General features: G+C 42.9%; 4 protein-coding genes and 1 long non-coding RNA gene across 6 annotated transcripts; 3 read left to right on the forward strand and 2 right to left on the reverse strand.

Moving 5' to 3' along the window:
- Positions 1-6,710: 6,710 nt before the first annotated feature.
- On the reverse strand, positions 6,711-17,279 carry LOC308311710 (kinesin-like protein KIF2C; the record flags this gene model as incomplete). The annotated part of the gene is made up of 18 exons (XM_080758496.1): positions 6,711-6,793; positions 7,659-7,791; positions 8,055-8,123; positions 8,207-8,303; positions 9,112-9,179; positions 9,853-9,963; positions 10,902-11,115; positions 11,548-11,690; positions 12,561-12,652; positions 13,226-13,289; positions 13,431-13,521; positions 13,918-14,080; positions 14,191-14,245; positions 14,588-14,707; positions 15,274-15,371; positions 15,526-15,630; positions 16,816-16,864; positions 17,262-17,279. The coding sequence occupies 18 exons, from the start codon at positions 17,277-17,279 to the stop codon at positions 6,711-6,713; spliced, it is 1,773 nt and encodes a 590-aa protein (XP_080614622.1).
- A 177-nt stretch (positions 17,280-17,456) lies between these two features.
- On the reverse strand, positions 17,457-18,544 carry LOC308311522. Its single transcript, XR_013963662.1, has 3 exons — positions 18,509-18,544; positions 17,674-17,768; positions 17,457-17,546 (listed from the first exon to the last, which is right to left on the reverse strand). It is a non-coding gene; the product is annotated as an uncharacterized lncRNA (long non-coding RNA).
- Positions 18,545-24,994: 6,450 nt separating this feature from the next.
- On the forward strand, positions 24,995-53,217 carry LOC308311711 (structural maintenance of chromosomes protein 3-like; the record flags this gene model as incomplete). Its single annotated transcript, XM_080758497.1, has 29 exons — positions 24,995-25,009; positions 28,943-29,018; positions 29,131-29,169; positions 29,351-29,418; positions 29,792-29,863; positions 30,914-30,993; positions 31,103-31,181; positions 31,705-31,822; positions 32,055-32,230; positions 34,087-34,167; positions 34,867-35,031; positions 35,694-35,815; positions 36,565-36,778; positions 37,159-37,262; positions 37,759-37,858; positions 38,524-38,684; positions 39,713-39,854; positions 41,038-41,188; positions 41,869-42,020; positions 42,577-42,729; positions 43,772-43,930; positions 44,141-44,248; positions 46,292-46,400; positions 48,250-48,497; positions 49,075-49,287; positions 50,270-50,449; positions 51,604-51,781; positions 52,695-52,801; positions 53,146-53,217. 29 exons carry the CDS (start codon positions 24,995-24,997, stop codon positions 53,215-53,217), a joined length of 3,642 nt encoding a protein of 1,213 aa, XP_080614623.1.
- A 1,832-nt stretch (positions 53,218-55,049) lies between these two features.
- Positions 55,050-75,138, forward strand: LOC308311515 (aspartyl aminopeptidase-like). 2 transcript variants are annotated; one of them, XM_080758230.1, is made up of 16 exons: positions 55,050-55,165; positions 55,802-55,903; positions 57,404-57,492; positions 59,759-59,872; positions 60,443-60,568; positions 60,961-61,085; positions 62,057-62,141; positions 63,146-63,196; positions 64,045-64,152; positions 64,573-64,650; positions 64,777-64,857; positions 65,801-65,961; positions 66,565-66,604; positions 67,449-67,550; positions 71,676-71,843; positions 73,791-75,138. In XM_080758230.1, the coding sequence occupies exons 2-16, from the start codon at positions 55,810-55,812 to the stop codon at positions 73,839-73,841; spliced, it is 1,473 nt and encodes a 490-aa protein (XP_080614356.1). In that variant the 5' UTR covers positions 55,050-55,165; positions 55,802-55,809; the 3' UTR covers positions 73,842-75,138. The 2 variants fall into 2 exon arrangements, with proteins under 2 accessions (XP_080614356.1, XP_080614357.1); XM_080758231.1 differs by lacking the exon at positions 63,146-63,196 and having other exon boundaries at positions 73,791-75,136.
- A 1,659-nt stretch (positions 75,139-76,797) lies between these two features.
- LOC308311713 (receptor-type tyrosine-protein phosphatase-like N) lies at positions 76,798-118,946 on the forward strand. Its single transcript, XM_080758499.1, has 25 exons — positions 76,798-76,886; positions 89,272-89,322; positions 96,222-96,332; positions 98,916-99,024; positions 99,448-99,613; positions 102,736-102,945; positions 104,233-104,464; positions 106,148-106,426; positions 106,726-106,760; positions 107,854-108,098; positions 108,953-109,039; positions 109,145-109,224; positions 109,516-109,580; positions 109,924-110,136; positions 110,819-110,954; positions 111,318-111,505; positions 112,447-112,594; positions 113,073-113,146; positions 113,347-113,424; positions 113,930-114,049; positions 114,331-114,497; positions 115,771-115,824; positions 116,402-116,466; positions 117,080-117,153; positions 118,217-118,946. Exons 1-25 carry the CDS (start codon positions 76,805-76,807, stop codon positions 118,286-118,288), a joined length of 3,141 nt encoding a protein of 1,046 aa, XP_080614625.1. The 5' UTR covers positions 76,798-76,804; the 3' UTR covers positions 118,289-118,946.
- The last annotated feature ends 6,992 nt before the right edge of the window (positions 118,947-125,938 follow it).

Raw genomic sequence — 125,938 nt, forward strand, 5'->3', positions numbered from 1 at the left:
TTTGTTCTTCTCATGATGTTTGAGCTCCAGGTGTTTCTCAGTCTGATGAATGCACCTACACAGTGCAATGAAGAAGTGAGCAAATTAAGTTAGGCCAGGTGCTACGCCGTGCAGATTTCTGCAATGGGTGTCATCACTTACCTGATGTTTTCTGAAGCTGATTTGAAAACTGTTAAGTGGCATTTCTTCCTCAGCCTATAGTGGGAATACGGCATGCAAGGCAAGGCAATTTTATTTATATACGGTAGCACCTTTCATACTCAAGGTAATTCAAAGTGCTTTACAGAATAAAAACAAATACAGAGTGCAACAGTGCACTTTAAAATGAATACAGATTATAATAGATACAATACATTACAACAGATATTCCCACCTTTAATAGAAACACAGTTAATTGGGATATGCAATGTTAAATAAATACGTTTTTTAAATTTGACTTAAAAACGGCTATGGTTGGGGATTTTCTAATGTAACCTGGAATGCTATTCCAGGTTTGTGGTGCATAATGGTGGAATGCTGCTTCACCATGTTTTGTTCCAGCTATCGGGTGAACTATCAGTAGGCCAGCCTCAGATGACCTATGGGTTCTGGAGGGCTCATATGGCTTCAGCAAGAACTATCATTCACGAATGCGATCATTTTTTGGCTGAACGTGAACTGAACGTACTGTATTTCTGTTTGATGAACGTCATTGTGAACGTTCATTTCTGTCGTGTGTCTTTCTCACGTTCAACTTCGTTCAAGAGTTAGTGAGCCTTCCAGGCGAAACCTCCACTAAAACAAACCCTAACCACTCCTTAATATCTAGCGGAAACCCACCAATAAGTCCTTATCCAACACAAATTAACTAATCTTTCTCAGCCGTACAATTTCACTGGAGCGCATAGGCCTATGCACGTAGACAGCAGACACATACATGTCCCGACCCAAACACTGAGGAGGTAAAGTGAAGTTGTTGTGATTAAACATAATGTGCCACGAAAAATAGCTGTCCATAGATGTCCAAGTGTCCATACATGACCGCCTCGTTTGGCCAACAAAATATATCTCCCTCCCTCCACAGAAGCGCAGTGATGCCTGATTTATTCTTCGTCGTACACATGTTCCAAGCTGAAAATTTACAATCTTTCAGCTGATCTACAAGCGTTGCGGACGCAAACGCAACGCGTTGTGAGCTTGTCGATCAGCTATTTTCAGCACGTGGAAATATGCAGGCTGTGAGAACTGAGACCCTTCACAATAAAAGCATGCAGCTTTCACAGACAGAAAAATGCCCTTAACAGGGTTGTTAAGGGGGCCAGCAAAATTGTGGGGGGCAGAATTCTGCTGCCTGAGTTTTATATATGATGAGCAGGTGCTAAAAAAAGCATCATGTATTAATTAGAGCAGACAGCTCTCACCCCCTATACCGGGAATATGAATTCCTGCCATCCGGCCAATGGTTAAAGACCCCTGTTACTAAAACCAACAGGTACAAATTCTCATTCATACCTACCTCCATCCGAGCCATCAACAAGGGAAGCAGGAGGAGGTAGATGTAGTTACACTCGGTGCACTTTAGCCCTGGTTGCACTTTATAGTTAATGTAACATCTGTATCTTGTGATAATGTATACGTATGTCTGTTGTTATGTATGTTGTACTGTTTGTAATGTCTTTGAGAGCTTTTATTATCTGCTGTAAAATATATATAATAAGGAATTAATTTGGATAATGGTAATGGAGATATTGTAAAAGTTGAAACTGTATTAATCCCCCAAGGTTTTTTTTATTCAATAAAGTCTGAGGTTCTATATGGCTATGGGCTGTGGTAATTTAAAAAAAAGAACGATAAAGAACAAAATTAGTTTTTGGAACCATGAACTTTAGTTCAAAATGTTTAATGATGAACTAAGAACTGAACTAGTTCCTTTTTACATTTCTGAACTGTGAACTGAACTAGTTCAATAAATAAAGTAAATTAACTTTCCCAACACGGAATGCACACTGTGCATTAATATTCTATCTATCTCTCTCTCTATTACAGGCTGAAGAAGTGCTGCTTTGTCGAATCAAACATCATCAGGTATAATCTGAGTTCCCAGACGTTTTCGACACTAGATGGGCACACCAGGTATGTTCTTCTAGTCCTTTCACAATGATAATAATGTAATTTAGAATGATAGCATTATTTAAACATGCTAGGTTCTGTTTAAGCCTATACCTGCATGGAATTTGTCTCTCTGTCTATGTCTATAAAATAATAACGTATGTTATGTTACAGGTATATAGGCTAGGGTACACTAGTAATATGTTACCTTGATTATTGTAAGTCACTCTGCATAAAAGCGCATGCTAAATAGTAAATACCTTAATTGTAATGGTAATTTGTACATTTTTGTTATCATCAGATTCAGCACTCCACCACCAGCCTCTAAGTTCGAGGAGGAGGATGTAATTGGACAGCAGGTTGAGGAAGCAGGTATGCTGGCTGTCACAATTATTAATTACGTAATCGCAATTATTTGAGATAGTCATAATTACTTTGCATAATCAGAACCATTTGCATTCTATAAGTTATTCTGTTGTAAAATGTTCAATGCTCAGTGCGCTATTTCCAAAGGCGCCCTATGTTGGCCTGTTTTGGTCACAGTACATTATTTTATTTATTTGTGCATTTGAGTTATTTTATTTGTCATATCTTCCCTGTGCAAATCTTCAACGTCAAAAACATAATTAAATCGTTAATCACAATTATTTTCATGACAATAATCTTCAACTTCAATTTCATGTGACAGCCCTAGATGCAGGGAGCGTCTTCACCTCAGAGCAAACTTCTAAGAAGAAGAAATTCTGCTTCAAAGTGAGGAAGAGCAGGCATGATGCTGGAAGGACAGCGAGCGTTGCAGAAGACAATTTACAGTAAGTACACTATCTGACATGCTTACTGTGTGTTCTCTTGTTTATTTTATCTTGCACTATGAAAGCACCGTTAAGGGTTTATACTATAGTGTTTTAATTGTATATTGTGTTAATTATTGATGGTGTGATATCGTTTACTCTGCGTTTTTTTACAGTACTTTTCTTACCCTTTAACTTTTAACTGCTGTGCTGCCCTGGTGACTGAATTTCCCTGGTAAGATCAATGAAGGTCTCATTTTAATCTTAATGTGTTCAGGTCCAGGCTCCTCTCACAAGAAATGAAGATCGAAAACATGGAGGAAGAGAGGAAGAACATGGTGATTTTGGTCGACATGATGAGGACTAAGATTGCAGCCATGGAGATCAAGGAAATTAGAAATTTCCAGCTCCTGGAAATGGCAAGGAGGTTGGTTGAAATGGAGATGACAGCTGTTCTGGAGAGGCCAAACTACTGCAGAAGGGACGGTTAGAGAAATGGGCGGAGGAGAGACACTTTGTCACAAACGTGATTCAATTTACAATTTACAATTTACAATTTACAATTTAGGCATTTAGCAGACGCTCTTAATCCAGAGCGACTTACATTAAGCAAGAACAAAAAAGCATGGGTATACATCACATAAAAACATTTATCATGAAACATGCGTAAGCTAAGAAAGTAACAGTGGAATATCTATAATGAAACTATACATATAAGCTATACATCTATACTACTATGCTATACATATGTACCATATGATTCCATTTTGTATATAAGAACAAAGCATATTAATATTATTTTGGTCAACGTTTGCCTGTTATCTCTCCTAATGGTACCAACATCAATACAGCATGGAATTGTGGACAAAATCTTATCCAACGACAACAAAATATTCTTTATACGTTTGGGTCTGAGAGGCTAAATGTCATCAAATGGTCCGTGGCTCAAATGGGTCTGAGCGGCTAAATGTCATCAAATGGTGGTCCGTGGCTCAAATGCTGAAAAAATAATGGACCTTTATGTGAAAAGGGTTGAAATCCTGCACTGGACTGGAGCAGTGGTTCCCAAAGTGGGGTCCGGGGACCCCCAGGGGTCCTTGAGGGAGTTCCAGGGGTACCCCCAGCTAGATGATAGTTTGGAACCAAATGGACCCATATGGGTCTGTAACTCAGAGAGTGTACAAATGGAACCAAATAAACCCTAACATTTGGTTCCATGCACTCGCAGAGTTAAATTAACAGTGTTTTTTACAATATTTAAATTGGGGGGTTCCAGAGATAGAAATGCCATTCAATGGGGGTCTCTTATGGGGGTGGACCCGTGGCATATGTTTTCAAATGGGGGTCCGCGGGCTAAATTAGTGACAATTTGGGGGTCCTTGGACATGAAAAAGTTTGGGAACCACTGACTGCACTACTTATTGCTTCACAATCACATGTTTTGTTTCACGTGTGAATCAATAGCACCCCCATCTGGCGGAGTCAGGTATTAGAGTTCCCTGGCAAGATCAATGAAGGTCTCATTTTAATCTTAATGTGTTCAGGTCCAGGGTCCTCTCACAAGAAATGAAGATCAAAAACATGGAGGAAGAGAGGAAGAACATGGTGATTTTGGTCGACATGATGAGGACTAAGATTGCAGCCATGGAAGGACAAGGGAATTAGAGATGGAGATGGCAGCTGTTCTGGAGAGGCCAAAAGACTGCAAAAGAGACGGTTCGAGAAATGGGCGGAGGAGAGACTCGAAGAAAAGGACACTTTGTCACAAACGTGATTCCATTTTGTTATTTTTGTATATAAGAACAAAGCATATTATATTATTTTGGTGCCAAGTGGCTTGTTTGAATGTTGAATGCGTTAGCAATCTGTTTTATCTGGTGGGAAGCTGTGTAGTGGTGCTCAGTTCAGGGAATTACTGTATGTGCTTTATGGATGTTGGATGCACTAATAAGCTGTACATGTAGAGATGTTAACGTTTTGGTACTGTGTGACACAAGCAATTTGTGATCCATGGAAATGTAAGACTTTCTTTTCAAAAATGTAGGTTGGTATATTTTGCTGCTTTTCTCATTTAGGCAAAATTAATATTTATATATATGGATCACAATCACATTCTCACTATTGTGACTATTTTTTGTTTGTTTTATTTTTTCTGTCATAGAACTTGCCACTTTCTTTGGAGAATAGGTTTCTTGTCGACGCTGGGTAGTAATTGGGTAATATTACAACTACAGTTGTAATATACAAAGAAAACTATATGAACATTGAAATATTGTTGTCATATTATGACAATAAAGGAAAAAATAAAACTGTCTTATTGTGTTTCACAACTTCATATTCTCCAAATAATGAATGTGTGCCTTTATAGATGGCAGATCATTTCCGCATTCTGTTTCCGTGCGGGTAACAGGAAATACAATATTGAAATAATAGAATATGCCTTTATGGTCATTAGCTTTTAACCCATTTTAGACTGAGGCCGATTCTAAAAACGGCCTCAGTCTGACTATGTTTCAGAACTACGTTTTCTGAAAACTTCAAATATTTATATAGCAGCATCAAAAAGTGGTTCCCGCCCAGAATGGGTTAAATGATGCAGAGTTGATAACCAAATGGACCCTGGTAGGTAGATCTTAAAGTGTAAAGTAAAAATTAAACCAAATGGACCCGTATATGGGTACTCTCAGGTACATTATTGTTAAACATCTGCATTAATTAATTTACAAGCAGTCTAATTAGAGAATCTAGAAGAATTGTCACTTTGATCAACTTTTGCCTGTTATCTCCTAATGGTACCAACATCAATACAGCATGGAATTGTGGACAAATCTTATCCGACAACAAAATATTCTTTATACGTTTGGGTCTGAGAGGCTAAATGTCATCAAATGGTCCGTGGCTCAAATGGGTCTGAGAAGCTAAATGTCCTCAATGGTGGTCCGTGGCTCAAATGCTAAATAAATAATGGACCTTATGTGAAAAGGGTTGAAATCCTGCACTGGACTGGAGTAGTGGTTCCCAAAGTGGGGTCCGGGGACCCCCAGGGCCAGGGGTCCTTGAGGGAGTTCTAGGGGGTCCCCCAGCTATATGATAGTTTGGTTGGTACCAACTTAAAAACACGGGGGTGTAACGAGGCTTAATAAATTAACGTAGTGAACTACATACATATCATCATTTTATCAGGTCATTACCGGTATATAAAAACAACATTTTGGTTTTACAATACAATCCGAGTTCATGTATCAGTACAAGTACTATAACTAGCCTACTACTACTACATGGCATATCATTTCATATGGTCATACAATTGAACCCCCCCCCCCCCCCTGCTGAGGGGGCATGAGGCAGCTTAATAAACAGAATTAGTTTGGTGTGACCATACCCTACCAAGTTCACAATCAAATCGGCAGTGAGGGACAAAGTAGTCAACCCCAGTCCAATATTTACACAAGTACACTTTTCCTACACATCAGTTGCCATGTCAAGTGGTCAAATGTGTGCAGTTTCATAGCATATCAAGCAAGACTCATTAGAATTAATACAACACTTTAACCAATCTGTAAAATGACAGCCTCATCCTTAGATTAGGGGAAATGAGCCCATAGGCAACTAGGAGCTACTGTACCAGCATCTTGGCAAAATATCTTTAGGAATCATTTCACAGACATGGGAAGACTCCAAAGTTAAAGACAAAATTACCCAAGTAGTATGACAAATTACTTTATTACAAAACACATTTAAAACCTCAACAGAACAAAACACATTTAAAACCTCAACAGAACAAAACACATTTAAAACCTCAACAGAACAACTCCAGTTCTCCAGGGCTGCTCAGCGGCGGCGGGAGCCTGATGGTTTAGGCAGACGTGACACTCGCTCCTCCTCCACAGCAGCCTGCAGAGCCTCCACAGCAGCTACATGGTGACAGAGGAAAACACAATTATAAATCATAATCGTACCTTGATCAACTTTACTACAGCATCAAAAGTAGCAGATCTGCAAGCTCGAAACGCAGCACAGACGTGTTGCGTGCCGATCTACTACTTTGCCATGTTTTTACAATTTAATCTTGAAACTGTTGACACATTAGGGGTGCGTTCGGAAATAACGCACCGGAGTGCACTCGCCTATTAGTTTGCATTGCACAGTGCGCCATTTCTGAACGTGCCCCAGGTTTCCACCCGACAGACACATGTCAGTTTGCTAAAAAATAAAGACTAAACACAAAAAGGTCAAGGCTGAAGGCACAGAAAAATTCAAAGACGAGAAACGATAGCATTCAGTTGATCTTCATGTTGATATGGTGTGATAAAGTTGCTACACCTTCAGTCATGTTGTTGGGCAGAAACTAGACTAGTTTAAGACCTAAACTAAAGCCACCGAGTGTTGCGTTACACAAGGCCTTACTAAATGGCCAAACATGTTACCTTCAGGACAAGGTATAAAAAATAAAATAAACTGTTCCAAGGAGCCAATATAGGTCACAAGCTCTACTTTTTATAAGACCAACTGACAAAAACAAGCTTATTGAAATGACACGATCACAATGCTATACATACTTTGCTACTTTTGCATGTTCTATGACCAGGCATCAATTCCCCCTCCACCCCAATAAAACAGAAGTTGAAATATGGATACAAGGTTTCCAGACAGCAACGATATGCCCTCACTAGCCTATTCATTAAAATGGCAGTCACCATGGCTTGCTTATGCAATGCTTTTGGTCACAGTCAAGAAGTATCATGACACTCAATCTAAAGAGTAATAAATAACTCCAACCTTGCAGACTGCTGGAATATTCCCGCACACGTCTCGAGTAGTCCAGCAGATCAGGGAGGGCAACCGCCACGTCATATGAGATGTGCTTCATTGGTTCAAGAACCTCACTGGCTCTCTGAGACACTTGGAATCTCTGGAAAACAATCAAATCAAGATGCAATTTTATGAACCATATGCATCCCTCTCCTGGACATTGATAACACTGGCAAAAATTGCGTTACGAGAATTGGTAATGGAAAAGAGGGGGCAAAGTATACCCAGGTCACCTAACATAAGTATATAGAATTTAAGTGGCCAAATTCCAATAACGCAGCTATGACTTGAAGCGTCAAACACCAAGCCAGAAACTGTCTCAAAAAGTAACAAGGACATGTTATTAGTCAAGGGAAATTCTACCTCTATCTCGCCCTGGACCTTGTCCTCTAGCTCAGTCACCAGGGCGTAGGGGTCAGATTGGATCGAGTCCTGCAGAGGAAAATAATCAATGTCAGAGACTAGTATGACTTAATATTTCAGTCAGGATATTTGGGAGCCGTGTCCAATCTGACCTCCTCCTCCTCTTCCTCTTCCTCCGATGAGCTGCTGTCTAAGGGTTTTGCTGCCTTGGCGGGTCGCGGGGCCTTGGGACCGTTCAACTCCTTCACCCTAGTAGAAATGACAAGAAAACCCAATCAAGAGGTGAATTGTATCTGTATGCATGGCCATTCTGTGTATATGCATGGTAAGGGTCAGGTGTAACAATACATGGTTGATGACAATTTAAAATCCACAGTAACAAAGAAATTAAATCCGTGTGAAACGTGTGGATAGTGCAGTTTTCTTTTAACCCATTTAGCTCCCGGATTCAAAGGTACCAGGCACCAGGTCTAAATGGGTTAAGGGAAACATTATGGATATACATAAGTAAACAGTGGTTCTCTGGCATACATGGACATTGTATTTGAAGTAACTAACATATGGACCAACCCACACCTTGACATGAACAAATACACATTTATCGATAGACAAGTGTAGCGATATTGAAAAGTAACCTTTTCTTAAAATGTTTAAATACAATGCACACGTACTTAGTATTTTGATCAATAATTGATTTATTTGCATTGCAAAATGATTTGATACAAAGTTAAACGATATTTACAATCACATTTGTTGATTGAGAGAATTCTTCAGTGTAAATACCATTTTCTAATTTTACAGAGTCGATTCTATACACTGTACAGAGTAGATTCTATACACAGTAAATACTAAGTGGTAAGTGGAAGAAATGATCTGGAGAATAGTTAACATTATAGAGTTTGCGGTGTACCAATTTCCAGTCGCACTCCGAGTGGACAGAAACTCAAGGTCCAGGGACCCTCAGGGTTTCTAGAAAGGTTCCAAACAGGTCCAGAACCAACTCTGTTAAGTGTACAAATGGGGACCACAGGTGTAGTTTCATGACATAAATGTCTACCTGTCCGCATAGCGCAGCGTATTCATGGTGTAGTCACATGAAGCCATGCCTGGAGCGCACAGTGCGATCTGGCGAGAAGGAGGAAAGGTGCATGTACGTTAATATTCATGGTTAACCAACTGAGCACCAGTCATTTGCATGGTTTTAAAGCATTTTTCATCCGTCAGGTCTTTTTACTCTTCTTCAATCTGTTGGCAGCAAAAATACTCAAATACCAGTGTATATGTAATTTTGTAGGTTGTGGGCACTTCCAAGTAGAGAAGTCCTAGGCCAACAGAATTGCTAGCCTATGGTGCTTTATAGAGCCTATACAAAACTTCTAGTCAGGAGACCGGAGTAATTTCTAGCATACATTTTATTGCCGATACTAATCGACAGTCATTTGCAAAAACAAAGTGGCCCAGATTCCTTTTTGTCTGCGTATAATACAAATAAGTCTGTTTTTGCAAATGGATTTCCAATTTCTATAAACAACAAAGTAGGAACTAACAAAGTGACCGATTAATTTTTTTCCGAGTAAACTGCAGTATGAGAAATGGTGCATCAGTCATGACTTTTGCACAATTATTTATTTAACACTTGTCACATGTTGTAGTCGTGCATGTTATTACTGAAGGAAGGTTGCCTTTTGATTGATATGCACCTAAATATTTAAAACGCATTGCTTTTATTAAATGTATTTATTCCGAAACACGCTGGATGCCAGTAGGCATTTTAATGGTTCCATGTTTGTATACATACCATGCAGGTCCTGGACTTCTCACCGATGAAGGAGTCTCTGAGTACCTTGGTCAAGGTGCTCATTCTGAACGGCACATGGTCCCTGTTCCTCCCCAAGGAGCGAATGCATTCCTGTGGGAGTGAGAGAAACACTTTATTCATTAAAAGCCCAGACTACAAATTACTGGAGAAACATTTTGAAGTGCATTTTAGAATTCAGTCCATTTTGCAGCTCATGGATTTGTGTAATATCCAATCACTGCCTCTAGATGTCACTAAAGGACCTCTGAGATGTCAGCTTAGATGTCAATAAAGGACCTGAGATATGTCAGCTTAGATGTCACTAAAGGACCTCTGACATAGGTCAGCTTTAACTCAGCATCTAAAACAGTAAGGTGGCAAGAAAGAACTTCTGGGAACTCAGAGTGCATTTGGGAACTCAGAGTGCATTTGGGAACTCAGAGTGCATTTTTGATGCCATACCTTCGTACCGAAGTAAAATAGGGTTGGCTAGTTAGATTATAAATAACATTCATGTTAACTAAAGCAGATTAATAGAGTAGAAGTAAAATATTCATATCATTTCCAGCATTCAAACTCTGTAACAAAGCAGTAGATCTACACACTTGCAATGTGGTTTAGATGCTTGTGTGATGTTGTAGTCGAGCGTTTAAATAAAATGTTAAAATATAGAGATAAGGTTTCTGCCCTTTCCTTCCCCACTGCGACTTCAGAGACAGTGTGCAGCCAGTCTTAATACCATAGACATAAAAGGTAGACGCCCCTTTCCGGCTCTGGAGCGCATGTGCTCAAGGGAGGGCAAAACTTTCCCAAGATTCCTTGCGAAGCATGAGCATGCGTCACAGAGCGCATGTTCGGGTCTGATAAGGCCAGGAAAAAATGCGCTGTGATTGGATAGAATGTGTGGTAGTGTGACGCAACGTGCCTTCCACACTACCGTGTACCTCCTGCCCCAGTGTAAATTCTTCCGCCCCTCCTTCAAAACACATCGCTCCAACGAACTGCAGCGGCCAATGAGGCATAATTATTTTTATATCTATGGTTAATACCTTCAGGGCCAGCAGGCTGCGGTTGATCTCATTGGTTTCCACCATTGTGGCACGGTCGTTGCTGCTGACGTCCGAGCCCCGCTCGTTCCCAGCCAGGTCGATCAGAGAGAACTTTCCGTGCAAGGTCCTGGCGCGGTCGTTGCATCGCAGGACAATCTGGAGGATGGCGTGGGAGCGGGACGAGTTGGCATTCGCAGACGTCTGGCCAGACGTCCTATAGGAGTGACAGAAGAGAACAGTCAGTAGAACAGAGTGTGTCGGCTTAGCTTTTAACCATTATTTTTGTAACTTTAGTGGTTGAGAAATGGCTATTTTGGAGAAGAAAAAATAATAAAATGTGCTAATATTCTGGGGGGAAAAGAATAATCACAGTGAATATTGTTAACTCAAATATTTGCTTCTGGGGTGACTGGAACAACATATTTTCAGATGGGGGTCTGCAGATAATTCTGTTGGTCCTTGACATGAAAAGGTTTGAGCATCAGTGCACCACCTATCCGGTCAGGATTTGAAAGACATTTTGTAGAATCTGGTCTCAGGTCTTCATGGGTTAAAAATGGAAGTAGATTGGCTTGTAGATCTGCCATTTTTGAAAACGAAGACTTCACAAACATTGGTGACATTGTTCAGCATTAATATACTGTACCTGCAAGCACTGCCAACTTCTATGATCGTGATGACGTCCTCCGCTGCAGAGACACCCACTTCCTGCAGGCCGACCACCTGAACCTGCTGCCGATCATCCTCCAGAACACGCAGTTGGGTCTTGTCGTTCAATAAATCATAGACCTGAAATGACAAAACACTTGTCATGTTGGTTCATTTGGTCCACACAGCCCACCAATGGCTTTGTTGAATGCTTTATTCCGATTGGTCAATCGGTGAATTCAGCGGTCTGTTATTTCTGATAACATACTCTAATACAGACCGATGCCTAATCAAACCCTCGGAGCACCAGCTGCGCCCTGCTGATTTACTGCCGTTTCCAACATGACAGCCATGTAAATGCACACAATGTCATTTGCAGCTAAACATTGCTCTCAAAAATGTCTGAAAATATTCGAGCGAGAAATAGACGAAGCAGTAGCGAAAATAGATTGCATTTGATCAACTCACTTCCTCGTTTTCCGACAGGGCTCCAGCCCTGCAGCTGGGCAGGGAGTTCCAGCCAGATATTAACGCTTAGCCACTTCAATCTGCTATGTCATTATAGACACTATTCAAGTGTTTTTAATACAACTTTTCTAAAAACAGATAACTGTACAAGCCAAGGGGTATCGACTATTTTCCCCCCTCCACACAAGTCCATAATGATGTAGGACTTCAGGACCATTCCAGCCATGTTCCATCCCTCTTTATAATTAGGGGTGCACGATTATGAAAGATATGATCCAATCTTGATTTGCAGGGTCATATCTGCCGATATTATACAGAGGAACACAATGGAAACAAACCTAGGCCCTAGGGGGCTTGGCCCAAAGACTATCCGTTTTCACAACTGAATGAATTTTTACTTAGATTTTACATCAAATTTGGTTAGGCTTTTGTTCTAGACTAGAGATACTAGAAACCAGATACGAAGATTCGGTTGAAAATGTAAGTTATCGCTACACATTTGGGTACAACAGCACATGTTTATTAGATTCATAGTTTTCATACCTTGCCATTGTAGATCTCAAAGAAGGAGACGTATGGACAGAGAGCCAAGTGGGCATACCTCCGGCTGGTAATTAGGCTGAACACATCGTGGGCTGTGTAAGGGACAAAAAAAAATTGCAAGTTGACCCATTTCTGCCCCATATAGCAGATCTATAAGCTCACAGCGCAATGTGAACGGTCAGCGATCTTCAGCTAAGATAATCAGATTTTCAGTGAAGCTAGGGAACCCCGTAATATACAGGATTAAGTGGTTTAACTAGCCTAGTGGGGGGTCACATGAATGAAAGCAATAATAAAATCTAATTACTGAAAGATGTTGCTAGGTCCAAGTCCTAGTGTGATTGGTTTGTGAATTAGCAAAGTTTCATAAACAATTAGCATAATTATGTTTTGTTAGCCTGCCATAGCCAACCAGTTTAAGAAATCGGAGATTGAGGCTTTAACCTTTGCTTACATATCTGAGCTCAATAGGATTTTCTGGAACATTAACGTTGCATTTATTGCAAGTTTTAATCCAAAATAATTAATACCAGCAATGAGCCATCTACAAGCATACAATGTGTGGTGCCGCAATGCATTTTATGCTTGCCTGAGACCTTTAATCCATGAGGTAGCCATTTTTAAGACATAGTTTTTGGTATGGAAATTGTATGAGTATGGCTTACCTGCCAAGGCATAGATCCCTTTAGTGCTGTTCTGGCGCTTCCCAGAGAAGTCACCTCCCATGGTCTGGAAATAAGTAAAGTGCCATACCATAAGCACATGGTACATTTTAACTACTGCATTAGTAGTAGGCTCAAAGATTCAACCCATAGTGCATAAAATGTGGATCATGTGCTCTCCGGCACTATGAACAGACTGCACACTTACATGGGTCTTTCCACTGCCCGTTTGTCCATACGCAAAGCAAGTTGCCATGGCACCATCAAAGATCGACTGGACCAGGGGTTTGGCTGTGAACCTATGGGGGGGGGGGATAATTAATCCTGTCCTTTTAACCACTTCTGCTGAATGTTGGCCCAGAACAGGGATGCCATGTTTCCAGTGGTTAATTGCAATCTAAAAACCAATGACGTGTAGGGAAATGGGTCCTACAAAGTCACAATACCAGAGCATAGAGATGGGAACTGCTAAGATCTAAAGGCCTTGTCTGGTGTTCTAAACAGTGGCATTTCAAACTGAGAGGTAATTCAGACCAATGAAAGTTATCTGCAACATTCTGCTCAAAAACATATGCCGTCATATGGAGCATGAGTTGGTCTTTTGTTTAAAAATAAATAATTTGGACCCGTCCGTGGCTGTATAGCACGTTGGGGTTTGAGAAGCACTGGAGTAAAGAAATAGGCCACATGATTACCTGTAGACCATGTCATTGGTGGCGTTCTCATCGAAGGAGTAATCAAAGTGAAACTCCTGATTCTCCAGGTACTTTGTGAGGTCCACCTTGGTCTTGGGTTCGTGGACCAGCACAGTTCCATTGCCGGGCACAAACACTACATCAATCTCCCTTCGAGCCAGTTCTGGGAACATGACAGATCAGGGAAAATAAATAAAGCAGTCTACTAAATGTAATTCCATGTAAAACTGATTACACGTTTCTTCTTTAAACATTGTTGAATGGACCGCTTACCTTTATTGTTAAACGGCCGCTTGCGGATGCACACGCATAACTTTTGATCTTCTACCTGTACAAAGAAATAAAGATCAGAATTGAGAAACTGAGATCAGCGATAAGCCATCAAATATGTGCCAAGCTGACATACTAGGTCGTACTGTAGGTAGGGCTACAAAATAATCCATTACAATTCAGGTTATGTTTTTCTCTTCTTTTAGACCCAGTCACGCAGTCGCACACCTGAGTTCCATGTGAGCAGCAAACCGGATCATATCATCACAATATTCAATACAGTTAATGCACGCTTCCCAATATCTTGCAGCCCTAATAAGTACAGCTCCCATTAGTGATTCTGGGTGAATGCTACAATCACCCATATACACGTTACAAAATAATAAAGTTAACATCTTACTTCGCATGCACCATTTACTTCATCCATAGGTTTGGGAGGGTTCATGTCCAGGGTCTCTCTGAACTCCTCGATCATTTCATAAAACCTCTGGTGGGGCCGGGACTGGAAGACCTCTCCAAACTGCAGGAAACAAATGGGAATTAAACCAAAGGACAAATGGAGTCTACCAGCACGCCTCAGCCTAAATCTGCCAGTCCAGTGAGTGACAATAGCAGGGACAACAGTTGCAGAAGGCATAGACACTGGACCAGCTACTTTCACCTGCAACTACTGTGGTTAAATAAAAATATACAAAACAGTTGACTGCAACCATGTCTACATAATATACAAACTAACTTCCATAATTGTTTGCCTTTGCATACGCCTGTAAGGCCATTATGGCTAGGGCAAGTGCATGAACATAGTTGACGTAATTATTTATTTTGCTACTGAATGGCTGGACAATGGAAATTAAGAGTTTACAATACATAGTACGCAGTCGCACAGTACACACATAATTTATTTATGATGCATCTATCTTCTCTATTATTAAGGTTATTGTAGTGGTCAATTTGAATTGGGGTGGGGAGGGGGTCATGAGACATGCCGAAGCATTTCCGGGGGTCCCCGGGACAAAATGTTGAGAACCCCTGCCTTAGACGAATAACTGGATTCCCTTGACACAATTACTAGGCAATTTGTCTCACCTTCCCCCTCTTCATTTGAGCATCAGGGGGCTTCGCAACACCAGACATCCTTTTATTGGGCTTGATTTTATCCTTTGGAGCCATGGATGGTCTTGGGCCTGTATACAGAATATGCAACATTACGGTCAGTAAAAGAAAACAAAAAACAAGTCTAGTCCTTTGCTAAGAAACATTTTCTTGTAACACATGGTTCATTGTCAGTTGTAGTTCAGCTAGTTGACAGAGAATATGATTCCACCACCCAATCCTGACCTTTGACCATGTTGTTTACAATGTCCTGGGCCTCGTCGTTCTCCTTTGCCTCCTCGCGGGGACGATTATAGCCACCGGCATCCTTCCTCACCTTTTTGGTGGCCACTAAGGAGAGAGAGATAAGAGTCAGTTATAAATATACAGATGCATGCAAGTTAGTCTTATGTAGCCAGATCAGGGGCTGAAGTGAATACCAACCAGTTCCAGTTGAGGGGAGGGCAGAGTTTAGAGGAGTTGGATCTACGAATGTGGGTTGAAGTGGAGCCACAAACATGCACGTTTGCCTTGTCGAAGCCCTGGGAACTAAAGAAGTGAAATGTAAGTCAAACAGCAACCCGAGTTGTGATAGTAATGATTGAACTTTACTTTTACACAATGTGGAAAAGGAGATTATTTCAAAGTAAACTAAAGCATGCACTTGGGGAGAGAAACAAAGACTTGGGGTTTCTGAGCCACACAGCAAAAGCAGTTTGCAAAAGACAACTGCAAAGGTGCTGGAACAGCAGTCTACAGTAAGTGTCATCAGAATTTCAGAGCAACATCACAGATTTAACAGTCTGGTTAAATCGGCAGGGCTGCCCTTAAAGACTGACATGCACCCCCACCGAAAAGTGAAAGGCTATGCTCAGCAGGTATTAAAATCATCTACAAGACTGAAACGAAAAGCATATTAAATCCCATTTGGTGATTATTACTTTATCAATTGAATGCAGCATTTCATGGGGTTGCCTATAAGGGAACATGCATAAAGTCATTGCATAGTCAGATGTGATTAACTGTTTTCACATTAAATTTAAAACATCTAAACAAAATGTATTAAAATTAGCTTATGGCCAACTCTGGCTAATTTACATTTGCAAAATGACATGTTGATTAATGTGCATTGTCCTTGTTAAATAATTTAAAAATCTACACATGTCCCATGTGATGGTACAATACACTCCTTTCCTAATAGGCTTGCATAAAACCATTAAATTACGATTTCATTTCACCCCCTTAACCTGTAACGATTAAACTGTTCAGATATGATCATCAGCTACACAATGACTTTACAGGCAATATAATCCCAAAACACCCGTTCATGACCTTATGGAGAATAAGTGATTGTGATTATCAGCTTTACAAAGAGAAACATGTATAGCATGCCAACCTGTCTGTTCAGCCACAACGGCTGCTGGAACAGTGGCTTTCGTTTTAAAAAAGAAAGAAATTGTTGGGAGAAAACAGTCAATATATACAAATGCCAAAATGGATGTGAATCAGAAGTGTAGTGAAAACCAATTTACATACCAGTTGGAGGAGCAGGAATTCTGGACGAGCGCAGGCGGCTAAGGTATTTCTGCAAATGGAAAGAAAAGAGACAGGTGTACAGTTATCATGACAGACATGACACTGAGCTCATGCAACAAGCCATATCACTCATGGACAACTTCATCCATATAGTGGTCCTCATTAATGCTCATGATAAGTTTCTACTCTGCGTTTCATAGGAGCGATTTACCAGACCACCATTAGGCAGTTTTTTCCCCCAGCAAACAATTTCAATGTTTTAGATTAAGTACAATGGATTCCATTACAGCATGCCAACTTTCCAGTAATAGAAAGCATGGAGTTCCTATTAGATTAGATTAATCATCGATTATGTCACTGGTAAGCAGGTTTTTTACGTGTCTAGTCCTCCGAGACACAAAATGATTATGAACATTAGCAAGGCCCAATTATAATGAAGCTCACACCCATGCATGCAGTTTCATCTCCGGTTACAGACTCACTATGTGGATATTCCAAAAGGGGGAGAACAAAACAAAAAGTACATCAGTACAAACAAGGCTAGGGGAAATCTCCACTCTCCAGTGCAGGCCACCAATCGGTTTCACTTTAAGGGAAAAGCCAAATAAGCTTGATTGCATGGAAACCTTGTTCACACTTGCCTTGTCCATGCATGGAGCCTCTTTCACAACCAAAGAGGTGAGGTGAAGCAGCAGCTCCTTGTTGTGGGCGTTCAGGTCTTCAAAATCCACCTGTACACCACAGATGAACATGGGTAGAGGTTAGGCAGGGTTTCTGTGAAACATTTGTCAACCAAGGGTGAATACTTGTTGACCTGGCCGACTTAACAAATCCATAAACACCAGCTTTGACACTTGCCTCCTTCCTTTTGATTGCATTCCTCTCTGTCCACTCAACCATAACCGCACCTTTGGCTTCGTCCACGGACTTCACCACTGAAGAATGAACTCGGCCTAGTTGCATATAGATTCATGAAATGGGTATGAACATACATTTCATACATTTTTGTTTTAAAGAAAATGTATCAGAGAACTGGATCGCTCACTACAACATAGGGTTATCATGGCAATGATATTACAGTAGACCCAAAATCAGGGATATGTTCTTTAATGTCATGTCATATTCAATCATTGTTGGCCATGTCTTCAGTCCTTTTGTCCCTGGCTTATGCAAGTCTGTCATATACCCAAAGCCCTTTCAATAAACTCATACAAATCATGCCCCTATTAAAAATACACAGCTCAACCAGGGCATACTTGGACCATTACTAAAAAAAAATCTGAATTATGCTCTTACAATTTATATGCACACAGAAATAGTCATACAGCAAGTAAGCTCTGGCTAAGATACAAGTGCATTTTTAATAGGGGCAGTGGTTTGCATGTATATTAATTGAACTTGCTCTGGTCCATAGCCTACAGTTGAAGTTCTCCTACGCGACCCCAATTGAATTGTTGATTGAGATAATCAGCTTCAGGTGTGAGACGTACTTGGGAAAGGGCTGAATACAAATAGCCGCTACAGAGGAAGGCATCGCTGAAACATTTGCTGAGTGAACAGTTGAAGTCAAGTTGAAAATAGGATAAATACTTATCCCATTTTAAAAAACTTTCCCACAATTACACAAAAAGACTAGTTGGCATTAATTCCAATGATTATGGGAATATAGAGCAAAGAAATGACATGGACTGACCATCGCTCCTGCTTATGTTCACAGTCTGGCCGAGCAGACTCCCAATAATATGTGCCTCCATTTCTTCGAGGTAAGTGGTTATGCCTGCGCCGAAAACACTGTAAAGTAACAAACAGTCGTTAGCCGAACATGACTTTTTGCGAAATTTCAATTAACAACACTTTAGCCATTTAGCAGGGCCTTTATCCCGATCGACTTATCGGAATAAGCATGAACTCCTGCCAAAGTTCTCCACGTCGCAGTGGAGTGCCGAGAGAACAAAATCTAGTGGTGCCTCGAATAAACTATACACCGCAGGCAAAATATTGCATTTGTCTAAACAACTGGCCATCTAAATAACATTAACATTTGGTCAAGAAATAACAACAGCATTGGATTACCGTACTTACCACTAAAAAGAAGACTAATCGAGCGAACGCAGAGTATGTTATTTTGCAACAAAAACACTGATTGAGAACGGCTGATGATTGGCTGCGTTCTTCTTCTTTGGCATTTTATCAGAATTTGGAACACGTGATTGGCATAGAGTATTAGTGATTGGTCGAATGACAGGAAGTTGTCATGATCAGACTGATGACGATAAGCCCTATTCACGATGACGTTCCACAACTTCCGGTTCACGTCCGGGTTTGGCTTTGAAGGGGAGCGGCATATTTCGCCCATAGGGATACATGCAATTTTACAGACTTTAAGAGGACAATATCGTTTCATTCCAAAAGGTAAAGTTAACATTAATACTGTTTTCAGTTTTACCATCTTTTTGTCTTGATAATGGTATCCGTCTTTTATACTTTACCATTTTTGAATTGCCTTAAATGTCTTGTTTGGATGTGCGTGTAACTTGTAAGTATCAATGCTAATGCTACTGCGGCTGCTGTTTGCCTTTGTTTATCTGATTTCTTTTTTTAAATAAACGGCAGGGAGTCCGTTTTGTTTTATAACTAGATCCTTTAACGGTTGAATTTAATTGTAACCCCACATGATGCAAACTAATCATTGGTGTTTATTTAGCCCTCAGGACTTTTTGTGTTATCATTTTATGTGACTGCACCTCGATCGTGCTGTTTACATTTCTGCTTAATACAGTATTAAATAAATCTATCATCCATTCAGTCAGTGTGTATCCAACTCTGTATGTACATACTATAACCAAAATTAGCCTTACATTTTTAACAGAGGTTAGGGCACATAATCTGTTTCATATAGATAGACAAGTAGGCTATGATGTTTTTCATTTTAGGTCTGCAAGCTTACGTATACTTTATTAGCGATTTATTATTTTTTAGTGAAAATACAATTGTATTTATTTTGTATATCAATTATTTGATAGACATCAATCCTCAGTGGATATCCATCATTATACTAAGTTACTGACTTGATCAAAGCTCTTAATTTAAACCATTTCCATGTATATCATTATTAATTTCAGGGTATGGAATTCACAAAATCCCTTGCCCACCTGCCGCAAATGCGGTTCAATGATGTTGAAAGGCTTGCTGCTCAGTTTTCAGACACACCATCTTCCAAACGGGAAAAGGGGTACAAGTTCTTCATTGAACAGTATCTGTTTGATTATGAAGGTAAAGTGCTTTTGTCTTTGTTAGTAAAACAGGACCCCACTTTGAGAAGTACATAATTTCATTCTGTATCATGAAATATAATAATTAATTAATATGCATTGTTAATCTTGCACACTTCGCATAGTCCAATTAATCTAGAGAGAACGGGTGTTCCATTGGTCAGTCTTCCATTCAAACTGTCTTAGAAAAATAATAGATTATGTCATAAAATTATCAATAATGTGATAAAATCACATTGGGGCAAAAAAATGTGAATTATGCTTGCAATACACTTATACTGAAATGATTTGTATTTGTTTGTGCTACAGTGTGTTAAAAGGTTACATCGTCCAGCACCTCCCTGACAGTACGGTCATGGTGGAATCTATAGTCCTCAAAGTGTCATCTTCAGCTGAAGACACCAACACAAAGGTTCTCCTGGAGTTATCAGGTAATTCTAAGCACATTTGGCTGAAATAGTTTTTTCTGATATCTGGCGTGATCATTTAAAGTTGGTTTTTCCACACTGTTAAATCACTCTGGATTTTACTTTGTAATACTGAATTTTTAACCACTTGGTGTCAAATTTGTAATTACCTTTTTTTCTTTTCTTTTGGTATTCAGACAGCCAGCAATGAGTAATTACATTTTTTTTAAATACTGAAAAAATATTGCTTATAGCAGCTTTAAACCCTATATATTTTGTGGACTGCGGTCCCCCAGGGGTCTGTACTTGGTGCTCTCCTTTTTGTCCCTGTACACCAAATGTCTTCGCTGACAATAGCTGATCTGAAAGTTCACATCAGCTAATCTGAGCTTGTAGATCACCTATTTTAGCCAAATATTTGCCTACATGCCTAAAATAAGGATTAATGATGCTTGTGGGGGTCATGTGGTTAAAAACCTAAGGGCTGAAAGCAGAGAGACTTTATTTTAATTATTTTCTAGTAAGTGACATTGGTGGGCTCTGTGTGCTTGTGCCATCTTCCCAGAGTGCTGAATAAGCAGTAATGCATATTACAGTATGCATGGTACAGTATCTGACACCAAAACGTGTTGCAATGTTTCCTCGTGATTTCAGGTTAAGAGTACTAATCACTACTTACACTTACAGTATCTATAACCACAGTGTTATATATAATACCAAAGTGTTATTGTTTACAATTTTGTGGCAACAAAATTGGAAGCACACCGTTGTCTATAGAATGTAATTGTAGCTGATATTTTCCATTCACTGAAACAAAGGACACTAATTCGAAACACTAAAGTAGAATAGCTGTTACGGTTTCACCATTCGATAGGGTGTGTGTTCTGACTTTTTAATCACATAGTGTATTTTTACATTTGTTATAACCTCAAGATATTAACGCATGAATCATCATACTGATGATTTGTTCTAAACCGGAAAAAAGTTTAAAAGGCGAATCAAATAAATTATCCTACAGTGCTTATTATTAACTTCCTGTTCTGCTGTACTTTGTCAGGATGAAGACCTGGGGAGCTTCCTTTCTACTCTCCTGAAAAAAGGGATTCCTTCTGGATTGTGCTGAAATATCACAAACCAAAGATCGATGATCAAACTGCATCGTCAGTGATGAAGGTCATCCAGTGTAGGCACATTAAATGAGCCAAGATGGACTGTATAGTAGATCTACAAGCTTGTGTTCTGAACTTGTACATCAGTGATTGTCACTAAGAGATTTGGTGTTTGGAGGGGGGAAAAAAGCAGACGAAGACGAGTACAGCACCAACTCGGGTCAAGTTTCTTAAGTGGAGAGTCTTCAAGGGCCTAAATGTTCCCTGACATTGTGTACATTTTATTCACTGTTGTTAATTGATAGATGTACCTGCCAAGGGCCTAGAAATAAAACATGTAAATTATTTTTTTGCTTTGGATATTGTACAAATGCCAAATTCACTAAACCTATATTAAAAAAAGACAGTTTAGAAATACTTCAATTTTTGTGTGTGTTATCTTTATACATGCTAGATGATACGTATGAGTATATTACATTTGATTATACAGGAACAGACATCAAAGCTATCAAATAGGACAAAACAATTACAGCTGAAATCAATAATATATCAGTATTCTGATATTAACCTGTGGGCCACATGAAGTGTAGGTGGGGGCGTCGTGTGTGGCCGCCAGTTGCCCATGTATGCTGTAGACTATACTGTATACTTATTGATGAATTAACAAATTGTGGTAACAATTTAATTCCACTGGCATGGTGTATACTGTAGTGTAGGCCTACATTCTTTCCCCTCTGTACCTGTTGAAGTTCTCTTAATAGATGTATGCACTAGAAAGCAATTGATGTTTGTATTTTATGGCTAGTTTTGTTTTGATCTGCTACTTTTAATGCTTTTAGAATACGGATAGGAGATTTCTGACCCAGGCAACAATACTGTCACTGAATATGCTAAGGCCCTGCCCAGACTGGCATCCCAAATCTGATTTGTGGGCTATCCAGATTAGAGTCGCATTGTTTTTATGCAGTCTGAACAGCAAAAACAGATTTTAATCACATTCCTCAGCCACTCCATTTCAATCCACTAAGTAGTAATTAACCAATCATTAAGCCATATTTCAAATATAGTGGAAATAAGATCTACAGTACAAGCTCACAATGTGTTGCGATGCATTTGTGAGCTTGTAGATCAGAAATATTTTAAGTCAAAATTGTAAAACAGCAATGTATTGATAATAAACTAAAAATGTACTTTGTAATTTGTGCTGTTAAATTCTTACTGTTTAAACATTTGCTCCAGTACTCAAGTAGGCCTACACATTTGTTTGACAAACAACTTTCACTTGTAGTAGTCAAATTTAACCAGGAGTAATATTTTGACTGTACTGCCGTTGAGAACTTTGTCCAACGCTGGTTATACTGCCAAGAAACATTGTGAAATAATCTACCAAACACAAATGTCATTTTTTTTTAGATTAATACACACTATTTATTTGACTAGAAACAGAATTGTACTAGAAACATGTGATTGACTCAAAGTAAGAAAAATAATACACACTTTATTTACACTATACAATAATAATAAAATGAATATAGGCTATTATAAAGACACTATTTACAATGATAATTGATCGAGTGGGAATTTTGGGAAAACAGCACTTCCAGATGCTCCATGTCCAGCTCCAACCCAGGTCTGCTGACTGCACAGCTCTCACCTCCTAGTTCTGGAAGGAAGGGAAAACATGTCAGCTAAAAACAAAGGACTCCACAATTGTACTTTGAAGTGCAATACTTATCGACCTACTGTAATCTTTCTATTAATTTACCAATCTGTGTGTGTGTGTGTGTGTGTGTGTGTGTGTGTGTGTGAATGAGTGCGTGCGTGCGCGCACAGGCTCTAAGCTAGGGGTCTTCTAGGCAATGATACAGAAAGTAGGCAAAAGCCATACAATGGAAGAATGAGACATGGTACATGTCCTTTAATGCCAGGAACACAGGAAGACGATGGCTGCTCTAACAGAATGACACAATGTAACTTAAGTACTATTACTTGCCCTGCTCTGGAACGCTCTGGGGGCGTTGTTCCTCTGGAGTGCTCTGGGGGCGTCCATGGGCGCTTCAATCAGGATGGCAAAATGTGGTTTCCTCATGGGCTCTGGAACCTTATGTGGGAGAAAATTGAATAGTTTGTAACTTGAACTTGGAACAAATTTTCAGAAACTGAACTGCTAGAAAATCCTTGTTCTGTTCTACAGGTGCATTTTTTTATGTCTTTGCTTACAGTTTTGTTGAAAGTGAAGTATGGCCAGCAAGGTGCTAAACAAGGTCTCCGGACTGACTAAGTTTCTAGCTCGAACAGCAAGATACATGGATAGGGAGACAAAATTAGTGGTGGCCAACTCCCTTATCCAGTGCCACTTTAAAGTGGCACTGGACCACAGTAAAGTGGGCAAAGGCTCATTCATTTATATAGGAGCCACACAGTGGAATAGCCTGTGTTAAATCCAGTGTTAAACTGACCTCCAATTTGAGGACATAAAACTAAGACAAAAAAAATGGCTACTGGAAAAGGTTCCCCTATAAGGGGTCATCTTAGAGACTTAGAGGGATGGATAGGGATGTATTTGTGATGTATTTTAAAGTATTGTTCAGTGTGAGAGGACCCCAGTGGAAATAAGTCTTTGGACTTTACTGTGTAATCCTTGAATCGCTGATTATAATGTTGTATTATGATTGCTTTTCTAAATAAATCAAATCAAATCAAATCAAAGGCCAAATGTTTAACAAAAATGATCATGAACGAGAGGCTGTGTCAGCGTAACTAAAACTAACATTGTTCAGCCCCCTAGGCTATGCATCACAAGAAAGGTGTCAGGACAAAATCACTTAAACAAATGACTAAAATGATTGATATATATGGAAACAGATTATATTAAAAGCTTTGGACAAGAGTCAAATGTATGGTGGAGGTATAGTGATCATTATACATTCATATAAAAAGGTAAAGCTTAACATAAACCAGGCTAAATATACAAGAGGAAAATCGCTAGCATTATTAGCATTCGTTAGCTTCCATCCTTAAATATTGTAGCCGTAGATCAGAAGAGGTCCATAGAAACTCAATGGAGAATTTATTATGATCCCCTACAAAGTCTAAACCGGAAGAGTAACTGACGTCACGTGAATAGGGTCATACAATTGAACCCCCCCCCCCCTGTTAACTTAATGGTATAATCCAATTCCATTCTCCCCTCCCTTCCACGCCATCATTAATTTGGCATCATTTCCACGCTGTGAACTATAAGTCTGAAGTGTTTTGTTTGGTCCAATATATTTTAACGCAATTTAAGTTTATACCCGTATTCTGGACTAAATTCCCATCTTTTCCCAACCGCGAGAGCAGATAGTTTACCGTCGGCACAAGGAAATAAGTCCCCAATTTAAGCAGCATTATGTTCATCAAACAGGTAAGCTGACGGCACATGTTTAGTTTAGTTATATTGGACTGCAATTGTATTCGAGTGTAATACTTCGATAAATAATCACCGCTCCTGCACAGAAAGTAGCTCATACATACTCTAGCCTAGCCCTACAAGCAGAACCCAATGCTACTGAAGTTTCTGACATTTTGGAGACCCAGAAGCGGGTCAGCCCGGTCCGTTTCGGATTGGGCTGACCCAGGGGGTTCCGAGAGGGGCTTACTCTAGCCGCAATTTGCAACTCTAGAGTTGCAAATTACGGCTACTCATACTCATGCATGTCTTCATTGGATTTAAAAAAAAATGAAACAAACACTTTTCGTATAGCTCCCAACGTTGGTTGATTGGAACTTTTGTATTTGGATGAATGGGCTATCTTATGGGTCTGTAACTTAGCGTGTACAAATGGAACCAAATGGACCCTCCCTAACTGGTCCTTTTGGTTCCATTTGTACACTCAAAGTTAAATTAACATTGATTTTACAATACAAATGGAGTCCCAGAGATAGAAATGACAGTGATCTCCAAACCAAACTGTGCATCCTTAAAACCCAATGTAACAAGCTAAGAAACGGTGTAATTGCCATGACCAAATCAGCCAAAAGTAACTTTATCAATGATAAAGCCGAGGAAATCAAAAACAATCCTCGGGAGCTCTGGAAGCTACTAAACAACCAACTAGGCTGTGGTCAGAAACTTAAAACCAGGTTTACTAACATAAACATCAAATCAAATAACACCCTCATCACTGACAAGGTTGATGTAGCCAATCACTTGAACATCTTCTTTACAAACATTGCAACAATGCTGGTTAACAAACTGCCCTCCCACTCTGGGCGTTTTGGTGTAGAGCACATCAAAGGCTTCTACAAAAACCTAGGTGTTTGTAAAGATGATTTTAAAATGACAATGGTAACAACTGAGGAGGTACTTAAGAAACTGAGTGCCCTCCAACCCCACAAGGCCACTGGCCATGACAATATTCCCTCCAAATTTCTCAGAGACTCAGCCATTTCCATAGCTCCAGTCATCACCCACATAGTTAACCTCTCCATCAAACAAGGACAGGTCCCCAGAGATTTTAAACTGGCCAAAGTAACCCCCCTGTACAAAAAAGGGAGTAAATTAGAACCCGGCAACTACCGCCCTATTTCTATTCTAAGCTCCATCTCGAAAGTGATGGAAAAAATAGTCTATGAACAGGTTGAAAAGTATCTTGCCACTAATAAATTGTTGTACGAGTTCCAATCTGGTTTCAGAACATCCCACTCCACTGACACATGCCTTCTCTATTTGAGCGACCACATCAAACACGAGGTGGATGCTGGAAAATACTGCGGCATGGTCATGCTGGACCTCCAAAAGGCTTTTGACACCGTGAACCACTCCATACTGGTTAACAAGCTTAAAGCTATTGGTTTTGATAGCACATCAGTGAGCTGGATGCAATCCTACCTGGAGGGGAGAGAACAGATGGTGGAAGTGAACGGAACACTGTCCCCCCCCCTCCCAGTGAGCTGTGGCGTCCCACAAGGAAGCATACTAGGGCCTTTACTGTTCCTAATATATGTAAACGACATGACTTCAGCTTGTGACTGCAACTTGTTCCTGTTCGCAGACGACTCAGCACTGCTGGTCTCGGACAGGAACAAACTGCAGGTTGAAAAGACCCTCAGCTCTGAACTCGGTAGAATCTGCACCTGGCTCGCTGATAACAAACTATCCTTACACCTGGGAAAAACTGAATCCATTCTCTTCGGATCAAATAGTAATCTCAAAAAGGCAGATGGCTTCTTGGTTAGAGTTGGTGATGATATTATCACACGGAAGGATCAAATTACCTACCTAGGTTCCATCCTGGAGGCCAATCTTTCCGGTGATAAGATGGCCACCAACGTAATCAAAAAAGTCAATCAAAGAACAAGATTCCTCTACAGGATCTCCTCACTGGTCGACAAAAACACCTTGAAGACCTTAACAGGAGCCCTTGTACAAGGTTTCTTTGACTATGCATCCACCTCCTGGTACCACAGCACCTCAAAGGCCCTTAAAACAAGGCTCCAGACCTCCCAAAACAAACTGGTCAGGCTCCTACTTGGCCTCACCCCCCGAACCCACCTCACCCCTGCCCACTTTGACAGGCTGGGATGGCTTAGGGTCGACGACAGAGTACAGCATCTTGCAATGGGTCTGGTCCACAAGATTAGATACACCACCAAGATACCCATGTACCTGTCTAAATACTTCCTTAATGTAAACGAAGTCCACACCCACAACACCAGAGGGAGTGCAACAAACCATGTACAACCCAGATTCGGCACTAACAAGGGACTAAATTCTTTTCGCTCCTATGCGACCAAAATGTGGAACGCCCTACCAACAGTCATTAAGACATGTGAATCCCTTGGCTCCTTCAAAACTGCTCTCAAAGGGCACCTACGGATGGCTGCAATTCGAAACTGGCCTCTGTAAAAGCTGAATTTTTATCTGGATTGTACTATGTTTTTGTATGGACGTGGTGTTGGGTGCCTGCACATATGCACACATGGCATCAACGCATGGTGTTGTGTGCAGGCGCCCTACACTCTGTCTTTGTACTATGGATTGTACTATGTTTTTGTATGGACGTGGTGTTGGGTGCCTGCACATATGCACACATGGCATCAACGCATGGTGTTGTGTGCAGGCGCCCTACACTCTGTCTTTCGTTTTCTTTTCTTTTATCCCCCTGTTCCCCTCACTGTATATATATTTTTTTCCCTTTTCGCTTCCTATATGATGAATTCCTGTTCTGTTCTTTAACTACATAGAAGTGTCTATTTGTTTGTCTCTAAATGTTTTGATGAATTGAACAATGTGGACCCTGTTGTAAACAAGTGTAAGGCTTAATTGGGTCGTCCACTCACAGTTAACAGTCTTTGTATTGAGTTTGTGCTTGAAATGTACTGTAATTCTGCAAACTGTTAATAAAGATTTCAATCAATCAATCAATTAAAACATGGGGGTCTGTAGGCTACTATGCATAAACTGGGGGGGTCCTTGAAATTAAACAGGTTGAGAACCACTGCTAGAGCTGTAAAAATCTTCTCTTATGGGGGTCCCTGACCCTGGCATACCTTTTCAAATGGGGGTCTGCGGGGAAATTAGTGTTAATGTGGCGGTCCTAGCTTCCGAGAGGGGCTATGGTGGTCCTTGACATGAAAAGGTTTGGGAACAACTGATTTAGCAGACTCTCTTCCTGAGCCACTTACAATAAGCATCAGTCTAAAAACAATGTCAAACATAATCATCTGTACATTGAAACTGTAGGATACCATTTCCAGGTAAACTATATAGCATTTGGTTCCTAACTATATTCATTTAGCTATAGGGACCCCCTGGAACTCCGTCAAGGACCCCTAGGGGTGCCCGGACCCCACTTTGAGAACCAATGAACTGCAGGATACCAGAGGTGAACAATTATGTATCATTTGGGAATGACCCCAGAGTAGGAGGGAATTACTTTTTGGACTGTTATGCACAGGGACGTGCAGAGAGTGGTACAGAGGCAGGGATGAAATATAATAATTAATAATTAATAATAATAATTATCGTAAAGGGGCACGTTTGGACAAAAATAGCAGATCTACAAGCTCTATACGCGACGCGTTGAGCTTCTATTTTTGGGGCGCAACCCAGCACTCGTGAGCTAGTGGAGAACTGCAGATGTGGTGTACGACATGGATTTAGAAAAATGCTTAAAAAAAAAAAAAAGTGTGTTCAAGTTCAGGAGCATTCGGAGAAAAAGCATTTGCATTTCTTCCACCATAGTAAATGCTGCATTCGTGGTCTGGAGAGCAGGAGAGGACAGTTGTTTTACAGACTGTGTGGTGTGTCCTGGTCACCAGGATTCATTCATTCATTGTTCTGTTTATTCTCCAGGTCATCATCCAGGGGTTCCGAAGTTACAGGGACCAAACTGTTGTCGACCCGTTTAGCCCAAAGCATAATGTCATTGGTGAGTACTGTTTATTTATATGAATTATAGTAATCCATTTTCATTTCGGACACTTTCACACATCCCTACCAGATACAGTAATGTTTGTTATGCTTTTCCTGTCGATTTACAGTTGGACGAAATGGCTCAGGAAAAAGTAACTTTTTCTATGGTAGGTACTCCCAACATACCGGTAACACTTTTTGTTTTGTGGAGTTTTGTTGATTGAACAGCACAGCAAAAACATTACCAACTTGACGAAAGACTTGACTTAAAAGACGGCAAGGTACATTTTTGACCTGAAGCATTGATTGACTAGGCTGACCTCTCTGGTTCTTGTTTCTCCTCTTTAGCTATTCAGTTTGTGCTCAGTGACGAGTTCAGTCACCTTCGTCCGGAGCAGCGACTGGCCTTGCTCCATGTAAGTAATAGACAAAATGTCAAACTCCCACAGAATCTTTTTGATGGTTAAACAACTTTTATGCTGTCATGTGCATTATTTGCACAAGATGCATTTGATTAAGGGCTTTTCAAACGTGAAGCGAGGAACGCAGACCTCCAGGTCTGCTCATGAGGGGCGCAAAGACGCAAGCGTAAAAAAAAAGCTAAACAGAATCCAGGTCTGGTCGCGGGCGTGTGCATGTAACGAGCACACGCGCAACACTGCGACTGCTCCCCAGTGCCCCATGCAAAAACGCACCTCTATATCTCTTCATGTTTGAAATGTCCTTTTAGACAGAAAGTTTCTGTTAGCATCGTTCATAAAAACAATTAATAATGTGTTTGTTTTCTAGGAGGGAACTGGGCCTCGTGTCATTTCGGCTTTTGTGGAGATTATGTTTGACAATTGTGACAACAGGCTGCCGGTAAGACCTTTTCATTTTATTCACTTAAATCGTCTGACATGACCTCATAATAATGCCCATTTTAATACTCATGCATGCATCTTGCATTTTTAACATCCATGTCTGAAGTGCAAGAGTTACTCATGGATGGAATAACTTGATGTACTTACTTATCTATCCTACTCTGGCACTGCAGAAAAATAAGTGTCTGTCCATTGAACTCCATTCGACATGATGATATTTTATAGATTTTATAGATTTTTGTGCTTCCTACATGTGTTTGCACCGACAGTAATCTTTGACAGTGCTAGTACTACGTGCTTTCATCACAAAAGCTTGTTCTCTTTTTTTTTTTTCTTTTTTTTTTTTGTAACCCATTTTTCACCCCTGTGTCAATTATCTAATGTGATCCTGGGCTCTACACACCCTCCGCCAACTTGGGGAGAGCAATGGACTTTAACTCCTCATGCTTCCTTCATGCATGAGTGTCCAAGTTGCTCCTTTACACCTGACAGGGGGGAGTTTCCCTGGTTGGACGTAGCACGTGGAAGGAAGGAAAAAAGGAACACGTTATTCCAACCAGTTCCTTTCCCCTCCATCAGGCGCCCCGGCTGGCCAGAGGAGGCAGTTTAGAGACCAGGATTACTGCTTGTTTTTTGTGAGGGTACCTACCCTAGGGGACACGGGCAGAACATGCAAACTCCACACAGAAAGAAATATTTGTACATTTAAAAACTGTGTACATTGGTGACTTTAATCTACCATTTTGGGCTGATCTTGAGGCCTACAAAAACGGGGATTTTCATTTCCCCCCCCTTATCAACTAGTACCAACGAGGTCAACTAGTAGATTTACTAGTTGCTTAAAGCCCTAGTTCTAGTTCCATTATTTGCGGTCAGATTGCATGCACTCTTCATTATGTCTGAACGCAGCATGGTAGTTACATTTTGTGACAGAAAAGGCTGATTTCACCTGGATTATTGTGTAACGCGACAATCACCATTATTTAAGTCTGACATAATAGCCTGCTGTGTTTCCCATTGACACGTGGTTAAAAATGCCTCCCCTCAGATCGACAAAGAGGAGGTGGCCCTCCGCCGTGTCATTGGCGCCAAGAAGGACCAGTATTTCTTGGACAAAAAGATGGTGACGTAAGTACTGCTGTCAGCCACGCTGCTTGTCCGTCATCGCTGTAACACCATCAATGTTGAATGCACATTTGTTTACTTCTGTGGTTCTGCTTTTCTTTTGTAACGACAGTAAGAATGATGTCATGAACCTGTTGGAAAGTGCTGGCTTCTCTCGCAGTAACCCGTACTACATTGTCAAACAGGGAAAGGTAAGCGGTACCTTCACACGATTACTACCACTCTGTTGTATTACTCTCGTGCAATTATTTTATTATAAACCAATTTCAAATCTTGTATTTCTTCTAAACTGAGAATATTCATGTATTCACCAAAACCAACGATTTTAAAATGTATTTGTGTGAGCTCGTGCTCCGGACAAGTGACTTTTGTGCCTGGACAAGGGAATGGGAAATATTTAAATTAAAAGGTTAATGTCAAGCTCTTGAGTTTATATAATCTGAACATAACGTTTTATTTTATTTATTGTAGTGTGCCCATTGTCACAATATCTTGGGGGATGTTGTAATCCTTATTTGATACATTGTGATTGTTGTCTGACTTTTATGACAACTTTGCATTCAAAGATGGCTACAAGCTTCAAACGCGGTGTGTTGCGATGTAGGTAGGGATGCTAGCGAATTAAGTAGGGATCAAGTGACACAGCCTGGCAGATCATCCGTGAAGATACACTCGACTCATCAGCGTGGATTTTGATCTTTTGTTTTGTTGCAGATCAACCAAATGGCAACGGCTCCTGATTCTCAGCGTCTGAAACTGTTGAGAGAAGTGGCGGGGACCCGCGTGTACGATGAACGCAAAGAGGAAAGCATTTCCCTCATGAAGGAGACTGGTAACGGACACATCTTTTAACCCATTATAAGATAGACGGATTCCTTATTTGTGTGTCGTGCACCAGAGGTGACCAGCCCACATAGACTTAAATGGCCTTGTTTCTGTACATTTCTGTACAGGTACAAGTTTAGAATTGGGGACATGTTATGTCCCCAAGTGTCATGTCATTTCACACCTACCCGGTTTTAAAAATGTGTCCTGTGCGTCCCTCCTGTCCACTGTGTGTCCAGAGGGTAAACGAGAGAAGATCTCCGAGCTGCTCCAGTACATCGACGAGCGCCTCACCACCCTGGCGGACGAGAAGGAGGAGCTGTCTCAGTACCAGAAGTGGGACAAGATGAGGAGAGCCCTGGAGTACACCATCTACCAGCTGGAGCTCAACGAGGCCCGCGCCAAACTGGACCAGGTAATGACGTACAGGTGTTGTTGACACTAAGTGTTGCCCACCTGCCCTTGGGTGTCAATTTATATATACCTGCCCTTGGCCTCTGATTGGAGAACCAATATTCTCCAGTGCTTGCTCCAAGCGCGCCCGCCACTCTAGACCAGAAGGCATGCTGGCTGGGCCAGGCCAGAGCCATCTAATAGAAGAGTTGCGATAGTGAGGGGGCAGAAACCGAGCGCTGTTCATGCATCCTCAACTGAGACAAGCTGGAGTTTGAAATGCATTTTTTTTTCAACAAGGGAGGCGCAAATAAGAGCTATATTAAGCATGTGTGCAACATGTTTTAAAGTATTGTACAGTAACAACTGAAGGCTCTTTAATGTTCATGTTGTACTATTACTACAAAACAATCTAAAATTAAGGGATTTAACATCATTAAAGCTGGGCTGTTGCCTGAGCCAAATGCATTTCTGCCTACTTCCGGTCCAGGACTTGTCCCAGTTGGTTGTCCCCATTCTCGATAGAAGTCTACAGTATGTAGGAGAGCCGCCATTGGACTGGCCCCATGAAGTGAACACAGTTTGCGTAACTGTCTATATCCAAGGCTCTGCGCCAGGCTAGCTTTCAGGTTGCCTGACCGAGCAAGTGCTCATTTTTCATGGGGACGCAACTCGAGTCTATAAACGCAACACGAGATATCTGTCTAAAAACCTGAAAGTGGACAGAGCACTCCGTCTGTGGAATGTCAAATAAAACCACTGCCAGCGTTTACCTCATAGACTGTAAAAAATATGGACAAAGCGTTCCGCGGGTCTAACGTGAACGTAAAATGAAGCCTGTCAGTCCTTGCAATGGAAGTCGCCATCTTTCTAGATCCGTTTTGGCCCAGTTCAGGCCAGCTGGCCCATTGGCTGGCCCAGACAACGAGGCGGGACAACCCCCTTTTTCTTCGTTGGTTTTTATTTTGACTCGAGTGGGTGGGGGATCCCGTTCATAGACTGTAACGGTAGCCATGCCCCTCAGAACATGCGCGACTTTATGGTCATTTTTTTAATAAATGGGACCATAATTTTCCAAAAGAATATTATGACATTAGAAATGAGACTTTAAACTAGTGACTGGAAGCAAAAAGTATTCATGACCATGTTTATTAAGGTAATACAGTCTAGGTGAAGTTGGGCCAAAATACATGGACTGCTATGGGTTTTTCTGGGTCCAGTGACAGCGCCACAACAGGCCATTATATGAACTTTCATTTCCTTAGTGGCTTCACAAAATATCCGTCTGACTGCCCCCTGGTTTACCTATAATGTGCTATTTTCACTGTAGCTACACAATATGAAATGAGTGTCAATCCATAGTCTTATTCATAGCAATTTAGGTATTTGGCATGAAAATTGACACTTATCGCACAGGCCCAGAAAGCAAAACAAAATGTTACTTTTCGGTAAGTGGGAAGGACCTTATTAGGGCAAGTACAGCATGACCTGATGGGCAAGTGCCTCTGAGACCTTAGTGTCAACCCCTGAAGTACAAAGAACCTTTTCAATCTGGGGAGATTTATGAAATGTTAAACGAAATGAATGAACTGGCTTTTCACACATTTGGTAATATGCTTCTGTAAATTAGGAAATGAATGCTGGCCACCAGCCAAATGCTGTTAAATGCCTGCTGTGGCCGTTCTAAGAATTGCTGTTTTAACGTTAATTGTTTTTGCATTCCAAAATATCCTCAGGCGACTATAACCCTAAACGGCTTCCCTTTTTGAGCGCTACTTCAATACAATGGAGCTGCATGAAAGAAGACTCTACTAAAAATGAATGTTGCACAGTATGACCGTAAGACTGCAGTGCTTTTTAATGTCCGTCGTTTTTCAGTTGTCTTCAAAGAGAGATAGCTGTGGAGACAAATCCAGACAGCTGCGTGATGCTCAGCAGGATGCCATGGACAAAGTGGAGGTAAAAGAGTCAATGAACCTTTTGGCACAATGTGGGCTGGAAAGGGGGCTTCGGACCAAAAAAGGCTTAATCAGAGCAGAGATCTAGTTTAGACGTGTATAATAAAAAACTGATGTCCAAACGTTAATTTCGTCTTAAATGAAAGGATATTTATTTACCGTCACTTCAGCAGGTTAACAAGTACAACAGTCAGTGTAAATCGACAGTCTTTGTTCTCACAATACAGTCGACAAACTGTTTGCCTCTTTAACCTCAGCAACACCTGTGCATTGTAAGTAACCCACCCAAGATTCAGGCACCTACTGTATGACATGTCATTTTTAAATTTGAGCAAGAATCATGCAACACTAGTTGGCTGTTGAATTAATTGTCTGTTTAAAGCTACAGCGACTGCAGTAATGTTCAGCAACTACAGACTAAAACACAATAAATATTTTCATAGGGGAAAAAAAGAGATTCACATTTGAGCTAGAATCGTGCAGCCTTCTGCCACCAGCATAGGTCCATTTTCAATCATGCATAAATAAACCTTTTTCAGGCCTATTCATAGTAAAAACGGAGAGAAGGGCTGTGGAGAGCGGTGGTTTGCTCTTCACCGCGGCTCGTCATGTTGTAGTTGCGGTGGTCACCTCACCACCGATAAATCCGACTACAGTACTGTATGAATAACGCTTTAGACCTCTCCCCCCCGATTTGCAGGAGACGGAGCGCGTGGTGCGAGAGATGAAGGCGAAGATCTCGGCCATGAAGGAGGAGAGGGAGCAGCTCGGGGCCGAGCGCCAGGAGCAGATCAAGCAGAGGACCAAGCTGGAGCTGAAGGCCAAAGACCTGCAGGATGAGCTGACGGGCAACCGTGAACAGAATGTAACGGAACAGTGTTGTCTTTGGCAGGCCCTTTGGATGCCGTCGTAATGATTGATTTTTACACTTGCTGAAAATAGCCGATCTTGTAGATCGGCTATTTTCAGCATGCAACAAAGTATAAAATGACTTATATTGGATCTCTTGTCCACTAGTCCCTTCCTGACATTTTAATCTAGTTTTTATTTGTTTGTTGACAAAATTGTCAGTATCTTTAGTCTTAGTTTTAGTCATAGCTTAGTTTTCATTTTGTTTTTAGCTGTTGGCAAAATTGTCAATATATTTAGTCTTGGCTTTAGTCATCGTAGCTTGGTTTTCCATTTAGTTTTCCTTTTTTAGTTTTCGTCAGTGAACAGAGGCCTCATTCTAAACTCTATACCGGTGGTTCCCCAAAGTGGTGTCCGAGGGGGACCCCCAGGGGTCCTTGAGGGAGTTCCTGGGGGTCCCCAGCTAAATGATAGTTTGAGAGTGTAAAAAATAGTTCCAGAGTTAAATTAACATAGATTTTACAATATAAAATTTACAATTGTTATTGAACTATATAAAGACTATTTGCCATTCACAGTCATCCATTTTGCTTGCTGCAAGACTTTCAAGTTTTCTCTGACCTTTCTCTACATCACTTGTCCCAACTTCTTGACATCCTCTTCACGTTCTCCGTCCAGAAACGCCTGTTGAATGAGCGTAAGAAGCTGCTGGAAAAGATTGAGGAGAAGCAGACGGAGCTACAGAAGACGGAGCCCAAGTTCAGCGAAGTGAAGGGGGATGAGGAGCGGAGCATCGCAAGGTAGGGGATGACCCGCATCAGTCGCTTTTACCCTGTCGCTTTTACCACTGTGGCACTGAGCCGCAGACCATGCAACACCTCCTCACATGCCCCCTGCTGGAACATCCCTGCACAGCAACGGACTTGGCAGAGTTCAACGAAAAGGGACAGCAATGTGTTCAGCTGTGGCTGAACCACATCTAGCGTGTATTGTAACTAACTGTATTGTGGACACGATAAGAAAAAAAGAAGACCCTGTGGCAAAGGGAGACTAAAGTCCTATTAATACTCCAGTTTTAGAAGACATTTTGTAGAATTTGGTCTCGGGCAGTGTTGTTTTTGGCAGCAAAGTTTAGATTTTTAGTTTTAGTCGTAGTCTCTTGAATAGTTTACATTTAGTTTGAGTGACATTTTAGTCACCTGGAATGTTTCAGTGTTGGTCTAGATTTAGTCGACTATAAATATCATACGGTTTTAGTCGACTAAATCTACGGTTGAGTGAAATGTGTTTTGGCAGGCCGTGTCGCACGGCGACACGACTTATACTGTATCTCTTGTCCATTAGTCCCTAACATTTTAGTCTAGTTTTTTTTTTTTTGACACAATCGTCAATATATTTTGTCTCCGTTTTAGTCATCATAGCATAGTTTTCATTTACTTTCCATTTAGTTTTCGTCAGTGGAAAAAAAAGGTAGTCGACGAACATTTTTCATCTTAGTTTTAGTCGATGAAATCAACACTGGTCTTCTTTCCCCCTGCATCCCCACCAGACTGGCCCAGGCCACGCAGGAGAGAACAGACCTCTATGCCAAGCAGGGTCGAGGCAGCCAGTTCACCTCCAAGGAGCTGAGAGACGCGTGGATCAAGAAGGAGCTGAAGTCCCTGGACCACGCCATCCACGACAAGAAGAGACAGATCGAGACCATCAACAAAGATCTGAAGGACACGGAGACCAACAAGGAGAGGATGGTGGAGCAGTACAATGTATGTGTTTCGAAATGATAGTAATGATACTTATAGGGATGTCTCTATCACGTTTGTTTTTGCTCCCGATCATTTGATTTTGAGTACCGATTTTTTTCCCGATCCGATATTTATATTTTTATAGAACACTTATAGTACAATATCCAGTCTAATATTCATGATATGGATGTAATATTGATACTAGGGATGTCTATTGTCTACTTGGGGCAAGTACAGCATGATACTATTTGCTCCCTGGTCCGATTCTGAAACACCAAAAGGGGTTCCCGCCCAAAATGGGTTAATAATCAAAGTATAATTTGTGTAAAATCATGAAATTCTTGAAATTATTCAAAGCCTGACTTGGATTTGTCCTGCTAATGCTTTCTTTGCCTCTGTAGAGACTCGATCAAGATCTCATCGAAGTCAAGACTCGCCTTGAGGAGCTCGACAAGAAATACTATGAAGTGAAGAACAAAAAAGACGAGTTGCAAAGTGAAAGAAAGTAAGAAACACTTCTCTCCCCCATCTCTTTGAAACATCTTCCTCCCAATATAATTAGAATCTTAAGCATGACTTGTGGCCCCTACACATTGTAGGACTTTTAAAGTTGTCGTCGAGTCCTCTGATCGTTATGTTTTTTTTTTTTATCGGCTGTCATATCTTTGTGGTTTTCACACTAAACGATTGATCACCGACTAGGGATCACACGCTGCAAGACGATGCGATCCAGACCCGATACATATATAGTTTTTTTTTTTTTTTTTCAATTCATTTTGACGTCTCTCGTATGGGTGCAGGATCCCGTGATGAATGCACGATACCGACAGGACGTAGCCTGTCTCTCAGTCTCCACACACGCTTGTAGATTGGCTATTTTAACTGTTCAAGAAAGTTTTTCAAAATGGTATAAAAAGGGAAAAGTAGTTTAGGCATAAGGGGTTTACCATGGACGGAGTGTGATAACAGTCGGTGTGTGATAAACGTCTCCGTCCGCCCAGCCACCTGTGGCGCGAGGAGAACGCAGAGCAGCAGGCCCTGACGGCCAAACGGGAAGACCTGGAGAAGAAACAGCAGCTCCTCAGAGCTGCCACTGGCAAGGTCTGTCTCGTTCACCTCTAGGGAGGCTGTCATCTTTACACATTTAAAGGGACACTTCACCCTTTTTACAAAAAAATATATGTTAATGACGTTTAGAAGCTTTAGATCACTTTCCTGGGGGTATTTATGTGTGTAATATGTGGTTTTAGATATTTTAGATTGTAGCAGTGAGCCTGTTGTCTCTGATGTCATGGACACTGGTCTCACTACCTTCCTGGACTACAATTCCCATAATTATTTCGTGCACTGCTCATCCTTGTGGATAGGGGGGAGAGCTGTCTTACTGAGACAACATGTAGTCCAGGAAGGAAGTGAGCCCAGTGTCCATGACATCAGGCTCACTGCTACAATCTAAAATATCTAAAACCACATATTACACACATAAAGACCCCCAGGAAAGTGTTCTAAAGCTTCTAAATGTCATTAACATATATGTGTATATATATATAAAGTGTCCCTTTAACCCAGTCAGCATTTATATTAGGAGGATTGTTCTACTCAAGTAGGAGCTTTCTGATTCAGTCGCTAACTGTTTGGTCTTACATCTTACATTCTCTTTTAGTTCTAACCTTTTTTGAAATGATATTGAGGGATTTAAAAAAAAATCACAAATGGACATAAAAGCGAGGAATATTGTTTGTTCTCTTCCTTCCCGTCTCTTTTAGGGTATTCTGAATGGCATCGACAGCATCAACAAGGTCCTGGAGCATTTCCGCCGGAACACGATCAACCAGCACGTCATCAATGGATACCACGGCATCGTCATGAACAACTTTGAGTGCGAGCCTGCTTTTTACACCTGTGTGGAGGTGACTGCTGGTACTAGGTAAGCTCTTTAAAACGCCCAATGCTCTACTGCTACACAAAACAAAAGTCGTGGCTACTAAGAAATGCTCTTAACGTGCTACGAGCTTGATTTGAAATATCCTGAAAATTTGTGCAAATCTTTGAATATATATATATATATATATATATTCTTTCACAGCAAACGTTTTTAACTAAAATAATTGATTCTGGGGCGTCCCTGTAACAACATATTTTCAGATGGGGGGTCGGCGGCCAAATACAAAAGTTTGAGGGTCCTTGGCATGAAATGGTTTGAGAACCACTGATATAGAAACATAGGTTTCTCAGGAAACTTTAGAAGACATTATGTATTATGTCGGGCGGCTGTGGCTCAGGAGGTAGAGCAGGTCGTCCAATGATCCGTGGGTCGGCGGTTCGAATCCCGGCTCCTCCTGTCCTACATGTCGAAGTGTCCTTGGGCAAGACACTGAACCCTACACTGCCTCCAATGAGTCGGTCGGTGTGAGCTCGCCACCATTGGTGTGTGACTGTGAAGTGAGGACGCTGGCGCCGCCGCTTCACCTCCCAATGTATGAATGAATGAACCATTGTAAAGCGCTTTGAGCACTTGGGAAAGCGCTATAAAATGCTATTCATTATGTAGAATCTGGTCCTTCTAAAGACCAAAGCTGGCAGCCTTAAGGCTCATACATAGTCTGGATTTTCGGTGGTGAGGTGACCACCGCACTGCAACATGATGTCACAAGCCACGGTGAAGAGCACACCGCCGCCGCCACCACTCCAGCCCTTCTCTCTGTTTTTACTCGCCACCGCTCAACGTTATTTCAGCTCCGGTGGTCAGCTCACCACCTTAAAATCCAGACTATGAATGAGCCTTTAATCTCTACTGAGAATGTGGCTGACTTCTTTCAGTTCATGTCCTCCGGGTCTTTCTCTCTTTTCCTCCGTCCTACTGCCATGGTGGTGTTCTCTCTTCTCTTTTTTCTCCCTCCATCCTCCCTCCCATGGTGGTGTAACTTCTCTCCTCTCCCTCCGTCCTCCTCCCAGGCTGTTCTACCACATCGTAGAGACAGACGAGGTGAGCACCAAGATCCTCACCGAGTTCAACCAGATGAGGCTGCCTGGCGAGGTCACCTTCCTGCCCCTCAGCAAGCTGGACGTCCGGGACACAGCCTACCCACAGAACAACGTATGAGCCGCCCATTTCTTCTCCTTTTACGAAGCCATGAGTGGAACATGTTAGGGCTGTAACCTATCCATCAGGGTGACTGATCCTGTATTCCTGATCACTGATTGTCTTTCACATACAGTAGGGGTGTAACGATATAGTAACTGCATCGAAAAACCCGAAGAATCGAGGTATATCGAAATGAAAACTGCAACATTGACTATGTATCGAATTGTATCGTTTTGCAATGCAAATAATTGGTATCGAATCGTTTTGCTATATGCAAATAATCGATTATATCAACACTACATTCTTGTGCATGGTATTTAGCAATTTTTGGATTAAAAAATAAAGGGTGTTTAATTACTTGGCTTAAAAGAATGTCAATGCATAGTTACTGTATCTATTTCAAATCATTGAATCGTATCGCCATAATGAACCAGTATCGTATTGTCAACCATGTACCGTGATACGTATCGTATGGCTGTTAAAATGTATTGTTGCACCCCTACTTTCACACGATGGGCAAGGGAAAACTTCCAAAATTATGTCAAAACTGTTCCCGTGTGTGTGGAGTAAGGGGAGAATATTTAGGCCTGTCGCAAAGATGCAAAACGACATTATACTGATCTGATTGACTTTTATACCACTTGATTCAATCGAGAATCGAGTTATTTTCCATATCCATATTTGCTGCAAATGTTGACCTATTTTCACCAAATGTTGGCCTATTATTGTGACATTGCGTGCAGAATAGGTATGTGTTCATGTGGTTAACCCATTCTGGGTGGGAACCCCTTTTGGTGTTTTACTTTAGCTATTGAAAAATAGCAGATCTACAAGCTCACAGTGTGGCACCGAGTGCTGCGCTAAGAGCTTGTAGATCTGCTATTTTTTTTAATGGTGAAAACGTGTCGCAAATCTGTGTATGTGTATGTGTGTATATATATATATATATATATATATAAAATTTCAGAACACTTTTAACTCAAATCTTTGCTTCTGGGGTGAGGTCACTGGAAAAACATTTTCAGATGGGGATCCCATGACATGAAATACTTTGAGAATCACAGACATAGGGTTATTCTGAAAACTGTCAGGGTTTATAGAAGGCATTTGTAGAATCGTCCGATCTTGCTATACCCTGGTATATAGCCTCATCATGCACATCCAAACCTCTCTCTCTTCGTTTTGTCCTTTTCAGGATGCCCTTCCTATGATCAGCAAGCTGCGCTACGGTCCCCAGTTCGAGAAGGCCTTCAAACACGTGTTTGGAAGGACCCTGATCTGCCGCAGCATGGAGGTTTCCACGCAGCTCGCCAGAGCCTTTGGCATGGACTGCATCACTCTGGAGGGTATGTGTGTTGATCATCAGTGTTTATTTCGTCAACTAACTGAAAAATATTTGTCGACTACCATTTTTTTTTCTTCCCACTGACAAACTAAATGAAAACTAAGACTAAATATATTGACAATTTTGTCAACAAATGCAAACTAGACTAAAATGTTAGGAAGGGACTAGTGGACAGGAGATCTTATATTCTCGCCAATCTTGTATTCTCGTTATCAATAAAGATGTATTGTAGTGCCTAAAGTCCTATACTTAATGGCACTACTGGTTGCCGACGGCCAGGTGGAAGCTCTTACGTGTGCCAGTAGAAACTGATCTCCAAAACATGTCCGTTGAGTTTAACTTTAGCTTTATTTTCCGCAGTCATTTTCCTATACAACATACAGATAGAATAATAAGAAAGAAACTGTAACAAACACAGGCGACCAGCCTCCTCCTGAACACAGTAGAAAACTGTTAGCCTCTGCTGTCTGCCACTACTGGCAACACCTGTGCCTGATTAGCAGCCTGCTTAAATACCTGGGCTGGCCCAGACACTGACCAAGCTGCAGTGACACTCTCAATCAACAAAACATTAGGTCATAATGGCTCTTACAAAAGACATTAATATTCTTGCCAATCTTGTATTCTCGTTATCAATAAAGATTAACGAGCTCCATCCCTACTGTCCCCCCCCCCATTCAGGCGACCAGGTGAGCTGCCGTGGCGCTCTGACCGGAGGCTACTACGACGCCAGGAAGTCTCGCCTGGAGCTCCAGAAGGACATGAGAAAGGCCCAGGAGGAGCTGGGCCAGCTGGAGGCCAAGCTGAACGAGAACCTGCGCAGAAACATCGAACATATCCTTAAACCTTTGGTTAATAACGGGGCCTTTGGCGCGCCGGGCCTTTTTCCATTTTCAAGCAAATCTTTTTCAATTTGACCATCCCATTTGCATGTTCAAACTTATAATTCAACTTTTCCTAGGGTTAGTGAGCATGTTTTGAGCTTTTTACAAGTGTAGAAATTCAATTTTTATTTTTTTAATGTATTTCTGAAGAAAAACCAAAAGCATGCCCAAACGGCCAATTATAACATTAAATGTTATAAAGAGTTAAATGGAATGGTGTCTTCTTTTCTAAGTGCCACCCACGTCAACTTTTGGATAAAGATGCAATGAAAATTGTTTAATGTTTTTAGTTGAATTGGCCGTGGTCCTCATTAGGACTGTCACAATTGGCCAAGAAAGTCATTTGAATATTCGTTCTAAACAATCTGCAGTGAAATGTTGGTGGGTATAGCAGTTGTGTATGATAATTAATCAGCAGCTAAAGTTTCATGATCTTGTGCCCTGCCCCACACACACACACGCACACACTTTGCCCTAGTGTGCTTCCTTAACGTGGGGCTGTGCACGCATCAACAACGAGATCGACCAGCAGATGAACCAGCTGCAGCAGATGGAGACGCAGCAGAGGAAGTTCAAAGCCTCCAGAGACGCCATCCTGTCGGAGATGAAGATGAGCAAGGAGAAGACGCAGCAGTCTGAGAAGACCTACATGCCCAAGGTAACGGGCTCTGGGCGGGGAAAGCTTACGAGGAGAGATGTCCCCGATACTGTATCGGTATCGGAAAAGTATCTGTATCTGTATCGGCCCTTTTTGGTCATTATCGGGACGTATCGGCAAATGTTCCAGTCTAACCACCGATCCGACACAGGGGTAAGGGGTTGACACTATGGCAGGTAAATAAAATGTGCTTTCGAGTTGCCCAAACTGCAAGTGCACATTTGAGTGAGGAGTCTGCAATTAACAACACGAGATAAAATAAGTAATGTTTTTTGTATTATAAATATCTGGTATCTGTATTCGGTAACAGAAATTGTGGTATCGGATCGGGAACGAAAAAGTGTATCTGGACAGCCGTACTTATGAGGAAAGGTTGCTAACGTCATATTTCATATTCCATCCTAATTGGCTAACATTGGCTTTCAAAGTTTGCATGATTGGCCCGTTTTGAACAAAAAGCCTCAAATCATCCAATTGCCATCCAAGGCGTAATAAGAAATGTCACCCTTTTCACAGTGGCCTATTATAGCGCCACCAGGAGGCCACAACCTGACCTGCCCTGGTGGAGACCTGTGCCCCGAGGGGCACTTTTTCTAGTTTTTAAGTTCAAACGATCTTGTAGAACTATTCTTTGCACCCAGAATAAGGACACTGGGTTTCACATGTTAACCCATTCTGGGCGGGAACCCCTTTTGGTTATTTAAAACTTTATCTATTGAAAAATATATATTCTTTTAGAGCGAATGTTTTAAACTCAACTATTTGCTTCCGGGGGGAGGTCCCTGGAAGTTGGAACTACATCCTTTCAGGTGGGGGTCGGCGGCCAAATGCAGATAATTCTGTAGGTCCTTGACATGAAATATTGAGCACCACTGATATAGAAACGCAGGATTTAGAAGACTTTTCTTTTTGTTTTGGTGCAACCACTCAGCAATGTCCCTATGTCCTAACCCATGTGACCATGTCGCCCCGATGTTTAGAGTTGGGTTAAAGTGTAATAGTTTTTTCTCCCCCGACGTCTCTCTGTCCTCCTCCACTCCAGCAACGCAGCCTGCAGAGTCTGGAGGCCAGCCTGCACGCCATGGAGTCCACCAGGGAGTCCCTGAAGGCCGAGCTGGGCACAGAGCTGCTGTCTCAGCTCAGCCTGGACGACCAGAGGCACGTTGACGAGCTCAACGACGAGATCCGCCAGCTGCAGCAGGTACTGTACAGTACACTGTGTACAGTATGGCATCATGGCCACGCACAGAGCCGTTGAAATGCCACCGAGTATTCGGTTTTATTACTCTATGGCTATGCTCTCAACCCTGTTAATATTTGTTTCCCTGTGAAATTAACTGTAATTTGCGGATTCAAATGAAGAACGTGTGTGTGTGTGTGTGTGTGTGTGTGTGTGTGTCCGTGCCCACAGGACAACAGGAAGTTTCTGACTGAGAGGATTAGGCTGGAAAGCATTATGACCAGGGTGGAAACGTACCTCAATGAGAACCTGCGGAAACGCCTCGACCAGGTGGAACAGGTAACTGGACCAATAGTGTGGCAACGTTGTGACAATGAACAGGTAACTGGACCAATAGTGTGGCAACGTGGCGACATTGAACAGGTAACTGGACCAATAGTGTGGCAACGTTGTGACATTGAACGGGTAACTGGACCAATAGTGTGGCAACGTTGTGACATTGAACAGGTAACTGGACCAATAGTGTGGCAACGTTGTGACATTGAACAGGTAACTGGACCAATAGTGTGGCAACGTTGTGACATTGAACAGGTAACTGGACCAATAGTGTGGCAACGTTGTGACATTGAACAGGTAACTGGACCAATAGTGTGGCAACGTTGTGACATTGAACAGGTAACTGGACCAATAGTGTGGCAACGTTGTGACATTGAACAGGTAACTGGACCAATAGTCTGGCAACGTTGTGACAATGAACAGGTAACTGGACCAATAGTGTGGCAACGTTGTGACATTGAACAGGTAACTGGACCAATAGTGTGGCAACGTTGTGACATTGACCAGGTGGAACAGGTAACTGGACCAATAGTGTGGCAACGTTGTGACATTGAACAGGTAACTGGACCAAAAGTTGGCAACGTTGTGACATTGAACAGGTAACTGGACCAATAGTGTGGCAACGTTGTGACATTGAACAGGTAACTGGACCAATAGTGTGGCAACGTTGTGACATTGAACAGGTAACTGGACCAATAGTGTGGCAACGTTGTGACATTGAACAGGTAACTGGACCAATAGTGTGGCAACGTTGTGACATTGAACCGGTAACTGGACCAATAGTGTGGCAACGTTGTGACATTGAACCGGTAACTGGACCAATAGTGTGGCAACGTTGTGACATTGAACAGGTAACTGGACCAATAGTGTGGCAACGTTGTGACATTGAACAGGTAACTGGACCAATAGTGTGGCAACGTTGTGACATTGAACAGGTAACTGGACCAATAGTGTGGCAACGTTGTGACATTGAACAGGTAACTGGACCAATAGTGTGGCAACGTTGTGACATTGAACAGGTAACTGGACCAATAGTGTGGCAACGTTGTGACATTGAACAGGTAACTGGACCAATAGTCTGGCAACGTTGTGACAATGAACAGGTAACTGGACCAATAGTGTGGCAACGTTGTGACATTGAACAGGTAACTGGACCAATAGTGTGGCAACGTTGTGACATTGACCAGGTGGAACAGGTAACTGGACCAATAGTGTGGCAACGTTGTGACATTGAACAGGTAACTGGACCAAAAGTTGGCAACGTTGTGACATTGAACAGGTAACTGGACCAATAGTGTGGCAACGTTGTGACATTGACCAGGTGGAACGGGTAACTGGACCAATAGTGTGGCAACGTTGTGACATTGTCACAGAGTGTGATTTCATTTCACTCATTTTATGTTTTAAGACCCGAGACCAGATTCTACAAAATGTCAGTGCGGCACTGGTGCTCAAACCTTTTGACCTGTCAAGGACACACAGAATTAGCTGTATGTTGTTCCAGGGACCCCCCCCCCCCACTGCCCCACAACAAATTAATTGAGTTAAAAACGTTCAATGTGAAAGATGATTTGCACACATTTTCATTTTTTTTTCAGCTAAAGTTTAAAATGATGGTGAAAGTGGTTAAAGGCAGATGCGTCCTCAGGTCTACACATTTTGATCAACATTATGTGGTAACATCAATTCAGCATGCAGTTGTGGAAAAACTTTATCCAACGATAACAAAACATCCCTTCGTTGTGGGTCTGCAAGGGCCTAAATGCCCTTGATATGAAAAGGGTTAATGAAAACCACTGATTTGGTTATAGTATAATTGGATTGAGTGATTCCCGCGTGGTCTTTTTGAGCTCCTATATTCGGCTATTAGTGTAGATTTTTTGTCCCACATAAACATTAAATTCCCATTGACACTGAATGGACAATTGTACGTCATAGTGTCTGAGCACACGATGGGCATAGTGTCTATTTTACGTCATGATGAGGTGCGATTTATAAGAGCGCCCCTCACTTCACACGGGTGTGATTTTTGTTTTCTCTGTGCAGGAGTTGAATGAGCTCCGAGAGACGGAGGGAGGCGCGGTGCTCACCGCCACCACCACTGAGCTGGACGGCATCGACAAGCGAGTCAAAGACACGTTGGCGCGCTCCGAAGGTAGGCGAGGCGTACGTAACGCTTGCGGGCCGGGGGGGGGGGGGCAAGGCAAGAGACGTGTGTCAGATAATCCCCACATTGCGTACACCAACTTCGTGAACCGAATTCAATTCACTGTAGCCTTTTCATTCAATACATTTGTACATGGTAGTTTATAATTGTTGGAGAAATTCAAAGACACCAAACCAAACAAAGTACATGGGAGTAGTTGTTGTGAATTTATCCTCGTGTTGTTTTCAGTTTTTATTTCTTGTTTCTCATAAGCACACATCCGTCCGTTACACACACACAGCCATCTGCCTTGACTTCTGTGTGCGCTGACTGTGCGCCCCTCCCGCTCCTTCCCAGCCCCTCCCATCCCTCTCAGGGAAAACTTCCGGGAGAATAAATGGGAGAATAAGGGCGCTTTCACACCGGACATGTTTGGTTCGTTTAAAACGAACCATGGTCCGCTTTACCCCTTTGGTTCGGTTGGTGTGAACGTGCATCCGAAACTCTGGTGCGGATCAAAGAAACGAACCATGGTCCGCTAAAAAAAAGGCCGGACTCTGTTCGCTTCCAAACGTTGGGCGTCGGCAGTTATGAGGCTGCATTAATAATTGGTTCTAAAAGCATGTCTTTTTTTACGGGGATCACACACATGGGGGGAGAGACCCGATATATTTATATGGGAGAGACGCAGAGACAGAGAAATATTTAAAATCGTCCTGTCTCGCTCTAGTGCACGGCCGCACGTATAATAGAGAAAGAGCCAATGGAATGGAGCAAATGTTAAATGAGCAGGTGGTCCCAAATGATTCATTGATTACATCACTATAGCAAAAGACGTAAAACTAGGTTAACTCAATTAGCTGCAGTGGATCTGTTCTGACTTGAAGCTCAATTCTAACTGACCACCTTCAAGTTTAAACCATAAGATGACATGGAAATGCCCGCCGATTTGATGCGCAGAAATAACATATGTCCAATCGGGTCAAGGTGCACACATGGAAGAAAAGTCATTTTTTTTATCGGGGATACCTTGTTGTAGGGAATGTAGGCTATAGCCTACGTCTCCGTGAATTGTATACATCAGCAGCAATCACATTATTGTTCAAACACCTGCTCCTCTGTTCACCTGTTGCTCTTATTTGGCTAATAAAATAATTAATAAGAATGAATGCAACAGCAAGTTGTTGCTGTGTGTTCTCTGTGACTGAAGGTTGCGCCCAAAGATTGTAGACAGTGATTTCCCCTCATGTTCTTTTTCCCTCCGTCGTAAAATTACCTTTTCTTTTTTTTCACTATTTGGTTCGCTTAACATATCCACGTGTCACTTGTTTACATATTTGATACGCTTTACGAAGTCCTGTGTGAACACCAAACGGACCAAAATGCAAATGATTTGGTCTAAGCGAACTTTGGTTGTGAAAGCGCCCTAAATGGGCAAGTGTGGTGACACAGTGATGGGGGGAAAAAAGGAGTTACGTGTTTTACTTAACACTTTGACTATTCTAGATATGCCCAAGTTAATTAATTGTAGAACACTTTTGCTGCAATTTGCAAGTCATATGGGCAATCCCCCGGACAGAAAGCGATACGAGATGCGTTTTGATGACGTCATCGCAAAAAGGTCCGTCGGGCCGACGTGCAAAGGGTTCCTGGGAAATGGAGTCCCATTGTTTACACTGGGAAAGTCGCATAAGCAGCGCACGGCTGCCCCCACATCTCAACGCATTGTGAGGCTTTTAAGTGGTTAAACTCTTGTCAAATTTCCGTATAAGGTCATTTCAAAACGGTTGTCTGTGTGAAAGAATGTGGAAAAAACTGTTTCCCGGCCCCTTTATTCTCATTCAACATTCATTCCCAGAACTGGATGTTCTGGTCGACAAAGCGGAGAGCGACATCAAGGAGCTGGTGAAGACAATGGACCGCTGGAAGAACGTGGAGAAGGAACACCACGACGTCATCAACCAGGACACCAAGGAGCTGGAGAAGATGACCAACCGACAGGGCATGCTGCTCAAGAAGAAGGACGAGTGCATGAAGAAGATCCGAGAGCTCGGCTCGCTGCCGCAGGAAGCCTTCGAAAAGTATCAGAATATGACACTTAAACAGGTACCAATGGTTTCATCTTTATTACCGGTAAAAGTACCAGACCCTGACACTCGCACGAGACATGGCCAAAGCATTTCTGGGGTCCCAACCAGCCAGAAACAAGTGGATGAGACTTGAGGCCAAAATATTGCGGACCCTTTCTTTCTTGTCATTAGAGCTTGAGTCAGGAGTTGCTGTTGACGTCGAGTGTTTGGATCCAAATAAATTCTTGTTGTTCGGCTAAGTTCATGTCCTTTGGCAATATAATGATTTAAGCTTTTTTGGTCTACCTATAAATGTGATTCAGAATCTAGGAAGAGGCAGTACATATCCAAGCATCATCTCTAACCCTGCTTTCTTATCGCTTCATTATCGTTACCTTTCAAATATCATCAATGTGATTAATACTATAGACGAATAACAGTTTTAAGTCCACACTAATTATCCATAATGTATAAATGATGGATAAGGGGTGAGGACAACGAGGCCTTTTCGTGGAGGGGTCAGAATAACATTTGGACTTAAACTGTTATTCGTCTATAGTATTCTTTATTCACGTTTTACTTTTTTGGGGTTTTTTTTTTTTGCCGTCCTCCAGCTGTTCCAGAACTTGGAGCAGTGCCAAGCGGAGCTGAAGAAATACAGCCACGTGAACCAGAAGGCCCTGGACCAGTTTGTGGACTTCACGGAGCAGAAGGAGAAGCTGCTCAGGCGTCAGGCGGAGCTGGACCGCGGCCACACCTCCATCATGGAGCTGATGAACGTCCTGGAGCAGCGCAAGTACGAGGCCATCCAGCTCACCTTCAAACAGGTACTGTAACCCCTAAGGTGTATACACAGGGGGATCTTTCCTTTAACCCATTCTGACCTGAGATCAGATTCATACGAGGTTTCCACTGGACACACACTGGTCTGATTAACCCCATTCTGACCTGAGATCAGATTCTAAAAATGTCAGTCGTTCTTCGATTTTTTTAAAATAACAGACCTACAAGCTCGTAGCGCGCCACTCTGTGGCGCGCTATGAGCTTGTAGATCTGCTATTTTTCAATAGCTAAAGCACGACATGATGTTAACACCAAAATGGGCCAGAATGGGTTAACTGTGTTGGCGGGCTGAGTCTTGGGACGAGGAATATTATGGGATATCTTGTGGGTAGTACTTTCTGTTCTGGTGTGCAGGGAAGCGGTCGCATCATTGAGAGGAAGAGATATATTACTTTGTTGTTCACTACGGAGGTTGGATACAGAATTGGAACCCTGGCTGATCACGTTTGTCCTTTTTTGAATTATTATTTAGTTATTAAACCACCAGTTCTGCAACACGGACTCCTTTTCCTTGACCGCATAGCAAGAAAGCATAAGGATTATTCCGGAGAGGAGAGACACGGTGGTTATAGCACGTAACATCAAGTTTGGCACAACACAACAGGATGCATGTCGGATGATTTGCTCTCTTGCTATTATAACCTTACAATTTACAATTTAGGCATTTAGCAGACGCTCTTAATCCAGAGCGACATTAAGCAAGAACAAAAGCATGGGAATACATCACATAAAAGCATTTATCATGAAACATGCGTAAGCTAAGAAAGTAACAGTGGAATAATATAATTCTAGTGCTGTCTACATAACATGCTATAAGTCTGTATCAAATGCTATCTAAGTCTACAGAAATGCTATCTAAGGGGGTAGGGTAAGCCTACCTTAAGTTGTTTCCGTATCACAGATTTTCAGGCGCAACGCTATATAGTTTAACTTTGAGTTTTCGTTTTTTTTTTGTCCTTCTCCCAGGTGTCCAAGAACTTCAGCGAGGTATTCCGGAAGCTGGTTCCTGTGGGCAAAGCCACACTGGTGATGAAGAAGGAGAAGGGGGAGGCGGAGGGAAGCCAGTCCCAGGAGGAGGGTGAAGGTTCTGCTGAGAGCCAGGCCACTGTTCCCACAGTGGACCAGTTCACTGGAGTCGGCATCAGGGTAAGACTGGGCCTATATTATGTGCTTCTGTCAACTGTGGAACTAGTCGAAAGACTAGTTCCAACAGAAAATGTGTTTAAGAAAAAACAATCTCTGTAGTGTTTAAATACTTGAGAAGTATGCATAAGAAGTTGCACCTTGTGCAAACGTCTTATAATTCCAGGGCTGAGATGTTGTTACTGTGTGGTATTCAGGTGACGTTCACAGGGCAGCAGGGTGAGATGTTGTTACTGTGTGGTATTCAGGTGGCGTTCACAGGGCAGCAGGGTGAGATGTTGTTACTGTGTGGTATTCAGGTGGCGTTCACAGGGCAGCAGGGTGAGATGTTGTTACTGTGTGGTATTCAGGTGTCGTTCACAGGGCAGCAGGGTGAGATGTTGTTACTGTGTGGTATTCAGGTGACGTTCACAGGGCAGCAGGGTGAGATGTTGTTACTGTGTGGTATTCAGGTGACGTTCACAGGGCAGCAGGGTGAGATGTTGTTACTGTGTGGTATTCAGGTGTCGTTCACAGGGCAGCAGGGTGAGATGTTGTTACTGTGTGGTATTCAGGTGTCGTTCACAGGGCAGCAGGGTGAGATGTTGTTACTGTGTGGTATTCAGGTGTCGTTCACAGGGCAGCAGGGTGAGATGTTACTGTGTGGTATTCGGGTGTCGTTCACAGGGCAGCAGGGTGAGATGTTGTTACTGTGTGGTATTCAGGTGTCGTTCACAGGGCAGCAGGGTGAGATGTTGTTACTGTGTCATCATCACCTTTATTTATACTCGGAGATACAGTTGAGGGCAAGCCCTCAATGCAGTCAAAACAATAGGTCAACACATTTTAAATCGGGATAAATTACCAGTAAAATAAATCAATTTAAGCAGGCGCAGTCGCGGTGAAAAATGTCCTGGAGCATTCCTTTGAACCTTTATTCCACGAGGTTGGGCCATTGACAGGAAAAAGCTGTCTTGCCCAACTCGGTCTGAGCCTGAGGAACCTCGAGCCTTAAAAAAATCACTAGAGCGGGTCTGATACGTGCTATTGTTCAATTCCAACATGGAGCAGATATAGTCAGGGAGCATCCCAGCAATGGCTTTATAATATAAAGATAAAAGTTTATATAAAAAAAGGTGCCAATGCTTATCTGGCCTCTCTGTGTGCTGTTCGTTCAGGTGTCGTTCACAGGGCAGCAGGCTGAGATGAGGGAGATGCAACAGCTGTCTGGCGGTCAGAAGTCTCTGGTGGCCTTGACGCTCATCTTCGCCATTCAGAAGTGTGACCCCGCCCCCTTCTACCTGTTCGACGAGATCGACCAGGCCCTCGACGCCCAGCACAGGAAGGCCGTCTCGGGTAAAGAACCAGACAGACATTTCATTGTGTTGGTGACTGCGGTCATTTCTTGGGCTGTTAACGTAGGGATGGAGCTTGTTAAAACAGCTCCACAGCCCTAGATGCGCTTGTTGCGCAATCCTCGGTGTTGCACAACAGTGACGCGTCAACAAAAATCTTAAAACGTTAATAACTCGATCTAAATCATCCCGTCTAATTATAAAAAAAAAGGTTATGTGTTTGATGGGGCCCCCGCTGTCCAGTCGCTAGTCTCGTTAGATTTTTACCTTACCTCCCGTTGTCGATCGCATCGATAGTGTTGTGGCTATTGTTAGTGGTCTGGGTGCTATAAACGATGGGCACATTTAAATAGCCCCAGGCACTTAAAGTGTTGGAATGTATGCCAAGAACGCAGGACCTTGTTGTTCTCTCCACAAACGAGGGAACACGTCTTTCTTTGATTTCATTTAATCCAGCAATTTTCTTTGCTTTTACGCACATGTTAACACATTTTGTGCCCAAAATGTCCAGACGTCCTAGGAATTACCGCATGTAGACTGGAAAAAAAGTCAAAAAGTGGGCACCCTGGGTCGCCATTTTGAAAGAATGAAAGGGCACATAATGTGTTAGGACAGCCTCCACACGGATGCGACGCGCACGTGGCCTCGCGCGAATTTGCACCATTCAATTCATTTAGGGCTTATGGTAGGGGAAATGGCCAATAAGGAGGTTTTGCACAAAATAACACCTGGACCTCTTTGGTGGGGACGTAACGACTACAAGAAAGCCTTCTAGCATGGAATTCTCCTTTAACCTCCTCTTTAATCACAGTAAGAGAAGGCTCTCCGTGTCTGGAATTAAATAAGAAATAATGTAATGTCGGAAAAGAGAAATTGATCTTTCTGTTGTGTGTGTTTTTTTATTTAATTTTTAGATATGATGGTGGAACTGTCAGCCAACGCCCAGTTTATCACCACCACCTTTAGGCCTGAGCTGTTGGAATCGGCCAACAAGTTCTATGGAGTCAAGTTCAGAAACAAGGTGAGCCTTAGGATTTAGAAGGCATTTGTATCTGAAATACCTACATTTCTGTATCACTGGTGCTCCATATTTCATGTCAAGGACCCCAAAAATGAAATGTAATTGGCTGCCTGAAAATATGTTGTTCCAGGGACACCCCAGAAAAAAACGTTTGCTCTGAAAGAATATATATATTCAAAGATTTGTGCCACAAATTCAAGATTTAAAAAAAATAGCAGACCTACAAGCTCGTATGAGCTTGTAGATCTGCTATTTTCCAATAGCTAAAGTATAACGTAATGCTTAAAACACCAAAAGGGTGTTCCCGTCCAGAATGGGTTGTTAATGGAGTGTTTTGTTTTCAGGTGAGTCACATCGACGTGATCTCAGCTGAGCAGGCCAAAGACTTTGTGGAGGACGACGCCACCCATGGTTAAGACGTCCTTACATCCTCACCACAAAGTCGCTAAGTCGTTCGAGACAGGAATGTTAAAAAAAAACAAATCTAAAAAGGTGTGTAGTGTTAGTGTAGTGTTGTTCCTACTTCCTTCTCCTCCCCCTCTGTCGTTCCATCGAATTGTAAACTCCAAAAAGTGAAGACCGGGGAAAAGTGAGGATGCAAATTGTGTTTGGCCGGAATTACATTTGTGATTATTTGTTTTGAGCATGGAATGTGATGTTTGGTAACGGTGCCCTTGTAAATTAAAAACCTTTCTACAGAAAGCATAGCATTTTGATTTCGTTTGTTAATTTTTAATACTGTACATTGCATGGAAATGATGTTTGCTGCATACAATAACAAATTTAATATTTTGCAATAATTTGGCCTATTGCCAGTTGGATATAATTCCCATAAAATCTTAAATAATATAGTCAAAATGTAAAAGAAAATACCTAAAACTCATTATTTTGTCATCTCATGATGTTTCATTGTAATATTTGGATTTATTTGTATGTGTCTTGACATGTACATAGCCTGAATTGTATGTTTTTATTATTTTATACAATAAATCCTATTTGTTTTCACTGATGGTTGCCCAACTCATATGTTTGACAACACACAATTACTAAGGACTTTGTATGTGCATGTAGTTATATATATATATATATATATATATAACAAAATTATATAAGTTTCACTTTACACAAATCTACTATGGCTCTTTTATCTGCTTTTTTTTATCCCACAATTTTGTAACTCATTTTTCACCCCTGTGTCAATCATCTAATGTGATCCTGGGCTCTACACACCCTCCGCCAACCTTGTCCCCATATATGGGGGACATGCAGGGGAGAGCAACGGACTTGAACTCATGCTTCCTTCATGCCTGAGTGTCCAAGTTGCTCCTTTACACCTGACAGGGGGGAGTTTCCCTGGTTGGACGTAGCGCGTGGAAGGAACACGTTATTCCAACCAGTTCCTTTCCCCTCCATCAGGTGTCCCAGCTGGCCAGGGGGAGGCAGTTTAGAGACCAGGATTACTGCATGTTTTTTGTGAGGGTACCTACCCTAGGGGACACGGGGAGAACATGTGAGGGTACCTACCCTAGGGGACACGGGGAGAACATGTGAGGGTACCTACCCTATAGGGGACACGGGGAGAACATGTGAGGGTACCTACCCTAGGGGACACGGGGAGAACATGTGAGGGTACCTACCCTAGGGGACACGGGGAGAACATGTGAGGGTACCTACCCTAGGGGACACAGGGAGAACATGTGAGGGTACCTACCCTAGGGGACACGGGGAGAACATGTGAGGGTACCTACCTACCCTAGGGGACACGAGGAGAACATGTGAGGGTACCTACCCTAGGGGACACGGGGAGAACATGAAAACTCCGCCAACCCCGCCTTCTTTTATCTGCTTTGACTGTATAGTTCTTATAAATGACAATTATATAAGTTTCACTTTACACAAATTTACTATGGCTCTTATATCTGCTTTGACTGTCATACATAGTTTTTATAAATGACAATTATATACGTTTAAAAAAAACTGGATCTTATATCTGCGTTGACTGTCATATATTTATTACAGGTTTCACGTAAAACATACAAATTTAGTTTCATCTTTTCCATATGGGTAGATCTCCATATATGGAGCTGACCTGTTAATTCTGACATTCCATATGTTCAAACTTCAATTATTTTATTTTGTATTAATACCGAATCTAAATTCTTGGTAAAGGCTGTAGTTTTACCTCCTAACCAGTGGAGGGCAGTGTTGTACTGTCTGTGTCGTTGAAGACGACAGACCGTCACTCCGTCAGTCAGCTGACTGCACACAGACACAGTGCACTGCACAGTGCGTCTCCTCTTCCAGCAGCAGCACCACGCCGGGTACAGGGAGTGCAGAGTCTGAAAGTCCACTCAATTAACGCTGGTAAAGTGCCATAAATAAACGCATATTACTGCTATGTGGAGGTGTTGCTCGTTCACGGACGATCGCTTTGACTTTAGCCGAAATAAGAGCAACAATCGAGGAGATATTTTAAAGTTGGCTCGTCTGTTTCTGTGAAGGTTAGCTTCCATCCTGTGTAATCCGTAGTACGAGCTGCTGTACTATAGTGTCGCTGCTTGTCATAAAGGAGCAGATCTGCTCCTTTTTGACAAGCAGCGACCCCGGGCCCTGGCCTAAACTGACAGCGTAGCGGCTACTTCCATATGTCTACAGACAGACTTACTGTGTTCTCCTGTTGATTGATTGAGTGAATACTTTATTCAGGTATAAGTATAATTGGATAAATCTAAGAAAGCTAGTATTGGCTTGTTTCCATTGGGCTCCTATTCTAGATCTGTGCATTGCTGTGCCCTCCCATGCAGATCTCTGCAGCGAGCTGCTGTGTCCTATCTAGATCTCTGCGAACCTCGCGTCACCGACCGATCAGACTTTCCACTGATCTCTGCAGGATCGCTGTCTGTTGCATTGCTTTGTGTCTCATCTGTGCATTTGAACGCTCTGGACTCTGCCTAGACTGTGACACTGTGTGTCTCTGTCTCTTGTGTTCGTCTGTCTCAGTGTCTATCATGAGCTACACCCAATCAAATCCATGTGAAGACATGCAGGTGAGAGCCAAAGAGTTCCTGAAGTTTGTCAACAAAGGGGTGTCACCGTACCATGGTAAGGAAGGAACTTTACATTTATTGATTCTCGAGAAAATGTTGATTCTTCTCATATTGTGGTTTGGCCCCACTGAAAGAGAGAGATTTGAAAGTGGACATGCTTTTGAAAGTGAAAGCATAAATGCGATTAATGTCAGCATATCAATTTAGAGGAGCATTGATTTAGTTTCGGAGAAGTTGTGCACATGATGTAAATACGTTTTTATCCTCCCTAAAGACATTGTCAGCCAGTCTGAGAGTGTGTCAGCTCAGCTGTGGACCTCGATCCGGAGATAAGATCTAGTAATCGTTGCATAATCTTGTATCCTACCTTTGCACCTTGATTTCTATAGATTAAGACTTGTTTTCAGGGCCTCTCTGTGAAACACGAAACCGTGCACATGTATCATACATAAGAGTTTAGTAGCCTGTATTCTCCTCTACGCAAACTACTGTACTTTGAGTTATTGTTACTACGCAAACTACTGTACTTTGAGTTATTGTTACTACGCAAACTACTGTACTTTGAGTTATTGTTACTTTGCTGGAGTATTTCCAGTTTTCTGTACTATTGCTTCTAATCTAGCCCCTCTACAATTATTTGAAAAATACATTAACCACTTCAACCCATACTGTACATTTCAACCATTTGGAAATAGCTGATCTACAAGCTGACAATGTGTTGCAATGTGATGCACTGTGAGCTTGTAGATCTCCTAATTTCAAAAGATTTCTATACATTTCATAATTTGAAAACTTGTGAAATGGTACCAAGTCCTGCCTAATGAATACTTTCTACATTGAATTCCGGAGTTTTACTTTAACAGAGTATTTGGGGGCGGCAGTTTAGACGAGGCAGGTCAATTGATTATGGGTACCAACCCAGGGCAAACCAGGAAGGGAAAGAAGCGCATCACCTATGTAGACGTGCTGCGGTACGACAGCTTAGCTACATAACAACACTGTGAAGCTGCAACTAACTGGGGGTGGCAGTGGCTCAGGGCCGGCGTAGAGCGGCAGCTTGGTCAGTTCGATCCCAGGCTCCCCCAGAGTTACTGTCGAAGTGTCCTTGAGCAAGACTCTGAAACCAGAGACTAAATGTTTTTATACTCGTCACGGGCGCGGCGCGGCCTGGCGCGGTACAAACGGGACGAACCAACTAGGCGAATATAATATACTAGGTCTAATTCCTCATGGGGGCTCGAGCCCCCCCCCCCCCCCCCCCCCACGGAGTCTACGTCACTGCCCCCCCCCACGGAGTCTACGTCACTGCCCCCCCCCACGGAGTCTACGTCACTGCTCCGAACCCCTAAATGCATGGTTTCCTCCGCCATCGGTGTATGAATGTTTGTGTGAAATGAATGGGTGAATGTATGCAATGCACACTATGCTACTAAAAGCTATATAAATGCACCATTTTACTTATTTATTTCTACTTTACAGTATTGATATTTGATACATTACACAATGTGAGTACTTTTTTCCACCACCGTCTCTTCACCCCATTTCCACCCTCTAGTGGTTGACGAGTGCAAGCGGCGGCTGCTAGGAGCCGGCTTCATCGAGCTGAAAGAGACGGAGAAATGGGACATCAAACCCACGTCCAAGGTCAGTGTCTCATGGCCGCACGCTTGTCCTGAGTTACTGTCAGAATTAATGGGACCTGGAACGGTGCCAGGTTGTTAATGGATTGGGGATAAAAGTTCTGTCAGATAGGGCTGTGGTTTTCAACCCTGTTCATATCAAAGTCCATTATTTATTTGGCATTTGAGCCACGGGACCACCGCCTCTCGGACCCAAGACTTGTATTGTGTTGTCCTTTGATTAAGATTCTGTCCACATTTCCATGCTGTGTTGATGTGGTACAGGAGAGATAACAGGCAAACGTTGATCAAAATAACAATTCAACATTCTCCAATTGTGTAGAAATGTCGTAATGCAGATGTTTAACTATAAAACATCTTGAGACAGTTGAGAGTGTAAAAAATCTCGGGAGTGTAAAATGAAACCAAATTGACCTGTAAGGGCCCATTTGGTTTACTTTTACTTTTACAGTACACTCAACGGTTAAAGATCTGGGGTCCGTACGCTTTTCCGACCAGTCATTTGTCCGACATGCGAAAACAGACCGGATTAAGGTTGGCGAACATGCTGCGCTGCTCCGTGCTTGCGGTTATGGTTCGGTTAGGGTTTGAGGTAGGTTGTCGGACCAATGGTTGCCAACTCTCCATTATTTGCCTAGAATCCCCTCAAGGATCACTGGTTGAAAACCACTGAGATAGTGTGTTGACCTTCATGGCAGCGTCTAATGAGGGTTCCCGCCTTGAAAGAGAGACATGATGGATATGGCGTTTGGAGGCCACAGTTTGCAGTTTAACATATTTTCAGTTCAGTTTCAGTTCCTTTTCCAGTGTTTCACATGATTCAGTTCCAACTAAAACTTCCTCTCTTGCATTTCAAGCTACTTTAATAGGTTAAAGTGGAAAGCTCTGCCTTGCTATTTCAGCCTAGCCTGGGGTCCACCTATGCACTTGTTTTTGTTTGGTTTTGCACCGTTGACCTTACTTGTCTTGTTTTTCCTTGATGAGAGCAGTATTCACTTTATTATGACGCACTGTATATAGGTTTCCGTTTTTTCTTGTTTGCACTGTTTATTATAATTCTTTATTTTATTTATTTTTGTTTCTTGTTGCACCTTTCTTTTCTTCTTCCTTGTTTCTTCTGTATACTACAGTACTTTTCATTCTTCTTATTCTTACTTGTATGTTGTAACCTTAACTGCTGTGCCGCCTCTGGGCGACTGATTTCCCCCCGCGGGATAATAAAGGTATCTATCTATCTATAGGTAGCAACCGGCAGGATCCGCCGGGAGAATCTAGACGCAGCTGCGCGACATGAGACTAATTAATTAGAGCGACAGACAGAGAGAGAGAGAGAGGAGTGTGTGTGCGTCAATTTAACAAAGTTGCAGACGATCAGAAATCAGCAGAGAGTGATCGACGTTTGCGCTACTCTACGCCGAATTGAAGTGGACTCGGTATCAGACCTTTTCTTTCCTCCCTGGAAATAAAAAAAGTGTGGGTTTCCGAGGCTACTTTTAGCCTGACTTTGCACAATAAAGTCATCTTTTAATGTACAGTATCCACGTCACGTCATCATGTGTGACTCTTGAGTTATATAATATTAACACTGAGGGTATTTCCGATTTCACGGGGGCCAGTTTCGAATTGCAGCCGTCCGTACAGTAGGTGCCCTTTGAGAGCGGTTTTGAAGGAGTCAAGGGATTCGCATGTCTTAATGACTGTCGGTAGGGCGTTCCACATTTTGGTGGCATAGGAGTGAAAATAATTGAGTCCCTTGTCTGTGCCGAATCTGGGTTGCACATGGTTTGTTGCACTCCCTCTGGTGTTGTGGGTGTGGACTTCGTTAACAATTGATTAACTAGGTCAATGCCTGTGTGAAAAGTGGGAGCGATTGGTGCAGGCAGTGAGGAGCTACGACAGTGTTTCTGACACACATTCAGACATTAATTCAGACAGACATTGAGTTAATTATAGTATGATTTTCTGTTGTTGTTGTGGGGACTAACTCCATAGAGCGTTTTGTCGCTTCCTGCTGACGCTCCACGTCGTGTGACCGGTTTGAGCCCTACTTTTCTTCGTATAATATCGTGATAATATCGCAAATCGCAATTATTCTGTTCGCAATAATCGTGACCCGACGGCAACGATATGCTAGATATGGTTTTCTCTTTTTCTAAGAAAAATAGTCTGGCATAGGATGGCATAGTTGGCACTTTGGTCCAGAGATTGGGAAATGGGGGCACTGAAGCCCGAACTGTTTGAAAACCACTGATTTAAGCATTCCTCCGCAGTACTTTGTGACCAGGAACTACTCCAGCATCATCGCGTTTGCAGTAGGTGGACTTTACCTCCCGGGAAATGGCTTCTCTATGATCGGGGCGCACACAGACAGCCCCTGCCTCAGGGTAAGGGAACAGTGACAAATATAAACATTTATAATTATATTTTACATTTGATCATAGCCTGATCAAAAGCCATCCATAGATTCATCGTGATGCGGACATGGACGATTATGAATCAATTCACAAATGTCAAAAATGTATTTAAAATGAGTTTTTGTATGTTGGTTACAGAATTCACTTTTTTTTTAAAGAAAGCTACTTCATGTTTTGTTTGTTTCTAGTTTAATACATGTTAATGCAATAAATGAACGTAATGTGTTTTCATTGTGGATCAATTGAAAGCACTTTGATTATTAGTCACACACACAGTGAGGGCGAAATAAATCATGTATTGGAATGGAGATTCCAATTCGATTTATAATGTAATTGTAGCCCTCTGGATCGGAAACGACTCGTCGGGTACGTAGAGATTTCCGCCCCTAATTTGCACTGGGTAGGAGATGAACAAATAATCGCCCCAGGCATTCGTCATAGCCCTCGGTTGAATTACCTCAGGCAATGACAAATGGTCGTATAGAAATGTTCTTGATCAACAGTATTTCAAGTATCTCTCCTCTCTCCTCATGGTTCCAGGTCAAACCACGGTCTAAAAAGACCAAGCATGGCTTCCTCCAGGTGGCGGTGGAGTGCTACGGAGGAGGCATCTGGAGCACCTGGTTTGACCGCGACCTGACCGTTGCCGGCCGAGTCATGGTCAAGGTAACCCATGGTCTTTTATTTTCAGACAATTGTTATTACTCTGGCTCTTAAGACCAGAGTTTTGTGGGGTTTATTTTATTTTAGCAGTATTTAAGAAATGTGCACTGAAATATCTGGGACCGTACCTATGTTCCCTCAGCCCTATGTTCCCTCAGGTCCGCGTCAATATGCCGACGGTCCGATGGACAACCTACCTCAAACCCTCACCCTAACCCTAACCTCCCCCGGGGCAGACACCTAAACCTAACCACCCACCCTCTCCCGACCCCCAGCGCACCTCGGACCAATGCTCCTTCTGAGGGAACATAGGGCTGAGGGAACATAGGGCTGAGGGAACATAGGGCTGAGGGAACTTAGGTATGACCCCAAATATCTGTGTCCTCATACGACAGAGCGGAGACAATCTTGTCCATCGGCTGGTCCACGTCCCCAGGCCTATTCTCAGGGTCCCCCACCTCGCCATCCACCTCCAGAGGGACATCAATGACTCCTTTGGTCCCAACAAGGAGAACCACTTGTGAGTAGACTCGGACAAAACAAAATACCGAGTACCGGTAAAAATTGAGTTAATGTTAGCTAAACTGCATGCCTGATACATTTTGTTCCTGTAGTGTGCAGGGCAGGCGTGTTTTTTATTTTATTGCTGCACTTGTTTGCCTACGCACCAGCATTTAAGTTGTACTCTAGGGGTGTGAAAGCATTTTAGACAGTTTAACTTCATTAATAAAATCACACCCGTGTGAAGTGAGCGGCGCTCTTATCATCATACATCATCTTGTTCCGGCCAATCACAAATTGCGTCCTCACTTTTCCATCTTCACTTTTGTCTTCAATGTTTGTGTTTACACAAACCCGGAAAGCTGAATTTCCGTTCTTCCTGGAAGCCGAAAGCCTTTGAGTCAAAAAGCCAAAATCAGCCAATCTTCTTCTTATCATATAGCCACGTGTGTAGCATAACCCATTTTGGACGGGAACCCCTTTTGGTGTTAGCATTATGTTATGCTTTAGCTATTGGAAAAATAGCAGATCTGCAAGCTCATAGCGTGCCACCGATGAAGCAATGAAGTCACTTTGACAAAACATAACCACACAGTGATATTTAGTGGGTTGGATGACCGCTATATCGTGTACGTAAGTTTACAGTCTCTGCAAGACAAGTTGGTGTTCATACTGTTGCTAAAAGAATATAAAATCTAGTAAACCATGATATACTTATATAAAATGGTCAGCTGTCTGTGACTGCGAGTGTCGTATTCAATGGACTAAACATGACGGACTACTGGCCCTTTTTTAAATCGGAAACCAAGTGGATAATACAGTGTGTGCGGAATGATTTGTGCGGGTAGGACAGTTAACATGAAAAGATCTTGCGAGGTGCAATTGTAATGTCGAGGAAGAAGTTCGGTTTATATGAACCTGGAAGTAAATTGTGTGTGTGTGTGTGTGTGTGTGTGTGTGTGTGTGTGCATGTGCGTGCGCACGCGTCAGAGTGCCCATTATAGCCACTGCCGTCCAAGAAGAGTTGGACACTGGCTCTGCATCCTCTGGGGATGCAAGCAATGCTACCACGACGGTAACACACACACACACACACACACACACTATACTGCACCTTCGCAATCATTACATAACATTTATCAGAAGGGCATCACTGTATACGGACTGTACATTTCGAGCTTGCCCAACAGTGATGCATAACAATATTCACCACCACTAGCCACTGTTGTGTTCATATCGTTTCACGGCATGGTGCCAAGTTCTGACTTCCTCTTTTGCGAAGGAAGGACCCGCAAAGAGACTGAGCCAGTGACGGGTGTGGGGGCTTCCCACAGGAGATATGGTTCAGGGGTTGGTCCGGCTACGCCGCCATCCCGAGAGCGGTCCCAAAACTGCGTCTAGAAAAACAAAAGAAAAAAAGAACATGGTTTTATTTTTGTAAATTTGGGTTGGGGATTCGGAAAACCGGAATCAACATTGAGGAACTGGAATCGGTTCCAATTTGGAACTATTTCCGGAACCGGGTTTTATCACACTGTCAGAGCTGATATGCAGACTTCGTGTCTGCTTCGTAAATTACAATTCTGGTAGTTCTCAACCTTTTAAATTTCATGGACCACCATGAAATGATGGCCCTCTGAGGCCCCTTTTCCACTAGGGTGGAACCAGTTCTGTTTATCTTTCCTCCTAATTTTTAACCAAATTAATTGGTTCAGATCCCTAAATGCTGGTTCGCAACTGGAACCAAAAAAAAAGGCGTCTTCTTGCCCTGGAATGGGAACCAAAGTGGGCGTGTCACTATTCACGTTGGAAGATACAGATGTGATATAATCCATCATAAAGAAATACCGACCCAGTTCTAGAACCATAGGTTTTGGTGGAAAAGGGGTCAGAATGGTACCAAACTGTTCCATTCGTACACAGTTACACATGCAGTTACACTCTCGGTACACTCTATACAGAGTAGCCATATACTGTAGAGTTACTACAGCAATTATTAATCGGTCACACAAAAAATGCTACCAAACTGTGAATAATAATGACTCAATGGATAAGAATACCAAATGTCTAAGCCATCAGGTACCCAGTTTAGGAAAAAGAGGGAAGAAGAAGGTGAAAAATGCGCAAAAGGTATGCAGCATTGCAGCTATGTTGTGCACAATGCATGCATGTAAGGCTAGGCTAGGCTAGTGTAACACACGTTTGTGCACCAATGCAAGCTAGAACTGCTACTGATTCCAACCTACGAGTATACGTTTTTGTCCCCGACAGTTGGTGTGTGGTGGTTGCTAGTTTTTCAAACAAAAAATTAAACGCAACAATGCTCACAGGCATAACATAATAGTTGACCCGTGTTAAATGTGTTTTCAGACAGTTCACTTTTGTGTTTTATTGTCACACAATACATTGTTTGCCCGACTAAATCTCATGATTTATTTGACCTTCACAAGCAGCACATTAGGATTGAGCCTATTGCACTTGACTAGTCCTATCACGCTATCCCTTTTTTAGTCTTTATTTCTTTCATAGATTGACTTGATAAGTTGGTTGATGCGCTTTGGCTGGATGCTCTAACAAATATTTTTAATCGGTTTCAGCAGATATGTGGCCGCTGCTATCTCCGCCAGATGGTGGCAGCCGCTATCATTTACATTGCCAGACTGATTTGTGGCTCCAGTATTGACACAAGGCTTTAACAGTTGGCTTCCTTCATTGTTGCCTCCTATGGCCCTGTGCCTTTTTCATACGTGCACGCAACCCCCAAAACATTGTCATCATATGGCCCGCACACAGAAAAACGGAGGGAAGTAGGGCAGATTTCTAGCTGGGCTTTCGTGTGTTGGTTGGGGGCATCTTTTTTTCCTTTTCTTTTTTTTTTAGATGCTAAAAACCTTAAAATTTGTTTTCTTTCTGGCAGTGAAAGTCTCCTCCCTTTGCCGCCCGCCCCACCCTTCTTCTCGTCTCCCTTCTATCATCAGGTGGAGAAACATCATTCGGTGTTGTTGAAGTCGCTGTGTGCCGAGCTGGGAGTGGAGCCACGCGACCTGCTGGACTTTGAGCTGTGTCTGGCTGACACTCAGCCCGGGGTGAGAGGCCTCCACAACGTCTATGATGATTAAATCCACCTCCCAATGCCGTTGTGTGTGTGTGTGTGTGTGTGTGGGGGGGGGGGGGGGGGGGTTATGCGTGTGCACTGTGTGCTGTATGTGTGTCTTTATTGTATGTCACATGTTGTGCCATCAAAGTGGGGACTGCATGTTTAATCGGGGACATACTGTACTTTGTGTGCCAGCATAGATCTCATTGCAGTTTCATGCCGTTTGAGTAAGGCATGTACATGTGTAGCCGTGAGAGTTGCATCTCTTATTGGTTAAGAGGTAAAGGGATATTGAATGAACGTTGACGCAATGTCCTCCAAACTCTGCGCAACCTCTTGTGTGCATTTGTTTGTTTGTTTGTTTCCATCCATTTTCATCTGTGCTTTATATAATCTCTCTTATCTCCAGGTCTTAGGGGGCCTGTATGAGGAGTTCATCTATGCTCCTCGCCTGGACAACCTGCACAGCTGCTACTGTGCCCTGCAGGTGCACGCACGCACACACACACGCACGCTCACAGAGACATCGCATTTTGTCCATTATTTCATCGAACACCAAACTGAAGCTAGTCTATTCTAAACCCCCTTATTTTGGTTTGGTTTCCTCCTCCAGGGCTTGTTGGAGTCCTGTGAGGGAGACTCTCTGGCCAGAGACACCAACATCCGTATGATCACTCTGTACGACAACGAAGAGGTGAGATGTGCCTGCGGTACATAATCAACTCGGCAGTTAGTTGTTCTGGTGACGCTGTCCAAGGCGGGGTTTTCTCGGTTGAAAAAAAAATCTAACCGCATCCTTTTTAGGATGTGTCTAATTATGTGTCTAATCTCAGATCCTTTTGCAGCTAAATTCCATGCCTGAGGTGCAGGAAAAGACAGTTTTCCCCCATATCTGTTGTTAACCGGCCTGTGACATCAGTCATCTAAGACATCAGTTGTCTATGACATGTCTATGATATACGACTCCTAATTTGGGGCAAAGTTTCAGCCTGATCAGTTGTTTGCGTGACAATGAATAAAGTAAAAAAAAAAGTACATTTTCATAATCTTCAAGCTAAGTCTTGTGACGTGTTCTGCGACAACGCTCCACACGCCCCAAGACTCGTCTCCCTTCTGGCTCACAAACTATGGAATGCAATTAGAACTGCAGACTCACTCCCAATCTTCCACCGTAGTGAAAACTAACCTCTTCAGACTCCATATTAGCCCGTAGCACTTGCCCTAGCCTCGATGACTATAATACGTAATTTAGATAGCATGTTATGTAGACATTCTGTAGCATTCTATATTGTTTATAGTTTCAATGTACAGATATTCTACTGTTATATTACTATAGAATATCTGTTGCATTATAGGTTCTTAGTTTACTTATGATCCTAGATGACTATTTCTACGTATTTGATGTATTACCTACCTTGTGGTGTTCTTGCTTATTGTAAATCGCTCTGGATTAAGCGTCTGCCGAATGCCTAAATTGTAATAACTGTAAATTGTAACCAAGTCATCTAAGACGCCAGTCGCCTATGACACATTCGACTCCTAATTTGGGCAAAGGTTTTCGGCCGGATCAATTGTTTGCATGACAATGGGTGGAAGTCATACACTGTCATAATGGTGTGACGTGCTTCTGTGACCAGGTGGGTTCAGAGAGCGCCCAGGGGGCTCAGTCCAACCTGACCGAGCTCATTCTGAGCCGTCTGGCCTCCAGCGCCGACAATCTGACGGCCTTCCAGCAGGCGGCGCCAAAGTCCTTCATGATCAGCGCTGACATGGCCCATGCCCTGCACCCCAACTACCCGTCAGTACAGTGTACTCTGTCCACTACTACGATACATTATCAATGTACTACCCGTCAGTACAGTGTACTCTGTCCACTACTACGATACATTATCAATGTACTACCCGTCAGTACATTGTACTCTGTCCACTATTACAGTACATTAGGGATGTGCTCTGTCTGTCCACTACTTCAATACATTCATACTATAGTTCTATATACTCGGTATTTCTTTATTTTATTTTTTATGTTTTGGGGAGGATTTGTTTAGGTGAAATGGAGGGTATGCGCATGCATACAGTGAGTGGCAAACCGAGTGAGTGTAACTTTGTTTAACGTCGTTGACTTTTCTGCTTGGATGTACAGTATGGGCTGTCAAGGTCAGATAGTAGTTTTTGGCTACTCCGTTGGCGCTCCCGCACATCTTTTGGGTATGATGATGATGTCATGCGCATACCCTCTATTGTTCTGGGGATTTTCCGTTTATTTTTTCTTTATTTTTTCATCAACTATCGACCATCCTATAGGTAAAATTGTATTAGAAGTCAGTACAGTACCTATACTCCAGTACTGGAATGTAAAAATGCTGCTTTGATGATTTTCCACAAACTATTTCTTCCACAGAGAGAAACATGATGATAATCACAGACCAGCTTTTCACATGGTAATATTTAACTTTAACCTCACACAAAATCCCATGCTATACATTATGTATGTCCAGGACTGTTACTTTTCTGGGAAGGGAAAAAAATAACCGTTGTCCCACCAGTGTTTGTGTCATTTTGTCACAAGCTCTGGTTAAGCCTGTTTGTCTGTCGGTTGGCTTCCCTATTTTGGGCTTGTTGTCATAGGCAGAAATTATCAAAAAAAACGTTTTAAAGTAGCAGATTTACAACCTTAAAGTATAATTTTTACTTTTACTATAAATAAAACCTGTGGAATTATTGTATAGTGTATAAGTGTATAATGATTCTATTAAAAAAGAAAAAATATATATATATGGACAGGACACATAATTTATATCACATAACGTGGTTTCTGCCCAACAGTGACGATATGCAGTTTGTATCCACACTTTTCCTGGGCTGTGTGTGCTCCAGTTCCTGTCGATTTGATCCAATGAAAGCCAATGAAACTGGTCAGATGACTAATGATATCCAATGAAATCAACAGGAACTGGAGCACACACAGCCCAGGAAAAGTGTGGATAGGATTTATCGTGAATCGGTTCACTTGAATCGTGATGCAAACGGCAGAGGGCGCGTAAAAAAAGAAGAAAATACATGATTTATTTTAGAAAAGTCTTCTGGATAATAATTGTAATAAATCGTGAAGTATCGCGTACCTAGTATCGTGTGAAGAGCCTGAATAACCCTCAACTAATTTAATAACTACCTTGTGGTGTTCTTTTTGTGTTTTGTACTGAACGTTTTCTATGGAAGTGTCTGGAATAAAGTTTATTATTATTATTATTATTAACACGTGTACATTTTGTAATTGGTGTCCAGGGTCCAGTGATCAAGTTCAATAGCAATCAGCGCTACGCTACCACAGCTGTCACCGCCTCTATCGTCCGAGAGATCGCCGCGCGCATCGACGTACCTCTCCAGGTAAGTTGTGTGTGTGTGTGTGTGTGGTGTGTGTGTGTGTGTGTGTGTGTGTGTGTGTGTGTGTGTGTGTGTGTGTGCGTGCGCGCGCCTGGAAATTACACACACACACTAATTGGTTGATCTGAGTATGTTTCGTTGATATGTGTCATTTCAGTGAGTTGTTGTCGGGACTCTGTAGTGGGCAGCTATAGAGCGCCGCAGTGACGTCAGAGCCAGACCCAGAAGTAAAAATCCCATTCACCTGGACCATAGGGAATTCTCGTATCAGCCATAATATCGTAACAATTCCATGTACACTTACCATTGTGGTCGTGGTTGTAAAATGGTTCTATATGCTCCTGTAGAAACCCCAAGCATGCATGCTATCACTCTAGTTTTAGTAAAAACGATCTTTATGCGCGACCTCACGGAGAAGTACTTCATTACCCAGAATGCTAAAGTCCAAACATCCGGTGATGTCGACGTCTGTGATTGGTGGAGGTTGCGGTTTCCGTGGAAATCGTTACTGCCCCCTGTTGACCCGCCATATTAGAACACTAGTATTCTAATACCGTTTACAGGTACATGTGCAGGTACAATGATTTCTTTATCGAATATGTTACGGTATTTTAAAAATGAAGAAAAGAGTGTCCGCCGCGGTGAAAACCACTATGAGTCTGGCCATGTCCTGGCATGTTCTTTTTCACAAGGCCAGCTTATTGGCTCTGTAAGAGCCAGTATGAAGAACAAGACATACAAAGTTATGGTGAGTTCAGAATTAGTAACTAACGTTTATCTCTCTACGTCTACATAAATCAAACTGACTCAAACAATTCATGTTATAGTGGGAATTACAAATTAATTAACGAATTAATAAACAGCAGGGGAGAACACAAGTACCAGCCAGAAGTAACAACATTATTTATGATGACTGATGTTAAAATACAGTAGTGTACAGCAGGAGATCTCACACACACACAGTCACACACACACACACACACACACACACACACACACACCCACACACACACACACACACACACACACACACACACACACACACACACACACATTAATATTTTAATGGCCATGCAGTGGTGCATGTACTCAATTTGTTTTAGTAAAAAAAGTAAAAGTATCAATATTGCAATGTAGAAATACTCTGTTAAGTACAGTCAAGGTAATCAGAAGTTACTTGTAGTACTCATTGTGCAGAATGTCATGTTTCACAAGTTATTATATGTATACAATTTATCACAAAACAATGAGACATGTTGTAAGCTTGTAGATTGGCTATAAGTGTATATTTTGTAATAATAACCAAAATCTATAAAGTAACTAACTGCCTGGTAACTAAGGTTTTCAATTAATTGTAGTCGAGTAACACAAAATACATTATACATTATTTAAATCATGAGGTACCTTTGGATTTATATAAAATGTAATGATTAGGTAAGAACATATGCTATCCATTACATTGAAGCTGTGATTGTTATTTTTGTTATCAAGTATCAAACATTGAAGCTGTGATATCATCGTATACGTCTCGTCCATAATGTGAACGCCGACTTGTTCTTCGGGAAAGTGTGGAAACGGCAAATATTGACCCCAGGCCGGTGGTTGCAGTCGGGAACAAAGCACTGCACCATACTTATGTTATGGTACAAAAGAACAGATAAACTTTTTAATGTAGACTAGAAACTATAATCAAAGAACAAACACTACACGACTGACGACTCCAGTGCACAACGCGGGCAATTTCTCATTCCAGCCTTCCAGGAAGTGAACGTCAGTCGCAATGCTTCATGGGAGTGTAGTTTCAGCATTTTGGACAAAAAGTATGTACACAGTGTTGTACCCTGCCCCTTTTTTATTCTTTCTGATTATTTATTCGGTGCAAAAAATTTAGTTTATTGTCATGATTTCTCACGACTCGAGTTGGCTTTGTACGAGCCTTAAAAGGTCTTTAAATAAATACGGACTGAATTGGCTATGACTGAAATGAATGGTAAGTTACTTCCTGGGCCGTTCGTCCGTTCTGAGAGGGGGAGGGACTGCGACGCTCTATTAAAGCTAAATTTAGCTCGGCTTTATACTGTAGGTACAAAGAAGAATAGCAACTAATGTGTCCAATAATGTGTCCAATCCAAAAAAAACAACCGGCTACCGGGTAGACCAAAGTGCTTTACAGGAAATATCTAAGAGACACAAATACATAAATCAGAGGTAAAAAAGCGATTTAAAAAAAAGAAGGAAAAACATCACAATAAAAGTAAAGTGTGTGTGTGTGTGTGTGTGTCTGTGTGTGTGTGTCTGTGTGTGTCTACATTTGTATTAATATACTTGTGAGGATATCAATATTGTAGGACAGTGATGTCTAATCCCAATCTGATTTTTTTTTTCTAAAACAACGATTTGGAAAATGGTCCTCACAAATGCCTATTTCTCAAATTCTACTATACTTGTGGGCCCTCGCAAGTACACGCACGCACACACACACACACACACACACACACACACACACACAGTCACACACACATCAATATTGCATTGTGTTTGTTCACAGGTGTGAGCTCAACGCCTCCCTGTCTCTCATGCGTCGTGTGAGTCACCGGTTAGCGAGCAGAGGTCTCCTTGGCAACATAGAAAATGAAATAGGTGTTATCACGACAAAACAAACGAGGATCAGACAGGGACGGGCGACAGAATGCAGAGGAAAGGGGACAATAATACCAGTTCATGCATACATTATCCTTTTCCCATTTCTGCAGACAAAAGCTCCCCTGGCCTGAATCACCTCTGAGATTAGATAAAAGAATGGCACGTGCGTCGACGACGCAAGCTCCCATTTAAACTCTGCGTGGCCTCCGGCACCGTTGAGGTCAATTAACGTCAACCCGCAGCACCAGAACAGTGTTTAGAATCAATCCTAGCACGTGTGACTAATGGTCTGTGATGTTAATTTACAACCTCGGGTAAATCCACATAAGACGGTGCTACTTAACGTGCCTTGAGCACTGCATGCTCAGAGAATACATGAATACATTCACGAATGTTACCTAATTGGATACTACTGCATAGTATATAGTACTAGCACTATGCTGTAGGTATACTAGGACACGGAAAACAAAAGACCGATTTGCTTTCCTAACCGTAAATAAAAGCACGCCGTCGGCCGTGAGCAACACAAATCACGTGTGGCCATTGTTAACTTGTGTTGCTCTCTATTGTACACTTTACGACAGTTCTATATAGTTTCCTTTACGGCAACGGACACTAGGAGTTATACGCATGCGCAGTGGGCGCTGGTTTTCAGTTGTGAAATGTGGAGGGAACCATGTTTACATGTTCAGCCGGTGTACGGAAAATAAAGCAATTTACAACTGTATAAACGTCGTGTTTATTAAGACCTGATTGTGTGTATTTTGTTATAAGAACAGCCATGTCAAGACTTGGACGCAAATACAAGTAGAGTTTTCTGGCCTTGGCAACGTCTCTGCTTATGAAGTCCTCTAGCAGAGATGAGAAAAAAACGCATCTAAATCGTTCGAATCGTTTGTGTTTGAGCCATTTGTTCGGTTCGGCATGCATGGCTCGATCTTTCCCCAGATTGGAACAATGAAAATAACGGATCTACAAGCTCGCAATTTTGTGTTTCTTCGCTATGATTCGTGAGCTTGTAAATCTGCTGCTATATCTTCAGTATGTGACGGGGCACGCAAGGCGCAACAAAGTATATAAATCAGGCTTTTACCGTCTCTGGTGCTCTTGTGCATTTTGAAACGTAAAAGAGCAGACTTACAATTTTAGGTGCTCTTAATCCAGAGCGATTTACAGTAAGCAAGAACACAACACAAGGTAATACACCAAATGCATAGAACTAAACCAAGAATCTGTCCTCAGTCTAACGGTAGAATATCCGTATAGATTCCATACATTGAAACTATAAACACCATAATGACAGGACAATAATGACCTGGCATCTGTCTTCATAACATGCTGTCTCAAATCCATCCATCCGTTCATCTAAATGACATGTTTTTTTAGCCTTAGCATATACGCCTGCAAAGTCGTCGAGGCTACGGCAAGTGCAAGCCTTGACTCAACGTCTCTCTCTCTCTCTCTCTCTCTCTCTGTCCTGTCCAGGATGTGATGGTGCGTAACGACAGCCCGTGCGGGACCACCATCGGCCCCATCCTGGCCGCCCGCCTGGGCATCCCCGTGATGGACATCGGGGCCCCCCAGCTCTCCATGCACTCCATCAGGGAGATGTGCTGCACCTCCGGGGTGGCGCAGAGCACACTGCTCTTCAAGGTACTCTCGATTTTGACAGTTTTTTAGTTATTTTAGTCTTTTGAATAAAACATTCCTTGATGGCTTCGTAATGGCTGATTTTTTAGACTGGGTTCCAATGCTGGAAATCAGGCCCAATGTATACAATCTACTGGATCTGTTCTCCACCGGTCTCCTTTCCTATAGCATTTTTGGCTAATAGTTTTCATTTGTTGACAAAATTGTCAATATATTTAGTCTTGGGTTTTAGTCATCATAGCTTAGATTTTATTACATTTATATTTCGTTTTTCATCATTGAAAAAAGGGTAGTCGACAAAAAACAATCCACATCAAAGTCCTGAGTGTTAACTGAAAATGGACCCGTGTGGGAGAACACTCGGGATTTGATTGTGTTTAATGAACCAAACACTAGCGCTCCCTTTCTCTCTCTCTCTAGACTATAGTCCATTTCTCGTGTTAAAGCTGCAATCCGGAAACCTATTTTTTTCTGTTAATTCGGTGTGTGTCAGGCGTAATCCAGAACATCGCCGCCACAAACGGCCTCAAACTTGGCGTGCGACCGTGCGCGTGTCACCATATCCCATGCAGTGTCATGTGCAGTGCCAAATGTGGTCGGAGCAGCGGTTTTCCGAGAAGCGAAAAAACCCACAAAATGTCTGCATCCGTCTGTCCCTGTAAAGGACACACCGATTTGTGTGTTCTTTTGCGTTAGACATCGTCTTCCCTAAGTGGCAGTGTGTACAATAGGACTCCATTCGTGTATTTACGTCATCAACATGGCATCAGCCGTTTCTGACGACATCAGACATCCTTGTTGTATCTCCATATTTAGTCGATCATTCCAGAATGTATGTGTGTACTGTATGTGTGTACTGTGTGTGCATGGCAGGGTTTCTCTTGATGCAAGTCCAGGGGTGTATCGAGTCCAGGCGTGCCTCAGAATACTTTGATAATGCTTATCGATGTCACTTGCACTTTACTTGGTGTGTTCTTTTTCAGTCTACACACTATACAGTCTCTTCACCAAATATAGCAGATCTACATGCTCAATAGGCATGCTGGGGTTTAACCCATTTTGACCCGAGATCAGATTCTAAAAATGTCTTCTACATCCTGACAGTTTTTCAAAAATATCAGACCTGCAAGCTTGTGGCGCGCTATGAGCTTGTAGATCTGCTATTTTTCAATAGCTAAAGCATAACGTAATGCTAACACCAAAAGGGGTTCCCGCCCAGAATGGGTTAAGTGGTTAAATGCCAAATATAACATATTATTTTGCCCTAATGGAAACTACTATTCTCTAAGGTTGTCCTCGTGACATACTGTATCTTTGGGGAAAATAAGGTGCTATAAAGTAACAATGTAATTCAGTGGTACCGTGGATGTAAAAAAAAGAATAAAGCTATTTACAGGGGGCAAAAATGTTTGAGAACCACTGGGCTACTCTTCCATTGAGACATTTAAACACCATTGTCAGGGTAGAACACAGCACGCATACAGGTGGACATTTAGTGCCGCTTGGAGCTCATAAGATCAATGTCTCCACAGAGATTGTGTCTCTCAAGAGCGGTAGCAAATGTATACAATGTAGAACCTTTTGAAAATAGCAGACCAAAAATGTGTGAGCTTGTAGATCTGCAATTTTCAAATGGGCGAAATGTATACAGTATATGGCTGAAGTGGTATGTTTTGTAATAATCAAAATCTACAAAGTAACTAGTAACTCAAGTTTTCAAACAATTGCAATTGGAGTAAAAGTACAATATTTGAGATGTAGTGGAGTAGAAGTGAAAGTTTTGGAAATTGTAAATATTCCATGAAAGTAAAAAATACCCCAATTTCCATTTTACTTACAGTACTAGAGTACATTAGTTACTTTACACCACTGGCTTTGCACACAAGATGGCTTCATCAGGGTGAGAAATAAATCATCAACAAAATGTCCTGTATGTGTTTTCTTCGCCAGGGATTCTTTGAGTTGTACCCTACAGTGAGAAACCTGGTGACCGTGGATTAGAGAAGTGTGGATGCATCATCTAGTCAGCGATGACCTCGGCCAAGGAACAAAACGGTCCACTTTGGGTCGTCGGAATGTTCTGGCAGACGGGCATAGTGAATAAACAGAATATCACCGTTTCCAATTTAATCGCTGCAACAACAAAAGGTGTCCTTGAGCGAGATGCTCTTATAATAATAATAATAATATCTCAAATTTATACAGCGCTTTTCGGAGGCCCCAAAGACGCTTTACATGGAAACGTATATTAAAAACAACTTTATTGGGGTGGAAAAACACTAAAGACTACGGAATAAAATCAATAAAAACAGTGGTTGGAGAAAGCAATATTGACGAGGTGGGTTTGGGAGGGCGGTTTCGAAGATTTGGAGAGTGGGGGGCATCTCTGAGAGATTTGGCAAGTGCATTACACGGTGTTGCTTTAATGCCTTACTTGCTTTTCATTGCAAATCCCGATGATTTTTGCTGCTGTGACGGAGTATAACTGAAGCAGTAGTCACTACGGCATTCCAACAGTCTGTGTGGCTCTGCAGCAGTGCAGCCAGTCATTTGGCAACATTTCGGCATTTTTTTGTCTGAAGCTTGCCGGTCCAATAATATCGGATGATGTCACCAAAAAGGTTATTAAAAGATGTCATCGAAAAGGTTAAACAGTTGTCCTGACTCATACAGTGTGTGCTGAAAATGTTGCATTATTTTTTTTATTCAGACAGTGCAGGCATGCTTTGTCTCCCTTGCTAGCTTCCAACTTACTTTATACCTCCTTTACACCATACAAACGAATGAACATCACAAACACTCCTTTATACTTGGCCTAATTCATATACTCCACATACAATGTTGTTGATGTCGAATTGATTGATTGAATACTTTATCAGACTGAAATGTAGAACAACAGAGTACAGTCAACACTTAGTCTAAACGTAATGGCACAAAAAAGGTCCTTGCAGGTCTTGTTTAAGTTTTCTGACAATATTTTTATGTTCCTTTTCCTTTTGGTTCTCTTCGGCAAGCCGACCCGGTTGTGTGATGGAGTATACATTAAGTTTCAAGCCGACCTGGTTGTGTGATGGAGTATAGACCGATTCACAGAGGGGTGCCCTGGGCGCGGCCATTACTGAGGTGTAATCCATGGAGCAGGTGCTCCGTAGGCCAGGTGTAGCTAATCAGTGCCGTTGCGCTTAATTGTACACCTCAGTAATGGCCGCACCCAGGTAACCCTCTGTGAATCGGTCTATACATTAAGCTTTAAGCCGGTCCACGTGACAACGTTTTTGGACTCGACTGAATTGTTTATATAAAAAAAATTCGTTAAAATAAAATCTGTTTAATTAAAAGCCACTGTGTCGAGCTGTTTTGTCATTTTAATTTGCCCCAGTGGTGCAGGAGTTTTGGCACGCATGCACAATATATCACTTTACACTACTCGAGTCACCTAATGACTGCTTGCTTGCTTGCCAATTGTTGGAATGGCTTTTTGGCAGATTGCGATGACACTTTGAGATACGGTCTACCTCTTAAGTGCCACATCATGGCCGACCGACACGGTGACTGCAGTGAAGGCAATCGGATATGAGATGGCTGCAACCTTAACTACAGCTTTTCCTCTGCCAGTTGCATGCAACTGGCAGACTGTCTCTTCCTGTAGCCCTGTCTTTATCTATCGTATCTCTCTCTGTATCCCTCTCTCCTCCCCCTCCTCCACGCCACCGCCCCTTATGCACAGTGGTGGAGTAACTATTTACTTAAGTACAATTTTGAGGTATTTCTACTTTAGTATTTCAAATTTCCAATGGTTTTACTTCTACTCCTCTACATCTCAGAGGAAAATAGTGTGCTTTTGCTCCACTATATACATTCATTTGAAATAATAATCAAATTTGAAAATAGCCGATCTAGATCTGCTCTTCAAAAGATTATTTTTTTAAACTTTAAATGGGACATTCTGCATGGGTGTTTCCTGATACTGTATCGGTATCGGACCACTGCCCGATATGCCCTTATTTGGTCATATCGGGTCATCTGTATGTATCGGCAAATATGCCACTCTAACCACCGATCCGACACAGGGGTAAGGGGGTTGACACGGCAGGTAAATAAAATGTTGGGGCATGTGGAGTTTGCTTTTTAGTTGCCCAAACTGCAAGTGTACGTTTGAGTGAGGAGTCTGCTATAAACACAACACGAGATATATATATATGTATATATAGCTAGATAGCTTTTGTCGCAAGTTCTGCACGGTTCCCTATAATAGCCTAACGTGTGAAGAATGCAACGCAGCTGAGCGCCGTGAGCGGTCAAAGATTAGCATAGCATGTGTCAAGTTAGACGAATGTCGACCCTTGACTCCGGCCGGTGGACTTCAAAAACTTCAAAACTTCAAAATACGATTTTTATTTTCTTTATAAATATTATTCTCTGGTATCTGTTTCGGCTATAATACAGAAATTGTGGTATCTGCAGCGATTGGGGACAAAAAAAAGTGTAGGCCTATCGGGACAACCCTAATGACTTGAGTAAGTACATTGTTGTACTTTTACTCAAGTACATTTAGAATTCTGGACTTTTACTAGCCTGTAACAGTATTTCTATATTGCACTATTGATACTTTTACTCGAGTAAAAAAATGTGAGTACTCTCTCGCTCTCTCCGCCTATCCCTCTCCTCTCTCTGTATGTCTCTCTCAGTCATTTTCTCCATGTCTTATCTCTCTCCCCCTCCTCCACTCACTCCCCACCGCCGCCCCTTACGCACGCTCACACACAGCCGGTGCACTTTCCTCCTCCTCGATCGGTCAGACGGGAGAGATTCCCATCGTAGGCGTGTAGCTCCGTCAGCAGCAGAGTCTACCCTGTACTCCATCGTGCGTACAGAGATGGCTTGCGGCTTGTAAAGAGAGAGAGATAGATAAATAAACGGAGGAGGTATCACAGCTCCGTTTTCGTTTTCGCGTGGATATCGCCATGAAGTCTCCGCGGCTCAGGGGAGTGTTTCTCTGGATGACAGTGTTGTCGGCGCAGCTGGGGATGATGTCTGCCCGACACGGTAAGTAGTACAAGGACATCAATGGAGACGCAGTTATAAAGTCCAGACTTAGCTGCAGCTAATGAACTATAGTGTCCCCACTCCCCAAGCATTAAGGCGCTGCGTAAAATCTCACCATTTGGCAAGGTTTCGTAGTTAGTTAATAGTTTGTTGAGTTTGTACTTTGTAGCCTATAAATGACAAAATGAGTTGAGTGTGATGCTAAGTGAGAAGTCTAAAACGGAAGACTTATTTCTGTTTCTCTTTACTTGCATTAATAGGCCTACTGGTTTGTTGCTTTTGGACGGGAGGCTACTATAGTAGCCTACACACATTGAATTAGTGCAATCTCTATACGATTTGGAGATTAACTGTTTTTCTGTTTACACAAAGTGAAAAATTGCTTCACGTGGGACTAAAATATGGTTTCACCGACATAATGTTGCTGAATTCTCGGCGCATGAATCATAACACTTCAGCACCCATATCTCACTATATAAAGACGGGATGTTGTTGTGATACATAGTTTTATTATTATGGTTCATCGCAATATAAGACTATGCCCCCACATACGCTGGTTTTCATACGCTCTGGATAAATGCTTAAAAATACATTTTATGTCCATGTTAGAGCTAGAGCATGTATTGATGTATGGTGTGATAGGAAAAACATCGGCAGCTTACAATCACACGCTGTGACTTTGTCGCAGCGGTGAGCAATCCTTGTTATTCCACTTTACCACAGCGGGGGGGGGGGGGGGGGGTGGGTGTTCACTCACACGTGCACCCAATTATCCTTTATCTTTGCCATTGGCGTATTCACTCTTCTTCAATGGGGGAATCGGGGCACTATGTTTTTCCATAGAAATTACGTGTAAGGCTACATTTACACGTTTAATATCTGGAGCTAACTAAGCAAACAGGCTCCAGGGTAGAGTTTGTCTCTGTGCACATGACAGATTTGGTGAGTCATTAAGTGCTTTATTGTGGACTGTATAGCCACAGAGCGCCCCCCTCAGAATTTGGGGTTGTTTTCCTGTAAAGTTGCTTGTACATATTGGCATTAGTTGCGGGTTGGATGTCTTTTGGTCTTGTTTCTGAAGTGCATTTGCTTATTTTGGGCTTGCTTCTTTCTTTCTAATGTTGTTTAAACCAGTGTGTCCCCATGTGTCAAGGTCCTTGGTGGAACCCCCATCTGAGATTTTATTTTCTATCATTATTCTATTTGAAAATAGCAGATCTACCAGCTCCAAGGTCTATATATATATTATCGTGGTCGCTTTTGGGGGCTTCTTTCCATACACCTGGTTGCTTATTTCACTCGAACAAAACGGCAACATCGATTCAAGGCAATTAACATTTTGCATTATATCATTATAGGCCTAATCTCGAATGCATGATGGTTAATTAAGCCTATTCATTGCGCTGCTGCGGTTCAGGACCATGGCCAGCGCCATACAACCACTAGTTGAAAGAATGGTGCTTTTGCGTTGGCATAATGGAATTGCTTTGTGCACACACGTGTATAGCTAAGCTATAGCCGACGCGACGCCCTATAGAACTGAAATGAGTTGAAAAGGAGATTTACGAGGCTTATTGTTTTAATTATCCCAATGTGTGAGTGCATGCAGTCAGTGATATGGCTATTTGTGTGCACACTGCTGCAGACGGCGACACGTCACCTACTACCACATCAAATTCCTCGTAATTGAACAGTTTTCTGATGTTTCAGAGCGTGGGCTGTAAGGTAAGCTTAGTCTCTCTATACACTGTTCTGTAGAGAGTGTACACACACACACGCACACACTCCAGTGCTGGCCTTGTTTCGTCTGACTCTGTGACTCACTCCCTCTTGACGAGCGTAATTCGCACGTCAAACGATGTTAAAAGTCAGAGATGGGTCATAGCATACCAGCGTCATTCTCATATGAAATTGTAGGGAGTGGAGGGGGCAAAAGAAACAGACTGCGTGCGTGTGAGAGAGATAGATACACAGACACAGTAATATTATTCAAACCTTTTTCACTCAGTGGGCCTGCCAGTCTTTCAGTATGCATTCACTCACTGCATTTTCTACAGCAATATTCTGGCTCCGCTCAGGGCTGGCTTTACTAGTCTGGAGGCCAATTAATGCATTGATTGATGGCACAGAATGATCAGACTAGGGCACTTTCTGTAGGATTGTTTTACTAAAGTGTGTCGACCCCCCCCCCCCCAAAAAAATAATCATTTTTGAAGCATAGTATTGGTAATAGTTCAAGCATTTATAGGAGTTGAGGCATTCTGTTTGACTCTCTCCACAGATGTATTGTAAAAAATAGCTGATAGCCTTTGTTGTGGTCGTGATCTTTTAGATCGCCTATTTTGGCGGAGAGTGATAGGCAGTGGTGGAGGAAGACTGACAAAAGACAGGAAACCCTTTGCACTGTAGAAAACGTGTGTGTGTGTGTGTGTGTGTGTGTGTGTGTGTGTGTCGTAACATACTTCCAGACGTAAATCAAAGGTCACGTGATATTTCTGTTCCCATAACTATGAGATTAGTTAAGTGAGTTTTGTAGCTTGGATTGAATCTAAGTTCTATTTTGTCTGCTGCTGCAGTCCAGACAATCAGGCCAACGAAATGAATTTTCTTGTTCTGACGAAGAGGCAACATTGGCTCGCATCCTAATCTCTTTATATGAGATAAATTATTATTATATATACTTTACTTTTTTTAAAAATAGAGCACTGTTTCTCATGCTATAGGGGCCCAAATGGACTCTTACAGGTCTGTAACTCTGAGAGTACAAATTAAAAACAAGGACCTGCAAGGGTCTATTTGGTGAAGTTTTGTCACTCGTCTCGAGATACAGACTTGTAAGATTCCATTTGGTTCCTAATGATTAAATGTCTAAATGGGGACCCCCCCCCCCCCCCCCCCGTTGAGAGCCAGGCGGTTAAAGCGACGCCCAACAGAGATTCCTCTGTGAACTGTCTCTTGTCGGCTTAACCCATTCTGAACGGGAACCCATTTTGGTGTTAGCAATCATGTTATGCTTTAGCTATTGAAAAATAGCAGATCTACAAGCTCATAGCGCGCCACCGAGTGGCGCGCTATGAGTTTGTAGGTCTGCTATTTTTGAAAAATCGAAGAACGACTGACATTTTTTAGAATCTGATCTCAGGTCAGAATGGGTTAATCAGACCAGTGTGTGTCCATTGAAAACCTCGTATGAATCTGATCTCAGGTCAGAATGGGTTAAATGAACTCTGCAGCAGTGCTGCATTGGCATTTCATTAATCGGCGTCTGGTCCGTCTGTCACGCACACAATTACTCCCTGAAAACTCTGAAGACACACCATTACCTCCAATAATTGTTCATAATTGCACAGTGAAGCTCCGTGGTGGAGCAGGTGATTGAAGGAGGATGCTGATTGAGGAGACGGGCATGAACCCTTTCATCCGTGGGAGAAAAAACAAACGGACTTTGACGAGACATGGGGATCAAATTCTTCCCCTATAGAGGGTATGCGCGTGACATCATCATCAGGAAGCTAGGGGAAAGGAACTGGTCGGAATAACGTGTCCCTTCCACGCGCTACGTCCTCTGTCAGGCGAAAAGAAGCAGCTTGGACTCCTCATGCATAGAAGGAGGCATGAGGTCAGTCCGCTGCCCCCCCAGGTTGGCAGAGGAAGTGTAGCGCCTAGGATTACATTAGATAATTGGCACTGGGTGAAAAGAAAACTGGGTTACAAAATCGTGGGATAAAAATTTTTAAGATAGGAAGTTATGCAGGAACGCCTACTGAGTGGCAAAAAACTACTTTCTGGCTTTGACAGCCCATACATCCACACAGAAAAGTCATATCTGATTGCATTAAACCATGTTAAACTCACTTTGCATGTTGCTTTGCCACTCGATTTGCCACTCAATGTGCCATTCACTTTAAGCAGGCGCATACCCTCTATACAGTAGCAGTGGTTTTCAACCTTTTTCGTATCGAGGTCCGTTATTTATTAGCCGTTTTTTAGGGCCACGGACCACCATTTGACGAGATTTAGCCTCTCAAATAATAGGCAAACGTTCTACTCTTAAGATTTAAATATCTATAATTTGGTTACCAACTCTCCATAATTTAGCTGGGGACCGCCTGGAACCAAGGGACACTGGTGTTTAAACACTGCCTGGCGCCAGGGCTCCACTGGGCGCGTCTGCGTCGCGTCAGCGTCAGCGTCACCGTCACAGAATGTTCCCTTTTTATTCAATGAAGGGTGGCTCCACTGCCCGCGACGCCCCGCGTTGCGTCGCGTCTCCGTCACCATTAAAATTGAACCGGTTCGTTTTTTGACGCACGCGTCGGAGACGCAACGCGACGCAGACGCGCCCAGTGGAGCCCTGGCGTTAGAGCAGTGGTTCTCAAAATCTTTCTAAATCAAATTTCATTTTTTTTGTATTTTTATGCCTGCATGGATTGACCTTTTGTTGTTTTATTTTGCTCAATGCTGTAAAGCACTTTGTGACTGTCTAGAAATGTCCTATATAAATACATTAATTATCTGAAATTTATGCTGTGCCAGGGAGGGGACCCCCTGTACAAGATTTGTGTTGAGATTGATTTATTTTATTAATACAAAAAAAATCTGATCTTTTTTTTAAATAGCAGATCCACAAGCTCACAAAAAATAACCTACAACTGTCCTTTTGTCCAGCCTAATTTTGAAACAAAGGAATTGGTTCAGGTCCCTAAAATTTGGGAAAAATACTTCTTCTTGCCCTGAAGTGGGGGACCAAAGTGGCCGTGTCACTATTCAGGCTGGGAGACGCAGATGCAATATAAACCACCCTTAAAAAAACGGAACCAGTTCTAGAACCACAGTTCTTTTGGTTGGAAAAGGGGCCACAGTGTTGCGAGTCGTTTATCTTTCGAGCTGTACTGTATATGTTTTACCCGGCTGTTAGCTGGGATTGGAGCAAAATGTTTTGCTTTGGAGCAAAATGTTTTACCACTCATACAAGTGGCAATCCCTGCTTGGCCAGAGGAGATAATTGTGCTTATGAGCTCCAGGCAGTATTGAGTCAATGAGTGGATGTCCTACAAGACTCGGGAGAACACCTCCAACCACTGCAGATGTGCTAGTAATAGTGTTTTTTTTTTGTATTATTGTAAATACTGTGATGGAGAAAACTTGTCCATCACAGTAAATTGATGTATCGGCCTTGCTTACTGTACATTTCTCTGGATTAAGAGCATCTGCTAAATGCCTAAATTGTGACTGAGACCATCTGTAGTGACTTCTTGGGTGGTGGAAGGATCTTTCCTGTTTGTAGTGAGCCGGTGGGTGGTAGTGGTAATGATGGACAGGAGAGAGACCATCTGTGGGTGGTGGCAGGAGTCATGGATTTCTCTATCAATTAGTAATCATATTCATTAGTAACTGATCCAGAAAAGGTTGAGAACCACTCAGGACGTCGGTAGGCCCCCCCCATTCAGGCTGGTCAGTGGCCCTTTGAAAATATCCTATCTAAAAGCTTTCACAAGTTTTTAACAATGCGTCCCATCACTGCATTGTTAAAAACTTGTGAAAGTACATTTTTATACCAATACCTTTTATACTTTTACTCAAGTATAATAAGTGGCAATTTGCGGGGGCAAAAGTTTGAGAACCACTGATCTATACACTGGAGGGAGCGACGGCCGGGTGCGGTCATAGCCGGTCTATGTTTCCTCTCTCTCTGTCATGGTACATCAGCGCTCTCAGTTTAATGGCCGTTTTCCACGGTACGATAAGCGGCCGGTTGGCTGCTGCTACACTGTGACAGGTGTCAGGGTCAGTCAGGGCGCCTGCCTGCACAGTGCACACACACACACACACACACACACACACACACACACAGACACACACATCGAGTCCACATCTATTCAGTCTGCCTGCTTGGTATGAACACTGCTTGGAACAGCGTCTGTTCCATTCCTTGTTTTTGTTCTTCCACCACACAGCTCACAGACAACCTGGATACATACTGTAAGAGATATGACATGGGAGTTCATAAGGCCTTAATGAAAAGTCAACGCAAACACACACACACACACACACACTCGCAAACACAAGGGAGCGTACGTACGTGTGGCTCGTTTCCACATGACATCTGCTGTTGTTTACAACCTGCAGCCTTGCGAAAGGTCATCTGTATACTTAACGCAAGTGCACGCACCTGCACAGCATGTTAGTAATGATGGCAGTGTTGATTCTGACAGCAAATACTTTTAATTCGTTTTAGTCATGAGCTTTTGAATATTTTTGTCATATTCTTGTCACCTGAAATGTTTTTGTTTTAGTCTAGTTTTAGTCGAGTAAATATCATGACTACGGTATTTTGTATTTTGTCAGGCCTTGATGGCGGTGTAATAATTACTCTTGGCTGCATGCCAAGACTAAAATGGTTGCTGCAATGCGTTTGTAGATCTGCTATTTCCAGAGCGCATCACAGTCCGAAACCAAACTGGTCCGACTCCTAGTTCTACTGGATCTCTTTTCCAGTAGTCCCTCCTTAAGATTTTAGACTAGGTTTAATTTGTTGACGAAATTGTCACTGGTTTAGTCATCATAGGATAGTTTTATTTAGTTTTTGTCAGGGAAAACGTAACCTTGCGTCGCCAGGGTTAGGGCTTTCCACAAAAGCTGGTTCTTTATAAGAAAATAGTTTATTTTAAAATGTTTCTATAATAAATCTGAAAATAAACTGGTATTTCTTATACCAGTAACAAGCAGGCTATAGTATATCTCAGGTCCCCTTGCAGTTGCATGTCATGTTAGTAAGAACTAGGTAGGAACTAACATTACATGGCAATGTTGTTACGGGGACATACAGTATTAGCATGCGACAGCCAGCTCAGCAGACGCTGTCATATTTACTTGAGTTTTAATCATCATAGGTTAGTTTTTATTTGGTTTTCACAAGTGAAAAAAAGGTCGTCGACAAACGTCACAGTTTTATTCGGCAACATTAACACTGTACGCAAAGCACATACTGGTACACATGCACACACACACACACACACACACACACACACACACACACACACACACACACACACTACATTCTACAGCTCCTGAGACATCTGACTGTCTGCTAGTCAGTTTAGGATAAACGCAGATTGGGTGCGTAGCGGCTAAGGTTTAAGCGTTGTCCCTGCGGTGTGATATGTCTTGTTGCACGTTGACCCACATTGACCCTACCGTAGCAACGCATCAAATTTAACGGCCCAAACCACACCAAAGGGTCGAGACGGTTTTAGCGCTAACTCCTTGCAACCGTTTGGATCCAAGGAGTTGCATCGTGACCCTTTGGTGTGGTTAGGGCTTTAGTCCGACGTCCCAATAATCGGATATTACTAACCCTAACCATAACAGGACGCGGAAGCGACGGGTGAATCTTAACCGCCCACATATTCTGCTAACCCAGTGTTTCCAAAACAACCCATTTTTATGGGTCGCAACTAAGTAAATGTTCTCTTTTTCTTTTAATTTTCATATATATTATTTAAAAGATCTGGAGATGTAGGTTTGCGTCCACCTCTGCTGTAAAAGTTTGAAACTAATAATGTGCTAGTGTTTTTCAGAGCCAAGCGATCATGAATCACATACTGTACAAATCCACGGAGCGGCCCCCTGTGCGCAATAATGTTGTGGTTTCAAGCTGTGTGCTTTACTGTACGTGACCGCTATGATTGCACCCAGGGCAGCCTGTGTAGATTTGTCTATAGTCTGAGATCCACTTGAAGCAACGCCGTTATTGGACCTCATTATAATTAGCGTTACATTCCTTGTTTGTTATAATCTACGTAATGAAGTCATCACTCAATGTCGTCATCATAACCATGTCATGTAATTGCCCTATATAATGAATCGTCGAATGAACATTAGCGACAACTCCGATCGACTCTAGCAACATCTGGATATAGGAACAGAGAACTTTACTGTGAAGAATTAACCAGGAAAAATCATGACCATTACTGCCAAGTCAACAAGCAAGAGGGGCTCAAAGATGACCATGAAAGCCGGAACTAAGACCAGGCACAGAAGGGCGTCGAGGAAGCAGAACTATAGCCACTACGTGCACAAGGTCCTGGCGAACATGGAGGGTAACCCTTTCACCATCTCCACCAAGGCCATGGCGATTGTGAACTCCTATGTCAACGACAACTTTGAGCTCTTGGCCCTCGAAGCCTCTCGACTGGCCAACCGCAACAAGCGCTCCACCATCTCAGCCAGGGAGATTCAGTCCGCCGCCCGCCTCATCCTCCCCGACGGTATGGCCAAGGACGCCCAGTCTGAGGCCAACAAGGCTGTCAGCCGGTACTCTACCTCAGAGTAAAACCTTCGTAAAAGCTGAGCACTAATACAATAAGAACACAAAAAAACAATCATCCACAGATCTGTCAGTGTAACAACAAAACCTCCCCACGGGAACATCAATGCAGACTATACCAGAAGGAAGGTTCTGTTCTGTGATGGATAGAGATGATTATATGCAAATAATCGAAAATAATGAAAATAACAGATCTACAAGCTCACAATGTGTGCATCGCATGTGACCTGGTAAGATTTGATTTTTTTTTTAAAGCTATTTTGCAATGGGGGGGGCGGGGGGTGTCCACAGCCAAAGACCAATAAGCTATGTGGGGTCCTTGCCATGGAAATCTTTGGAAACACCCGTTTCAACTGAAGAGATTAATCATGGCCAGTGGGTCCAACAAAACCCAGGCCATGATGCTGCAAGACGGCAAAGAGTATGGGCTACACACCATGTATTGCAAAGTGGTCAGCCAAGCAGAGCAACTGAGGGAGGCGGAGAATGGTCTGAATTATCACGCTGACATTGTGGGGACAGTCGCCCAGGGCAGGCAGGCTTGGGTCGAGCTGGAAGTCGTTCCGGAGGAAATCTGGCATGTCAATGCTGTAGCCTTGAACAAGGGCTATAGTATGAGCTGGGATCATGCCAACAGAGGGCACCGATCTGGGAAAGACATCAAACCTTCACGCACGGAGGTACAGATGACATCGAACATGCCCTGTCCTGGTAGTGGTGACAACCAGATTCGGCCTCATTTGGTAGATGGTGGTGGAGCAGGAAAGAAAGGAGGTCTCTTGATGCCTCGTTTTAATCTATTGTCAGGACAAGAGAAGAGACATCATGACATGAGGAGCAAAGGTGGTCCAGAAACTGGGACCTTAACCACATCCCCAAAATAAGGGATGTCAAGGTTAACCTTGACATCCCTTCATTTGGGGATGTCATTATGCAGAAGAAATTGTCCGAAAAAAAATCGGAAAAATGTTCAAAATAATTTAGAAAAAGAGTGGATTTGTGTTTAGTGGTTAAGAACCAGCTCTAGTTCCCAGACATTAACCCACACAAGATCTTGTCCTCTGTTAAAACTCGGGTATTTCTAATGGAGCTTACAGTATCCTGGCAGGAGATGATTGAGAAGGAAACATCAAGCTATTTTCGCTTTAAAAATAAATAAATCAGTAGCTATTTATTTTTTTCCCCGAATGGGCTGAAACCATGCTAATATTTTGGTCAGAGGTAACCTCACCATCTATTCCAAGGCCATGGCCTCTATGACGTCATAGAGGACTGACGTCATAGAGATCACAGACATCACTTCATAGGATCACAGACAGTGTCAAGTAACTAAAGTAATATATTACTTTCAGTAATATTATTACTTTTTTCCTGGTACTCCACTTCAGTGTAAACTATCAGCTAAACCCTTAATAAAAGCTGAGCACTAATAAAAAAAAATAAGAACAGGAAAACCAATCATCAACACATCTGTCAGTGTAACAAACCATTTCCCCATGGGAACATTGGCACATCAATGCCAACTATACCAGAAGAAAGAACAAACTGTTGTTTTTCTGTTTAGTGATGGATAGAGATGAAAATAATACAAAGAATCAAAAAATAGTGAAAAGCTACAAGCTCACAATGTGTGCAACACATGTGACCTGTTAGACCAGCTATTCTTTTAAGCCTATTTTCCACAGTCACAGACTATGGCTATGTGGGGTCCTTGCCATGGAAATCTTTGGAAACACCCGTTTTAAAACACATCGACGTTATGATCAAAACCATGTCGAGCGTTTTAGAGTTATGCGCATCTTTTGTCGGCCCGTAAACGACGTGCGCGAAACCGGTCTAGGATCGCTGAAGAAGGGAAATTATTTTAATATCAATAAAAATTACCCCGCCGTCGGGGGGGGGCAGCGGCTGTCCACCTCATGAACAGCTCTCAGCGGGTAAATGAGGCTGGTCAAGGTCTCAGGTTCCAACTCCGATATTTGGACCCCCTTGGGGTTTAAGAGGCCAAAGGCGCCTATACACTTCAAACACTTCCAAGGCACCCCGTGGTTTTGATTGTATACACGTCATTAGCATAATTAGTGTTTAATTAACTGAAGAGATGAATCATGGTGGGTGGTCAAACAAAAACCAGGCCAAAACCACATGATGCTGAAAGACAGCAAAGACGCAAGAGAAGGCTACACCATGTATTGCAAAGTGGGGTCAGCCAAGCAGAGCACTCGAGGGAGGCGGAGGATTGTCTGACTCTGGCAGTGTGCTGACATTGTGGGGACAGTCGCCCAGGGCAGGCAGGCTTGGTCTACCAGAACGAGCTGGAACAAGGCTATATAATCCAAAGGACAGGAGGAAATCTGGCATGTCAAGGCTGTAGCCATGAACAAGCGGGGCTGTATGAGCTGGGATCATGAAACAAAGGGCACTGACCTGCATGGGAAAGACATCAAACCTTCACACACAGAGTTACAGCCGACATTGAGCATAATGCCTTGTCCCGGAAGTGATGACAACCAGATTCTGACTCATTGGGCCTCGTTGGGCCTCGTTTCAGGACAAGAACAGAGTGACGGCAGAGATGAGCAGAGCAAAGGGGGTCCAGCAACTGATGATTATTTCTGGGTTACTTTCTTCTGCATAATGAAAGTAACCCAGGTTAAGAAGCGGCTCTACCGGGGCACGGTGGAACAGTTGGTAGTGCTGTCGCCTCACAGCTAGAAGTTCCCGGGTTCTATTCCCACTCGGGACGCTGTGGGTGCTGGCGGCGTGTTTCCTCCTCCGCGTCATCAGTGCCCATACCCGAAGGCGGGGTTGGCGAAAGGGCCTTTCTGTGTGGAGTTTTCATGTTCTCCCCGTGTCCCCTAGGGTAGGTATACCCTCACAAAAAACATGCAGTAATCCTGGTCACTAAACTGCCTCCCCCTGGCCAGCCGGGGCGCCTGATGGAGGGGAAAGGAACTGGTTGGAATAACGTGTTCCTTCCACGCGCTACGTCCAACCAGGGAAACTCCCCCTGTCAGGTGTAAAGGAGCAACTTGGACACTCAGGCATGAAGGAAGCATGAGTTCAAGTCCGTTGCTCTCCCCTTGTCCCCCATATATGGAGACTAGGTTGGTGGAGGGTGTGTAGAGCCCAGGATCACATTAGATGATTGACACAGGGGTGAAAAATGGGTTACAAAATCGTGGGATAAAAAATATATTAAAAAAAGAAATAAAAAAGAAGCAGCTCTAATTCACCAGCTTCACATGTGATTTTGTTCTCTGTACAAAGCATGTGGCACTGGTAATAGAGGATTGAGCAGGAAACATCAGCGCAAGCTTCATTAATATCAAGGCTTCATCATCTAAAAAATATAATGTATATTAGTCAAAGTTCCCCCCCCCCAATCTGGCTGAAATATCCGATCTACAACCTCATGACGCATCGCGATGCCAATTGTCTATGAAAGTTAGAAAGATGCAATCCTGGGAAATATCCAATCAGATGAGGGAAAAAAAGGGTATCCTGTGGAATTATAGGCAGGTGCCTCTGAGTCCAGACTCAGAGGCACCACACTGCCTATCTATATTACATATTGTGATGTCCAATCATATGTCATAGGCCTATGTGTAATCTTTGTCTAATCAGAGGAGAGAGGAAAAAATCACACCCGTGTGAAGTGAGGGTCGCTAATATATTAAAGTCTAACTCATGTTGATTAGGTGATGTAATGGTGAACATTAAACGCCATTAACAAAGAGACGTAATGAGCATCGTTATGACATAAATTTTCCCTACATTGAACTAAAGACAAACATTAAACCTGTATATTGGAGGGGGCTAGCCGCGCCTCAAAAAGACCAAGGTAATAAATAGTCTGTTTGCCTATCGACAACCACATAGTAATAATTACACTTTTAAACATGCTTAAACGTGTTTAAATTGGCCAACCAAAAGTGGTGAGTGATATTGTCATTTAGACGAATACTTAGGTTGAAAGTGTTGAGGGGAAAAAAAAAAGGTTTCATGTCTGTATCTCTGTATGGATTCTGATATAGCTTATCTTTGTGTTTGCAGGCTGCCTGTTTGAGAAGAAACTCTGTGGCAGGGACCAGCTCTGCTCTGACGGTCAGTATGTTAATTGCGTTGGCAGTATACATTATCTCCATCTGACTGCACAAAATGTACATCAGCTATTGTTTATTTCAGATGATTTGTCACAGATGATTTGTCACTGCACATAGTTCTCTTCCGCTCCGTTTGCTATTTTCCATCTTTCTCAATTTCCTCCCTTACCGCTTCCGACTGCTCTTCCCTGACAATTGCTGGGCAGGCAGCCATACATTTTTATTTTTTTATTTTTGCGGGCCGTTATTTTCTTCTGTTGCGGTTGTTTGGTCATTATGGCTGCTAGTTCCCATACCTGATGTTGTGTGGGAGTCCCGACTGCTCAAGCTCGTACTGAATAACTGCTAGCTTGCATAACGTCTTCAGACTAGGATGTAAATCTGAGATGTACTGTACAGGCCATCGTGTTTATTTGTGTGTGTGTGTGTGTGTGTGTGTGTGTGTGTGTGCTTGTATCACTGTGCCCTCAGGCGTCATCAATGGGTGTCATCCTCGGCTTACACGGCAACATCCCGGGGGTGATAATTAATTACGGGTACATTTTTAGTACACAATTCAAAGCTAACCGCTTGAACCCTAGCATCCCTATTCACGGGGGAATTTAGACTAATTAGCTGATATTAGTTTACTAAGTATAGAGGGTTTAAGAAGTGGTTAAATAAAACATCCCGGTGTCGATGCAGTGTTCAAGTCTAGGGTATTCTCTAGAGCAGTGGTTCTCAACCAGTGGTCTGGGGACCACCAGTGGTACTTGAGGGGTTTCCGGGTGGTCCCCAGCTAAATGAGTCCACGATTAGAGGATGTAAAATATTTGTTATTTTGATCAACATTTTGCCTGTTATCTCTCCTATGGCACCACATCAATACAGCATATAGAATAAGAATTGTGGACAAAATCTTATCCAAACGACGACAAATTATTCTTACGTTTTGGGTCTGAAAGGCATCAAATGGTGGTCCGTGGCTCAAATGCAGAATGAATAATACTGGACCTTCACATGGAAAAACTGTTGAAAACCACTGCTCTAGTATTCGTTGGCATGTTCTGCACTGTACACAGTGCACATTATACTTAAGCTTTGAAGGCCAAATCTCACCGGAGGATATAAACTGCTACTGGGCATTTTAATGTGCCAAACAATCCTGGCAGATATACAGTACACTACAGCCAATGTGTTCTCTGCAGAGTCTCTGACTTTTATCAAAAGACTGGGTCGGTCCTGTGCCAGTCGAAGATGGCATTGCGGCGCATTCTTGTGAGCTCGTATACAGTAGATCTTCCATTCTCAAATGACCGAAATATATATATATATCCTGTTATTATTATATAAAAAAATATTAATTTAATTCCTGAGATGGGAAAATATGTTTTTCTGTGAGTTAAATGTGTGCACGCTGCACAAATGTGCTGACCTCATCACATTTGGAGGCTTTGGCTGTTTTTGGGCTGTTTTTAGCCCAAAGGAGTGTTTTTCGTGCAAAACGAATGCTTGGAATGGATTCAGAATCATGATGACCCCCCAGTTTGACACATTACATGCTTCTTAAAAACAATATTTGTTTTGCCTTATATGTTTTTAATGGTACTCCAACGTTCAACGCCTGAATTTACCATGATCCACAATTTATATAATACTCTATTTTTAATATATGATTATAAGGATGAACCTAAGGATCATACAAAAAAAACCATGAACGATTACTTTTGCAATTTATTTTGGGTCAAATCTTAGATTGACTGGCCTATTAGCGGTTTCGTGGAACGACTCACTAAAAACAAACAAAGAGAAAATTGTACACAGTTGTCTGTACTTAGTTGCACCATCTGGGATCAGATCACTTCCGCCCACCGTGTGTCTCTCCCTATTAACTCTCCCAGTGTTTGTCTCCATGAAGGTTTCATCAAGGGGCTGCTGTTGTCTCTTAACGTTCTCTCACCCCGGGACAGGAGGAAACGCTATTGCTATCGGGTAGTAGTGGTAAACAACGACCCCATCATGCCTCAAACAGTACAGTACAGTTCGCTGTGGGCTCCCAGTATACAGCCTATATAGCTGTCGAGTCATTTCTCATCAAAAAGAAGGAAAAAAAACAGCTGGGAGACAAAATGAGGCAGGGGAAAGAGAATGGAGACAGAGAATGGAGACAGTAAGAGAGAGAAAGGGAAAGGGGGGGGGGGGGGGGGAGAGATCCTATACGAAAGCGAATAAGAGAAAGACAGAGAGATGTGTTGAATAAACCATGCAAAAAAGAGTGAGTGAGTACAACTCTTCATATCAAATGTATTCATGTAGCACATTTAAAACACAACTCATTGTACCGAAGTGCGACACTAAATGCAAAGCAGAACAGAAGAGAACAGTCAATCATATGGACAACATAAACAAAAAAGGTAAAACATTTAAAAAAAAAATAGGTTAACCCCTATAATGCCCATATTCCATGCATTGATACTTTTACTCAAGTACAAAATGTGAGTACTTTTTCCACTACTGGCGTGCGTACGTGCTTATGTCTGTTCATATATACATGCATGATGTGCTGCTGGTGTGTGTTTGTGTTTGAGTGATGGCGGTCAGGTGTACTTCATGCCAATCAGCCAACCCCAGTGAGAACATGTCCATTATTGACGCTATGGTGTGTTTTCTTTCTGTCCAGAGGGGGGGCTCTTGTGTGAGCTTGTTAAATCGTCTACTTTCGGAAAACATTTCAATCGTGACATTTTCTAAATGTTCTCTTGTTGTCGTGTGGGAGTGATTGTATCAAAGCTCAGGACACCACCGTTGCATGGAAACAGCGTGTGCTGTTTGCAGACGTGGACAGGCCTTTCCTGTGGGATGTTATGGATATGCCAGGAGTTCAATCACGATGCGCATGTCGTGCGTGTGTGTGTGTGTGTGCGTGCACACGCATGCACGCACCTTGAACGTCACGCTATATACGTAAGCATGCATATTCCACACACACGCGCACGTGTTCATTCTGCCGGATAGAAAGCGTGGGAGGGTCAAATGAGAAGTGGAAATTGCGTGCATTTGTGGTCAAGCGCATGATGAGGGACATGTTTGCCATTCGATTACGTCCATACACATTATGGGGGCGTGTGCATGTACATCTGTACGTTTGTACGGATGTAAATTGTAGGCATTGTACTCCTGAATCAGACCGAATGAAAGAGAGAGAAACGGAGAGAGAGAGATTGAGATATCGTCAGAGATATAGACACAGACAGTATAATTTATTCTCACAAGTATGAATCGTGCTGAAGAGAGACAGAGAGAGAGAGAGAGAGAGAGTAAGTAAACGATAATTTAGAGATTGAAGGAGAGCTATAGAGAGGCAGAGACGACAAAAGTGACTGGTGAAAAGGAGAGAGAGGACGTTGAGGAATATAGAGGACGGTAGAAGAGATAAAAGAGCAACGCAAAGTGGCAACAACGGAGAGCATTAAAGAGATATATAGAGTGATTGGAGAGAGGGGGGGTGGGGGGGGGGGGAGTGTCAGAGCAAACGTAAACAAGGCCTCTCTCCGTCAGCGGCGGTGCTCGACCAATCCCGGCTCACCCTCTGTGTCTCTATGACAACAATGACATCAACTGCCTGACGACTGAGAGTGTGTCTCCCTCATGTGTAAGAAAGAGTGGGGGGGAGGAGAGAGCAAGGTGATGACTCACCAAGAGCTACACACCAGTGGTGTGTGTGTGTGTGTGTGTGTGTGTGTGTGTGTGTGTGTGTGTGTGTGTGTGTGTGTGTGTGTGTGTGTGTGTGTGTGTGTGTGTGTGTGTGTGTGTGTGTGTGTGCCCGTGTGCGTGCCCACGTGTGTCTTCCTTTATTGATGGGCGTATGCCGTTGGTTTCCACCTCAGTGCACCTTGGCATCGATTGTACTAGTCTCTGTATTCACTCATTTTCTTTTTATGACTGTGGCGGAGAACGCTGCGCTGTCTTAATGGTCTGAGATCTCCCATAAGTGTTGAGATCTGGTGACTCCCGAAGGCCATTTGCATGGATTAAAGTTCCCAGTCGCCGCGACTGATTTCAGTCATTTTTTGGCTCCCGTAGAAGCCAAGCGTGTCTTCTGTGAAAGCATGCTGCCCACTCGGAAAATAGCAGGTCTATACTGTAGATTGGCTATCTTCGGCCACTATAGTTATTTTAGGATGAAAGGGTACTTGAAGTGATCAAACTATCAATAGAATGCAAGTTTAGAAGCACCTTCCAGAAACATGAACATGTCGAGACGTGTTCTGAGCTATTATAGTGTTCGTATGACAAATTAGAGCATTAATTCTGTTTCTGCCCAATAAGTACCTCATTGTCATGCTCATCAAGCCCATTCATTGACCCCTCGCGCCCTGTAGACGGGGTCATTATGACCCCATCACTATGTCCGTACACGGACAGAATGTGTCCGTGCAGGCAAGTCTTGGTCTTGTCCGTTGCAATTTGCAATTGCACTTTCTCTTTTTACGCACCATTATAATGTTCTTATTTTGATCATAAAACCCAATTACTGAACGTCAAGTCTCCAGGTTTTCTTCTATGACACTTATTTACTACGACACTACTATGGCACAGTCGGAATCCAACTACTACTATGCTTCTCAAATGTTTCATTTGCACGGACCCCCTTAACTATGAGAGTGTACAAATGGAACCAAATGTACCCATAAGGTCCCATCGGTATAGAGGTGTTTCATCATACGATAAAGGCGATCTCAGAATAACTGAGTTGATAATTGAGTACTCTTTTTTTTTGAGTGGTGCAACCACTCCTACAATCAGCAATGTCCATGTACCTACCTGTGTGTGTGTGTGTGTACCTGTGCACATGAGCCTGAGTATGTTACTGATTTATACCAGTAGGGGGCGGCAGAAACAGAGGGAGGGGTAGTGCTGTGTAATGAGAGAGAGAGAGAGAGAGAGAGAGGGAGGGGGGGGGGGGGGGGAATTGCACCACTCAGTTCACACGTGTGTGATTTTTTTACCTAAGAAAAGGTATCAATACCGCAATGTAAATGATACTCTGTTACAAGTCTGGAATTGACTTGAGTAAAAGTGCAAAAGTATTGGTATCAAAATGTACATAAAGTGTAATGTACATAAAGTACCACAATTAATTGTCAAAATACCTCAAGATTGCTTTATTTGTCATTCTTTCCAACTGCAGCAGCAGTTGTCTAGTTAAAAGACAACACAGACTCATACAAGAATGAATATATCAAGACAATACTCATCACTCAAAAACATTTAAAAACTGAACATAGAGTTTCATCATGTCATCAGTTCATGTCCAACTACCAGGGAGAGTATAGAGTTCAAAAGTCTGATCGCCTGGGGAAAGAAACTGCTCCGCATCCTTTCTGTCCTGGCACTGATGCTCCCAGATGGCATAAGGGAGATCAGGCTGTGAGAGGGGTGGGTGGATCCTCAATGATGCCAGTTGCTCTCCTCATGCATCTCTGCTGGTATATTGTATGTCTGCCAGGGACAGATAGCTGTCTCACCGTCCTGTCCAGCTGTTTTCTCTCCTCAGCTGTGCTGTTTCCATACCAGGAGGTAAAGAAGTAGGTGAGAATGCTCTCAATGGTGCCTCTATAAAACATGGTCAGGGCTGGGGACAGGCAGGTCGACTCTCTTCAGCTGACGGGAGGGGGTAGAGACGCTGCTGGGCCTTTCTAATGATGGCAGTGGTGTTGCTGCTCAGGGCCAGGTTGTCCGTCAGCAGCACTCCCAAGAATGTGGTGCTTGCTACCCTCTCAACGGCTGAGCCATCGATGGTCATAGGATGGTGTTGTGGCCTGGTTCTCGTCCTGAAGTCCACAATAATTCCCTTTGTCTTTTTGGTGTTGAGGGAAAGATTGTGCGCTTTACACCAAGCTGCCAACTGTTCGACCTCCTCTCCCGCTTAGTTATGAGGCCGACCACGGTGGTGTCATCAGCAAACTTTATTATGTGGTTGCTTTTGAACCTGGCCTTGCAGTCATGTGTGAGTATAGAGTGAACAATAGGGGACTCAGAACGCATCCCTGAGGAGATCCTCTGTTCACTTCAATCATGGCTTTAGATGTTTTGTTGCCTACTTCTTTGACTGTTTGCCTCCTCTGTCAGGAGATCCAGGAACCAATTGCAGGTGCCAAACCTGCATGTCGTTCTCGTGGTTTATGGCACAGTGCACACGTCATGCCACTCGCCCACCCGTGCGAGAATAATTATGATTAGATAATAATGCTCTGGAATGGGGAGGGATGACTCATCTGACTGTATTTTTCCCCACATCTCTGCAGACCAGTGTCTGTTTATTCTTTTGCGCCAACTCTCAAATTTGTTAACGAGGCCTTAAATGCACTGTCTGAAAACCTATAACCCTTTACAAGGCATCTTTGTCATTATTACTTTAACCATTATTTTATGCTTTGGCTATTCAAAAATAGCAGATATACAAGCTTGTGTATCTGCTATTTTTGTAAAGCTTGTAGATCCGCTAATCTGCTGTTTTAGATTTTTTTTTTAAATGTGTGCAAATCTTTGAATACCGTATATTGGTTAAAGCAATTATTTTTGCCTCCTATATACAGCATTTGTCCCCACACATCTCAATATTTGCCATTGACGATGAAAGGAGAAGTTAGGTCAAAATGTCAGTCAAATATGACGTGAAGTTGTGGCAACACAAACCATTATATGCCATTGACAATGAAGGGAGAATTACGTTATATGTAGACCAGCAAATCGGCTAATCATGAAGGTACTGAAAGACTCACCCACCTCATCTTTTCTCTTGGCATCTTGATCCACAATTGAGATGAATTAATTGGGCCTGCTCAGCATGTGTGAGCACATTTCCCCTGCATGCCTCATGTGCTATAGTTGATGGAGTGACTCTTCTCCTCATTGCAGATGGGTTGTTTGGACAGTGCCGTGGGCCCCAGGAGCAGCTGATTCAGTACCAGGTCTCTGTTCCTGTTCTCCACAAACTCCAGGAGGTCCTCAAAGAGCTGATGATACAAGGTGACTGCCAGTACATGGTTTGAATTATAGAAAAATACCAATAAGGCCGGACTATGACTACTTTACCATTGAGCTAAGATAGATCCTGCCTGTTTGCTCAGGGTATGAATAGAATCTTTTTTTTTTTTGGTAATGTTCTATCCCACAATTTTGTAACCCATTTTTTTACCCAGTGTCAATTATCTAATGTAATCCTGGGCGCTACACTTCCTCTGCCAAACTGGGGGGGCAGCGGACTGACCTCATGCTTCCTTCTATGCATGAGGAGTCAAAGTTGCTTCTTTTCACCTGACGGGGGAGAGTTTCCCCGGCCGGACGTAGCTCGTGGAAGGAAAACGTTATTCCGACCAGTTCCTTTCCCCTCCATCAGGCGCCCCGGCTGGCCAGGGGGAGGTAGTTTTAGAGACCAGGATTACGGCATGTTTTTTGTGAGGGTATACCTACCCTAGGGGACACGGGGAGAACATGCAAACTCCACACAGAAAGGCCCTTTCGCCAACCCCGCCTCGGGTATGGGCACTGATGAAACGGAGGATGGAACACGCGCCCAGTGCCCACAGCGTCCCCAGCGGGAATCGAACCCGGGACCTTCTAGCTGTGAGGCGACAGCACAGTATGAATAGAATCTTGACCATCGGGTCAAAATTCGTGTCTGATCCTGTGTCTAGGTGAGACATGACCTTTAACACGGTATAAAGGTCTCAATAGAAGAGCAGGGAGATACAATAGAGTTATGTCACATGAATAAAGTGAGTGTCAAAGTGAGTTTAATGTTGTTTAATGCAATCAGATTGGACTTTTCTGTTTGGACTTTTCTGCCAGAAAGTAGTAGTAAAGAAGCATAACTTCCGTGAATAATGATAATGATGAACCACCCCAATAAGTGTAAGTTATATTGTATTAATATATCCTGTAGGCCTACTCTATCATACAGATTAACAAACATTTACATTTTATAAAAATTAATTAAAAAAAAGTTACATAGCTTCTGAACTCAAATTCAAACCTTAAAAAAAAGCATCTTGTCGCAGAGTTAACAGTTAGCAGAGTGTCCAGATCTCAAACAGTTACTTTTCTCTGGACTAAATTGAGTTCTCAGTTCACCATGGCAACAGACCCCTTACAAAGGTCAGCCACAGCAGTAATTACATCAAATCTTTTATCTTTTATCTTTCATCCCCTCGTCACCTTTAGCACAACGCTCCCATTCAGACAGAGTGACTCATTGGACAAAAAGCTCAAAAGCTGAATATGGTTCAGCTCCTATACACCATTGACATTAAAGGACCACTTTACCACTTTTCAACCTATCTTCATTATTATATTCATATAATTGGTCCTCTCCTCACTAATGTTTATGATAACGTAACAATAACATAACAATTTGTTTCTATTCCGTCCGTCTCAAAGGAGGGCTGTGGACAGTTCACCGTCCAACAGTGACATCATCGTTTTTTGAGAGTGGTAACCACTCCTATAGACAAATTCACAGAGGGGTGCCCTGGGCGCGGCCATTACTGAGGTGTAATCCATGGAGCAGGTGCTCCGTAGGCCAGGTGTGGCTAATCAGTGCTGCTGTGCTTAATGGTACACCTCAGTAATGGCCGCACCCAGGCAACCCTCTGTGGATTTGTCACACACACACACACACACACACACACACACACACACACACACACACACACACACACACACACACACACACTGTATTATATGATGATGATTTCAGTGGGTGAGTTCATGTGGTTCTGGATCTGGGTCTAGCTTGGATTCCCCATCCATGATGTCACTGGTGGACGGGTTTCTGAACTGCCCACAGACCGAGTAGGAAAAAAAGTGCTATTTTAACATGATCATTAGTGAGGAACAATAGAGCGTTCTGAAACGTCTATGGGAAAAATGTATAGGAAATTCACTTCCGGGCTGCTCGTCGGGGGGGGGGCGGGACTACGACACTCGAAGATAGGTTGAAAACACGTTCACCACCATTGACGGAATATTCCGTAATTTAATGATTTTTATTGACTAGCCCTTACCCGTTGTGAGATATTTGCCCCCCTCTTGTGGCCGTGGGGGGGTACTGCGCCCGGTGTGTTTTTAATTCACTGATAAATGTTGCATCCTTTGGTATTCTTCTCCTGATAAACTACACGGTTTGCACACATCTCACCATGCACAACGGCGACAGGTAGCCTGTCCACACATGGACCGCTACTTTGCATTCATATTCATGTGATATTGACAGTACAATAGCCATTTTTGCATTTTTTAATCCACTAATAAATTCATTATAAATCATTAATGTGTCAAATCGGAAAAAGGGCTCCATTAAGACCTCCATATAATTATGGTCCATGCCTGTGTGAAAAGTGGGAGTGATTGGGCCAGCCAATGTTGAGATAAAGCGCTGTCAGGGACATTCAGACAGACAGACATTCAGACATTCGCTGAATTTTAGTATGATGATGATTAAGTTATATGAATAGCTCTCGGTTGCTAGGTGATCGATAAACAGGAAATGAACCGGAAGTGAAAAGTGATATTATGTCTAATTGACATCTCTGTCACCCTATGGGTGAGCAGGCCTGGCCTGGCAGGATGACATCACCCAGCTGATCATTGGACGAGAGCTGAGTCAGGTCCCGCAAGTCACTAGCTCCGCCTCCAAGCGACGCGAGAGGACAGTGAAACAGTAAGAGAACCCACAGCTTCACTCCATCATGAGAATCTATATATTAATGAACTGATTTGCACACAATCAAAACATTATGTTGTAATTGATGTTGTAAGATGATAAGAGTGCCCCTCACTTCACACGGGTGTGATTTTTGTTTATACCCACACCTGGCTTTCCACCTCGGAGGAAAGCCTTGATGCGGCGCAATGCAAGTCACGCTTTTATTGGGAAGGTATTATTCTTTCGGTTTGAGGGTTCCGGTCTGATGACTACAAAACAATGACTACAAAACATGACGTAACGACATCATCCGCTCCCTACCGGATCATAAACCCAAATCGGAATGCTGCCCAGGCTAAACCCAAGTAAGCCTATTATTGGCGTGTTTCCATTGGGGTGCTTCATACTCAATTCATCTCATGTCCTATATTCTGTCAGAGCTCCAGGGTATCTGGCCACCGACCTGAGGGCCCAGGGGAGTGCCGAGCGGGCCGACCCAGAGCTGATGCAACAGTACCTGGACTACATGACGCTGGACGATCCGCCGCGCTCCTCTGTTCACATGCAGCAGCGCCCTCTGCTGGAGCCGTACACCTACCGCCAGGTCAGGAGATGTCACACGTATTATATACCACACATGATCAGACCTACACGAGAGATGGTGTATTTCACCTTTTGACTCCATTAAGACATGAGGCTGATTCTGCTTTCTAAAACCCCAAAAGAGGAGAGTTGTTGTCTCAAAACATTTTCAAACACTTTCAAGATTTTGCAAAGAGCATATATATATATATATATCTGCTATTTTCGAGAGGTGCTAGCAGCGCCAACATTTGACAGTGTGTGCTTGGGTGTCTTTTTCAGCACTGTCACTGTGGTCACTGTGTCTATTTTGCAGTGACGTATAACGATTAAATGATACAAGGCACTGCTCACTTCACACTGGGTGTGATTTTTGCTTTGCCAACGGTGGAAATCTAAAATGACACTTTCCCGTTTTTGAATGGGTTATTAAAGTCTTAAAGTGTGGAAATATGTCCACACAAAAATGAAAGAAAAATATATACTTCTGGTTCCAAAGCACTTTCTATACTATTTAGAGAAGTGGTCATTCTTTTAATTTGATTTATTTATTTGCACTGTCGCACAATAAAACAGGTACAACGGTAACATTATTAAAAGACACAAGGTTCTCACTTAAAATAATAAACAAGTAGTGAACTAATTTATGTGGAATGGTTATTGTGGAAGAAATGCCAGTGAATATCAAATAGATATCGTATTGTAGTGCTGTGTAACGTGAAGGGTTTTAGGCTGATCTAGGATCAGCACAACAGTAAGGCAGCACTGGCAAACAAAAAGACTAAACAAAAAAATGCCATTCATATCATCGGTTCTGGTACCATTATCAGATAAAAAACCCAATTGGTACCCAAACCCACATGTATAGTATAGCAGAGAGAGGCTCAGAGCCTGTGTGGCTGCAGACTCCAAAAGCCCAGTCTAGGTATATATTCTGTATATATTAGCTCCAGAGGCTCTTAACCCATTCTGACCTGAGATCAGATTCATACGAGGTTTCCACTGGACACACACTAGTCTGATTAACCCATTCTGACCTGAGATCAGATTCTAAAAATGTCAGTCCGTTCTTCGATTTTTCAAAAATAGCAGACCTAAAGCACGACATGATGCTAACACCAAAACGGGTTCCCGTTCAGAATGGGTTAAAGGTGGCTAACCTCTTTTGGAAAAACAAGACGTAAATGATGCACACACGCACACCATCTCTGTATTAGATCATTACTGATATTGATTATGTAAACGCAAGGCTCATCGTTCGATGGGGCCTGGTATTATAATTGAATACAATGAGTGTTATTATCCATAATATAATAATATATGAAACCACATTCATGAATTTCTCATTGTAATGCAACGGTGTCCGATATCCCGCCCATGTCTCTCTGACATTAAGTGCTGGACTTTGCGTGTCTTAAGTACCAGGTCTTTATTACCTAACTTGAGTAAACTAAAGACCTGGAGGCGTGATCAATGCTCTTTGGCCACTCAGAATAGCCAAATGGCATTGATCACGCCTCCAGGTCTTTAGTTTACTCAAGTTAGGGAATAAGACCTAGTACTTAAGACACGCAAAATACAGTGCTGGACGTGCCGCAATGTCCACCACAGCTATAGATCCTATCCTATTTGTATGTGCTGAAGTCGGGAGTGGCGACGTCCCCCCCCGCATACTGCTGGATCCTCCTCAGCTCGGCGTTGCACAGCTTCTCCATCTCCTGGCTGAGCGCCTTCTCCAGCTGAGCCACGGCCGTCCTCACGGTCCCCGCGTACGACGACGACGGATGGACGCCGCCGACCTTCATCCAGTCCTTGGTGCATGAGGGCAGGAGGAGGGGGGTAACGACGGAGGACGCGACGTTCTGGACGCGGATGTCTTCGGTCTTCAGCTCGGAGGCTCTCCTCGTCAGCTCGGCGATCTCCCGCCGCAGGTCCCTGACGATGCCCTCGGCCTGCGTCTCCGTGGCCTTCCGCCTCTCCTCGATGGCGCGGACGAGCTCGGCCCGGCTCCTCTCCATGACGCTCATCAGCGCCGCGAAGACCCGCCGGCCGTTCGCCACCTCTCCGTCGGCGACGAGCGAGACCTCCCGGACCCTCGCCTCCCTCTCCCGGATCATCAGCCGCACCTCGGCCTCGCCCTTGCCGTCGTATTGCTCCTTCAGCTTGTGGCTCCTGAACCGACCGACCATGTCGGAGATGAACGTGTTCACCGTCACTTCCGGCCTCCTGTGGAACGTCCTGTTGCACAGCGGACACCGACACACCGCGTCCGTGTCGTCCCAGTAGCGCGTGATGCAGCCTTTGCAGAAGTTGTGTCCGCACGGGGTGGTGATGGGGTCGGTGAACACGTCCAGGCAGATGGAACACAGGAAGTTCTCTTCGGACAGGAGACTGTTGCTGCGGGAGGCCATTACTACTGCAACGATGAGAATAAAAGTGAAAGTATATGAAACGCTGGAAATGATTGTAAAGACAACTGCTTAAAACTGGTCAACTGTTCTGCTGCACAGGTCCTCCAGAAGGAACCTAACCAGTGACTTGTCTTACTTTTATATGATCTTGGAATGTTTATGGTGTGATTAGAGGCGGAATAAGATTTGTAGCACTGCCTCTGTAATCTTCTATTTCTTAGGCCGCTGGGTAAGACTCTCTCTCGTGCGCTATAGTGGTCTGCACGCTGTGTGGTAGTCATCTTTTAAACTGAGCCCCCTCGAATCTTGCGTCATCAAATACGACGTCAGTCTTGCACAAACATGGGTGGAGTCACAGCAGTGAGATTTATTTTTAACCACTTGAGCCCTACTTTTAGAAGGCATTCGTAGAGAATGGGCCTCAGGCCTTAAAGGTAGAGTCAGTGATTTCACTTAATTCAAATATCACTTATTTTTTTGTTTTGTTGTGATAATCCTCTCTACTATAGAGTGTGCTGACCATATAAGGAGTTCCTCCCTGTCCCCAGTTAACCCCTGGGGGTCAAAAAAACGTAGGTTTCGTTTTTGACTCTCTATCCTGATTGGACGAAGGCTTAGGTCCCACAGCCAAAAACGAAACCTACGTTTTTTTTAGTGAAATCACTTACTCTACCTTTAAAGAAGAACCACAGACATAACGATAACGTGTCTTGTCCCTCTGTCCCCTCAGCAGTATGGCTACCAGGACGAGGAGGAGCGCTCCCTCAACTCCCTGTACGACAGCAGAGGCCCCTCACCGCGCCTCGCCGCCCCCCCCGCCTCCTCTCGCTCTGCCTCCAGGGCTCATCCCGGCTCGGTGGACCAGGACCAGCAGCTACTGGAGGACCTGGTCTCCTTCCTCCTCTCCACCTCCTCCTCCTCCTCCCCTTCTTCCTCCTCAGCAGTGGGACAAATATATATTTTTATTAACCCATTTAGGCCCGACCTCGAAATTAAAAAAAAGATCTTCTGAAAATCCTCCAGTTTTCAGAAATAAATATTTTCACAAATCTTCAAAAATAGCAGACCCACAAGCTCGTATACAGCAGCGCGCCACCGAGTGTGGCGTGCTATGAGCTTGTAGATCTGCTATTTTTCAATAGCTAAATTATATCGTAATGTTTTAAAACACCAAAAGGGGTTCCAGCCCCCAAAAATCGGTTAAAGCAGCTTGAATCCCACGGCCGCATAGCCGAGTTAAACCTACCTTTGTCCAGGGTGCCTCAGACGTATTAGGCCCAGTTTAGTTTAACCCATTCTGACCTGAGATCAGATTCATACGAGGTTTCCACTGGACACACACTGGTCTGATTAACCCATTCTGACCTGAGATCAGATTCTAAAAATGTCAGTCGTTCTTCGATTTTTCAAAAATAGCAGACCTACAAGCTCGTAGCGCGCCACTCGGTGGCGCGCTACGAGCTTGTAGATCTGCTATTTTTCAATAGCTAAAGCATAACATGATGCTAACACCAAAATGGGTTCCGGTTCAGAATGGGTTAATCCACGTTAATCCACAAAAACGGGTGTACACACGTGCACGGCACGCACGTCTTTATTTGCATTATAGCTCATACGTAATCTGCTCAAAATGCGACATTCAGGGCTTGAATAAGACCCTAATTTGAGATTGCACGATCAAAAACAAATTTTAGATGGACAGAACTTGAGCTCAGTGGCTGATCCAAAATTGCCGACTTCTACTTCCGGTATACAAACGGAAAACAAGAGCTCGTCCGTCTTGATTTTTCCTTTGATTTGTCTGGCACCCAGCAGTTAATTGAGTGATCAATTCTGCATTGTTTTAAGTAAAAGTATCCATTCTGCAATGTAGAAATAGATCTGTTACAAGTAAAAAAAGTCCGGTATTCAACTCGCACCACAGTAAAAATTTACTCAAAGCACCAAAAGTAAAACTGGTCATTATGCCGAATGTCTCGTCTACAGTCTATTGAAATATACAAGCCCACGTGTGACATTATTACGACACGTTGTGAGCTTGTAGATCGGGCTATTTTCAAATCGCTGATTCAATTCAAAATCTACATAGTAACTATAGTTAACTAAAGGTTTTCAAATAAGCGCTAGTGGAGTTATAAATACATACGTTTGCCCTCTGATACACGTTATACGTAGTGAAGTAGAAGTATTGAGACTTTGGGACATTCTCTACCACCACTCCTCCATGCAGCCCCTCTCCCACCACAGGGCGGCCGGCGGCCTCCTCCTCCCCACCCCCTCGGATTTGTTTCTGGAGCAGCAGCAGCCAGACTTCCCCCTGGACTATGGCGAGGACTACGTCTCCCAGCAGGCCATGCAGGGCGGCAGTCAGCGGCAGCAGGAGGAAGAACGTCCGGAGGAGGAGAAGAAGAAGACGAAGCCGCTGCCGCAGGAGGACTACGAGTCTCTGTCTGCACTGGATGGTGAGGGGAGAGAGAGATAGGGGCAGAGTGGAGAGAGAGAGAGAGAGAGAGAGAGAGAGAGAGAGAGAGAGAGGAGGGGGTAGAGGAAGAGAGATGGGGGAGATATAGGAAGAGAGATAGGGGCAGAGTGGAGAGAGAGAGAGAGAGCGAGAGGAGGGGGTAGAGGAAGAGAGATGGGGGAGATATAGGAAGAGAGATAGGGACAGAGTGGAGAGAGAGAGAGAGAGAGAGAGGAGGGGGTAGAGGAAGAGAGATAGGGACAGAGTGGAGAGAGAGAGAGAGGAGGGGGTAGAGGAAGAGAGATAGGGACAGAGTGGAGAGAGAGAGAGAGAGAGAGGAGGGGGTAGAGGAAGAGAGATAGGGACAGAGTGGAGAGAGAGAGAGAGAGAGAGAGAGAGAGAGAGAGAGAGAGAGGAGGGGGTAGAGGAAGAGAGATGGGGGAGATATAGGAAGAGAGATAGGGACAGAGTGGAGAGAGAGAGAGAGAGAGAGAGGAGGGGGTAGAGGAAGAGAGATAGGGACAGAGTGGAGAGAGAGAGAGAGGAGGGGGTAGAGGAAGAGAGATAGGGACAGAGTGGAGAGAGAGAGAGAGAGAGGAGGGGGTAGAGGAAGAGAGATAGGGACAGAGTGGAGAGAGAGAGAGGAGGGGGTAGAGGAAGAGAGATAGGGACAGAGTGGAGAGAGAGAGAGAGAGAGGAGGGGGTAGAGGAAGAGAGATAGGGACAGAGTGGAGAGAGAGAGAGAGAGAGAGAGAGAGGAGGGGGTAGAGGAAGAGAGATAGGGACAGAGTGGAGAGAGAGAGAGAGAGGAGGGGGTAGAGGAAGAGAGATAGGGACAGAGTGGAGAGAGAGAGAGAGAGAGAGAGAGAGAGGAGGGGGTAGAGGAAGAGAGATAGGGACAGAGTGGAGAGAGAGAGAGAGAGATGAGGGGGTAGAGGAAGAGAGATAGGGACAGAGTGGAGAGAGAGAGAGAGAGATGAGGGGGTAGAGGAAGAGAGATTAGGGACAGTGGAGAGAAAAGGAAGAGAGGGAAGGGGGGACATATAGAGACAGAGAGGGAGGAGGGACATGAACATAACACACATTTTATGAGACTGTAAACCCACAATATTCCATAATAAATAGTGAGAAAATCCATTTTCAAATACTCAGCGATGCACCTGACAGTTATATGATCCTACTCACGAGCATATACATGATCACATTGAACAACAACAAAGCCCTTGTTGAATCGAAACGGATTCAATAAATAATATGAATTATTCATGTTTATAATGAGGTTCATAATGACTCTAACCACCCTCTTCACTCACCAGTTGCGCTGTTGCCATATTGCAGGCAGGAGGCTTAGGGCTCTATCTTATGCGCCACCTTTCCCCCTTATGCCTAAACGCATTAGCCAGATTTTACACAACACATTGTGAGCTTGTAGTTTGGTTATTTGAACAATTTTATGTTTTTCAATATAGTGAAAAATGGCACAAAAAAAAAAAAGTTTAAGCATAAGGGGTATAAGAAATCTGCTTTGGATTTGGAACACACTCAAGGACACTTTGAGACCCACTGGTTAGTGTCATCGGTAACACCTGCTGTGCAGGAAGTAGGGAAGGGGCCAGAGTTCTTTCCAAAATGGCGTGTGTGCACAGAGCCTAGTGTTAACACAACTTCCCGTGTGGCTTTTTAGACGACTCCTTGCAGAAGCTGGCCATGCTGCTGGAACACTACGGCCTCGACAGCAGCGACATCAAAGACTTCTCATCCCAACACCTGGACAGCCTGCCTGCTGCACTGAAACACCTGGACAGCCTGCCTGCTGCACTGAAACACCTGGACAGCCTGCCTGCTGCACTGAAGCAGCTGGACAGGCTGCCCGCTGCGCTGATACAGCTGGACACTAGCATGCCTTCTGGTCTCAAGCAGCTGCAGATGGACGCTTCCTACGTAGCCGACAAGAACGCCAAAGGTTTGAGCCGTTTTGTTGTGTTATTTAAGCGATACATCTGATATGTTCAACAGGTATTGGTGTGAAAATATATTGACTTGACACAATTTTGTCTCATCATTATTACGATGGCCTCGGAAACCTTATTATGATGATGATGACTATTGTTTTTAATATTCAGAATATTTAGAATATTCCGATTTTTCAAGTTATTTTTTCCTGAACCACACGGGTAGCATATAGCCTACACAAAGACATATATAAAAATACAATAAACATAAGTAACCATATGTTATTATTATTTTGTCTTTGCCATTTAGATAAATATCGGAACAATGCCGTCTCAGGAAAGAAGGTAAGGATAACATTTTCTGGTATAGTTTTCTTACCCTTGCTTTATGATTGAATGGCCAGTGGGTGGCAGTGCAGACTTGGGATACAATGGAGTAATGAAGTGTTCTAGCCTCTTCATCAGAGGATTACAACGAAAACATCCAGTCATCAGCATGACTTCAAAGAGGCCTCGGCTCCTCTTCTTTTGTAAAAGGAGAGCCATGTATCCTAATGTCCAGTTTATTACACATAATAACAGGCCAGCGGAGATAACTTTCTGGTATTGCGAGGTCTCTTCTCTTGCATCAATGTAATGTAGTGACGTGGTGGTAAAGTAACCCATGCTATGTTTTTTGAGGGGCGCTAGCACCTCCTATGCACAGCTTTGTGTGTGTGTGTTTGTACCACGGAATGTGATGGTCTGATTGGCTGATGTACGATGATAAGGGTGCCCGACACTTCACGTGTTAGATGGCGCTAAGAGATTATTTGAATTAGGGCTGCGAATCTTTAGGTGTCCCACGATTCGATTCGATTCCGATTCTTGGGGTGACGATTCGATTCAAAAACGATCTTTTCGATTTTTCCGATTCTTTTTTCGATTCTAAAGCAGTTTTTTTATTTATTAAAAACAATTAAATAGAATTTTAGCATGATCTACTCCAGTCTTCTGGCATGAAAGCAGAGTACATTTAGTAAAAAGCTTGTATAATTGTAAAGGTTTTATCAACTGAATGATTTAAACACACAAAGGTTAAATCCAAGAGTAAGAACATGTCTCATGTATTTTAGCTTGCACAAATTTGAACCAGTACAAAAGTTACAAAATCTCTTCTCACTCAATACCAGAACAATACATTAATATTAAAACAGGTGTAAAATAAATACAATTGGCAGGCTTAGCTTAGCTGGTAGTAAATGCACTATGCAGAAACCCAGGCCATAATGCATTGCATGCACAGGTACATTTGTGCAAGAAAAAAAAATCGATTCTAACTCGAATCGATTTTTTTTGACAGGCCTAATTTGAATAATTGAATTAATTAACTAAAAAAAAACAAAAAAAAAAACAACAAGTATTCATATCTGATGTTCGTCTTTCGTGTCACCTTCAGGTCACAGAGGGTTCCATGACCTACAGAAAAGATCCGGCGGTCGATCCCGCGGCTCTGTCCTCTCCTCTGGTCAAGGCACCCACGTCGGGAGACCCCCCTCGGGTCCTCGTCCAGAAGGAGACGAGACCCACCACGGCCCAGCTGGCCCAGGAGGTGAAGCCGGGACGGAAGGAGCTGCCGCCCGACGCGGAGGTCACCGAGCCGCACCACCAAGACCCAGTTGGCTACATCGTCACCAACCAGAGGTGAGCAGAGCTGTGTGGACAACGTGTGTGTTCCATCCGTGTCAGTATAGCCTCATGGATGTTGAGTTGGTTTGTACTATAATAATAATGCATTGGTGCTCAAAACCTTTTCATATCAGGAACCCCCAAATTCTTATGTATTTGGCTGCGGACGCCCCAGCTCAAAATACTTTGCCAAGGAACCCCAGAAGATGGGGAACATTTTCAATATGTTTTCCCCCCAAAAATTTAAGAATAGCATATTATGTGGCCCGGACGCCTGGCGTACTGTATAGCTGTCTGGGGCACCTGGCTGTTAATCCAGCCTGATAGCATGTCGTGGGGTTGGATTCCCGATCTCTCCCCATTTCCTGTCAGACTATTGTACTATTATTCTATCAATAAAGAAACGAGCCCAAATAAGCTGTGCGAGTGTGCATACAAGCTGTGAGCTTGTAGATCTGCTGTTTTTGCCACCTTATGTTATTTTTCAACAACGCATTGTGAGCTTGTAGTAGTTAGTACAATTGAAAGTTTGAACATGTTGAATCCCTGGCACAAAATCTTTTCAAATGGGCATACATTTTTACCATGAAGTTTTCTAAAAAATAATTATTCATGAATGGTCGTACAGTACATGGTACACCTCCATTCTTACTTTTTTTAAGACGTTTTTTTTTTATGGCGAGAGATGGGGGGGGGGGGGGTGACATGCAGTAAAGGCCGTCGGGATCAGGAGTTGAACCCGCGGCCACACCGCCAGACTGGATTACCAGCCAAGGTGCCTGGACCGCTGAGTCACGGCCCATGAGGCCCACGTCCATTTCTTTTATATGTCTTTATGAATGTGTGTATTTCTCCATATGCACCACCAGCCCCCTCGGTTGGAACAACGGGGTGCGTCTACTGCACCTCCTGGCTGAGAGGATCCACCTCTCCACCTCTGCCTTCCTCAACATCAGGTAGGACCATCATATTGTAACTGGGGGACCGCCATTACATAGTAGTTTGACTCAGTTCCACGAATAAAGTGTGTGTGTGTGTGTGTGTGCGCGTTCTCTCTGCAGTGTGGTCGGTCCGGCGGTCACCTTCAGCGTCGGCCCAAACCCACAGAACCAGACAGCCGAGTCTGTCGCTGGGAAAGCACGTACGTGTTACTGTTGTGAATGAAGAATCTCCATTTCGTAATTCCACAATGGATAATAATAACAAACATAATAAAAAAATATATAGACAGTAGGCAATTTATTTACATTACATCATTTTAAGTTTTATTTTTAAACCAGTAGTTAATATTTAAAATGTGCGGCCACCTGTTTTAAAGTTGTAATAATATGCCTGTGTCTTATTTGTTCTCATTAACTTAACTATTTATTTATGTTTTACTTATTCACTCACTCACTCACTCACTCACTCACTCACTCACTCACTCACCCAGTTACAGAGAAGAACTTCCTGGAATCTGAATCAGGCCTGAAGATTCTCCAGACAGGAGTTGGAGAGGTTCGTGCAACTACACAGTAATAGGCGTACTAAACTCACTTAGCAGCTGTAATACATACAGCTGCTACTAGGCTAGTGCTAGTACTATACTACTGTACCACCCAGGATTCAAACCTGCATCTGTTGCGTGGGAAAACCAAACATCTGATTAGTCTTTCTTTGAAGCACTAACTAAAAACTGAATTGTTTTGAATCTAAAATAATGTCTATTCTTTAAACTTCTTTGACGATGAGAAAAGTACATTTTGAAAGTTCCTTCTTCTCTTTTCCGTCGTCTCTCTTTTGTCTCTCCTCTCTCTGACATTGTGTTCCTCTCCGTTCCTGCCACCATGACGCGCCACAGAGGAACGATGCGAAGGTGCTGCCCCTGGCGTCGCGGGCACCCCAGGCGGGCTCCCGCGTGGTGTTCTCCACGCTGGTGGCCGCGGCCTGCGTCTGCGGAGTCCTGGTGGCGGCCACCACCGTCACGTGCCTGCGACACCACGCCCACCGCCTGGCGGCACAGAAGCTGGGCCTGGGCCCCGAGGGAGGCCCCGTCTCTCACCAGGAGTACCAGGTGTGTGTGTGTGTGTGTGTGTGTGTGTGTCTTGCCTTTTTGCTTTGGCAATGGTAAACGTATGTTTTCTCATGCCAATGTGTAGCGTGTACCCCCTTTATTACTACCTGGCAAAGTTTAAATTGGGCTTAGCTGTTGCTACTGTTTCTTCTCCTCCACTTTCCCATGGCTTGTCATGGTCAAAATGCATGTTGACATACACGACATGACTAGTACAGTAGAGTATGTCAACATGTAACATGCAACATGTTGCCGTTATAACATTTTTGTAATAAAGAACCTTGATTGTACATCTTTTTTTGAGTGCTCGGATCGCTCCTCTCTTTTCAATTTTGATTCCTGTTGATCCTCGATAAGCCTTTTTAAACTCACGTTGTATCTCCTTTGAGCACCCAGTTGATCTCTCTTTTGCTTTAGTTCAGTTCAGTTTGCCATAGTGTTGTTTGCAGAAGAGTTAGTGTCGGAAGTGTAATTGAGGAAGACACTGAACCCCTAATTGCTGCTGATGTGCAGGTTGGTGCCTTGCATGGTTTCCCCCTGCCATCGGTGTGTGAATGGGTGAATGCAATGCACAATCTATGGAAAGGGCTTTGGATAAAGCGCTATATAAATGCACCATTTACTTTCTGTTGTTGAATTCTGTTGTACATTCTTAAACTCCTGTCTCTCTCATCTTGACAAGGACCTGTGCCGGCAGCACATGGCCTCCTCCAAGGGGCCCTTCGGACGCTTGGAAGCGGCTGCGTTGGGGGCCGTCGGGGGAGGAGGAGCAGGCGGGGGACCGGCCAGCGGAGGAGGAGGAGGCGTCGCTACGTCAGGTGCAGTGTTGATTCCATCGACTAAATCTAGGAGAGACCTTTTTTTCTTTAAGGGAGGGCCTAAAAGTCAAGTCATTTATGCTTGGTTGCGCTCAGGTGCTCTCTGAAAATATATAAATAGTAGTAGCATTTTCACGCATGCAAGATGCAACCGATTATAAAATCAGCCATTACAGCACGACAACTCGACTAAATCAACTGTGCATTTTGTCCACTAAAATCTTATGATATTTAGTCGACTAAATCAATTTATTCAAAAGACTGACTATAAAACTACAATGTCTTGCTGTCAAAATCACCACTGTTCAGGTGGAGGTGGCGGTGTCGTGGGGGGAGGAGCGACGGGTGTGGGCGGAGTTTCAGGAGGAGGAGGGGCTTCAGTAGGAGGGGGCGGAGCCTGCGCGGACACCTCCAGGGTGAGCAGCGTGTCGTCTCAGTTCAGCGACAGCGGCACCGCCCAGCCCAGTCCCAGCTCGCACAGCAGCACCCCCTCCTGGTGCGAGGAGCCGGCGCAGGCCAACATGGACATCTCCACCGGACACATGATCCTGGTACGTGGGCAGCGGTTCATTTTGCGAGAGAAATAAGCAACCGTCACCTTATATACATCGGCTAGTTGAAAATAGACAGTCTCTGTTCCTTCCACGCGCTACGTCCAACCAGGGAAACTCCCCCCCCTGTCAGGTGTAAAGGAGCGACTTGGACACTCATGCATGAAGGAAGCATGAGTTCAAGTCCGTTGCTCTCCCCAGGTTGGCGGAGGGTGTGTAGAGTCCTGGTGGCACTAGAATAGGCCAATGTGAAAAGGGTGCCATTTGTTCTTATGCTTTTGATGGCAATTGAATGGTTTGAATGATTAGGCATTTTGTTCCAAAAATGTATTTAAAAAAAGTCCACCTGTTGGTGGCTCTATAACAGGCCAATGTGAAAAGGGTGGGATATATTCCTCATCCTAGTAGGAAAGTGTGTGAAAGATTTCACGTAAATTGCACGCTGCGTTCATGATTTGAGGCTTTTTGTTCAAAACCTTTGTTCAAAACAAACTTTGAAAGCCAATGTTAGCCAATTAGGATGGAATATGAAATATCGGACAGATCCGACTATAGAGATAGTGTGTAACGATTTGCGGGATTTTTGGACAAAATCTGTAGGAGTAATACCAAAAAATGGGAGTCACCTGGGGGTCTTTGGTATAGTACGTTTCTGCTGTGTGTGTTCATTGAAAATAAATAAGTTCATAAGAAACTACTGCAGATATTCCCTTTTCTATCTTCAAGAATCTGAACCCAGCTATTGAGACGACTCCTCAAGACTCCCCCTGAGTAGAGCGTGCCTTCTCCTAACGTTTTTTTGATCCGGTGGGAGATTTTGTCCATCCTTGGTATAGCTAATTTGAGAACCAAATGAGCTATCTATAATAGCTAAAAACCTAAAATAACACAGATGCTTTTCCCCCGATTGAATGGGTTCAGTTAACCTGTTTCTGGTTCAGGCCTACATGGAGGACCACCTGAGGAACAAGGACCGCCTGCTGAAGGAGTGGGAGGCTCTGTGCTCCTACCAGGCCGAGCCCAGCGTCGTGTCCACGGCCCAGAGCGAGGCCAACGCCAAGAAGAACCGCTGCCCGGACGCCGTGCCCTGTGAGTCACTGGAATACCAAAATATCAAAACACCAGTCGGCAGTCGCCTTGGGCGCGCAGCCGGCGCAACTGCTCAGCCGGCGTAACTGCCCTTTAGGTTTGACCTAAACGGTTAAACCTAATTCCGAACATTAACCTCAGTAAGACGGTGACAAGACCTAACCCTAATTTCTAAACGTATTTCTAACCTTATTCTCAGTAAAAAAAACAAATGCTGTTTTACCGAGCCGTCGGCGTGAGGTCGGCGGAAAAATAAATGAGGCCGAGCACGTTTGAAAGCGAGCATTCCGGTTACCAGTCACAGTACAGCCCAGCATTGGGGCTGACGATTGAGAGCTACTCTACTGGTTGGGTGGAACTTGAAACCTCACATCTCTGCCAGCTATAACTCCAAAATGTTCATCTTTCATCCAATAGATGATCACTCGTGTATTGCATTCAGACTATAGTAGTGAGGATGTCTTCTTGTTCTTGTTAGATGATCACTCCAGAGTGAAGCTGAAAGCGGAGGTCAACCCGTCCCGTGTGGATTACATCAACGCCAGCACCATAGTAAGACTGCACGAACGCACGCACAAAACCAATCTGGTTTCCTTCCCTGACTCTGTAAGCAAACATATTCAGATCTGTCGTCATGGCAACCATGCAGTGCCTCTCTATTGACTGACTGACTGACCGGTCACTCGTCCTATGCCTGCAGATGACCCCTGACCTTTAAGCCACAATCTGACCTTTTTCCCTTCCTGCTTTAGATTGAGCACGACCCCAGGATGCCCGCCTACATCGCTACGCAGGGACCCCTGTCGCACACCATCTCTGACTTCTGGCAGGTCTGTACCCAAACTCTGTTCTGGAATAACATGTGTTCAATGGAGTACCGAAGTCCTCTGACATCACTGGTTCGTCCCCTGTGTCACTGAGGGTTTTCTCTCTGGAGAATAACATTGGATCAGAATATAAGAGTTGTGGTCCAAAACTAAACAAATTGTCCCCGGGGGTATAATAGTCAGGGAGGTGGCTCTGTATCGTTTACGATAGTCAGTCACTTATATTTGTCTGTTTCTGACAAAGATTTAATTAATTCGGCCGTGGTTTTCTCGCCGTCTGTTGACGCTTCCGTGCTCACTTGTTTATTTTTGGAACACAGTTCTTATATGACGTGATATTAAACACATCTATGGGACTTCTGTGTCTGAAGTAGAATGCATAAATTAAGTCAGACTTCAGTGCTCTATTGTTGCTATTGATGATATCAGCAAAACAGCATTTAATATGTGATGCCAGCTGGTGTCAATCGTGGTGATTGACGGCAGTAAGTTTGTTGTGTGACGTCAGATGGTGTGGGAGAGTGGCTGCTCAGTGATAGTGATGATGACCGCTCTGGTGGAAGATGGAGAGAAGCAGTGTGACCGCTACTGGCCGGATGAGGGATCCTCCCTGTACCACATCTATGAGGTCAGACGTTCTAACTGTGTGCCTGTGCGTTCGTGCAACAACGAGTTTGTTCTCGTTCTACTACTTTGCCACCAAAGTGTTGAATGCCCTCACAGTGCCATCCATTAAAAGATGTGTGATTTCAAACTTGGCCAGACAAAAACCATCCATCAGGAGACCTTTGTACATAGTGTCAAGTACATTTTGAATTCCAAACTTTTACTTAGTTACTTAGTTCTACATTACAGTATTGATACTTTTACTGAATAAGTAACAAATGTTCCTTATTCACTTGTCTCCAGGTGAACCTGGTGTCTGAACACATCTGGTGCAACGACTTCCTGGTGCGTAGCTTCTACCTGAAGAACGTGCAGACCCAGGAGACCAGAACCCTGACCCAGTTCCACTTCCTCAGCTGGCCTGCCCAGGGCATCCCCACCTCCACGCGACCCCTGCTGGACTTCCGCAGGTACTGCAGCCTTGCCTGGGTGCATAGTTATTATGGCCAGTGGTGTGACTAAGTATCGAGGTATTTGTGCTTTACTTGGAGTACCTTTACTCCACTACAATTATTTGAAATGCCTTTACTAGTTACTACCTCTCCCTGGTCAACCGTGGCGCCTGATGGAGCGGAAAGGAACTGGTCGGAATAACGTGTTCCTTCCAGGCGCTACGTCTGGCCGGTGAAACTCTCCCCCTATCAGGTGAAAAGAAGCAGCATGAACTCCTCACGCATAGAAGGAAGCCTGAGGTCAGTCCGCTGCCCCCCCCCCCAGGTTGGCAGAGGAAGTGTCGTCATAACGATGCCTCTGAAATTGTCTTGAATGCTTTTCTATCTCTCCTGTGGGTGTTTACTTTTCTGGAACCCACAGACGCTGTGCTCGTCATAGACTGAAGCAAGCAGATGATAAATACTGAGCTTAACCGAGACCCATAGCCTTTGAAATTGTCTTTTGAGTTTCTCAATCCCTCCTCTGGGATGTTGTCTTTTGACACTAGCTAAAGCTGAACAAAAGAAGAAATGGAAAGTTAATCTTCTGTTCTGGCAAGACAGTTTAAGCCTTTTATTGAGTGGCTCTTTCATATTGGAAATATTAAAAACTATATTACATTCATGAAATAAAATAAAATGCAATCAACAGCTTTCTTCAGGGTGTGACTGGTGGGTACTTGCTGGCTTAAGAGGACTTTGCTTAAGAGGACTTTGAGTTACCGGTAGCCGGTTAGAGAGACTGTATGTGTGTATACGTGTTACTAACCTTACTGTACCTTACAGCAGCGTTATGATCCGGTCGGGAGCATTATGGTAACTTTCGTCACTTTCATCATGTTGTAGTCAATGATTTGTAGTCATCTGGCAGGAAACCACAAGACGGAATCAGTACTATGAATGGGTGAATTCTTACTCCACCTTGTGGTTTCCTGCCTGATAAACTACAAAACAAGACGTAAATTACCATCCGCTCCAGACCCGGTTCACACGGCGATTTTGGAACACAGACCAGGCTTTCCTCCGAGGTGGAAAGCCTGGTGACGCCAGGTTAACCTTACTGTATAGGTCTCTTGGGATAATCTTAAGAACAGGTCAAGAGAACACCATTACACCAAGACCGTGGTGGAGTCACTCAAACCATTCTGCACAGTGCACACAGATGTTGGATGTCATCTTCTTCCTCTCTTGTCTACACCCTCACAGGAAGGTAAAAAGGTCGTTATCTTAATTGTTCCCCTCTTGTTCACAGGAAGGTGAACAAGTGCTACCGAGGCCGATCCTGCCCCATTATTGTGCACTGCAGGTAACTTTTTCAGACGCAGTACACTCTAAAGACCACTTGGTGGCATGCATGCGCTATATTGTAGTTTGGATTTGTAGAATTTGGATTTGAGACCCAAAAAGTGCACATATATAACAAATATATTGTATATAAATGGCTATGGCACAATGTAGGTTAATAAGTGCTCAGATGGGTTTTTCAGAGCATGTTCATTTTAATGAATAAATCAATCTGTTGTGTTCCAGCATGGATCAGTGGACCTAAGCGTTTAATTAAGTTCATATTTATCTGAATTGAATTGAATTGAATACTTTATTAGACAGAAATGCAAACGGCACAAGTACAGTCTGCCCCCAAAAGCCCTGTGGACTTGTTTCCATTGAGGCCCTCTCATATGTATTCAATTCATCAACATATATAGCCTAAAGAAATAACACCAATATACAATAATATCACAGATGTACAAACAGTGGGGGAGTTGGGGGTGAATGGCTGCCATCACCTTTCTATTGGAGAAGTGATATTTCCCTCCTCCTCTGGTATAGTGTTTGGTTGCAACTACATGTAATAATCTAGACATGTTGTGTCTTTCCAACAGTGATGGCACTGGACGGACCGGGACCTACATCCTTATTGACATGGTTCTAAACCGCATGGCTAAAGGTGAGCCCTGTATGTCTGTAGCCTATACAGAATGTATTGTGTTGGTGTGTATATGCCTATACTACTCATCCAGAGGGCTATAATGGTTTTAATGAATACAATATTGTATATATGGGTCTGGTAATACAATACAACTTCAGTTGATTTAGATTATGTCGATAATGGTGTCATATTGCCTGATTTTACACTTTTTGTTTGTATGCTGAACATAGCAGCAAATCTATAACCTCACAGCGTGTTGCACTTGTGACGCATTGTGGGCTTGTAGATCTGCTATTTTCAGAGCACAACACCCGAGCGTAACCAAACAGAAAGTGTTCGAATGACCTGGATTCAAACGCTGGTCTCACACATGGGGAACCAAACATGTACAGTATTACTCATCCATGATAATTTACTTACTTAAAACGAATTCGAAAAGATCCATCGTGGAGGAGATCATTCATTTTCGGTGGTTTGTCATTGAATACTAGACGCAGAGGTCATTAATACCTCCACACATATGCAGAGAAGAAAATATAGGGGATCCGAAAATGTACATAAATTAGCGGCAGCCTACATTTGCATCCCCACTGTCCTCAGTGTCCTGACGCATAACAATCGTCTGCTGCAGGTGTGAAGGAGATTGACATCGCCGCAACGCTCGAGCATGTTCGTGACCAGAGACCTGGGATGGTGTGCACCAAGGTAGGCTTTAGCGTGACCAGAGACCTGGGATGGTGTGCACCAAGGTAGGCTTTAGCGTGACCAGAGACCTGGGATGGTGTGCACCAAGGTAGGCTTTAGCGTGACCAGAGACCTGGGATGGTGTGCACCAAGGTAGGCTTTAGCGTGACCAGAGACCTGGGATGGTGTGCACCAAGGTAGGCTTTAGCGTGACCAGAGACCTGGGATGGTGCGCACCAAGGTAGGCTTTAGCGTGACCAGAGACCTGGGATGGTGTGCACCAAGGTAGGCTTAGCTTGACCCAGCCAGGACGTCCCCCTGCTACATGGTTGACAAATGGACCCTTTATATAGTATGTGGTTTTTCATGGATTTTGACGATTATTGCATTGTGATTATTATTGATATTGATATATATTATAATATAATATATATCAATAAAAAAAATATTGGCTAAAACAATGCAAATAATCAATATTATTGATTATTTGCATTGTTTTAGCCATTTAAAAGAAAAAGAAAATCATGCTTTTCGACAACATAATGTCATCTTTCGATATTCTAAACTACAGTATGTCTGTCTATTACTTACTATCTACTTGCTTACTCCCTCCAAACCTACCTACATACATGCATGCCTTGCTTCTTCCTACCTACACCTATCTGACTGCACCTGCACAGTCAAATCTGGAGTGTTGATTTAATTTGTTTTTACACTGGCCCCTTTTCCATCAAAAAGACTTTGGTTCTAGAACTCAAGAACTGGTTCCGTTCTTTATTTTCTATGATGGTATTTATCACATCTGCATCATCCAGCTTGAATAGTGACACGGCACACTTTGGTTCCCACTTCAGGGAAGTATTTTTTTTGGTTCCAGTTCCGAAAACAACTTTTTGGGGATATGAACCAATTAAGTTGGTTCAAAATTAGGCGGGGGAGAAAAAATAGAACGGAACCGGTTCAACCCCCGGTGCAAAAAGGGGTCTCTTGAGAGTTAAATTAAAACTCAGTAATTTAACCCACAAATCAGACCATGACGAAAGCATGAAACTCACAAACGACAAATCTTTCTCCCCCTTTCCAGGACCAGTTTGAGTTTGCGCTGACGGCCGTGGCAGAGGAGGTCAATGCCATCCTCAAAGCCCTGCCCCAGTGAACGAACCGACCGACTGACCGACCGCCTGCCTGACCCCTCCCGCCCGCCCGCCCGCCCCGACGACCCCTTGCACTTGGAATTGTATCTTAAAAGAAGGGGGGGAAAAAAACATCACCTGTGTCTTAGAGTACCTTGCCTTTTTATCTGTCTAATTGGACAATGATGAATGACCTTGTGATTTACCTTTGTGCCACTTCATTTCTGCCTCCCCCCACAACACCACCCCATCATCCTCCCTCACCCATTGGGCGATGATGATGCCTTGAAACTGTAATAGTGAATTCTGACTGGATTGGCGCACAGGCACAGAAGGTACGGTGATACACGTGGTGGGGCTGTTATCTGAGTATATATAATTGTGTTGAGTTTGGGGCGAAATTTCAAGGAAATATCATGTGCACACTGTCAGGAAAAAGACACACATATTTAGTGTAAATCCTAGTTATAGAACACTACAATAACAGTCCAACTTTTGGCTGGCATCAAGGGAGGCCTGTCGTCAATGAGCTGTTTGTTTTCCTCTATTAAGCTTTTAAGGCATCAGAACGTAATCAAATGGTGTTGATACTGTTCAAATTCTCAGAGGATCTCTGGCTTACATGGGAATCTGTACAGTGGACGAATTTTGGTCTGTTTCCATGACAGAAAAGCATCCAAACGTCGCACAGAAAACCTTCAACCCAGAGATGCCATCGAAGCTGCCCGTTGAATTGAACCGGGAGGATCAGAACATTTGCAAAGATATCCAGCCTTAGCGGTACATACAGTAGGTACATACTAGGTTGCGTCCAAATCCACATACTGTACAGTTCTAAATACTACACAACTTGCTATTTTCAGCCTAATTAGTATCTTCAAGCTACATTTTGTGGATTACGGACCCATTTGTATGGGTTGCGAGTAAATGTCCCTTTTGTTTCCTACATTTTGTTTTTAATTATTGTTATTTCAAAAGAATTTCATAAATAAACGAATCATTAAAAACACAAAGAAATTCCATAAATTAGCGAGGGGAAAAAAGACAATAGCCGATCTAGAAGCGCACAGCACGTCGTGAGACACCTGTAGATCGGCTATTTTCACTCATTTGGGTCCCGTCCCAGGAAGACATCAAATTACTCTTCTGGGTCTTGAGAAAATATTTGAGAAGGAAGGTTTATTAATGGTTATTAATACTGTGTAGTCTGTAGAACGTTAGCACGTGGTTTCGGACACAACCCTAGCTTTTACAAGATGGCTAGGTGGAAGTCGTGCTGGAAGGGAATATCCTGCTCAGTAATCCTCCTTTGTTCATTTTTACTAACATCTACTTCTCTTTGTGTGCCATTTAATTGTTAGTCACTGGAGATTATTGTTGTATACCTCAAGCAAGTCAGAAAAAAAACAAATAAAAAATTATATTCTATTGATGAAGAAGCTATTTTGTAACCGTGGAGAAATTCAATAAATCTTTTCGTGTGTAAGTGCTGCAATCACTCGGCGTGTCATATTATGTTTCTATGAAGGTCATGTGATTCATTTGAAATATGTGAATTGTTTCCACCCACTTTTAGCAACTACATTGAATTTGCATGTCACCAGACATGTAATGTGGAGATCTCTGATCGTCTCTGGTAGTGGTGGAAATAACTAAGTTTACTCTTAAAGGACGACTTTAGCCATTTTCAACCTATGGTCCTCACTAATAGTCATGATAAAAACAGATTTTCTTCTACTCGGTCTGTGTCTCATAGGAGGGCTGTGGTGCTCCGCTGTAATTTAGCACAGTGGTTCTTTTAGGAGTCGAGTAACAACTCAATTGGTAAAGTTCAATTTGGCCAACGTTTGACCATGTTTTATAGTAATCAATCAGATTTTATTGTCACTTCCACAAAATATACTGGGCACACAGGGGAGCAAAATACCGTTCTTCACGACTCATGATGCTTAACATTTAAAAAAATAATGGACACATTAAAAAGAGGCAAAGCCTTTTGAAAAAACATTAAAAGGAGCAGACAACATTGGCAGGAGAAAGTGCTGATGCATTCAAAGTGCTGTTCATCTCTCAGGATGTTGGCCTTAGGTGCAATAATATGTGGTGAGCATTGAGTGTCCTGATGGTTTGGGGGGAAGAAACTGTTGGACAGCCTGCTGGTGCTTCCTCCTAGGCTCTTGAACCTCCTACAGATGGCAGGAGTTCAAGGAGATGGTGGGAGGGGTCGGTCATTATACTCATGGCCTTCCTAACGCATCGGTATGTGTATATGTCAGCTATGGGGGGAGGGGGACAACTGTGATCTTCTCCGCTGCTCTCACTATCATCTGTAGGGACTTGCGGTCGGCATCTGTGCAGTTCCCAGGAGTCCAGGAGTGGACTGAGCACACAGCCCTTGGGGGGGAGCCAGTACTCAGTGTGATGGTGCTAGAGCTATGTCCTCCTATTCTGACTGACAGCGGCCTGCAGGTGAGGAAGTCCAGAATCCAGTTACAGAGAGGCGTGTTGAGACCCAATTACTTTTGATGTAGTAAAGGTATTTTTCTTTCTTGGCTATTAAAAGGGTGGGAACCCTTCCCGCCAATCATGTAGGGACCCACCTGGGGGTATCGACCCACAGGTTGAGAACCACTGACCTAGCACACAGACGGGTGGGGTGCTAGATTCTCTTGTCTAGCACACACTATGACCCACTCCAGAAGACATTTTTGCCAATAAAATAAAGTAAGTATCTATGGAGCTCTAGAAACAAGTGTGTGGATTATTCGTTCCTTCTCCTTGATGTTTGCTTTGATGCCTTGACACCAGCACCTGGCCTAAATACAGCCAAAAGATGTGCACACAATCTTCTTTGTCAACAGTATCCTTTTTTATCACACATTTTATCACACATTTTTTAACCTACGACGTTCGGTTTATAAATCCTTGTCTTTATGCTTATGCCACAAAGGTATGTGAGATGCATGGTGCAGAGTTCTTTCTCCATGCCACCAATTACCCAGGTGTAAGTAGTCACTGATTAGCCCCTCTCCTATAAAGCCTGGTGGCCATGCAAGCTTTCCTGTTTGGTCTTTCTTTGTTTGCACTGAGCAAAGTAGGAAACTGCTTGTAATTGCTTTAGCACTTTTTGAGTTTAGGCCATTGCTTTTTTTGGAACTTTGTGGTCCTAATGTATGTTTCGCAGGCATCCCTTAATCTCTACACATCAGTGTTGATGACCAAATGTGCAGAAATGTTGCCTTAGTGATCTGCATCTTCATATTGTGGTTCTAACAGAGTTCTACTTATAGGCTTGTCTACTCTTGCCATTGTGGAACACATCAACAGTGTGGTTACCTTAGCACTTTTAATGGATTCCCAAGATGGAATACCATCAAGTTGAATTTACTGAGCTATTCTTACTCTGCCATGGTCACATTTTTCCATAGGCCTGTTCTTACCCCAAATTGTTGTTTGTTTTTGTATTTAATTGTTTGGTGTTTGTTGCAATAAATACGTGAAATGGAATTTGTTGGATTCAATAAAAAAATCACTAGCTCATAACAGAATGCAGTTCACAAGTATGGAGCTCAGCCTATAATTGATTTGATTGACATGCTGCATGCCATGAGTGTATAAAGTGGTATTTATTTATACGATGGGCCCATCGTTTTATGAATCTTTGGAGAAAAGTTTGGATAAAATTGCGGAGTGTTTTGCGGAGGATGAGAAACATTAGCAAATTGCGGAGTGTTGCGGAGGATGAGAAACATTAGCATTTATCCTAATTTTCCATCATTTTGGACCATGGGCTAGAGCCCATATCGTACGGCATACTATAGCATGCCGTTTAACATCATTTTTGAGGATTTGAAAAAAAAAAGCAAATTGCGGAGTGTTGCGGAGGATTGCGGAGGATTTTTCTCCAAATTGCGGAGTGTTGCGGAGGATTGCGGAGGAGTTTTCTCCAAAAATTCAAAAAACGATGGGCTATAACCCATCATTTTTGAGGATTTGGAAAAAAAAATGCAAATTGCGGAGTGTTGCGGAGGATTGCGGAGGATTTTTCTCCAAATTGCAGAGTGTTGCGGAGGATTGCGGAGGATTTTTCTCCAAAAATTCAAAAAACGATGGGCTATAACCCATCATTTTTGAGGATTTGAAAAAAAATTAGCAAATTAGCGGAGTGTTGCGGAGGATTGCGGAGCAAAAGTAATGTATTAAACAAAACAATTATATTTCTGGTTGATTAAAAGTGCAAAAGTTTTGGTCATCTAAAACTAAGACTAAGAGATGACAATAGCTGGTATGCAATGTAATTACATTATGGCAAACTAAACATCTTGTTTGCTCAATGAAAGAGTAAATGTGGGAAACAGAGTAAAAATGTTCCCACAGATGGTTTTAAACAATAACCTAAATCTCAGTTGAGTCGTCATGAACCCCCTGATCATCACCTTTAGATTCAATCATTCTGGCAGGGGTAGAGGTGTCTGAGGTGGATTTTCATCCCTTGACCTGTCACCTCTGCCTTCAACCTTAAATACAACCTCCAAATTCTTATTAGTGTGAAATGCCTAGTGGTGCAAGAGGAAAGCATAAGTCTCACAAGCTGAAGGTGGTGGGTTTGAATCTTGCTCAGGGTAAACCTTCATTTTTGGGCTTTTTAAGGCAAAGAGTGCCGAAATCCGGCCTCCCCCTCCCGCTCTCTTTTAGCTCCGATTGAAGAGGGAGGATCTTTTTAGGAGCCCGCCTCTAGAGGGATGATCTTTTTTTGGGAGCCTGCCTCCTTGGGGAGGAGCTTAATTAATTTACATATTATGCAAAGCAGTATTTTTTATTTTTTATCTCACATTAGGTTGAGTTGTTGTGATTAATTTTAGGTTTTTATAGCTCCCTACCAGCAGTTAATTTTGACATTTTTTGGGGTTGGAGTGTTCTTGTTTTTAGTTGGGTTTTTTTTGTTTGTTTTTTGTTTTTAGTTGGCATTTGAGTTTTGTTTGAGGTTTGAACCTATGACGTTAGGTTTTTTTGTTTGTTTTTTGAGGGTTTTTGTTTTTAGTTGGCATTTGAGTTTTGTTTGAGGTTTGAACCGGTTTGAACCTATGAAGTTAGGTTTATGAAGCCTAGTTTTTATCTATTGAGCCACACTGGCATGTAAGCTATAATCGGGAATGTAATACTTAACCCACATTCGAGAATTTAGATGGACAGTGAAAATGTTAAGTTTGAACTCTGTACCTCTGGTTTCTAAGTTCCAGGTTTATCTTTTGCGCCACACTGACATGTCTGATGTATCGGCGAACGTCTTACTTAACCCACCTTTCAGAAATTAGATGGACAGTGAAAATGTTAGGTTTGAACTCTGTACCTCTGGTTTCTAAGCCCCAGGTTTATCTTTTGCGCCACACTGACATGTCTGATGTATCGGCGAACGTCTTACTTAACCCACCTTTCAGAAATGAGATGGACAGTGAAAATGTGAGGTTACATCACTGTATTTGAACCAGGAACCTTCTGGTTGAAGGGCCAGTGTCTTAACCAGTTCACCACCATGACTCATGCAGTTGATGCTATTGCACACTCTACAGTGAAAGATTGGATAAAGAGGCAAAGAGGAAAATGCCCGTTCTGGACTTGAACACAGAACCTTGTAGGTTTGTAGGTATAGTTTTTATATTGAGTCTTATGATACTTTAAGATTGGAAACCCCTGACGCTGGCACAGCAAACTGTACCGGGAATGCAATACTTGACCTTTTGGAATTCAGGTGGGCAGCGAAAGACAAGTTGACAGATTTAATTTGACTGATTTTGAACCACTGACTTTGAGTTTCCAAAACAGTCATTCATATCCTCTGCGATACGGAGACATGGAGGCTGTCGGGCACAACACATTTCTCGCCCTTATCGGATTTAGAAGCACACACATTTCCGGAAGTCTTATTCCTTTCAACTGACTCCACAACGTTGGGAAATAGACGTGTTCAAAGAGGAAACATAATTGAATGTGTTTAGTCCATTTAGGTGGAGACAAAACATTCCTTACTGCATGGTCTTGAACCAGAAACCTCCAGTTTAAAAAGCATTGCCTTTTCTTCTGAGCTACAGAGAGATGGAAGATGTTATATGGACAACCAAGTTCTTAACCTTCCCTGCTGAAAAAACTGGGGAAAAAAACAGTTGGTGGTTTTAGCTGCAGTCTTAGGCTGGTTTGGCTGGTTTACCAGGCTGGTAGTCAGTATAGGTGGTCAGCTGGTCACCCAGTCAGGCTAAGATAGATTGTGCTGGTCAAGCAGGTCGGCCAGCTGGCAAAGCCAAGCTATACCAGCAGGGGGAGCTCCATCTGAAAAGATTGGGCTGGGCTGGCCATAAGGGTTTGTGTTTAAAACGTTCTTTAAAATGATGAACTACTATTTGTTGAATTTGAAGCCAGAGACCTTTGGACATGCAGAGAGCATCCCAATAACACAGCTATGGTGGTGACTGCTGTGACAATCACACAGATTTAATAAATTCATCACAAAAAAAAAGCCAGATTGTTTCCATTGTTTTTCAGAAACATTCAAACGTCTAAACAAGCAACACCACAAGAATGATACAAAAACATTTAACTGCATTATATCTTGATTGTACTTGTATTTTGTGTGTTGTATAAGAGTAACTGTAATTAACGGCTCAGTGTGATAGGACACGGCGGTCTACATAATTGTCGTAGGTTCAAATCTCCTTCTGAAGCAAGTTTTGAAGACTTTGCTCCAGAAACAACACTTAAAAGCACTAAAGAAACATGAGAAAATGTGTGCCAAGGTACTCAAGGAAATGTGCAGTTGCTAGTGTCAACCACCGCAGGCGAGAAAGGCATACGATATTTATAACTCACACACAACTCAGATATCTTGTCATATGATCTTTAATCCCTATACATATATTTCCCTCTTTAACATTGCACATCATCATTATCAGCTTGGGGACAGAACAGACAAACCAGATATTTTGGTCAGGTCACATCAAGTAAATTAACTTAAAAAATAAATAAAAACTTTGAATTAAATGATAGAAAACGTTCCCTTCACACGATCACATAATATAAATTTCTACATATTGAGTACAACGATGTAACAAGACCGTTTAACCATTGTATCTGTACAAATACCTTTTCACGTTATTTCACATACTTTATGATATTTGGCCAAAGTACAGGCAAGCTAGGGGTTACGGACGTAACCCTGAATCTCTGAGTCTTTACAGGGAGCTCTGTGGCCCAGCTTACCTTGTTCATACTTGGGTCAAATCATATTTTGCCGCTGCCGGGCAGAAACCTCGTATCTCCACGTTTCACATCTTCATGGATCTTTCTGTAAATGAATGCCCTGCTTGATCGTCATAAAAGAGTCACACAATAGTTGTGCAAATAGCACGGCCACAAGCACGCGTCACACGCCGTACGAGCTTGTGGATCCGCTATTTTCACTATTTCAAGATGTTTTTAAAATAATAAACACAAAAAAAAGAACAGTTTTGGACATACAAGGTTCACGCCCGACAGTGACCATTTGTATACATTGTGTTTGATTTACTCTGCTTTGATTACCGGTTGGGTGGAGCATTAAGCCGCTTCACCAAAACAACTGCACGTTAAGGTCTAATTTAGGAGCACATGCCCATTTTTTCAAACTATATCTTCATATAACT

The sequence above is a fragment of the Protomyctophum bolini genome (genome assembly GCF_963924005.1).
Source record: "Protomyctophum bolini genome assembly, chromosome: 24".
Taxonomy (NCBI): domain Eukaryota; kingdom Metazoa; phylum Chordata; class Actinopteri; order Myctophiformes; family Myctophidae; genus Protomyctophum; species Protomyctophum bolini.

What these genes read in the sequence shown, in the direction of transcription:
- LOC308311713 (XM_080758499.1), top strand. Translation starts at nt 76,805, where the DNA reads ATGAAGTCTCCGCGGCTCAGGGGAGTGTTTCTCTGGATGACAGTGTTG. An exon ending in TCTCTCACCAGGAGTACCAG is followed by an intron (nt 110,137 to 110,818) that starts GTGTGTGTGTGT and finishes CATCTTGACAAG; the next exon opens with GACCTGTGCCGGCAGCACAT. An exon ending in CTGGGATGGTGTGCACCAAG is followed by an intron (nt 117,154 to 118,216) that starts GTAGGCTTTAGC and finishes CCCCCTTTCCAG; the next exon opens with GACCAGTTTGAGTTTGCGCT.
- LOC308311515 (XM_080758230.1), top strand. Translation starts at nt 55,810, where the DNA reads ATGAGCTACACCCAATCAAATCCATGTGAAGACATGCAGGTGAGAGCC. An exon ending in AGGGGTGTCACCGTACCATG is followed by an intron (nt 55,904 to 57,403) that starts GTAAGGAAGGAA and finishes TCCACCCTCTAG; the next exon opens with TGGTTGACGAGTGCAAGCGG. An exon ending in GCCCTGCACCCCAACTACCC is followed by an intron (nt 65,962 to 66,564) that starts GTCAGTACAGTG and finishes TTTCTTCCACAG; the next exon opens with AGAGAAACATGATGATAATC.